Source organism: Rana temporaria, chromosome 1 (genome assembly GCF_905171775.1).
Source record: "Rana temporaria chromosome 1, aRanTem1.1, whole genome shotgun sequence".
In the NCBI taxonomy this organism is placed as follows: Eukaryota; Metazoa; Chordata; class Amphibia; order Anura; family Ranidae; genus Rana; species Rana temporaria.
This window is the reverse complement of record NC_053489.1, coordinates 642861381-643005559: the sequence shown is the minus strand read 5'-3', so window position 1 is coordinate 643005559 and position 144179 is coordinate 642861381. Positions and strand designations below refer to the sequence as shown.

Sequence of the window (144179 nt, the reverse complement as noted above, 5' to 3'; positions counted from 1 at the left end):
TGCGCAGTACATTTGGCGCGGGAACGCCTAATTTAAATGATCCACGCCCCCCTACCCGGATCATTTGAATTAGGCGGGCTTACGCCGGGGGATTTACGCTACGCCACCGCAACTTTACAGGCAAGTGCTTTGTAAATCAAGCACTTGCCCGTAAAACTTGCGGCGGCGTAACGTAAATGAGATACGTTACGCCGCCGCAAAGATGCGGCGATCTACGAGAATCTGGCTCTATAACTTTTGTGCAAACCAATCAATAAACGCTTATTACGATTTGTTTTACCAAAAATATGTAGAAGAATACGTATCGGCCTAAACTGAGGAAATAAATTGTTTTTTTTATATATTTTAGCAACCTAAAGTTGTTCCTCTTTGCCTCTTGGCTCTTTTGCCATTGAGTCCAGCTGAAGATACTGACCACAGAGGATGACCTTATTTTGTTTCATATTCTCTGTAATATTTTCTTTTAGGCTCCATTCACATCTATGCGACAAAACGCCCGACGCCGGACGCTTCTGCTGCTAGAGGGGAGAATTCCCATTGCTGTCTATGGAGATGGTTCACATCTCATAGACGCCGAACGCCTGTCACCTGAAAAAAAGTCCCGGACCCTTTTTTTCAGGCGACATTGGCGTTCGCCCATTGACAGCAATGGGAATGCTTTGTCAAAAAAAAAAAGTTTCACACTCGCGGCAAAATACGCCGCGTACGCCGTACGCCGTTGTCGCATAGATGTGAATGGAGCCTTAGTGTTTTGTGTTAGCATGCATATTTTCTAGGGAAATAAATTAGACTCTTGCTTATTTAAATAGTGTTATTGTTCCATCACCATTAACTTTATCAGAGCGATGCTAGACTAACTAATTATAGAAATAGACAAGTTAATACATATTTATAAAAAATAGGGGGTATCCATAACCACCCAATATTTATTTTATTCATGATATAACTGAGTTTACAAAGTAAGTAAATTGATTCTGAAAAGTAATTAAAGGTTTCCCCCTTTGCTTCCCTGCATAACTTTTTATAGACTTATATAAATAAATAAATATATATATACACACATATATGTGCGTTTGTAAAAATAGAAAATATAGTGCGCTAGTCTGAAAACAAAGAGAATAAACAAACAGCTGCTACAAAAGATGTGACTAAGATTCAAAATGTGTCTGTAATTAGAAATGTAGCGCTAAATATTAACCACTTGAGATCCGCGCTATAGACAAAAGACATCCACAGCGCGGCTCTCAAGTGCCGAGTGGACGTCTTTGGACGTCTTTTTCTGTGCATTACCCGCACACGCCACTGGGGGGCGCGCAGCGGGTAAATACTGTGCCGGCGCATCGCTGGGAAGCCGATGCGTGTACCTGGTGGCCGTGATGTCCGCCGGGTACACACGATCGGCGGTGACAGCAGGGACATGGAGCTCTGTGTGTAAACACAGAGCTCCACGTCCTGTCAGGGAGAGAGGAGACCGATCACAGATCGCCGCCAAAAAAAATCGCAGATCGCCGCCATTACTAGTAAAAAATAAAAAAATAAATCATAAATCTATCCCCTATTTTGTAGGTGCTATAACTTTTGCGCAAACCGATCAAATACGCTTATTGCGTTTTTTGTTTTTTTAAATATGTAGAAGAATACGTATCGGCCTAAACCGAGGAAAAAAATATTAAAAAAAAAATTGGGATATTATTATAACAAAAAGTAAAAAATATTGTGTTTTTTTCCCAAATTTTCTGTCTTTTTTTGTTTATAGCGCAAAAAATAAAAATTGTAGAGATGATCAAATACCACCAAAAGAAAGCTCTATTTGTGGGGAAAAAATTATAAAAATATCATTTGGGTACAGTGTTGTATGACCGTACAATTGTCATTCAAAATGCGTCAGCGCTGAAAGCTGAAAATTGGTCTGGCCCTGAAGGGGGTTTAAGTGCCCAGTAATGAAGTGGTTAAGAGGGACCAAATCATGAGTGAGATAAGTGATGATTTAGGCCTCGTACACACGATAGGTTAACCAGAGGACAACGGTCTGAAGGACCGTTTTCTTCGGTCAAAACCGATTGTGTGTGGGCCCCATAGGTTTTTTAACCATAGGTTAAAAAAAAGCCAACTTGCTTTAAAATTAACCTCTGGATTCCTAACCGATAGGTCAAAACCGATCGTTAGTAGGCACAACCATCGGTTAAAAATCCATGCATGCTCAGAATCAAGTCGACGCATGCTTGGAAGCATTGAACTTCATTTTTTTCAGCACGTCGTGTGTTTTACGTCACCGCATTCTGACGCGATCGGTTATTTAACCTATGGTGTGTAGGCGTGACGGACCATCAGTCAGCTTCATCGGTTAACCTATGACAACGGTCCTTCAGACCATTGTCCTCTGGTTAACCTATCGTGTGTATGAGGCTTTATGCTTTCCCCTGTTGAAGAACTTGTGTACAAAAACGTCGGCCTTGGTACACCACTCCACTCATCGCACTTTTAATCTTGTACTGTGATCACTTTTCAAGCATTGTTGTTTTTTTATTCAAATAAACCCACATTTACCTGCACCGGAGCACCCTTCCTTTTTTTTCTTCTTTCTTCCATGCTGTGGCAGACTGAGTTTTTTCTGAAGTTTTCCCCATTGTGCTATCTGTAAATCCTAATAGGGATTCCAACATTGGAGGTCGTTTTTACATCGCTTGAGGACCGTATGGATACCCAGTGAATTCAAGATATCTCCTTATAAGGGCCTCTAGCCACCATCCATCAGGTCCATGGGCCACATCTATGGTCTCCGTCATCTAGAGTCTTCAGACAAGCTGATGTGACTTGCCATTTGGATTTTATATGCTCTAACGATCTGCTTGATAGGTAGGTCCACCGGTTCCGGTAAGAGTATTCCACCTTTCCTTATTCTTCTGAAAGAAGGTTTATGTGATGAGCCAATACCGTTACACGTCTGGTTTCACCATTTATTTTTCACCTTAGGCTTATCTCACTCGTGATTTGGTCCCTCTTAATATTTAGCGCTACATTTCTAATTATAACTTTATATATATTGCCAGACTTACAACTTTAAACAAAAGGATACACTAGAGATGGGACTTTATAAACAAATGTGTATTCCTACGCTATTATGGAGATAGTAAATAAATAATGAAACTACTGCAAGCACCGAAAAAGGGTCAAACCATACCCAGAAGAATAAATGGAATATAAAAGGATGGTGCTGCACTGTTTAGATAAATACGCCCATCAATGCTGCGTATGGTATAAATTGTGAAGAGTGGGAAATACTGCGCTATTTAAAAATGATAACAAAAAGCTGCTACACAAGAATGTGACAAAAATTAGTAACCAAAGTGAATGGAAAATGTAGCGCTGAAGTGCAAACTGAATACACACTAAAGGGTATAACAACATTTGCTACACACGTAATTATCAGCGTATATTACGCAAAGGCGTATAACACGCACCCTAACTTTCAGTTTCAGGAAAAAACTTTCCACAGCCCCCTGCGTATAACACACAGGCACAGTTTACCCTCTACTTTCAGGGTAAAAAAGTGAATGTTATACGCCAATATACAGTATGTGGAAATATATAACAATAATTCAACATGCATGTATATAAAAATAAATAAAACAAATCCGTGTCCTAAAACATATAAAGTCCAACAAGGAAGAATTTCTGTTCAAAGGTGAGACCCAGTGATAAGGTGAACATGTGGAAACATCAATGTAATGTGTCTTCTATCATAAACGTAAGGTGTATACTCTCACCAGAAAAGGTGGACTCAACTGCCGTTAGCATTGAGTCAATCGAGCAGAGAAAACCAGGATTTGTACTCCTTCAAGGCAGTCATGGGGTTGTAAAAGATTTCCAAAAGAAGCATCCAGGGGTCTTGTGGACAGCCGTACGAGTAGAAGACCAGATTGTAAGGCCAAATGGAAGGATCCAAAAAAGCTCTCATCAAGAGGGAGATAGAGAGAAAAAAAGGCTCCACATGGTGTAGATCAAAAGGGTAGGTTTTATTGAATAAAAACCAGAGAACATCCATAATAATAAAATTTGTGATCACAAAGTTAAAAGCAATGTGGGGAGCGGTAAGCCAAGCCTAACACGTTTAGTCTAAATAGAGTTCAACAGGGGCATATATATATATATTATCTTTGTGATCACACATTTTATTATTACGGATGTTTTGGTATTGGGGTACCCCTCAAAATCAATACCAGACCAAAGGGTATTTGAACTGTTCACCCAACTCTATTAAAGGTACAATTTTTTTTTTTTTAAATAACATACATGTTATACTTACCTCCACTGTGCAGATCGTTTTGCACAGAGTGACTCGGATCCGTGTCTTCTGGGGTCCCTCGGCGGCTGTCTCGGCTCCTCCTCGCAAAAGCTTTCCACGTTCATGCGAGCTCCCTCGCATGGTGGAAAGCTTTTGCGAGCGCGCTCCCGTGATACAGCAGCGGCCATAGCCGCCGACTGTATCACTCGGCCCCGCCCCCCGGCGCGCCGCGTCATCCGCTGTGATTGACAGCAGCGCCAGCCAATGGCTGCGCTGCTATCAATCCGCCCAGCCTAGCCAATCAACGGCCAGGCTGGGAACCGAGCAGGATGACAAGCACGCGCCCGGGACTTTCGAACGGTGAGGTAAGTAAAACGGGGGCTCGGGGGGGGGGGGGGGGGGGGCGGTGCTGTCAGATGTTTTTTTACCTTAATGCATAGGATGCATTAAGGTAAAAAAACTTTTACCTTTACAACTCCTTTAATGAACAGCAAGCAGCTAACAGTTACCTAATTAAACAGTGAACAAATTAACAGCTAGGCCCCTAGCCAAGCTAGGAGTGCCTACCAAGACAGTCCGGCAACAGATCTCATAACCAGTTTTCATTTCACATCCATCTTCACACTAAATCTCAGATTGGCAGAGACCATCATGGCTTCCTTTACTATTAAATGTGGTAATAACATGTCATCTTGCACTGTATAACAGGACATCTTCCTGAATACTTGTAGCTCCCTCAAATGCAATGGCCCATAGTCACTAGTCAAGAGGCTACCCTGCAGTGCCCCCCAAAAAAAAGCCCTGTCCCAGTTGGGTCTGTCACAATTATATGTATATTGTCAGGCACCTATAAAGTCCCATCCCTTTTTTTTAACATAACTTTTTATGCCATTGTTCAGGGGGAGGTCTGTTTCAGGACTTTTTGAATGTCTACACAAGGGAGGTAAATAGATGCAAAAAATATGTTAAAGGGATTGGAAAGTCTAATATTTTTAAAAATAACAAACATGTTATACTTACCTCCTCTGTGCAGTTGGTTTTGCAGAGCAGCCCGATCCTTCTCTTCTCGGGCCCCTCTTCACTGCTCCTGGCCCCTCCCTCTTATCGAGTGCCCCCACAGTCAGCAGCTTCCTATGGAGGCACTGAAGCGGAGTCACAGCTCTGTGTGACCATTCAGACACGGAGCCCTGGCCTGGCCCCGCCCCCTCTCTCCCCTGATTGAGGGCCTGATGGAATCAGCCAATCAAGATGAGTGTCCTGGACGGCTTAGACATTTGTGAACATCGCTGGAGAGAGAGGGGGGCTAAGACAAGTAATTAGGGTGTGCTGGGCTGGCTGCTACACACAAAAGTTTTTTTTACCTTAACCACTTCCCGACCGCCGCATGTAAATGTACGTCCACAGAATGGCACGTACAGGCAAATGGGCGTACATGTACGTCCTTGCCTTCTAGCGGGTGGGGGGTCCAATCGGGACCCCCCCCCCCCGCTACATGCGGTGGTCGGATTCCCGCGGGGAGCGATCCGGGACGACGGCGCGGCTATTCATTTATAGTCGCGATCGCTCCCCGGAGCTGAAGAACGGGGAGAGCCGTATGTAAACACGGCTTCCCCGTGCTTCACTATGGCGCTGCATCGATCGAGTGATCCCTTATGTAGGGAGACTCGATCGATGTCCTACAGCCACACCCCCCTACAGTTGTAAACACACACTAAGTGAACACTAACTCCAACAGCGCCCCCTGTGGTTAACTCCCAAACTGCAACTGTCATTTTCACAATAAACAATGCAATTTAAATGCATTTTTTGCTGTGAAAATGACAATGGTCCCAAAAATGTGTCAAAATTGTCCGAAGTGTCCGCCATAATGTCGCAGTCATGAAAAAAAAAATCGCTGATCGCCGCCATTAGTAGTAAAAAAAAAATAATTAATAAAAATGCAATAAAACTATCCCCCATTTTGTAAATGCTATAAATTTTGCGCAAACCAATCGATAAACGCCTATTGCGATTTTTTTTTTACCAAAAATAGGTAGAAGAATACGTATCGGCCTAAACTGAGGAAAAAAATAGTTTTTTATATATTTTTGGGAGATATTTATTATAGAAAAAAGTAAAAAATATTGAATTTTTTTCAAAATTGTCGCTCTATTTTTTTTTATAGCGCAAAAAATAAAAACCGCAGAGGTGATCAAATAACACCAAAAGAAAGCTCTATTTGTGGGAAAAAAGGAAGCCAATTTTGTTTGGGAGCCACGTCGCACGACTGCGCAATTGTCTGTTAAATCGACGCAGTCCCGAACTGTAAAAACCCCTTGGGTCTTTAGGCTGCATATTGGTCCGGGGCTTAAGTGGTTAGAGGGGAATCTCTTTTTTAGGCTTTTAGAAAAGAAAGGACCGAATCGCAAAAACTGGCCAGGTCCTTTACCTGCATTTTGGTCCGGGTCTTAAGCGGTTAAAGGAACCTATTTAGAAAATAAAAAACAAACCTTTAAAACCAGTTTAAACCTTCCAGGAGGTGAGAGTGGACAGAATAATGGAAACCAAATCATTATTGGGTGATAGGTTCCTGCATTGTGTTATTTAATTAGTCTAGTGTGCTAGTGTGAGTACCTGTCTAGACGCGATGTGTAAGACTTGCTGCTACTAGCTGTAAACAGACCGTAGGTCAGCACAACCTTCTGGATCTGAGCCCACATCTTTCCTGACATTCCAGACAAGAACAGAAAGGGGAGGAATGAAGATTCTGCTACAACTTATTTTGCCAGATCAGCAATTACTGACTTCTTAAATTGCAACTCATGCCGATCTTTTATTTAAGCTGAGGATAGAGGTAGGGGGGAAGACAAGAAAGCTTTACAAAGGTTGAAAAAATACGCATTCATCCATTTTAAACATAATACAAAAATAATGAAATTAAAGGCAAAAATTAATAAATGCAATACAATAATAAAAATAAATGTGTATTTATAAAGGTTTTGCATTGGAGCAACTGTGATTAGTGCATTGCAGATTCGTAAGTGGCTGGAGGAAGTAAACAGAAGACTATACATGTGTTATTCGTTTTGTAACAAATTAATTGGGATGAAAATTTCATTTGATGGACATAATAATGAATGTCAACTGATCCAAAAAAAAGTTATAACAAAAAAGACAAATGCATTAATTTCATTCGGATGATATCATATGATGCAACAGTAGTTCGGGCCCAGGAAGAAAAAATGCTGACTATTAGCTGGATTCATAAAGAGTTACGCCGGCGTATCAGTAGATACGCCGACGTAACTCGGAATCTACGCCGTCCTAAAATTAAGCGCATTCTGGAAACCAGGTACGCTTAAATTAGGCTAAGATACGAGCGGCATAAGTCTCCTACGCCGTCGTATCTTAGGGTGCAATATTTGGGCTGGCCGCTAGGTGGCGCTTCCGTTGAGTTCAGCGTAGAATATGTAAATGCCTAGATATGCCGATTCACGAACGTACGTGCGCCCGTCGCAGTAAAGATACGCCGTTTCCGTAAGAGTTATGCCGCGTAAAGTTACTAGGTGGCCTAGTCAATGTTAAGTATGGCCGTCGTTCCCACGTCGAAATTTTAAATTTTTACGTCGTTTGCGTAAGTCGTCCGTGAATGGGGCTGGACGTAATTTACGTTCACGTTGAAACCAATACGTCCTTGCGGCGTACTTTGGAGCAATGCACACTGGGATATGTACACGGACGGCGCATGCGCCGTTCGTAAAAAAACGTAAATTACGTCGGGTCACGAGTAATTTACATAAAACACGCCCCCCATCCTCATTTGAATTAGGCGCGCTTACGCCGGCCCCATTTACGCTACGCCGCCGTAAGTTGGGAGGCAAGTGCTTTGTGAATACAGTACTTGCCTCACTTACATACGGCGGCGTAGCGTAAATAGGATACGTTACGCCGCCGGAAAGATGCGCCCGGCTAATCCAGCTATATGACCCTAAGAACACCATCCCCACAGTCAAGCACAGAGGTGGAAACATGATGCTTTGGGGCTCTTTCTCTGCTAAAGGTACAGACCGACTTTGCCATATTGAAGGGCCAATGGACAGGTTCATGTATTGTAAAATCTTAGATGAGAACCTTCTTCTCTCAGCTATAACACTGAAGATGGGTCATGGGTGGGTCTTTCAGCATGACAATGACCCAAAACACACAGCCAAGGCAATAAAGGAGTGGCTCAAAAAGAAGCACATTAAGGTCATGTAGTGGCCTAGCCAGTCTCCAGCCCTTAATCGTTTTAAAAATGTATGGAGGGAGATGAAACTTTGCATTGTCAAGCAACAGCCAAGAAACCTTAAAGTGGAGTTTCACCCAAAAAATGTACTTTCTATTAACAGCTTGCCTTTAATGTAAAAAAAAATGTAAAAAAACATTTTTTTACTCACTTCTATGTGGCTGTTACTAGGCAGATTTCGTAATCTACCTACTTCCTAGTCCTAGGTGGTTCAACTTCCTGTCCTAAGACCCCATTGCCTCCTGGGAAATGATGTCTCTGGGCATTACTGTGCCTAATAATCGCCCAGCATGCACCTCTCCCTGAAAACCAGGAAGAAAAAGGAACTGGGCTTCACATGCTCACCCATATGATGGATACGGCCACAACATAAGCTGGAGGATATAAGGCAAGTGTTTGCAATGATTTCTGGAACGATTGGGGGGCTATTAATATGTTTTAGGGACTATTTAATGTGATTAATTTTAGCTTGCAAAAAAAAAATTATGCCCGGAACCCCACTTTAAGGATTTATAGAAGATCTGTAAAAAGCATGGACCAAAATCATTCCTGAGATGTGTGGAAACCTGGTCACCAACTACAAGAAATGTCTTACCTCTGCTTGCCAACAAGGGTTTCTCCACCAAGTACTAAGTCATGTTTTGCATGGGGATCAAATACTTATTTTACTCACTGAACTGCAACTCAATTTATAGCATTTGTAACGTGTGTTTTTCTGTATTTTTGCTTGATATTCTGTCTCTATCATTTAAAATACACCTATGATAAAAATTATAGACCCTTCATTTATCTGTAAGTGGGCAAACTTACAAAGAGTGGCCCAGATTCAAGAAGCAATTGCGCCTGCGTAACCATATTTACGCAGCGCAATTGCTTGCTTGCGCGGGCGTAACGAATGCTCCTGATTCAGGAACCTCGTTACGCCGACTGCAGCCTAAGATATGTGTGGCATAAGGCTCTTATGCCCGCATATCTTAGGCTGCATTCTTGCGATGGCCGCTAGGTGGCATTCCCGTTGTGCTCAGCGTATAGTATGCAAATTGCATACTAACGCCGATTCACTACGGTACGCGCGCCCTGCGTACGCAGTTTACGTCGTTTGCGTACGGCGTGTTTAGCGTAAGGCAGCCCCTTCTAATAGCAGGGGCAGCCAATGCTAAAGTATACCCGTCGTTCCCGCGTCACGAAATTTGAAATTTACGTTGTTTGCGTAAGTGAATCGTGAATGGCGCTGGACGCCATTCACGTTCACTTTGAAGCAAATGACGTCCTTGCGACGTCATTTACCGCAATGCACATCGGGAAAGTTTCCCGACGGAGCATGCGCCCTACGCTCGGCGCGGGAACGCGCCTAATTTAAATGATTCCCGCCCCCTACGGGATCATTTAAATTGCGCGCGCTTACGCCGGGCATTTTGCCGGAGCGCACACGCAATTTACGGAGCTACTGCTCCGTGAATCGCGGAATAGCACAGAAAATTTGCTGGGGCGCAGGGCAAAAACGGTGCCCTGCGCCTACGTAAAAAAAGCACAAGGCTACCTGAATCTGGGCCTCTGTTATTATTATTATTTTTCCCACTATATATATATATACAGTAAAACCTTGAATTGCAAGCATAATTCGTTCCAGAAACATGCTTGTAATCCAAAGCACTTGTATATCAAAGCATTTTTTTTACAGGATATAAAAGAGAAGAGAGGCGCCTCTAAGTGTAGCAATAAGTTGCTAAATGTTGTACCTTCATTAAATGTAACCATATTGCTACACTAAGAGGATCCTCTCTTCTTTTTTATACTCATTTGTGACATGACACTACTCTTATATCAAGACATCACTTGTATATCAAGGCAAAATGTATTGAAACATTTTGCTCATCTTGCAAAACGCTCTCAAACCAAGGTTTTACTGTGTGTGTATATATATATATATATACACACACACACACACAGTATCTTAGGCCCCATGTACACAGGATGCTGCTAAACGTATGTTCAGAGGCAGTTGGATGCTTTTTTCAACTGCCCCTGAACTCATTCCTATGTTACCATGTACACAGTCTCGTTTATTGACGTTTTTAGGCATTTGCATTTAACAGCGTTTCTTTGAAAGCAAAAAAATGGGTTCAGACGCCGAAAATATCCAAGTTTCAGACACCAAACGCGACTAAACACGGCTAAACACGGTAACCCGTGTTAAGCAGCATTTTGTTTATAGGCGTTTTTTCAATTTTTGGGCATTTAAAAAAAATATATATATTTTTTGAAACACTTCTAAACGCACACGCGGCAAAACGCCACTAAACGCACACCCCTCACATTTTTGTAAATATTTTATTCTAACTTTTTATGTGACAACACTGAAGAAATTACACTTTTCTATAATGTAAAGTAGTGAGTGTACAGCTTGTATTACAGTGTAATTTGCTGTCCCCTCAAAATTGCCTGCACTGAATGAGGCACCAGATACTGACTGGTTTTCGGACCCCCCCCCCCGCCGACCCCCAATACAATAAAACTGCACATTTTAGAGTGGCCTTTTATTGTGGCCAGCCTAAATCACACCTGTGCAATAATCATGCCGTCTAATCAGCATCTGGATATGCCACACCTGTGAGGTGAATGGATTATCTCGGCAAAGGAGAAGTGCTCACTAACACAGATTTAGACAGATTTGTGAACAATATTTGAGAGAAATAGGCCTTTTGTGTACATAGAAAAAGTCGTAGATCTTTAAGTTCAGCTCGTGATAAATAGGGGGAAACACAAAAGTGTTGCATTTATAATTTTAAATCAGTGTATATAGATTTTAAATAATAAGAATTAAAGAAAAAAAATAGTTTTGTAATATAGGGGACAATATATACAGTATATATACACTGTATATATTTAGGATTACTTAGTGATTGCACACAACTGACTGAGGAGGCCGTGGGTATTGTACAGACACAGAAGTGTCTTCTGGATGTCAGCCGGCATTGTGAATGTTGGATCACTTATCCCAAGCTTGTTTCTGCCAGTTTTCCCTCATTATACAGAACCGTTGAGCAGCCTCGGCCCACACAACCAGACCCACCATTGTCAACCGGCATTCTCTGCATGTTCCAGAGCCGACAAATAGCTTTCCACCTACTCCTCGCTGGAATGAGGCACCACATATCAGTATGTGACTGCAAGCTGACAATTTAGCCTATTCTCCTTTAGGAAATACGGAATAACTAAGCAAGCCCCGGCGTTAGCAATATGCAACTAAAACACTAATAATGTCCTTTGAATAGCCGGGCTCTTAACCAGCACTTGAAAGGAAAATGTGATTAAAAAGAGATGAAACTGGAGACTTTTGCTACTTCATGGCTAAATCTGTAATATTATAGTAGACCTGTACTTTGCCCATTAAGAACTAGAACGTGGTTGGTAAGGAACCTGTAATTACCTGCCATGCATTTCCCCACCAGTGAAGCCCCTACATAATAGCCAATGTACATTCTCACCCCACACTGGGTCAGAGCCAGAACCCCACCATTCCCCCTATGCCCCATGTAACCACTCAGGCACCGTGCACTGTAGGGCAGTAGAGAGAAGGATGTCCTCTTGTTAGTGTTCAGCGTTCTGGCGTATCCCACAGATTCCTCAGTCCTACCCAAGCAATAAAGTTAAAAAAAGGCAACCCCTAGACTGTATACTGAGCCAAAGGAGTGAATGTTGCAGTGTGCCTGGCTGCTATTGCACTGATCTGGAAAAAGAACCTAGGACAAATCAGTGGCCCTTTTGCGGGTGAGCACTACAAAATCTTATATAAATTTTATCTGGCTACATTAAAGTGGACCTAGCATGAGATCTATTATTTTATAGAATCATAGAAGAGACAGCAGAAAATGACTGTGGTCCATTGAGTCAGCCCTATTTGTTAAACTTTTTTGTCTGGGTATAGATCTAGGTTTGTCCCAAGCATGTTTGAATTTACTCACTGTTGTCTGTCTCACTACGTCTGCTGGAAGTCGTTCCCAAGCAACAACCACTCTTTTTCTTTTAAAATATTACTTTTTAGGATTCGTTTTGAACTTTCCTCCTGCTAGATTAAGACTGTCCCCATATTCTTGATCTTAGCTTCAGACTATGTCCCCATATTCTTAATCTTAGCTTCAGACTATGTCCCCATATTCTTAATCTTAGCTTCAGACTATGTCCCCATATTCTTGATCTTAGCTTCAGATTATGTCCCCATATTCTTGATCTTAGCTTCAGATTATGTCCCCATATTCTTGATTTTAGCTTCAGACTATGTACCCATATTCTAGATCTTAGCTTCAGACTATGTCCCCATATTCTTGATCTCAGCTTCAGACTATGTCCCCATATTCTAGATCTTAGCTTCAGACTATGTCCCCATATTCTTGATCTTAGCTTCAGATTATGTCCCCATATTCTTGATCTTAGCTTCAGATTATGTCCCCATATTCTTGATTTTAGCTTCAGACTATGTACCCATATTCTAGATCTTAGCTTCAGACTATGTCCCCATATTCTTGATCTTAGCTTCATAATTTAAATATTGCCCATCTGAACCTTCATCTTAATGTATTTAACCACTTGCCTATTGTGCACATACACCCCCTTCCTGCCCAGACGAGATTTTAGCTTCCGGCACTGCGTAGCTTTAACAGACAATTGCGCGGTCGTGCGACGTGGCTTCCAAACAAAATGAACGTCCTTTTTTCCCCACAAATAGAGCTTTCTTTTGGTGGTATTTGATCGCCTGTGCGGTCTTTATTTTTTGGGCTATAAACAAAAAAAGAGCGTCAATTTTGAAAAAAACACAATATTTTTTACTTTTTGCTATAATAAATATCCCATTTTTTTAAAAAATATTTTTTTTTTCTGTTTAGGCCGATACGTATTATTCTACATATTTTTGGTAAAACATTTTTTTTGCAATAACCTGGTTTGCGCAAAAGTTATATTGCCTACAAAATAGGGGACATAATGATTTTTTTTTTTTTTACTAGGAATGGCGGCGATCTGCGTTTTTTTCGGGACTGCGACATTATAGCGGTCCCATCAGACACTTTTGAGACATTTTTGGGACCATTCACATTTATACAGTGAACAATGCTATAAATATGCATTGATTACTGTATAAATGTGACTGGCAGGGAAGGGCTTAACCACTAGGGGGGCGGGGAAGGGGTTAAATGTGTATCCTGGGTGTGTTCTGTGTGTGGAAGGGGGTGACTGGGGGAGGTGACCGATCTGTGTCCCTATGTACAAGGGACACAGATCGGTCTCCTCTCTCCCTGACAGGACGTGGAGCTCTGTGTTTACACACAGAGCTCCAAGTCCCTGCTCAGTTACTGGGCACGCGCACTGTGTTCCCAGTGACGCAACGGGTGCGCGCGCCCTAGAGGCTTTAGATTACAGGACGTCATATGACGTCCTGTCAGAACAATAGAGCATTCTGCCCACCGTCATTTGACGGCGGGCGGTTGTCAAGTGGTTAAAGGTTTCAGTCATGTCTCCCCTTTTCCTTCTTTCCTCCAAATGGTATATGAAATTCTTAAAGTCTCTCTGAGGTTTTATTCCCAAGACCTTTCACCATTTTTGTTGCCTGTCGATATATTTTTCATGTTAAAAGAAACTCCAGCTTTGTCAACACCCCAGCAGTACTTAAAGTGGATGTAAACCCGATTCTTGACATTTGAGCTGGGCACATCTGCAGTATTTTGTTATCTCTCTTCAATGAGCTAAGTCCTTTATCTCTCTCCTGACCCGTTTCTCTGTTATCAGCCTGATAACACCTGACAAATTCTCTGACACTTTAGACAAAAGCAGCCTGAAATTTCTGTCAGGGGTGGTTGTTAAAATAGATTAGCAGGGAGCAGGCCCTATTACAAAACACCTCTGAGAGTCTCTGCCTATGATGAGAGGGGGTGTGTGCCTTTCCACCAATCAGCAATGTTAGCTATCTTGGCTGTATGGCCAGACATCACACTCTGTGTTAAACAGGAAGAGAAAATCTCCTAACACGATCTGAACTTTCTAAACAGTATATAAATGTGAAGACAGCAGATATGGATGTAAAACCTATGTAGGGAGATTTGGTTCATCTCTGTGTATCATCTGAGGCTGTTCACTTCACTGAGTGTATGCAGGGTTTACATCCACTTTAAAGACCCTCTATATACCTATTTACATACCAATATTTTTTTATTTTTTGTTATAGTTTGTAGCTTTGGGTGATCTGGTGTCTTTGTTTGTAGGAGATAAATTACTTGCAACCAGATCCCGATCAATAGTGTGAGACCAGAAATTCATTCACAAAACTGGTAACTAGCTCCATGCACCAGCACTATTGTGCCAGAGAGCAATAATCTACAGTTTTACAGCTAGAAAATTGAACCTACCTTTAATGACATGCAGCCTAGCATCCCATCCATGCCACTTCCCTCCAAAGATCGCCATCAAGTTGTGATTAAACACAGTATTGCTGGTTGATGCAGCTCTGCCACTCTATAAGTTAACCTATCTCAGTCGTGGGTGCCCCTGGAAGTTTGATAAGGTGTGGCAGGTATGGATGTCGCCATGAATGGGGGTGTCTGGACTGCTCCTTGTTGCGATGCCTCCCGGTCCAGGGCCCTGTTCCCCCCCCCCCCCATCCCTTACTTATCCTTTTTTGCCCCCAAGTGGTGCTTAGCCTGGTGGGTATGGTTTGTATTTACTTGCCTCTATTACTGGTACTTTACCTTGCCCCTATCTCTGTACCTGTTATGTTTTTTTTCGCCAATCTGTCTGACAATTTTAGTTGATTACTGGTGAATGTATATGTATGCTTACTGTAAAGTTATGTCATGTTCAGCAATGTCTGCCGTGTTTTTTTTCTTTCTGTTCTGTGATTTATCCTTTAATAAAGAACACTTGATTGTAAAAAAAGAAAAAAAAACACAGTGGGGTAGATTCAGATAGGTTAGCGGATCTGATTTACGTTGCGCCGCCGCAAATTTGTGAGGCAAGTGCTGTATTCAGAAAGCACTTACCTCAAAACTTGCGGCGGCGTATCGTAAATCCCACGGCGGAATTCAAATTCCGCGGCTAGGGGGAGTGTAGTATTTAAATCAGCGCCGATTTAAATATGCATGCGCCATCCGCGAATTTTCCCAGCGTGCATTGCTCCCAATGACGTGAGCGTAAATTACGTCCATCTATATCCGCGAACGACTTACGCAAACGACGTAAAAATTCAAAACTCTGCGCGGGAACGACGGCAATACTTAACATAGGATACGCCTCACATAGCAGGGGTAACTATACGCCGGAAAAAGCCGAACGCAAGCGATGTAAATAAAAAGCGACGGGCGGGGGTTCGTTTCTGAATCGGCGTAAATGCTCATTAGCATATTCGACACGTAAAAGACACGGAAGCGCCACCTAGCGGCCGGCCTGGAATTGCAGCCTAAGATCCGACGGTGTAACACAGTTACACCTGGCGGATCTTAGGCATATCTATGCGACTGATTCTATGAATCAGTCGCATAGATACGACCGGCCGGCCTTAGAGATACGACGGCGTATCTTCTATCTGAATCTGGGCCAGTATTGCTAATAATTGCACACTCTATGCAACATCCCCCACCTATGTAATAGCATTGTGACCCGGCATGTGTTATTTAGAGTAAATTTTGTATGGAAACCACGCACTTGTGCACAAAGAACAAAATCAAATAAAAAGCTGCTCAGGAAGACATCTTTTGAAAGCAAAATGCGTTGGGCGGAGCCTCTTGCAGACATCATCGCCTACTAGGATGTGGATGTCCATGCTGGCTTGGTGACTGTATTTTATATGTGCATTGCTTTTAACCCTATGCTTTTTTCCTTTGCTTGATTTTTTTATGTTGGGAGCCTGGATATACTTACCGAACTGACGGGTACCTGGTTTACATTGAGACACTCTGGAGGTGCTCGACGCCCAGAAAAATTGCATAAGTGCTTTATGACCGGAAAATTGCATAAGTGCTCTTGATTTAAGGGGGTCATGCCAAGTCGGTACGCGAGTACTACATTATCACTTCAGGTGAAAGTGTTCGTTGGTAGCACTATAAATATAGGATCTCAGGAAGGGATGCTGTTTTCACATTTTGGATGGGACTTTTATGATGACTTTTTTATTGCATCACTATAAGTTTTTTTTCCCACAGTTTATGCAATATTATATGTTTGTTTTTGCACTGTGATCACATATTTGATTAAGAAATATAGTATTCATATAGATTTAGCGCAACACAATTGTATTTCAATTGGTTATTCGGGTATTACATTTTGCATTTTGTGGGGGGGGGGGGGGGCAGAAGTTGTGTCTCTTGCTCCTCCATACATGAGAAGGACAATATTTTGATAGCAGCAGAAATCAGAGTGGCAGAGGACTTCAGAGGTCCCTATCACAGGATGTTAGGTTCGTTCTTATTTAAAATTATACAATAGATATGCTATAAAGACAATAGATAACTCTTTTGCCGCATACAGATAATCGGAAATTCCAACAACAAAACCATGGATTTTTTTTCGACTTGTTGGCTCAAACTTGTCTTGCATACACACGGTCGCACAAATGTTGTCGGTAATTCCGAACGCCAAGAACGCTATGACGTACAACGGCACTATTAACCACTTGAGCCCCGCGCTATTGACAAAAGACGTCAACAGCGCGGTTCTCAGGTGCCAAGTGGACGTCTTTGGACGTCATTTGAAATGCATTACCCGTGCGCGCCACTGGGGGGCGCGCGGCGGGTAACCACTGTGCCGCCGCATCGCTGGGGACCCGATGCGTGTACCTGGCGGCCGCGATGTCCGCCGCGTACACGCGATCGTCGGTGACACAGCCGGTAACAGCAGGGACGTGGAGTTCTGTGTGTAAACACAGAGCTCCACGTGCTGTTAGAGGAGAGGAGACCGATCTGTCTCTTGTACATAGAGACACAGCATCAGTCACCTCCCCCAGTCACCCCCCTCCCCCCACACAGTTAGAACACACCCAGGCTACACAGTTAACCCCTTCCTCACCCCCTAGTGTTAACCCCTTCCCTGCCAGTCACATTTATACAGTAATTAGTGCATTTTTATAGCACTGATCACTGTATAAATGTGAATGGTCCCAAATTTGTGTCGAAAGTGTCCGATACGTCCATCGCAATATTGCAGTCCCAATAAAAATCGCAGATCGCCGCCATTACTAGTAAAAAAAAAAAATCATAATTCTGTTCCCCATTTTGTAGGCGCTATAACTTTTGCGCAAACCAGTCGCTTATTGCGATTTTTTTACAAAAATACGTCGAAAAATACGTATCGGCCTTAACTGAGAAAAAAAATAGTTTTTTAAAAAAAAAAAATGGGAGATTTATTATAGCAACAAGTAAAAAAAATATATATTTTTTTTAAATTGTCGCTCTTTTTTTGACGCAGTGCCGGAAGCTGAAATTTCGCCTGGGAACGAAGGGGGTTTATGTGCCCAGTAAGCAAGTGGTTAAAAGGAAGTTCAATACCAGTCATGTTATTAGAAGTTTGGTGAGAGACGATTCGCGCTTTTCAACCTCGTGCTTTTCAGTCCATTATAGCGTGGCGAATGTGCTATCTCCATTACGAACTCTAGTTTTACTTGATTCAGAGCATGCGTGGAATTTTGTGCGTTGGAATTGTCTACACACTATCGGAATTTACGAGAACGGATTTTGTTGTCGGAAAATGTGAGAAATTTTCTGACAGCAAATGTCCGATGGGGCCTACACGTTGTCGGAAATTCTGACAGCAAATGTCCGATGGGGCCTACGCATGGTCGGAATTTCCGAACATTTGGTGTTGGAAATTCCGACCTCGTGTACGCTGCATTTTAGAGATTTATGGCTGTTAGGCTGCGTACACACGATCGGTCAAAACCCGATGAAAATGGACTGAAGGACCGTTTCATCGGTCCAAACCGATCATGTGTAGGCCCCATCGGTCAGTTATCCTTCGGTCAAAAATGAGGTCAAAACTGATTGTTAGTATGCAAAAGCATCGGTCAAAAAGCCGCGCATGCTCAAAATCAAGTCGACGCATGCTTGGAAGCATTGAACTTCGTTTTTTTCAGCATGTTGTGTGTTTTACATCGCTGAGTTCTGACACAATAGTTTTTTTAACCGATGGTGTGTAGGCACATCAGACCATCAGTCAGTTTCATCGGTTCATCGGATGGACTGATCGTGTGTACGCGGCCTCAGAGGCCAGAGACTCAAAAAAAATGTTTTCCCCTTTTCCTTCACTGATTTCGGAACTAGCACTAGGGTGATATCATGTGGTCACCTTAGATACAACCAGTAATTAGCGGCGTTCCTTGTTTCTGTAAAATTAGAAGTTTGTTTAATCCTAAAGACAGTTTTATGGATATGTCATAGTAATATTCCAGTGCTACGGGGTCATTTGCCGGTTTATACAGAAGATTCTATTTTAAGAAAACTGAAAACTCTGTTATTATGAAACAGCAATAACATAATTGTAGTATAATCTGCCGCTCTCAGTTCACCCTGCAGGGCACCAGGATTAAAAATAGAATTGTCTAAAGCTTTCAAATCTTCCCCACAAATATGCTGGAGAACTGAACGGATGGAACGGTTTAATGGCAGGAAGGACAGAATAGGGATGTGCTATAAGATGTAAGGAGTGAAAAACCTCTCTTGGCCCTAAGCAGAAGTTAGTCACTTCATTTGGAACATTGCCTTAAGAAAGTATTCATACCCCTTGAAATTTTCCATATTTTGTCATGTTACAATCAAAAACCTAAATGTATTTTATTGGGATTTTATAGGATAGACCAGGGCTCTAGTCCTGCGGGAACGCGTGGGAATGGAGTTCCTGCACTTTTTTCACAGCAGGAACGCAGTTCCCTTTGCAGGAATAGAGCAGCCGAGCCGCCCGAGCCAATCCTTCACTAAGCGGCGATGCCCAGCTCTAGTCACTGTCAGGGGCAGGCGAACCTTAGTAATCCTTTATGTTACTGGCCACTTCCTGTATATGGATCCATCGGGTAGTGTGCGGGTATTCCGTCACTTCCTCATGCCGCAATGTCTCCTGGGAGCTTTTGTCATTGTTCCCAGGAGACATTCCGGAAGTCTGCCGCGAGTTTTTGCGGGATTTAGAAAGAACTTGCTTAAAAAAACATGCGGTTTAGTAATTATGCATATGAGCGTATCATTTTTTTTTTTTGGTGGGGGAGTGGATCTTGGGTGAGAGTTCCCACACTTTTTCCCCCAGGACTTGACCCCTGGGATAGACCAACACAAAGTGGCACATACAGTATCTCACAAAAGTGAGTACACCCCTTCACATTTTTGTAAATATTTTATTATATCTTTTCATGTGACAACACTGAAGAAATGACACTTTGCTACAATGTAAAGTAGTGAGTGTACAGCTTGTATAACAGTGTAAATGTGCTGTCCCCTCAAAATAACTCAACACACAGCCATTAATGTCTAAACCGCTGGCAACAAAAGTGAGTACACCCCTAAGTGAAAATGTCCAAATTGGGCCCAAAGTGTGAATTTTTTCTGTGGCCACCATTATTTTCCAGCACTACCTTAAAGGGGTGTTCCAGCCAATTTTTATGTTTATTAAAAGTCAGCTACAAAAAGTGTAGCTGCTGGCTTTTAATAAACATACACTTACCTGCTCCAGCGACGCGCCGGGGCTCCGCTCCTCCCCTCCCGGCGTCTTCATTTCAACTGTGGGAACCCGGCCGTGACAGCTTTCGGCTTCACGGCCGGGCACCCACTGCGCATGCGCGAGCGGCCCGGCGCTGCGCCGTCTGATTGGACAGGAAATCGCCTAGGACCCTGTGACGTGTCCTAGGCGATCGCCTACAGGGAGGGGCTGCTGTAGGCGATTAAGCTTAATCACCTAACCAGCCTCTCGGCGGAAGGAGGAAGTGGGACAGGAAGTCCCACTCCTCCTGAAGCCCCCACTCCCCCCCCCCAAAAAAATTAAATGCCAAATGTGGCATGTAAGGAGGTGAGGAGTGGGATAAGCGGAAGTTCCAATTTTGGGTGGAACTCCGCTTTAACCCTCTTGGGCATGGAGTTCACCAGAGCTTCACAGGAGTCCTCTTCCACTCCTCCATGATGAGATCGCAGAGCAGGTGGATGTTGAGACCTTGCGCTCCTCCACCTTCCGTTTGAGGATGTCCCACAGATGCTCAATAGGGTTTAGGTCTGGAGACATGCTTGGCCAGTCCATCACCTTTACCCTCAGCTTCTTTAGCAAGGCAGTGGTAATCTTTGAGGTGTGTTTGAGGTCATTATCATGTTGGAATACTACCCTTAGGCCCAGTCTCCGAAGGGAGGGGATCATGCTCTGCTTCAGTATGTCACAGTACATAGGGATAAATAGTGCAGCGCTAAATGAATCCATCAAACAAAATATGACTGATATAATAACATAAATAAATATGTGCTCAGTGCAAAACCACAACTGAATATAGTGATACAAAAGTCCATATATGATGGCCACACAACATGAAAATTTTCTTCCAAAATGGCAACACTGGATGTTGAATGGCTGACTGCCTGAAGGAATCAGAATCACGTTGACTTCACATAAAGACAGGATAAGGTACTCTTGCCGTGTGGTGTGGACTCTGTTTATGCAACAGTAAGTCTGACGTGCTTATGGTCTCAAGGGACCTGGATCAGTGCGGCAGGGTCTCCCGAGTTAGCTGTGCAGTATCAATGACTCCTGTGAAGTGGATCCCAGAGACTGGAGCGATGAAACACTGAACCTTCTGCTACAGGATAAGTGTGGACCAACTTGTGTATGCTCCAAAAATAAAACAAACAAAAGAGTGCTCCAAATGGTGCAGGTCATAAAAACCATTTCAGGTTTATTAGATAAAAAGAAGTCATACAAAAATGACAAAAAAGATAAAAGTGATCAGATAGATAACGAAATAAAAGCAGTATAGGGTGCTGTGAAACTAAAAATCCGTCACGTTTCGGCTCAAAAAGCCGTCACCAGGGGCAGTACGAGAGAGTGAGAGCGATAAAACCAAATTTACCACACCTGCTCCACTTTTACACCTGAGACCTTGTAACACTAATGAGTCACATGACATCGGGAAGGGAAAATTAGTAATTGGGCCCAATTTGGACATTTTCACTTAGGGGTGTACTCACTTTTGTTGCCAGCGGTTTAGACATTAGTGGCTGTACACTCCCTGAAAAGCAAGGAGAAGAAACAGCCAGACCTGTGAGTAAAAGCAGCACACATTACTCATTGTTAAGCACACAGTTAACCCCTTGATGTTAACCCCTTCCCAGCCAGTGTCATGAGTTCTGTATATAATAATAGATCTGATCACTGTATTAGTGTCACTTTTGATGTCAGTGTTAGTTAATCCCAGGCAGTGTCTGTTACCGCCAGATTGCCCACCACACTATCACAGTCCAACTATAAAGCCCTGTACACACGGGCAAGAATCTCGTCAGGAAAAAACGTTGTTTTTTCAGACGAGATTCTTGGCAAGAATCTCTTGCCGCCCCGGTGTACAGACTCTCGTTTCAAAAGAACCACTCTTGTCTTGAAAGGAAAAAACGTGGTGACGTCATCGCGTACGACTAGCATGCGCTCGTCACATCCGATGCTGTCGCCGCCATCTTGCTGGACCCTACCTATGCCTAGGAAGCTACCGCGCATGCGTCAAAGTAATTTTGAGCGCGTGCGGGTTTCCACGGCGACCAGGTAAGTATACACACTCTCGGGTTTCTCGGCAAGAAAACTGCAGAGAATCTCACGACGAGAAAACAGAGAACATGCTTAAGTCGCTGAACACCACCATTACCAGTAAAGTGTCCATAACTGCAAAAATTACAGTATATACAGTGCCTTGAAAAAATATTTATACCCCTTAAAAATGTTTACATTTTGTCATGTTACAACCAAAAAGGTAAATGTATTTTATTGGGATTTTATGTGATAGACCAACACAAAGTGCCACATAATTGTGAAGTGGAAGGAAAATATGTGAAATGTGTGGCATGCATTTGTATTCAGCCCCCTTTACCCTGATACCCCTAACTAAAATCTAGTAAACCAATTGCCTTCAGGAGTCACCTAATTAGTAAATTTAGTCCACCTGTGTGTAATTTAATCTCAGTATAAGTACAACTGTACTGTAAAGCCCCCATCGGTTTGTTAGAGAACCTTAGTGAACAAACAGCATCATGAAGGCCAAGGAACACACCAGACAGGTCAGAGATAAAGTTGTGGAGAAGTTTACAGCAGGGTTAGGTTATAAAAAAAAATGTCCCAAGCTTTGAACATCTCACGGAGCTCTGTTCAAGCCATCATCCGAAAATGGAAAGAGTATGGCACAACTGCAAACCTACCAAGACATGGCCATCCACCTAAACGGACAGGCCGGGCAAGGAGAGCATTCATCAGAGATACAGTCAAGAGGCCCATGGTAACTCTGGAGGAGCTGCAGAGATCCACAGCTCAGGTGGGAGAATCTGTCCACAGGACAATTATTAGTCGTGCACTCCACAAATCTGGCCTTTATGGAAGAGTGGCAAGAAGAAAGCCATTGTTGAAAGAAAGCCAAAGGAAGTCCCCTTGCAGTTTGCGAGAAGCCATGTAGGGGGGGGGGGGGCAACAAACCTGTGGGAGAAGGTGCTCTGGTCAGATCAGACCAAAACTGAACTTTTTGGCCTAAAAGCAAAATGCTATGTGTTGAGGAAAACTAAACACTGCACATCACCCTGAACACCCCATCCCCACTGTGAAACATGGTGGTGGCAGCATCATGTTGTGGGGATGCTTTTCTTCAGCAGGGACAGGGAAGCTGGTCAGAGTTGAATGGCCCAGTCAAAGTCCAGACCTAAATCCAAATGAGAATCTGTGGAAAGACTTAAATTGCTGTTCAAAGATTCTCTCCATCCAATCTGACAGAGATTGAGCAATTTTGCAAAAAAGAATGGCCAAATATTTCACTCTCTAGATGTGCAAAGCTGGTAGAGACATATCAAAAAACACTTGCAGCTGTAATAGCAGTGAAAGGTGTTTCTTCAAAATATTGACTCAGGAGGGCTGAATACAAATGCATGCCACACTTCTCACATATTTATTAGTAAAAAAAAATAATGAAAACCAATAATAATTTTCCTTCCACTTCACAATTATGTGCCACTTGGAGTTGGACTATCACACAAAATCCCCAAACAATAAATAGTTTGTAGACGCTATAACTTTGGTAATATGCCATAAAAATTGGACACGATATACTAATAATCGGTGCTAACTTTGAGTTCTCCAAATTTTTAACAAGACTTACAGAACCCTTGGCAAATTGAACCTAGGCAGATTTACTCAACTCAACTAGCTGAACAGATTTAAAGCAGGTGTTACCTCTACAGGTGGCCATACACCTATAGATTTCACTCAGCCGGCAAGTCTTTGCAAATCTTTCCTGAAACAGTGTATGGCCTGGAGGTCACACTGACCTAGTTTCAATGCGGAGTTAGGCCTTGTACAAACGATAAGTTAACCAGAGGACAACGGTCTGATGGACCAAACCGATCGGGTGTGGGCCCCATAGGTTATTTAACCATAGGTTAAAAAAATCCAACTTGCTTTAAATTTAACCTATGGATTCCTAACCGATTGGAAAAAAATAGGCACAACCATCGGTTAAAAATCCAGGCATGCTCAGAATCAAGTCGACGCATGCTTGGAAGCATTGAACTTCATTTTTTTCAGCACGTCGTTGTGTTTTACATCACCGCGTTCTGACACGATCGTTTATTTAACCTATGGTGTGTAGGCACGACAGACCATCAGTCAGCTTCATCGGTTAACCTATGACAATGGTCCATCAGACCGTTCTCATCGAATGGACTGATCGTGTGTACGAGGCTTTACTGACCCAGAACAATTGTTCAGATCGGAAGTCCTGACTGCACTACCTGTCTGCCTGGTTCTGTGACCCAGAAAAAGGAGGCAGCTAGCAACATCAGATGTTTAGAATTTTCTGATGGCCCCTATCTCTTACTTTACCTCCATTCCAGCCTATGCCAGACTCTTTAATATTAATCACTTTTGGGAGTGCATCCACCACCATGTGCCCTGGTTCTATCCTCCAACCCCTATGGAACTGCTGTGCCATGCAGTGGCGTCTGGGTTAGAGGTTAGAACCACAGCATACAACGGGGGCATAGGCATCCAACGCTCATGGTATTGTCAAATGTTGAAGAGATTGATGGAGGCTGAAACAGAAGATTATTAGGACACACAGGTCACCACAGGTGTGAGTATAAGAACCCTTCCAGAACCTGTAAGGAGTTTTTTTTTATGACAGACGACTAGGTCACTTTAAAAAAATAAAGCCAGATTTTTTTTTCTATTAGGTGGTAAATCATTTATACACATCTGACATTTTAAAGCAATATTAATATTTAATCCACACGGCCACTTTATTTCTTGTAGGCAGGTTACAGTATAACAACTAAAAACGTCATCTTTCACAATGGATTAAAAAAAATCATTCATGCAGATTGAAGACATTTTCCACATCAATGCCAATGCATGCAGTCTGCCTTGATTTGTTCAAGGGACAGTAATACTTTATTGTGAAATACCAAGGGGATAACTTTCTACTTCTTCCAGTTTTTTATTTCTTTGAATTTAAGCAGAATTTCCTGAGGACACACAAGATATTTTTTTTTAATGGTGGCTCATTCGGCATATGGTGGCTCTGCTCTTCTGCTAAAGTTCCAGCTAGGTTTGGGCAGGGGTAGGATGATCTACACTTAGCCCCCCCCCCCCCTGCCAATCTATAATTGTATTAATTATATTTCCAAAACTGATTGTTCTTGACTTGATTCGTACTCCAGTAACCCATGCCAAGTCTTACGATTTTATTGTGTGGCCAGAGCTCGGCGTTAATGTGAGATGCATAAAAATCCTCTGTAAAACTTTTTAATTAAATTCACAGTAGGGGCTTGGTCATAAGGTCCAGTCACATTTTTTTAAACACTACTCTGAAGAATACAAGCATTTTCTAAGCCACGTTTCAGATTGCCCAAAAAAGTGTCCTAGAGCTTAATAAATGCTTGGCAAAGCTTTCAAAATGCCAGAGGATTCCTATTAAAGTGGATGTAAACCCAAATTATTATTTTTATGTCACAATGTACAGTATAAGATTTCCCATCATCTGTGCCCAGTCTTGTCACACAGTTAATCCAGCAGTGAGCAATCCTCTTATTGTTTAGTGAAATAAAATGGACTTAGAGAAAAACCTTAGTCCGTTCCGCCCCCTTGCTGTGAGTGACAGGTTATTTACATATCTCATGCACTAGCCTGGTGACAGGCATTATTTTTTTTTAATTCCCACCCCCACTCCTTTTCTGAAGTCATGTGGTTACTTTTCAGGATTTTGACAGGATGTTAGTGATCATAGCAGAATTTAGTGTAAGGAATACACAGGACAAAATGCATGTTGACAAAGGGAGTGTAGAGGAGGGCGGGGAGTCTACTGACATCACGACTTCACCCACAGAATCTACAGTTTTCCAGTTCTTATAACAGAGGGGAGACATTTGACAGGTAAGGATACATGCAGGAGGCATCTATATCCTTATAGATCAGCACTATGGCAGTAGTTTAGAAAGGATGAGAGTGGGTTTACATCCACTATAAATGCTTGCTAAAGCTAGTTTTTGGCAGCACAGTGACTTGGTGGTTAGCACTTATGTCTTGCAGCACTGGAGTCCTTCATTCAGTTCTCAGCCAGAACCTTGTCTGCATAAAATTTGTATGTACCCTTTTTGGGTAAGTTTCTTTAGGGGACTCCAGTTCACCCCATTTTGGTAGGTTATTTGACCACTGTCCCAATTGGCCCTAGTAAGTGCTATCACATTTTGGATGCTGGTACCAAGCCCAGTCAATTGGAGAGGGTTGAGGAAAGACCTGGTAGCCTACATTATAAAAATTTACCAAAAGATTCTTTATAAAAAAAAAAAAAAGTAATTCAAGTATATCAGTCAATGTGCCCAAAGAGCTGGCCTACAAAATTGGCAAGCATTGGATATGACTGAACAGATATCTACATACAAAGCTACAGTCCAGGCTTCATTGAGATTTTACCTCAACATTTCCAGAGCAGAGCTGAAGTGGGTTAGGCAAGATTCAATAAACCAATTTCACTTTTAAATTCTTTGCATGCTAAATTAAAAGCTTGGATTAAAAAAAATGCATCTGTTAAATATGCACAAATATTCTTTGTGTTTCATCTAATGTCACAGTAATAAAAGCATAACTAAAGCTGAAGGAGAAAAAAAAAGCAAACAGACAGCCTTCTTATTGCAGAAGAGACATAAGACGTCCACCCGGAACGACCAATGTCCCGCTCAGTCGTCAATTGACACTAGGCTGTGCGGGGAAGTGGTTAAGCAGCTTTTTTTTTTTCCAGCCAGGAGTTCAGAGGGGCTTAAACAGAAGCCCTGTGTGCATGAGGCCTAAAATATAAAAAACAGTTATGTTTCTCCCTACACTTGGTTGATTCAATGAAAGGAACCACAAGAGATATTTTAAATATATAGCACGTCTTGATTGGAATGTATAGTGGTTTTATACATCATTTACACCATTCCAGTCTGTTGCAGTGTTGTAACATGAAACTAATGGGCTGCCAACACACAACAACCAAGAAAACCGACATACTGCACACCATACCACAACCCAGTAGAAAGTTGTGGCGAACTGCAACCGAAATGCATTCATTGACAACATATGGCACCAAGTGTTCGGGCTCACACAGCAGATCAAGTTCTAGGATCCTTCACAAATGCTAAGCTATTTCAACCCTTATGCCGCGTACACACGATAATTTTTCAAAAACGTCATTTAAAATGATAGTGTGTGGGCTTCACATAATTTTTCAGGTTCTGAAAAACGATAAAAAAAATTTTTCCGAACATGCTGCATTTTTTAATGTTGTTTTAAACGATGTCGTTTTTCGGGTTGTAAAAAATGATCGTGTGGGCTAAAATGACAAAAAAAAAACCTGCGCATGCTCAAAAGCAAGTTATGAGACGGGAGCGCTTGTTCTGGTAAAACTACCGTTCGTAATGGAGTAAGCACATTCATGACGCTGCAACAGACAAAAAAGCGCGAATCATCTTGTACTAGTACGGAATCAGCTAAAAGCAGCCCAAAGGCGCATGGAACTTCCCCTTTAAAGTGCCGTCATACGTCAAATCGCTTTGCTAGATCATTTTTTAAAAACGATGGTGTGTAGGCAACGTCGTTTTAATGATGAAGTTGGGAAAACTTCATTTTTTAGACATGCTGAAAAACTAAGTTTTCTTTCATGCTGAAAAATGATCGTGTGTACGCGGCATTAGCCGTGATGAAAAAGTCAAATACAAAACTCAATGAGTGAACAGCAGTAGCCAAGTCAGAGATTTCTATCAGAAAAAAGGAAACGCAAAGCAAGTACTGTCTGTCTCTAATCCGTAGTGCTTTGGAAATCCTTTGTCATGTATGATGGCTGTGCTGAAAGTAATGCAAACGTGGGCATAACTTACATAGGTTGTTCAGAAGTAGTTGGTAGAGGAACTCTTTATTCACATTTTCATTGCAGGAAAATCATGGATTCCAAGCAGAATAAATATGCCTTCATTGAGTTCTTGATGGAGGGGTGCAGGCTGTCCAACATTCAAAGAAGGCTACATAATGTTTATATAGAGGACACCAAGATCAATGTGCACAGATGGATGAAGAGGTTTAAAGAAAAGGGAACCAGCCTCGAAGACAAACTAGACTGTGGGAGACCATGAACTGCAACCACTGAAACAAATCGTCAGGGAGTGGAACTCAATGACGGCACGTTGTTTCTGCTTGGAATCCATTATTTACCTGCAATAAAGAATTGTTACTATAGAGCAGTGGTCTGCAAAGTGCAGCCCACGGTGTTTCTTTGCTTGCCTTTATCCAGTCTGCAGGGCACAATTCCTCCCACTGACACCAACAATAGAGCACAATTCCTCCCAATGACACCAACAATAGAGCCCTATTCCTCCCAATGACACCAACAATAGAGCCCTATTCCTCCCAATGACACCAATGATGGGGCACTATTACTCTAATACCAATGACAGGGCACTATTCCTCCCACTGATACAAATGACAGGGCACTATTCCTGATCCTACTGACCAGAGGAGCTATATCCTTTTTTTCCTCCCACTGCCTGCCAAGTCAGAGGCATTGTTTACTCCCACTGACAGAGGAATTTTCTACTTGCGCCGTCCAGCCCCCATAATATGTGAAGGAGAATAAACTGGCCCTTTGTTTAGAAATCTTGGCTACAGAGGAAGTGAAATTTGAACAACCGTTGCAAGATCATAAAACAAGTTTTACCCACTATTGCATTACTTTCAGTACATCCCTCCTATTAAAAATGTATTTATAATCTCTGGTTCACACTGGTGCGATTTGACATGTCAAATCAGTGGAAATTGGCAGCAATGGCACCGTCCTAATCAGTGCGACGACGCCTACACCGATTTCAAAAAGTAGTTTCTGCACTATTTTTTTGCGATTTCGGCCCACTATTTGCATTTAAACAATAGGAAAATGTAGTTTGCAGGTAAAAAACACAGCTGGAAATGTCAAGCATCTTCAACAGCTCCGCTAAAGGGGAATCTGATATGACCCCGTTCAGCCAATCATGAAGGTTTTAGAAGCATGCACATCCAGATGGATACTAGAAGTGCCTTTTTGATGCAATTCCTCACACACTAAGGGCAAAGGTCTGGGGGATCACATACATGGGGAGCAAATCCCATCCAACCCAACCATGGAGGACAGCTCTCAAAGAAAAGGGAAAAGAGGTTATATCTGCACACTTGCTCTATTTGTTTTATACAGTACTGTATGGTAAACGGTCAGTATGCTTTAAAAGCCATTATCCTTAATAATGGATAACAGAAATGTCTGGCCAGGTCCCACAATAGCTTTCCATGCCGGGGATTTCTACAAAAGCTCAAAACTGGAGTGCACCACGTCAGAGAAAGGTTCAAATACTTGTGTTGGTGTCAATGTGCACGTTACTGCCATGCACTTAAGAGGTGTAAATGGGCCATTAACTGCAAGACGATAATATCACGTATATAGATTAAGAGCTCATAACCCCCCCCCCCATTCACATTGACTGCGGCTTTGAAATCTTGTGCCTTCATCTGAGATCACACAATTTCAAAGCCGCATGTCAGATGTCTACCCAAATCACACCCAAAAGTAGTGTAGGAACTACTTTTCCCAAATCAGTGTGGCACCTCAAAGTAAGCATCCCACCGATTTGAACAGAGCGATTGCCGATAATAGGCTGTGACTTGTCATGCAATTTGACCTGGCAAGTCGCTCCAATGTTAACGGGGGCCAAATCTAGTTTTGTATGTAGACACCTTTACAGAACCCAAAATACTGACATTTATGCAACTGTGCAGCTTTTTGCTGTACAAGCTAAAATGAGTTTGTTCTCTATAAGATTACACGGCAGGTGGCCAGAAGTGTGCTGGGGGGGGGGCAATGGTGTACTACTGCATTATGAAAGAATCCTTAGATGCGTTTGCGGTCACCGATAACCCCCCTCCTCCTGAAAATGCCATTTGCCTGGCTGTCTTAGATATCAGTACTCTCTAAATCCCTGGCTTGAAAAATCCTCAAGTTAAAACCTCTTACTATTCTAAAAAGGAGTTTGCAGTTTTAAAAGGTGACCACACAAACTGCATAGGATCTTCCTAGATCGGGGGTCAGGGATCTACCAGTAGATCGTTGACAGGTCTGGGCTTGCTGACCCACCATCCCAGAGCATAAAACAGAGTGCAATGTAGAGAGACTACTTTAAAAGTTGGAACTGTAGTAGGGAGCAAAAGCTGCATAAGCCAATGCTGTAGTGCTGGCTCCTGTCCCATGCAGAGTGATACCAACTGCACTCCACCTCTTCTCCCAGCTAGTGGTCTCCAGAGCGGTGTCAGCAGCAGGAAAGATATACACAGGTCATAATAGTATAAGGCTGCTTTCACACCATGTGCTGCGGCGTACCCACTCTGTGCATGCAGTGTTCCTGCAGCTTTACTGAGCTTAGCCGTAGACATATAAATGGAGGAATTTCAGAAAGTGCACCACACCTTCAGGATATAATAGACGTCTATGGCAAAGCACAGCTAACCCAGAAAAGTCAGATGCACTGTGCTGCACATTAGTGCGAATATTTAACCCCTTGGACCCTGCAGAGGTGTGCAGTTGCTGGGTGCTTTTGGAGTGGCCCCATTTACTTAAATGTGTCACAATTGGCAAGTGGTAGCACCCAACAAAAGCAATGGGGGGGGGGGGGGTTAACTCCTGCTGCTGCCTCTGCAGCTCAAGAAAGGAGGGATTGGGGCAGTAAAACTGCAATTAAACCATACCCCCCCCCCCCCAACTTTATGTATGAATGAGTCAGGTGGGTGCTGCTGCCGAATGCAACCAAGGGCATTAGTCACAAGTGCAGCAGGTACTTATTTCTGTGCAATGCATGTGACTGACACGGTAGTATGACAATTAAAAAGGTTTAAGTCAGGTGTGAGGAGGCAACACTGTGCCTGCAGATCTTTTACTTCTCCCATGTTGTTCAGGTAGCCCTCCACCTCTTTAAAGGTTGCCTACCCCTGTTCTAGATCAGTGGTCATCAACTGTCCTGCAGGGCCCACTAACAGGCCAGGTTTTATGTATTACCTTGGGGAGATGCAGTCTAGAATACTGCAATCACTGAGGAGCAAATGATATCAGCTGTGATGTATTTCAGTTATCTTGCAAACCTGGCCTGTTAGTGGGCCCTGCAGGACAAGGTTGATGACCACTGCTCTAGATGATCCACCTTGCTAGAACTTGCATCAGTCACAGTTTCTGTCAAAGACTACGGCAGTGGTGGAACAAACATAGGAAAGCTATGCTGTATTTGTAAAGAGTCACTGTATTATTTACCTATGAATTATTTCCATGTGACATTTCCTGCGCCATGTTTACATGATCATTTCTGATCCATGATAAGGTCTCATGCACACTGGAGGTTAATGCCCAAGTAGCGTTGGAGGTAGAATGCCACGGGAGTTTTGCCACATTTACATTTTTTAGCAAAACTATACTCCTACAAAAGCTTGAGGCTCAAGATGCTAGACAGACATGTTTTTTTGAGCGGTTTTACAGCTGAAAAAACATTCTCTTCAAACTGCACTAGTTCTGAAACTGCCCCTGCAAAAAAAAAAAAAAACACATGTTGATAAAAGCCCACGTGTACATGGACACATATGCCAACATGATGGGTGGTTTACTGGCACACACAAAAAAAAACAATGCCAGACACCCAAAACAGCAGCTGTAAAAATGAGACCAACCTGAGGGCCTGCTAGTGTGTTTGGGAATCTCTTGAGGAGGTGGTGCCTGAGAATGTTATGTTGCAAGGGAGCCAAGCAGAGCCTCATATGTGGGTCCGTAGTGGGACTGTCGGTGCTGTTTAGACTGGAGGGACCACCTGGCTTGGAGAGAGACTGACTCAGGAGGGGACATGTCGTGTCAGTGATCTGTGCTGCATGTTGCTGTCAGAGTCAGTTTCATGCACGTGTGGCTGACCCAATCTACTTTCCTACCCTCCCAAGTCCTGTCCCTGAGCTACTTATTTACTATACATGTTTTTTGCCTTCTTATCTACCTTAAATCATATTACCAATTGCATATTGTACTTGTTTGTAGCCTAAATACTGACATTTCCCCTAAAACGGTAATTTAATTAAACTTTTGGAAATGCCAGTAAAAACTTGGCTGTGCCAGTAAATTTCAATCTGACACTGCCGATTTCTTTCCTGCAACCACAGGCAGTGCCAACAGGAGAATCAGCAATGGTCTTCTCCCTGCAGAAGAAGACAGTAATTATTGCTCTAGCAAGCTGCTGGCAATATCGCAAGAAAATCCAGCAGGCTGGCTGTACCAAAGTTGAGCGATCAACTTGGTACAAGCCTGCCCATTAACGGTTCTAAGCTCAACTGGCCAAGAGTCGAACAGTGTATGGCCAGCCTTAGATACACCCCACAATCTAAAATATATGGCCAAACATATGTGGACACCTTACTATCAACACCTATAGGAGCTTGCTGGAAATCCCATCCCAATCTGTGGCTGTTCATCCAAAAGAACATTTGCGAGGATGTTGGATGAAAAGAACCGACTAATAACTGGCGATCCAATGCAACACTAAAGTGTTTAGTAGGGTTGAGGTCAAGGCAATAGAGTAATTCCAAGCCAAATTCACCAAACTGGAATTTACTAAAACTGGTGCAGCTCTGCATAGAAACTTTGTCAAAGCTTAATTGAACAAGCTGAAGTTAGAAGCCGATTGGCTACCATGCAAAGTTGCACGAGATTTTGCACTCTCCAGTTTTGATAAGCCAACCCCACTATGTCTTTATGGAGCTGGCTTTGTACACAGCGGCAGCGCCATGCAGGGATAGAGAAGGACCTTCTGCAAACGGAAGCCACAAGGTCGGAAGCGCTCTGACACCTGAACTCAATTGGAGAGCGTCCAAATGCTTTTGGCCTTAGAGCGCATGTCCACTACATGGATTTTCTACAGAACGATTGGGGGTATAGACCCAAGATTCCATCATGCATGTTGAAGTCCTGTGTGGACACTTCATCTAAGATCTAGGATCATTTGGTCCCTGACAGTACAAGTCAAGGATCCTGCGTAGACAAACAGCTACCCCCACCAGAGTCACATTGAGATAAGTAGTAAGCATAGCATGCATACGTAATGAGCAAATATAGCTGCCCATTGTACATATATAAAATCACAAACACATAGAAACAAGATTTTAGAACATGAACACACACTAACCAGATCGATCTACATTACGCCGATGCCAATCACATTGGTGTAAACAAAAAAAAAGAAAACCTGTAAAAGACTAATCAATACCTATACAGCTAGAAGGAGGCTTGGCAAACAAACACAGCCTTATGTCGTGGAGAGGCACACAGCTGTTCGACCTGATATTCTTTTATTGAACGTTTTTGTAGTATTTGTCATAGAAGGCACTTACAATACAGAGAAATAAAGAATTCAAAAAAAGGCACCAAGTGTGCAAACAGTAACCAACACAAAACATGAAAAGGACTGCGGAGCCCCCCCCCCCCAAATTAACAATACAGTACATGGTTCTGCTACAGACCTCTCATGATGTAAAACAGTTAGGATTTTTCTTACAAAGTTAAAAATTGTTCTATTAAGATTTAAAAAAAAAAAAAAAAAGAAAAGAAAAAAGGAAATAAAAAAAAAAAAAAAAAAAGATAAAAACACACACTGGCAGGAGTCACAAGTGACATGGTTCTTTAATCACTGGAGCTCGCTCAGTTTTTGCATGGCAGGAGGAGATCTTGGTACATTTCGGCAAGGTGGGCCGCTTCCCTCTGGCCAGAGAGCAAAGCACCGTGGGTGGTGGAGTAATACTTTCGATGGGTGGCCTCTCCAGAAAACATCACCTGCATGGGCTAGAGAGGAAAAAAATAAATAAAAAAGAGGTTTAGGTGTTGATGGATGGATGGATGGATGGATAGATAGAGATAGAAAAATATAAAAAAACAAAAACACCGACCAGCTAAACAGATGTACTACATTGTCAAAAGTATTGTGACAGTGCATGAACCTTCATGGCAATCGCATATAAAGGCAGGCATTCTAACACCTTTGGTAATATAGTGTATGTATACCATTTTTCTGTAGTTCTGGATGAGACGTTTATGGACTGATAGGGTTAGAACTAGGGCTGCAACGGATCAAAAAACTCACGGTTCGGATCGTTCCTCGGATCAGGAGTCACGGATCGGATCATTTTTCGGATCGTCAAAAAAAAAAAAAAAAAAAAAATTTCTCCCCCACTGTAATATTCACATCTCTCCCCACTATAATATCCACATCCCCCCCACTATAATATCCACATCCCCTCAGGCAAGACAGCCCCCCCCCCCCCTCAGGTAGTACAGAGTCACTTCCAGCAGTGTGTCCGAGTGCGGGCTCCTCCTCCTCTGTGGGTGTAAACAGGAGGAGGGCCGCTGCCGGGTGTACCAAGATGGCAGCGGCTCCGGAGCTAGGCCGAAGCCGCGGCCTTTTCTAATGTTTTTGCCGCGGCTCCGGAGCTAGGCAGAAGCCTTTCCTAACGTTATGGCCATGGCTCCGGAGGTAGGCCGAAGCCGCAACCATAACGTTAGGAAAGGCCGCGGCTTCGGTCTAGCTCCGGAGCCGCGGATCACAGTGTGTGCCGATCCGAAGGGGGTGACCCGTTCCGATCACGGATCACCTGTGATCCGTTGCAGCCCTAGTTAGAACCCCCGTCAGGTTATACCGCCGTCTGTGTACATGCTGGGGAGAGTCACCCCATTTGTCCTGGTGACCACTGTCACAAAGAAAGACTGATTGGAAAGCCAAAGTATTACAGTTGCCATCAGAACAGGAGGCAAGGGGAAATATTCCAATGGGGACACATGTTCAAGGGGCAGACTTGCCCTCACTTTGTAGAATAACTTATTTCCTGTTGTGGCATTAGGATAGGAGGGGACATAAAATAAAAAAAAAAAAAAGACAGATGTTTTAACAATTTCCTACTGTATCTGAAAGAAAAATGGTTTTGGTTAGGGATATGCCAGACCCAAACTGGACTTGTGCTGGAACTGGGGTATTCCATGTTAAAGTAGAACTATAGGCATAAATGTTTTTATGGGATTAAGGCTTCAGAGTGCCCAAGAAAGTCCAACAAGTGCCAGGACTGTCTCCTAGAGTTGATTCAGCTGCGGGATGGGGGCACCACCAGTGCAGAGCTTGCTCAGGGGTGGCAGCAGGCAGGTGTGAATCCATCTGCATACAGTGAGAAGACTTCTGGAGGATGGCCTGGTGTCAAGAAGGGCAGAAAATAATTAATTTCTCCCCAGAAAAAACATCAGAGCCAGCCTGATATTCTGCAAAAGGTACAGGGATTGGACTGCAGTAAAGTCATTTTTCTCTGATGAATCCACTCTGTTTGGGACATCTGGAAAACATCTTGATCAGAGAAGAAAAGGTGAGCGCCAACAGTAAAGCATCCCGAGACCATTCATGTGTGGGGTTGCTGCTCAGCCAAGGGAGTGGGCTCACTCACAATTTTGCCCAAGAACACAAAGAATAGTACAAAAACCTCCCAAGAGCAACTTCTTCCAACCATCGAAGAACAGTTCCATGAGGAACAATGCCTTTTCCAGCATGATGGAGCACCTTGCCATAAAGTGATACCCAAGTGTCTTGGGTAAATCATCAACATTTTGGGTACATGACCAGGAAACTCCCCAGACCTTAATCCCATTGCGAACGTGGTCAATTCTCAAGAGGCAGGCGAAAGGGAGGGGAGAAGAAGCCTACTTTCATCTGCTGCAGGAGGAAAATACAGATCGGTTCCACTAAATTCCACCCCGCCACCGCTCCTGTCCAGGTTCTGAGGGTTGGCAAGGAAGGATTGTGGTTTACCCATCACCTGCCCACCATTGGCAGGTTGCCAACCCCAGGATTAGGGTGTGCCCACCTATGTGCACAGCAGAGTTATGTATAATGCAGTACATGGACATAATGCGAAAAAAAAAAAAAAAAAAAAAGGCCATTTGTAAGGTGCGCAGCCCTTGCCTTGGTACTTACAGCAGTTTTGGAGCTCTCTGTATAAGGCAGCGGCTTCACCAATTTCTCCACATCTGCCCCGCTGGAGCCAACCTGGGTGTAGGAATAGGAGCCGAAGAAGTGCGGGTTACTGCCCCAGAAGGACCTCAGGATACGGCGAGGTTTTGGAATGTTCGGATTCCCTGCGGTCAGAAAGTAAAATTATAGTAATTGTGTAAAGTTAAACACTACAATCATGCTGTAAATTGCAATGGCTTCAAGTGAAAACAATAAAAAAAAAACTGTCATTTCTGAATGTTAACCTGTCATTTGATTTCCCAGCATACTGCAGGCACCCCTTCTATGCCAGAACGGACCTTCTCCCCAAAAATCATACAAGCAATGGCTTACAAAAAAAAAAAAGTACATTTTATACATATCTCCACATGTGTCAGTTCTGTTGCTCAAATATTAAAGTATAAGTGAACCCTCACCTTGTAAAATAACCCTTTCAGTTTAAAATTAGAAATTAAATGAAAGGCAAAACACATACAGTATCTCACAGAAGTTAGTACACCCCTCACATTTTTTGTAAATAAATATTTTATTCTATCTTTTCATGTGACACTGAAGAAATTACACTTTACACTGTTGTACAAGCTGTACACTCACTACTTTACATTGTAGTGTAAATTTGCTGCCCCCTCAAAATAACTCACACAGCCATTAATGTCTAAACCGCTGGCAACAAAAGTGAAAATTGGTCCCAATTAGTCATTTTCCCTCCCGGTGTCATGTGACTCGTTAGTGTTACAAGGTCTCAGGTGTGAATGGGGAGCAGGTGTGTTAAATTTGGTGTTATCGCTCTCACTCTCTCATACTGGTCACTGAAGGTCAACATGGCACCTCATGGCAAAGAACTGAGGATCTGAGAAAAGAATTGCTGCTCCACATACAGATGGCCTAGGCCAGGGATATGCAATTAGCGGACCTCCAGATGTTGCAAAACTACAATTCCCATCATGCCTCTGCCTCTGGGTGTCATGCTTGCGGCTGTCAGAGTCTTGCTATGCCTCATGGGACTTGTAGTTCTGCAACAGCTGGAAGTCCGCTAAATGCATATCCCTGGCCTAGGCTATAAGATTGCCAAGACCCTGAAACTGAGCTGCAGGCCAAGACCATACAGAGGTATAACAGGACCGGTTCCACTCAAAACAGGCCTCGCCATGGTCGACCAAAGAGGTTGTCTTTGGGAAATAGACATATGAGTTCTGCCAGCATTTCTGCAGAGGTTGAAGGGGTGGGGGGGGTCAGCCTGTCAGTGCTCAGACCATACACCGCACACTACATCAAATTGGTCTGCATGGCTGTCGTCCCAGAAGGAAGCCTCTTCTAAAGATGATGCACAAGAAAGCCTGCAAACCGTTGAAGACAAGCAGACTAAGGACATGGATCACTGGAACCATGTCCTGTGGTCTGAGGAGACCAAGAAACGTATTTGGATCAGATGGTGTCATGCGTGTGTGGCGGCAACCATGTGAGGAGGACAGACAAGTTGGTCTTGCCTACAGTCATGGTGATGGGAGTGTCATGGTCTGGGGCTGCATAAGTGCTGCCGGCACTGTGGAGCTACAGTTCATTGAGGGAACCATGAATGCCAACATGTACTGTGACATACTGAAGCAGAGCATGATCCCCTCCCTTCGGAGACTGGGCCGCAGGGCAGTATTCCAACATGATAACGACCCCAAACACACCTCCAAGATGACCACTGCCTTGCTTAAGATACTGAGGGTAAAGGTGATTGACTGGCCAAGCATGTCTCCAGACCTAAACCCTATTGAGCATCCTCAAATCGGAAGGTGGAGGAGTGAAAGGTCTCCAACATCCACCAGCTCTGTGATGTCGTCATGGAGGAGGGGGAAGAGGACTCCAGTGGCAACCTGTGAAGCTCTGGTGATCTCCATGCCCAAGGGGGTTAAGGCAGTGCTGGAAAATAATGGTGGCCACACAAAATATTGACACTTTGGGCCCAATTTGGAAATTTTTACTTGGGGGTGTCCTCACTTTTATTGCCAGCAATTTAGACATTAATGGCTGTGTGAGTTATTTTGAGGGGAGAGCAAATTTGCACTGCAATACAAGTTGTACACTCACTACTTTACATTGTAGCAAAGTGTCATTTCTTCAGTGTTGTCACATGAGATGGAATAAAATATTTACAAAAATGTGAGGGGGTGTACTCACGCGCGCTATATATATATATATATATATATATATATATATATATATATATATATATATATATATATATATATATATATATATATATATATATACACACACACACACACACACACACACACACACACACACACACACACACACACACACACACACACTGTTCTCTGCTGCATAAGGAGCACAGAGAGCTGGGGAGAAGAAACTAGATCACACTGGTCTTCCCAGTAAATGGCTGTGCAGGGAGGTCAGCAGAAGTCTGATCATTGGAGAAGAGCAGGCCGAGCTCCCAGCACAGCTAGAGAACTGACCAAGGTGTGCACCCATGCTTGTTGTGGTCAGTTTTTTTAATAGGAAAGCAGATGGACTGGCAGGAACACCAGACATTTCACATAAAGGAAGCAATACAAAGAACAGGATACTTTCTCATACAAGTACATGGCACAGCAGGCAGATATCAGGAATATGAAATGTTGAGTTTACATACTCTAAAAGCCTATTGAAATTGCATGTACATTCACACTGTGCAAATGGGGTGCAAAAGCCATATTCTCTTCAGGTTGAATCCTTCATACAGAACAGTGTGAATTAGGAAAATCCCACATTATGGCCACTAGATGGAGCTGATGATCATAGCAAATAAAGTTTTTCCTATAATCATAAGATCCATTTAGTGACCATAATAGGTTTCCTGATGTACTCTATTCTGTATGACTAAAAAGCGTGTAATCAGGTTTTGCTACATTATCACAGATCAAAACGACACGCAGTTTCACAAGATGAATAGGTCTTGGGAAAAAAAAATGCCCCCAAGCATTGCATTGTGCTTCATATCTAGATAATATCAAAAGCATAGTCCGTTATTTTTACAAAAGGAGAGCTCCAGGAAATATAAACGGGGGTGGACAGTAAAAACACAAAAGGTTGAGCATAGATAGTTGCCAATAGTCCTGAATTTCCCGGGATTTAGACCCTTTTCCCAATTTTAGTGTTTCCTGGGAAATTCCCCAAACAACCCCCCCCCCCCCCCCCCCCCCGATTTTTGGCCTGCCGCTAGAGGTATGCGGCCGGAGACAACAGCTCCGCCGGCCGCCATTTTCCAAAAGACCAGACGAGTGAGAAAGAAGCAGAGCCTGCCGAGTGGCTACAATAAAAATAGAGCTGCGGTGCCACAGCTCAATTTCTATAGTAGCCGGCCCCGCCTCCATTTATTCCCCCCCCCCCCCCCCCCCCGGCCTCTTACTTCAGTAATGGCGGCAGAGACACCACTGCTGGGATATAGATATATAGGTAGAAGGGGGGGGGGGGGAGACATTTAATGCTAGGAGGCACTCCGCTAGGGACACCTGATGTCATCTGGTGGCAGGTGAAGTAACACCCACGGCTCCCACCGATTATGCATTAGGTCAGGGTTTGACAAATTTGCTTGGAATCTAGGAGCCAGCTAAAAAAAAATTAGGAGCCAGAAAACGCGCCCGTCCCGACGAGCTTGCGCGAAGAAGTGAACACGAATACGTGAGCAGCGCCTGCATATGTTAACGGTATTCAAACCACACGTGAGGTATCGCCGCAATCGTTCGAGTGAGAGCAATAATTCTAGCCCTAGACCCCCTCTGTAACTCAAAACATGCAACCTGTAGATTTTTTAAATGTTGCCTATGGAGATTTTAAAAAGGGTAAAAAAAAAAGTTTGTCGGCATTCCACGAGCAGACGCAATTTTGAAGCGTGACATGTTGGGTATCAATTTACTCCGCGTAACATTATCTTTCACAATATATATATAAAAAAAAAAAAAAAAAATTGGGATAACTGTCAAGTTATTTTTTAATTAAAAAAAAGAGCATTTTTTTTCCCAAAAAAAGTGCGCTTGTAAGACCGCTGCGCAAATACGGTGTGACAGAAAGTATTGCAATGGTCGCCATTTTATTCTCTAGGGTGTTAGAATAAAAAATATATATAATGTTTGGGGGTTCTAATTAGGGTTGTCCCGATACCACTTTTTTGAGACAGAGTACAAGTACCGATATTTTTTTTCAAGTAGATACCGATTACCGATACTTTGTGACAGTATTTTTTTTACAGTGATTTTTTTTGTGTGTGTGTTTTTAGGGGGGGGGGGGTTGGATTGTCAGTGTGTTTCTTTTTTTAATTTACATTTTATTCGTTTAAGAAAAATATTTAATGCAATTTTTTTTTTTTTTTTTAATCAGCCCTGTTGGGGGTCTTTGGTGAGATATCAGGGGTCTTAACAGAGCTCCGACATCTCCCCTTTAAGACAGAGAAAGGGACTAAGGACACAGATTCCCCAGTCCCTTTCTCAGCAGCGTCAGCTGAAATGAATGGAGGGAAGCTCCTCTCCCATTCATAAACTGAAGCATCGTAATTACAGGTTACGATGCTCAGTTATATGAATGGACAGTCAGTGATCACTGACAGTTCATTCTGAAAAGGTAGGAGCCGTGTTTAAACCCGGCTCCTACCTCCGCTCTCCACCATGACAAATTGAGGGGGAAAGAGCACAGAGCACAGGGGGGGGGGGGGGGGAAGACTGCACAGAGCACGGGGGGGGGGGGGGGAAGACTGCACAGAGCATGGGGAGGGGGGGGGGGAAGACTGCACAGAGCACGGGGGGGGGGAAGACTGCACAGAGCACGGGGGGGGGGGGGGAGACAGCACAGAGCACGGGGGGGGGGGGGGGGAAGACAGCACAGAGCACGGGGGGGGGGGGGGGGGGAAGACAGCACAGAGCACGGGGGGGGGGGGGGGAGACAGCACAGAGGGAAAAAAAAAGACAGCACAGAGGGAAAAAAAAAGACAGCACAGAGGAAAAAAAAGACAGCACAGAGGAAAAGACAGCACAGAGCACAGGGGGGGGGGGGGGAGACTGCACCGAGCACAGGGGGAGACTGCACAGAGCACAGGGGCATTACTTGTAATGCCAACGGCCACCACCAGATGGCACCAGGTCACAGAAGGAAGCTTGGGACTTCACAAGGCCGCAAAGCCACGGCCTCAATTACCGGCAGTGGCGGCGTGGAGCACGGAGACACAGGATCATGTGCCTCCGTGCGTCCCCATCTCCCCCGCCACATGATCGCGGCGGGCCCGCGACGGCCGGTAATTGAGGCAGCGGCCTTGTAGGCACAGGTGTCAAACTGGCTGTCCTCCAGCTATTGCGGAACTACAAATCCCATGAGGCATTGCAAGGCTGACAGTTACAAACATTACTCCATCAGGCATTATGGGACTTGTAGTCCCGCCAGTTTGAGACCCCTGCTTTAAAGGGTTTGCTACGTCCGGGGGTGGGGCTTATAGCCACGAGACAACTGACTGGCTGTCACATCATCAGAAAAGTCCCGATCGCAAGTATCACGCGCTCTCAGCACCGCTGGCGCTGCATAGAATGCATGAAGATAAAAATGCTTCTGCCTTACACGACAGCTTCGGGCAAACAGTTCATTTTGTATGCATTTCTAGGAACATGTATAACAAACATTACATGAAGCAGTAACACATCAGGAGAAGGATCCTTCTTTTGGAAACATGAGGGTTTTTAGCCCAATGAGAGATGGAAATTACGACCATGTGATGGAAATAAAGATCCTACCTTTGCGGTAAGGATGACCCTTTACAACAGTTTTTCTTTGCGATCTGTAAGCCACGGGACCGCACTTCTCTTTGTACAATTTCTACTTTTACTGCTAAATAGCTTGTCGGTTACAGATGGTGCACACCTGACAGTTACTGCAGTAATACTACTGACCAAATGTGAAATCTGATGAGAAATGGTGAGCGGTGGTTAGAAATACACAAAGCTTTACAGGTAAAGTGATTGTGAACAATACAAGAGAGGATTGGAGGAAAAACAGAGGGAACCTGGCAGACGTTCGATCTCCCCCCCTTCTTTATTATATTTAAAAAAGGGCAAGTTTTAGGATATTTTCCTTCCTTGTTCCATACTCACATTCGTGAAAGCTTGTTCCAGGACAGTGACCCAGCAAGGGTGATGGCCCTGGAACTTGCACCTCAAGAAAAAAAAAAAAAAAAATATAGCAGCTCCAATTTTTTATCTTGAAAAGATTCTTGACCTGAGAACTCGATCTCGAGTCTAAGAACTCTTTTTGGGGCACCAGCCCATTACAGTTCAAAAAAAAAAAAAAAAAAAAAAGGATTCACATTGATTTTTTTTTCTGATGGACACCGCGGCGGTCCTAAGGAGCCAAGGGCAGGAGTTTAGGCGAGGCCGCGGACTAGGCCGAAGCTGCGGCCTCGCCAAAAAAAAAAAAAAAAATCCTGCCCACAGCTCGCCGCAATCCTAGGAAAAGGCCACGGACTAGGACTAATCCGCAGCGTCCAGCCTCGTGGCCTTTTCCCAGGATCGCGTCTAGCTGCGGGCAGGATTTTTTTTAGGCGAGACCGCGTGCTTCAGCCTAGTCCGCAGAGCGCCGGTCCTATGGAAAAAAAAAAATTTAGTCAAAATCTAAATCGATTTGACCTCCCAACTTGATTCAAGATTCAAATCGATTTTTTCCCCAGCCCTATCCTTGGGTGGACATTACATGATGTCCTGGACTTGAAGTGGAGATATTTCAAAAAAGGGGGGCAGCTACAGGCATCATTCAGATATCTTTTTTTCAGCCGGCGATTCCCTTACATGTAAAAGCCATCACAGCGGCTGTTTAGCTGCTTGATTGCTTTTACAGGCAGCAGTAGGGGATGGCCCATCCCACCCGTTATCCTCTGGCGCTTCTTTCCCCTTCCCCTGCGATCAGGAATCCAGAGAATAAATGCATTGGCAGCAGCAGTTTTCAATAGAGCTGGCCGTGGACCAGATGGTGCCCGGCCATCTCTATGACCCTTGTAGGCCGGAAGCGATCTTTTATCTCAGGCTTTCCAGCAGAGAAAGATGTGGGGACTTATGGACCCCAGATCTCTCCACAAAAAAGGACCAGTTATGCCCTATTCCTTTTACAAGGGAGGTTTACATTCCTTGCAATAAGAAAAAAAAAAAAATACATTTTGGGGAGAAAGATATCTCTATCCTTTTTACATGTCCATTCCCTCACGTAACCACACAGAAGCAAACGCACACGCAGGTCATGCCCACATATGTAAATGGCGTTCAACCCACACATTAGTATCACCGCAAACAGAGCGAGAGCAATGATCCTAGCACAACCCTACTAACTGGAAACAGGCAACCTGTAAAAATAAAAAAATAAAACTTTTGAAGTGTCGCCTATAGAGATGTTTAGGTACTGAATTTTGGCGCCATGCCACAAGTGTGTGCAATTTTTAAAGCGTGGAATGTTATGCATCTAGTTACTTAGCGTAAAATCATCTGTCACATCATACAGAGAAGTTAGGGTAAATATTTTATTTTTTTAACCGCTTGCCGACCGCCCACCGTAGTTTTACAGCGGCAGGTCGGCTGCACAAAATCACATAATATTAAACGTGATTTTGCATTGCTGCCACTAGGGGCGCGCATGCCCCCTGCGAGTGCCCGGCGGGCGCGATCACCGCAGGGCACCCACGGTCACTCGTTAAAGAGCGAGAATCGGGAACATTGTGTAAACAGAACAGCGATCTGTCATTTCCCCTAGTCAGTCCCACCCGCCCTTCAGTTAGAACACACCTAGGGAACATAATTAACCCCTTCCTCGCCCACTAGTGTTAACCCCTTCCCTGCCAGTGACGTTTTTACAGTAATCAATGCATTTTTATAGCACTGATCGCTATAAAAATGCCAATGGTCTCAAAAATGTGTCAAGTGTCCGCCATAAGGTCGCAGTACCGATATAAAAAAAAAAAAAAGTATGTATGTATGTATGTATGTATGTATGTATGTATGTATGTATGTATGTATGTATGTATATATATATATATATATATATATATATATATATATATATATATATATATATATATATATATATATATATATATATATAAAATGCCATAAAACTATTCCCTATTTTGTAGACGCTATAACTTTTGCGCAAACCAATCAATAAACGCTTATTACGATTTTTTTTTACGAAAAAAAAATATGTAGAATGCGTATCGGCCTAAACCGAGGGAAAAAAAAAAAATAGTATATATTTTTGGGGGATATTTATTACAGAAAAAAAAAAAATTGTTCTCAATTTTTGCTATTTGTTTATAGCGCAAAAAATAAAAACCGCTGAGGTGATCAAATACCACCAAAAGAAATCTCTTAAAAAAAAATAAAAAAAGCCAATTTTGTTTGGGAGCCATGTCGCACGACCGCACAGTGCTGAATCACAAAGAGTGGCCCGGTCATTGACTAGCAAAATGGTCCATGGCTGAAGTGGTTAAACACGAAAGTGGGTTTAATCCCCTCCCCCCAAAAAATAAATAGGGTTTGAAAAATGGCAGAAAACAACCACCATTTAATTCCGTAAAGGCGCTACTAAATATTATAATATAATATAATATAATATAATATAATATAATATAATATAATATAATATAATATATATATATATATATATATATATATATATATATATATATATATATATATATGGGTTGGGGTAATATTCTATCAAAAAAAAAAAAAAGGATGACCTGTACATGAAGAAGAGGAATGCCAGAATTGGCTTGGGCTGGAAATTGTTAAGAGCCACAAAGGATATAATCCTTTCACACCGCTCCAGACATGCAATCCCATGAGTCACCTGCCCCACTCCCAGGCATTTTGCTGGATGGCTGCACTCTGAAGAAACACCTTTATTGTAAGTGTAACAGGAGTGACTTTTGGGCACAGATTGAGCCAGGAGATCGGGACATATGTTAGATTGTTTTGGCGTGGACAGTGATCTACAGTATATTCCTTAATGTCTGCAAAGAATATTCTATGACTCATCTCTCTGTGTAGACTGTTGACATGTTAAATGAGGCTGGCTCTTGAAAGGCCTTTCATTGTGTGATAACACTGTTTAAAACCTATTGAAGCTCAGAGGTGTGAATACCTTTCTGTCGGAGACGGACCGTCTGTCTAAAGATGTGGTTTGAGGGGAATTCATTGTGTGATAGCGTTTTGTTTGAATTCTGTTAATGAAGGAATGTGACTTCTCAGGTGCAGTGATTAGGTCAGGATAACTATAAACCGGCGCCGAGAAGTCTGGAATGTTTAGCAATTAGCCATCTGAAGGTGTATTGAAGCCCCCCCAGGGTGTGATGGGTGGGTGGAGAGTTTGATTGTTCCTTTCATGCTTGAACTGTATATAAACTTGAGAGCTAACCATTAAAGTTGTCTTGCATTTGAAACCAGAACACAGAGCAAGTCTCGTTATTCTGGGAAATGGGATGTCTGATGGATGGTTGGAGTGCCCGATAAGCTCTCGTAGTTGATGGAAGGTCGTAAACGGCGGTGACCATTACAGTAAGTAAAATCCAAAACAGCCAATCCATGGATAAGAGGTACAGCAAAGGCATCCAACTCGTTAATCGCAGATATAAATCCGATGAATGCCTTAGCAAACCCAGATATTACTTTGAAAAAGTATTGTGAATATCACGGTGTTGTATATAACCTGTGCAAAAAGCAGAGCTGTGGGAGAGACTCCACCCTCTTGGCTGCCTGCAGAAAACTACAGGAGGGGGCGGAGACAAAGACCAGTCACCCTGCACAAGGAGACCAGTCTGTATTACAGGAGGGGGCGGAGACAAGACCAGTCACCCTGCACAAGGAGACCAGTCTGTATTACAGGAGGGGCGGAGACAAGACCAGTCACCCTGCATAAGGAGACCAGTCTGTATTACAGGAAGCTCCTGCACAGAGGTAAAGTCACACTGGATTACTGCACAGATCTGGAAGAAATACACAAAGCCTCCATGGTTCAAGAAAATACATAGGACTCTTGTATTAGTGTACCCCAGAGTTCAGCTCCAAGTCTGTATTGTCATATAAAAAAAAAAAAGAACTGTGTGGCACTTTAAAATGAACCAGCTCAATAAAATATAAACAGCCCTCATGAATAGCTCAGTTATCCTAATCACTACTGTCCTGACCTTCATGTGGACAAGCGGAAACTTAAACTGTACTTGTAAACATTTCTAGAAGACAGATTGTATTACATTGTGAAGGCACATCGAGGACAGAGGGAACCAAGGACTTGGCAGGCAACATAAGTGACATATTAAAGATTAAACCTACAAATACAAGGCCCCCCGAGACTCCCCCCCCCCCTCATTTTCTGTTTTTAATGCCTTGTACACAACCGGTTTTCACAATGCGAAAACTGACTTTTTTTATATTGGTCATGTGTATGCTCCCTAGCAGTTTTCTCGACAAAAACAGCCCGCAAAGAAATTTAAACCAGCTCTTTTTTTCTTGTCGCGCTTTTAGTCACGAAAAAGTCGTGTGTATGCTTTTCCGAGGGGGAAAAAGAAAAACGTGCATGCTCAGAATCAAGTATGCAGCCCAAAAGTAGCCCAAAGGGTGGCGCCATTTGAAAGGAACTTTATAGTCCCGTCGTACATCACCGCGCTTTGGTCAGACGGTTTGTTGCATGAACGTGTGTATGCAAGTCAGGCTAGAGAGAAATCACATCGGGAAAAACATTTTTTCCTGCCGAGAAAAATGGTCGTGTGTACGAGGCATAAGACTAGGAGGTACGTTTTGTAAGCCAAACAAGGTCTGCTCCTGCAGCTCCTGCACCCCTTTCTCTGTAAAGAGTAAGACCACCAGGGTGTAGAGGCACAGGCTTGCTCCCGAAACTGATAGAAGTGTTGTAATTTGCACACAAGTTCCCTGGGAACAGGAGCAGAAATGAGGAGGAAGGTGCAGGTGACTTGTCGGTATTGTTCCCCTATCCAGATGGTTCCTGTAAGGACTGCACAGGTGCAATCCTTGCCGACGGAAATCTCCGAACCTCGGTCGGCATCCAGGCTCATTCCTTAACATCCCCGTGGATTGGAGGATGTTAAAAAAAAAAGAGCCAGGAGGCCGAGCGAGCGGAGCCAGCTGTCCGAGCGAAGCGAGGACGTGAGGCCAACTGGCCACTTTCCTCAAATTCCACGTCGCCCTGGATGCCGGCCGAGGTTCGGAGATTTCCGTCGGCAAGGATTGCGCCTGCGCAGTCCTTACAGGAACCATCCTGATAGCCGGAACCATTTTGGCAGATCACCGGCTTTTAATTTTCAGGCACCAGTTCAAGTGCAACCAAAAACAAACCCACATGATTAACTACTGTGCAATTACTACAGCAAACTGTACATCAGAGACATCCTTTAATTCCGCTCATGGCTCCACTTTAAGGCTGCATTCACACCTGAGCGTTTTGTCGCCTGAAGCGCGACGCTCAAAAACGCTAGAGGGGAAAAAAATACATTCTCTATGGAAATGGTTCACATCTCCACTCCAAAACGCCTGACGCCGAACGCCTGAAGCGCAAACAAGTTCCGGACCCTTTTTTTGTCGCGCGAAACGGGCGGTTTGGGCGTTTGAGCATTTGTATTTCCCATAGAAACTAATGGAAACGCTCAATTCAAGCGACTAGCGCGACAACGAGCGTTTGCTACGGGCGTTTTGTCACTTTAATCAATAGAACATTTCACACAGGCAGAAGATAAATAAAATCTACCTACATAGCAACAAGTGATGAAAAGATAATTTATCCTATTGGCTAAAATAAAAAACGTCCAAGTACAAAAACGTCGGACGACGCTGTATGCAAATACGCATGAATACGCGCGAATGCAGCCTAACTGTACATAGCGACTAAACCAAGAAGAACAGTAAATTGTGTCCACAGCAGGTAACCAAATGAGGCACTAAGCAAAAATAAAAAAGAGCCAGTGTCTAGTGTAGGTGTCCAACTCAGCCAGTGTTGACCTTTGCATAAAGGACAGTAGGAGAAAATGCAAATCTTAGGCCTCTTTCACACGATACTCCTGTGTGAGCATCTACTACGTTCCCCCCCCCCCCCCCATATACATTTGCATGTAATTTCGCACATATGCGTTCGTGCAACTTCGTACAAATTTGCGTGCATACTTCTTGTTCTGCAGTATGTAAATGGACATGTGCACAATTGCGCGTATTTGAGTGCATGATGCGCAAAAATTCAGGACTTTTTTTTTTTACTGGAGAATGCACAGTGCTTGTTTAAGTGCATAGGATGTATTTTAGCTCAAAGAAAAAAAAAAAAAAGTTGTACTGAGCTTTTTCAAGCTGCAGTGTGCAAGAGGCCTTAAAGTGATACTAAAGGTCGTAAAAAAAATAAAATAAAACCACACATCATAATCATACTTGCCTCCAATGTAAAGTTAGTTTTGCACAGAGTGGCCCCTAATTGGCGTTTTCTGGGGTCCCACGGCAGCTCTCGCGGCTCCTCCCCGCATTAGATAACCCCCTCCGGGAAGCTCTCTTTCGAGGGGGTTACCTTACATAGCCGCCAAGTATATGACTCGGCCCCAACCCATGCGGCCATGTCATTGGATTTGATTGACAGCAGTGGGAGCCAACGGCTGCGCTGCTATCAATCTGTCCAAAGAAGAGTCGAGAAGCCGCGGGATCGTGCCCACAGAAGTTTGGGGCTCAGGTAAGTAAAAACAGGGGCTCCCGCCAAGTCATTTACAGCCAGTGAGCCAATAAGGAGAAAGTGGGGCTGAGCCACACTCTGTCTCAAGGAACAGAGACCCGCAGCTCGGAGAGCAATCCTGCTCGGGTAGCAGCTTGCTACAGGGGCACACGATAGGAGGGGAGGAGCCATGAGCACTGGTGGGGGACCTAATAAAAAGGAGGATCGGGGCAGCCCTGTCTAAATGCACGGCACAGAGCAGACAAGTAGAACATGTTATAATATGAAAAAAAAAAAAAAAAAAAAAAAAAAAAAAAGTCAGCCTCCAATATCATGTTAAGTTAATAATGAAGTACAAAACCCGGCCAAAAAAGTCTTTCCCTGCAGTCCAATTTGCTTTTGGGTTGAATGATGCCCAGTACCATATAACCCACTCTTTGTGATCCAAGGATATCAAAGACCCTGGGTTCACAGGAGAAGCCTGCAGAGATCGACGTCATTACATTATGCAGCACCATTTTTGCCAGTATTCAGGACTTGCCGAAAAAAAGAGAAGAGGTCCCTGAGCATCACATGGCGGAAATAAAGACCTTTGGAAAAGTGGCATACATTTTTTTTTTTACTTTTCGGGGGGGGAAGTGGAAGATTACAAATATGGGATTGGCTTAAATCCAATCATGAATTTACATAATTCAGCTACCATGGTGTGGGACAGGTGTTGGTAGCTACATAGCTGAAGGAGTGGATTCTTGCATCATCAGCCAGGGCACTAAAGGTTCTAGTTACACTTCTGATACATGGGTGACAGCAGTGCCGGCCCAAGACATTGTGCTGCCTGGTACCAGGAATGAAATGCTGCCCCCCCCCCCCCCCAAAAAAAAAAAATTACACCCACCAAAATGCCCCCACATCCATTATTTGATATCATGATAACTAAAGTGGACCTATCATGGCTCTATACATGTATATAGGAGTATAAAGAGGACCTGTTATGGTTGTTTACATGTATAGGAGTAAAAAAAAAAAAAGGACCTGTTATGGCTCTATTCATGCAATTAGCCCCACAGTGGGGCGGAGAGCAGAACGGGAGGAGCGATCGGGCGGCAATTAGCCCCACAGTGCAGTGGAGAGCGGAGCTGGCGGAATGGGATGGCAGGCGGGGGGCAATTTGCTGCCCCCCTGAAAGTGCTGCCTGGTACAATCGGGTCCCAAGGTAGGGCCGGCCCTGGGTGACAGATGGTGTGAAAAGCACCAATCCAGGTTAAAAGGGAGACGATCAGTGGCGGCTGGTGCTCAAAATTTATGGGGGGGTGCAAACAAACTGAAAAATTAATAAAAAATAAATTCATCAATTGCAGCCACTGTGCCCATCAAACGCAGCCACCGTGTCCTGTCATCTGCCCGGCGCTTACAGTGTCTCGGGTGGTGTCCTTTATTGGTTCTCCCGCCCGCTCCTCCTCTCGTCCTGTACCATGATTGGACGCCTTAAGGGGTCCAATCATAGCGCCTGGTGCTTCAGCCAATCAGGTGACGGGTAACAGATCCAGTGCACCCGAGAGGTGGTTCAATGCTGGAAAAGCGAAGCAATGCTTTCCTAATATACAGCCGAGTGAGCACAGCGTTGCTCCCGCTTCTCACTTTATTGGATGCCTATGGCTCTAATCAAGTGCATCCAAAAAAAAAAAAACCCACCACTGCAATTCAGGTGCCCGAAAAAGGGACGGGCACCTGAATAGGGGGTGTCAGCACTGACCATAGATTCATGCATTGCATGAATCTTAGAGTAATTAGAGAGTGACAGGAGAGGCTGGGCGGCGCTCCTGCACCCTTTATCGACGCACCGTCGCTGAAGTTGATGAAAACCTTCGAACAATATAGAAAAAAAAAAAAAAAGGCAACACACGATATACATTATGAAGATCGGTAAAAGGAGCAGAGCCAAAGAATACACCCAAGTTGTGGTAGGACAGACTTAAACTAGACTAAGTAGTGAGTATGGAAGTAGGGAGGAGAGAGCTAGCACTGGAGAATCCAATATGAAGATCCACCAGACTACTCAGATGACCAAACTCCTATACCCAAAATATCACCGTTTTGGTGGACTGGCTTTAACGCCTTTGTACTAACCTGTAAATTTTCTCAACAGTTCAGTGCAGGTTTCGGCAACAGTCTCGTCATCGCATTTCTCCATGATCAACGCCTCCTCCCCACAGATCCAACCGCTAAGCACATAACCGTATCGCTCCGGAGGGTACAACACGTCGAAGCTGCAGATCTTCTTATACCACAAGTCCTCTGGATACGTCAAGCTCTCACTTTCTGCCTCGTCCTCCCAGACGAACTGGATGCTGTTACACTCCGGACTCCAGAACGGCTCTTCGAATTCCAGGAAGATCTTGTCGGTGGTGCTGATCCCTAGCTTCTCAATTGCCATAACTTTATCTTCCGGGAGGCGTGGGTGGAACAGTGTCTCGTGGAATTTCTTCAAGACGCCCAGCGAAATCGTAACGATCACATGATCAGCAGGAATGAACTCGTAGTCTTCGCATTCAACAAAGACGGGATAGCCCTTGTCCTCCATCTGGTCGTTGTTGTGGTCGGCCACCCCCTCAATCCGCTTGCGGATGGAACGATTCCAGTGGATGCATTTGACGGGTTTGCACAGCTGGATGACCGACTGAGGGATGGAGGACGACAAGAGTTCCACAATCTTAATGAAGCCGCAGGGAATGACGTGATGGGCACCAGGAATTTCCGTCCACTCCCCAAACTCACTGAGTGATACTTCATCCATACTGTGTGAACTGCTCTCGCAACTTTCCACCTGGGAATAAAATATAAAAAATTGGTAACTAAGACAATGCCCAACCAACAAAACAACGTGCGAGAAGGGATATACAGACATAACTAGAAACATTCACACATCATACAAACCATTTCCTTCAAATGTAAACTTCAAGCCTACTCAGGGCGCTGCAACAGCCTATTAAAGTGGTTGTAAACCCTTACATATAGTAAAGTGACTGACATCAGGTGATACAGATGAAACAAATCCTCCTACACAAGTTGTACTCGTTTATCTACAGTCTTCTCTACATCTGTTAAAGTGCAGAATTTATAAAGCTTATCTGAACGTTTAAAAAAAAAAAAAAAGGGGGGGTGGAGAGCTGAAGTTACACTCTGCAGAGATCAGTGAGGAGAGTTCTGAGAGCCGATTGGAGGGAAGGGACACAACCCCCCCCCCTTTCCATAGCACCAATGTTGTTGGTGAATTTTGCTGGAGTTCCCTCCCTGGTCACTGTAACGGAATGACCCGTGACACCCAAAGACTTTGTGAGGATGGAGGATACTCCTGTGTCAGCGTCACTGATAACTCTTGGGTCTGAGTCCACTCTGTGCCCTTTGGGCATGGAGTGGCAAGTGAATCATAATTCATGTATTACATGAGATTTGACATCACGGATAGTTCGTATTGCAGGATTTTGAGATACTGCAAGATGTTGGATTGTTTTGGCGTGGATAGTGATTTACAGTATATTCCTTAAATGCCTGCAAAGAATATTCTATGACTCATTTCTAGTGACATGCTAATTGAATCAGGGCTTGGAAGACATTCCATTGTCCTTGTGTAAAGGTGTTGTAACGGACAGGTGTTAATCCCAGGTCTGCTCCCAGACCTATAATTATGCATACTAAATACGGTTTATGTGTGATAACACTGTCTAGAGCCTAGTGATGATCAGAGGTGTGAATAGGTGTCAAGATGTATGCGGAGACGGAGTGGGTGAAGGTGTTTTGTTGTTATGCTGTTGATTAAGGAATGTTAAGTAATTAGCCTTAGTGTGTGATTAGGGGGTGGAGATCTCATTGTTGCTTTAATGCCTTGTACTGTATATAAAGCTGAGAAGAAACCACTAAAGTATCATTACATTTGAAACCAGAAGCACAGAGCTGTGTGTCTCGTGTCTGGGGGGGGGGGAATTCTTATGGATCGGGTCCTGTTGATTGGAGTGTCGATAAGCTGTCTTGGATGGGATGGAAGGTCGTAAACGGTGGTGACCGTTACAGTCATCATTTTTCTCTTGAGGTCGGGTTCAGACGCAAACGTTTTCCACGTTTCAGACGCAAAACGCCGCTAAACACTGTACCAGCGTTTTGTCCGCAATTTCGTTTATAGTCGTTTTTAAAGGTGACCTATTTTTTTACATTAGAAATCTCAAAAATGATGGCAAATGATGAAAAACCATTAAGACACAAAAAAAAAAAAAAAAAAAAAAAAAGTAATTGCTTGCATTGTGGACAATCCACAACTTGTGGCAGGTGACGTGGCAAGTGACACGCTAAATACAAGAACACTGCTGCTCTCAGCTGCTACTCACTCTGGTCTCACAAAATGGAAGGAAAGAAAGAAAGAAAGAAAGAAAGAAAGAAAGAAAGAAAGAAAGAAAGAAAGAAAGAAAGAAAGAAAGAAAGAAAGAAAGAAAGAAAGAAAGAAAGAAAGAAAGAAAGAAAGGCCTAGTTTGAGGTATTAAAAAAAAAAAAAAAAAGCCAGAAGGCCACAAACAAACAAACCTGTGCAAATAACAGATATTTGTTAAATTAGACATACTGTGTTGAGCTAAGCATATAGTAATGAATCAGCAAGCCGAAGTCATCATGAAATATTCAACGTGCCTTGCTGGAACAATAAGAAAAAAAAACCCACACAATGTGCATCCAGTAGAGTAATTATATACACTTACACTCCGCTAAACTGCTTTAGCATAGGCTGAAATGAAGACGAAAAATTAAATAACAAAATCACTCTGCCAGAAGTACAGAGTACACAAATGAATGGGTTCAGGCTTAAAGGCACAACAAAGCGAAAAGAAAAAAAAAATCTTCCCCAGTATGTTTCATGCAAAAGAATGAACACACCAAAGAATACACTGTTGCTGCTAGAGCAGTGGTTCTCAATCTCAGTCCTCAAGTACCCCCCAACAGACCATGTTTGCAGGTTTTCCTTCATCTTGCATAGGTGCTTTAACCACTTGGTTTCCAGCCCATAGTCAAAATACGTCCTGTTTTTAAAGATGGATATCTCAGTAACGGCAGCAGCTGCTGCCACAACTGAGGTATCCATCTTTAGTGCCGACGGTCCTGTACACGATAACGGCGGTCTCCGCGGCGGATTCGCCGTTATCGGTGGCGGGAGAGGGGCCCCCCGCCACCGATAACTGTCCCGCGCCCTCCGCCGCTTACCGGCGGAGGGGATTGCGACCATCCGGCAGCTTAGCGGGGACGAGACTGAAGGAAAAATCTCCTTCGCCCGTCCCCCATAGCTCTGCTGGGCGGAAGTGACGTCAAAACGTCAGTCCCGCCCAGCCTCTTAGAGACATTTTTTTTTTTGTCATTTGAAAAAAATGACATTTTCAAATTTTTTATTTTTTTGCATTTAAGCCCAAATATGAGATCTGAGGTCTTTTTGACCCCAGATCTCATATTTAAGAGGACCTGTCATGCTTTTTTCTATTACAAGGGATGTTTACATTCCTTGTAATAGGAATAAAAGTGATATTTTTTTTATTTTTTTTATTTCAGTGTTAAAAATTGTAAAACAACTAAAAATAAATGCGAAAAGCAAACTAAATTTTTAAAGCGCCCCGACGAGCTCGCGCGTAGAAGCAAACGTATACGCGAGTAGCGCCGACATATGAAAACGGTATTCAAACCACACAAGTGAGGTATCGCCGCGATCGTTAGAGCGAGAGCAATAATTTTAGCCTTAGGCCTACTCGAACTCAAAAAATGCAACCTGTAGAATTTTTTAAACGTCGCCCATCAAGATTAAGGGTAAAAGTTTGACGCCATGCCACGAGCGGGCGCAATTTTTAAGCGTGACATGTTGGATATCATTTTACTCGGCGTAACATTATCTTTCACAATATATAAAAAAATGGGCCAAATTTATTGTTGTCTTATTTTAATTTAAAAAAGTGAATTGTTTCCCAAAAAAGTGCGCTTGTAAGACCGCTGCGCAAATACGGTGTGACAAAAAGTATTGCAATGACTGCCATTTTATTCTCTAGGGTGTTAGAAAAAAAAATATATATATAATGTTTGGGGGTTTTAAGTAACATTCTAGCAAAAAAAAAATATGTTTTAGTCTCGTAAACACTGAATCTGAAAAACAGGCTCAGTAACGAAGTGGTTAAAGTGGTTGTAAACCCTTACAGACCACTTTGACCTACAGGTAAGCCTAGATTAAGGTTTACCTGTAGGTCCAAGAAATCTGTTTAACCCACACGGTTAAGGAGATATTGCCAAGAAAGACCGCACTGAGCATGCCGCTACTAACAGCATCATGCCGTTAGTGGTGGCTCCCGCGCGCAAGCGACGTCATCGCTGCCCTGCCAGTCACAGCGGAAGTCACTCCGGGTATCATGGCGGCGACAGAGGGGGTGTCCGAGGACCAAAGTGGCGGCTTTGTTCTCAGGCAATTCATAATAAGCCCGCCGCGCACGGGAGTCGGGGGGAGAGCGCACGCGCCCCTAGTGGCCTGCGCGAAAGCCGACCTGCCGCCGTAAAAGGACGGCGGCTGGTCGGCAAGTTGTTAAGCTCTGCTAAGACAATACATGATTAATTATACCAAACATAACTCCTCAACCGCCTTTCCCAGTCTTCCCCGACATTAAATTGAATGGAAAAAAATTTCAGTTGGAGTTTCCAGAAAAGAAAAAAAATGAATAAAAAAAAAAAAAGGAGGAAGTCAATTAGCAATGACAGACCACCATGCTTCACCCAATCAGGGTTTAGTCGTAGTGGACGTTAATGTAATTTGGCAGCAAAAGGACTTTAATTATCAAAAGAACACCCATCTTTAAACAGGACATTACTACTGGTAACATTTTAAACACAAAAAAAATGGCCATTCAAAAAACGCACAGAAGAATCCTATGGATTAAATATTAACCATTGGTTCATATATGCCGATTATATATATATTGGTCTCATTTTACCTCCATTACAAGCTGGAATGCAAATTTTAAAGCCTAGGGCCATTATTCCAGTACAGCTATACAGAACATCACACAAAGTCTTCAGGAAACAGACAATAACACGGACTTACCTTTAAATATTGCTGTATCATGGCCAGCTTGAGGCTCTTTGTGGTCTCCGAGTCATCAGGATCGTCCTTGATACGTTTCTGGACCACATCCCGGGTAAAGACGCCCACGCTGTTTTGAAATTCTGCGTTAACTGGTTTTCCATACTGAAAGAACTCCTGAGTCAGGTTATAGACCTGAAGAGGGGGAAAAAAAAAAAAAAAAAAGTTGTTAGAGACCCCAGGAAAGGGCATTAAGGGGTTAACAGTAGCAATTCGAGGCAGAGTTGATTTGCAGGGTACAATTCCACCTTCACTTTCAGGGTCCTTTCACGCCTAATGCTGCGACCTCACAGAACAAATGCAGATCGAAAAAGTGCGCATCTTCTGTAAAACACGCAACTGCATGCAATAGGTACAAGGGGAAAAAACGAGCAGTTTCAGTGTTTGATGTAAAGGAGTCTTGTTTTAATTCCCCTGCCTTCTCTCGCACATTTGGGATAGAGAGATCTCTAGAAGTACATCCCACCCCCCTCCCCCTATCCAAAGAAAGTATGTCACCAGCACACCAAGGATCTCCAGTGATCACATCATAGTAACAAAAGCAACGTGTTGGAGACTCACAGGATCCCTTCATCGGGCATGTGACCAGCCTGATAAAGGGGTCCTGCGAGACTCCAAAATGTCGCTTTTGTAACCATGTTATCATAGGCAGAGAAAAAAAAAAATTCATAAATATATCCCATAGTTTGTAGACCGTATACCTTTTGCGCAAGCCAAGCAAAATACGCTTAATAGAATTTATTTTACCAAAAAATATATAGCAGAAAAAACAAGTCTTCAAAATAGTATTTTTTAATAACAAAAAAGGAAGGGAAGGACATACATTTTTTGGGTACAGCGTTGCATGACCGCGCAATTTTCAGTTAAGTAACTCCGTGGCGTATAGCAAAAAAAAAGCGGCAAGTGGTTAATATTGAACAAGCAGAAGTTAGGGGGGGGGGGGATTGGCCATCATGCCAGAAGCGGATTTTACACTCTCCGGTTTTAGTAAATCAATCCTACCGTGTCTCTGGACATGCTTTGAAACCCTAACCCCCCCCCCCCCCCCCCCCACATAGGGACAGAAGGTTTTTTTTTTTTTTTTTAAATGAAACTTCATGCAAAAAGGGGACGTTTTGCTCATTTGCCTCCCCCATAAAGGAGGAGTTTTAAAGCCATCATTACCAAAAAGGGATTTTGTACCAAGTATTAAATTCATTTTAGTGTGTTCAATACTTTTTTTTACTCGAGTCATTGCATTTTATTACACAACTTAAATTCTGAACCTATTAGTTTTGCTTTCTTGTATGTATGGATTGCATGGGTTGTTAGCTGCATGTGGTGGAAATTTCAATGTCAGCAGTGCCTTTGGAAATATATTTACCTAGAAAAATTGTGACACATTCAATACTTATTTAAGCTGCTGTATATTTTAACCACTTCCATACCAGGCACTTACGCACCTTCCTGCCCAAGCCAATTTTCAGCGCTGTCGCAATTTGAATGACAATTGTGCGGTCATGCTACACTGTACCCAAACAATTTTTTTATCATTTTGTTCCCACAAATAGAGCTTTCTTTTGGTGGCATTTGATCACCTCTGCGATTTTTATTTTTTGCGCAACAAATAAAAAAAAGTTTATTTTTTCCTGTTAATTTGTTTTGTAAATAAGTAAATTTTCTTCTTCAATTACGGGCACCGATAAGGTGGCACCAATGAGGTGGCGATGATGGGCACTCATAGGCGGCACCGATGATGGGCATGGATGGTCACCAAGGGGTGGAACTGATGGTGGCATTGCTGGGCACTTTTTTAAATGTTTCCTATGTTGTGCCCATGTTGCCAGTCAGTGCCCATTTGTGGGCACTGACTGGCATCTATTGCAATTTTTTTTAACATGTGGATGGCCAGGTGGTATACACATGGCCATCTGCGTTACCCCCTTCACTGGTGGTCCAATGTGGGCATCAGTGGGGGGGGTTCCCCAATCGTTCCAGAAATCATTGCAAGCACTTGCCTTATATCCTCCAGCTCATGTGGTGGCTGTATCCATCACATGGGTGAGCATGTGAAGCCCAGTTCCTTTTTCTTCCTGGTTTTCAGGGAGAGGTGCATGCTGGGCGATTTTTAGGCACAGTAATGCCCAGAGACTACTGGGAAATGAGTGTTCATTTCCCAGGAGGCAATGGGGTCTTAAGACAGGAAGTTGAACCACCTAGAACCAGGCAGATTACGAATACTGCCTAGTAACAGCCAGATAGGAGTAAAAAAATAAATATTTTTTTTACATTAAAAGGCAAGCCGTTAATAGAAAGTTCATTTTTTGGGTGGAACTCCGCTTTAAACACATTAAAAAAAACCTGTTCTGATAAGATGAATGGGTAAATCTACTGTATATGGAAATTTCTGTGACCGGGAAGAGAGCGCCTGGGATTTGTGAAATCTTAGCGAGGCTGGTGCGAGCGAGCTGGCTCTGCTTCCACCTCACTACCCTCAGGGCTGATCTGTTAGGTGAACAGAAAAGTACATTTGTCTAACATGTAAGCTCAGGTCAGCCAAGTACAGCGAGCCCTCTCTCCACTGAAATTATTCCGCAGCGAGAACAGGAGGAATCTCACGTGTCGTGTGCAGGAATCCATATGGCAAGGGCAAAAAAAATGAGTAAAAAAATAAAAAAAGTTACTACTGAGGATCAGACAGTAAAAAAGTATATAGAAAATGTTCTACATTCTTGTCAAGATATCAAGTAACCTACCAACAAACATCCTTTACAGTGCCGACTACAGATGCAAGGTCAAAGCTAATGGTTGCTAGTCGCGGCCTCCTTTGGCCTTGGTGCAATTGCCTTCAGCTTCGGAATATTTTCAGCACCACGGATATCAGCACATGACTACTTAATGCTTGCTAGATCACTGGTGCTCATCACAGCCAGAAAGATTAGGAGTCACTATTAACCTCAACACATTTCCTAAATCTTATGCCACGTACACAGTCATTTTTCGGCATTAAAAAAACCCGAAGTTTTTCATCATGAAAAAAAACAACGTTTTTCCAACTTCATCATTAAAAACGATGTTGCCCACACACCATCGTTTTTGAAAAATGATGAACAAAGTGCGCTGACGTACAACGCGTACGACGGCACTCTAAAGGGGAAGTTCTATTCGCCTTTGGGCTGCTTTTAGCCGATTCCTTGCTAGTAAGAGACGATTTGCGCTTTGTCTGTTACAGCGTGATAAAAGTGCTTACTTCATTATAAATGGTAGTTTTACCTGAACGAGCGCTCCCGTCTCATAACTTGCTTCTGGGCCAGTGCGGGTTTAAAACGTTGTTTTTGCCCACACAAGATCATTTTTACAACACGAAAAACTACATTTTAAAAAAAACTACGTTAAAAAATGCAGCATGCTCGAATTTGTCGTTTTTCAGAAGCCGAAAAACGATGTGAAGCCCACACGATCATTTTAAAAAAGTTTTTTTTTTTCATGCCGAAAAATAATCGTGTGTACGCGGCAAAACACTAACCCCTACTGCAGGCTCATCAGATCATGGCGTTATTTGAGGAAGTCTAGTGAGAAAATATTTGATACACTCGTTGGGTACGACAACAAGAGACCTCATCTAGATATCCATCCCCAATTGTGATCTTTGCCCTTGCTGCTAAAAAGGTTTCTAGAATCAGAAGATTTCTTAGCTAGTTATCACCATGTCAGGGGTCCTCAAGTTGCAGCCCTCTGGGCACATTGCTCATAAATGACAATTTCTTCCATTGATACTGATGGGTAGAATTCCTCCCCGATACCAGCGATTGTGGACAATAGCTACTTCTGAAGCAAACAAGGTAAAACTTCTCCCACTGACAAAAAAAAAAAAAAAAAAAAATCATGAGGCAAATTCCCCCACACCAGCACCAACAATGGGACACAACTGTGGCAAGCCATTATAGTGCGACATGTCCTGTGAGCTCTGCTGTTGATCTCCTTTCACCGCCACTAAAACCTTGGCACCTGCACACCAGCCTGTGTCAGATCTCTCCTCGCCATACCAAACCCAGGTACGACCAAGAAAAATCTGTGGAAGAATGCTGCATTCTTATCCCGCGTACACACGATCGGCACAAACTAGCCCTTTGATTAGAAAGTATGAGGAGCCACGATTTGTGTGATCTCTGGTATAAGACTAAACACCTCACCTTAAAAACAAACAAAAAAAAAAACACATGTTAGAGCTTTGGTACATGAACCTCACCCAAAAACCTTAAAAAAATTTTTTTTACAAAAATAAATGAAAAAACAAAGGTGCTGGAGAGCCATCTATTGCATTTTCTTCTCACTCACTGCATCAGCTATTAAACAACCAGTGTTAAAATGTTGGTTGTTATTGCAGGGATAATGAGCATCCAAGTTACAGGTAAAAAGTGATCACTGAATATGCCTATAGAGCAGTGGTTCTCAACCTGGGGGGTCGATTGATGATTTGTCAGGGGTCACTGAATCCTGGGCTGTTCCTGAAGCCCGCAGCGCTCTCCCAGCCTTTTTGCGGCCGCCCAGCATGGCTATCCCTGGAGCTCACGGCCACCCACTCAGCTTCTTTGCTGCTGCCCATTCAGTTCACGACAAGGCTGGGAGGAAAAGACTAGAGGTCAGATGACTGCTGAGGAACGTGAAGTGGGAGGGGCTGGAGGAAACCCCATCTCCCAATTTCGGCATTGGTGTCACTGTTACGAGACACCACAAAGTTGGAGACACAGTGAAACCTGGGAGATAGTGAGTAGCACTACCTGTGATTATAGCTGCCATTAAAAGTCCCCACTACAGTTCTCAGATCAGCAAATGACCTTGATCAAGAGCACTTAAAGGGTCACTAAAGGAAAAAAAAAAAAAAATTGCCTAAAATTTATGTCTGCAAGGTAGACAGAATAGTGTAATGATTCTGTAAAAAAAACGAGTAAATACCTATTAAATTCCTTCATCTATATCACCTCCGGCATTCTAGTTTCTGTTCTCTCATTCACTTCCTGGTTTGCATCGCTCGTTCATGTAAGAACTACATTTCCCAGTATGCATTGCGGCACGCCCAGTAATTCACACCTCCTTGAAGTCTCTAACACATAGAGAGCGTCCTGCCACACAGATGTAGTTCCCAGGAGGGAACGTCACTGACCAGCGCAATAAAGCCTCCCTTCACGGTGGTGAGTAACAATCAGACAAGCAGGAAGTGAACAGAACAGAGAAGAAATAGAGCAACTTCTGAGCAAAAACGAACAATGGAGGAAATGAAGAGAGGAATGTCTGCAGGTAAAGGATGCTTATTATGAAAAAAAAAAAAAAATTCCTTTACAACCCCTTTAAGTTGGCTGATCAGAACTCCCCCCAGCATTTCCAACTCCCCGCCAGCACTGCCACTCATCCCATTGGAGTAAGAGAAAGAATACAAATAGAGAATACATGGAAGGAAGAGGAAAAGGAACAAAGAAAAAGAGAAAGAATAAGAGCAAGAACAAGACAGACAGCTAGAGAGAGGGATGGGGAAAAAATAAAAAATAAATTAGCATAGAGAGATAAAGGGAAAGAAAGGCAAACAAAGATAAAGAGTGGTTTATCCTAAAATGTACCATAAGGGGTTTTAATACTGTACGAGTGGAAGGGACTCGGGGAGCACTAAATGTCTATGGGTTAGGGGCGCAAATTGTCTTGCCTTGGGTGCTGACAGCCTGTCACACTACGAAAATAATTTTACTGTTAGGGGGTCCACAAAGATTGGGAAATTTTATCAAGGGGTCACGACACTAGGGAGGTTGAGAACCACTGCTATAGAGCTAAAGAAACAAAAAAAAAAAAAGGAAGATTTGCATGAAGGCAAGGATACTTGGGTACAGCCAAAGCTCAGGGAGCTACACCGAGCGATTGGCAGTGCTTGATCATTCGGTTCTCAGCATTGGAGCCAGCAGGGGACAGATGCAGTATTGGACCGACTCTGCATCCACCAAGGGAAGTATGTGATATATAAATATATACCCCCATACTTCTCTTTAACTATCAGCATAAGACCAATTAAGTTTTGAATACAAAACTTTTATAAATGTCTTTGTTGCCATCCTGTGAGCTGTATTGGGATCATCAAGGGCCTTGACAGTTTAAATCTGTTTATTTTGGATACAATAATCTGCAGACAAAAGGAGTCTCTGAAAACTAAAACTAGCCACACAGGTAAAGCGATTGTAAAAGGCCATCCCCAAACATAAAAACATGTTATACTTGCCTGGTTTATTGCAGTGGATTTGCACACAGCACAGATCCTCCAATTGGGTCCCTCTTCTGTGATCCTGGCCCCTCCCTTGTGTGTTCAGTGCCCCCACAGCAAGCAGCTTGCTACATGGGGCACCCGAGACGAGTCACAGCTCCCTGTGTCCATTCAGACACGGACCCCCTCCCTGGCCCCACCCCCTCTCCCTTGATTGGCTAGCTGACTGACCGCAGCGGGAGCCAATGGCACCACTGCTGTGTGTCAGCCAGTCAGGAACCTCAAGTATTAGGGAGGCTGATGCACACGGAAGGCTTTTTATTTTAATGCATAGAATACAAGGGGTTGTAAAGGTAAAAAAAAAATCCCTAAATAGCTTCCTTTACCTTAGTGCAGTCCTCCTTCACTTACCTCATCCTTCCATTTTGCTTTTAAATGTCCTTATTTCTTCTGAGAAATCCTCACTTCCTGCTCTTCTGTCTGTAACTCCACACAGTAATGCAAGGCTTTCTCCCTGGTGTGGAGAAAGCCTCTTGAGGGGGGAGGGGGCGAGCAGGCAAGTCAGGACACTCTACTTTGCAGATGGAGAATGGAGCTGTGTGTTAGTGGGCGTCCTGACACTCCTGCTCGCCCCCTCGAGGCTTTTTCCACACCAGGAAGAAAGTGTTGCATTACGGTGTGGAGTTACAGACAGGACCGGAAGTGAGGATTTCTCAGAAGAAATAAGGACAATTAAAAAGCAAAATGGAAGGATGAGGAAAGTGAAGGAGGACTGCACTAAGGTAAAGGAAGCTATTTAGAGTTTTTTTTTTTACCTTTACAACCCCTTTAAGCTAAAAAGCCTTCTGCCTTTAGCTTCGTACAGAAAGTAGGGGACTGGTGTAATACACCGAATAGTGGCTTCAGTAAATTGGCTGCAACCTCTGATCGACGGGACATTTTCCAACATGTCCCCTTAAAAACACGTATGTATGTATGTATGTATGTATGTATGTATGTATGTATGTATGTATGTGTATATATATATATATATAATAAAACACAACACACACCTTCTGTTGAAGGGGGTCCCCCCCCCACACCTTTCACTGGCATGATTACTTTAAAGTGGCTGGCACGGCTAGATCAGCCAGATAAAAACCAAAATCTCCTATGGCGCTTTTCAGAGAGCTACACTTCCTCAATGACAGATTCGGTGCCTTTTAAAAACAAGGCACTTACCGATTAATAGCTAGACATTTTAGAGGGCTTTTCCGGAAAAAAAAAAAAAAAAAAAAAAAAAACACACCACTACAAGCTGCTCACACATTTATCTCCTGACTTGGAGTTGGTTACATCCTTGTCTATAAAGCAGTTTACCAGGACTCGTGCCCTGAATATCAATGGGTGACCTGTGCCCGCTGTGCATATGCATACTAATTGTAAATCTCCTCTGCGGTAACAAGGGGACTTTGAGGGCTCATTAATCACTGGAACCACAACAGTAATAAATTATGGCCTAGAGAGCCTCATCTTATTATATTTTACAATTATCCAAACCGGAAAATCCCGAGGGGGGCACCAGTTTCATGTGCTAAAAAGGCCAATAAATGAACCTAAAAGCACACCATTAATCTACAGAAAATCCCTGTTACAGCACAATATTAGACTTATTTTAAAGCTGAATTCCAAGCAAAACAGTTAAGCGTATTGCAATGGACAGGTTTAGTAGTACCCGAATGTGGTGAAACCACGTGGCATAGGGATGCTGCACACCACAAGCTCAGAACAGACCTCAGCTCTTCCTTGACAACTCCCAACACATTTCACCCCACCCCCATGGCTTCATCAGACCTCCATGATGAAACTTGGGGGGGGGGGGGGCAAATAGCATCAGTGGGCATGGTCAAGGAGGAGCTGAAGCTGAGGTCGATCTACCATCACACACTGAGCAGGTTAAACTGCTCTCTAGATGAAGCATTTTTAGATGCCCGCACCCTCCCCGCAGTGGAACACCAGCCCCGCGACTCGGACAAAGGTCCCCCCCCCCATGCAGTGAGGCTGTGCCCACGCTGCATGGGTTAACTGCTCAACTCTGCCTAGGGGCGAAAAGCGCTATACTTACCCAATCCCTGAGCGCAAGATCGGTCCCTGACGTCAAAGCCTATAGACTAGCACTGGATGCGAGGACGGCAGAAACAGCTCTACGCTGATGTGGGGGAGCGCCGTTTTCCAGAGGATTGAAAGATCGGGCAAGGATAGTCTTTTGGTGTGCCCCTGGACAAAACAAGCAGTTAATCTATGCAGTGTGGGCACAGCCCCACTGCATGGGAGGAAAAAAAAAAATCCCAGATTTATTCTTTAACCACTTAAAGATATAACCCTGCAGATATAAGACGGCAGACTGGCACGGCTGGGCACAAGCACGTACCTGTACATCCTCTAAGTGCCCAGCGGTGGGTCGCGGGCACGCGCCCCGGTCCGAAGCTCCGCAGGACCCGATCGCCGCTAGAGTCCCGCGATCAGTCCCCGGAGCTGAAGAACGGGGAGAGCTGTGTGTAAACACAGCTTCCCCGTTCTTCACAGTGGCAGCTTCATTGATCGTGTGTTCCCCAATAGAGGGAAACACGATCAATGATGTCACACGTCCACCCCTCTACAATTAGAAAAACATATGAGGTCACACAACCCCTACAGCACCCCCTAGTGGTTAACTTCTAAACTGCACTGTCATTTTCACAGTAATGAATGCATTTGTATAGCATGTTTTGCTGTGAAAAGGACAATAGTCCCAAAAATGTGTCAAAATTGTCCGATGAGTCTGCCATAATGTCGCAGTCACGAAAAAATAAATAAAAATCTTTGATCGCCGCCAATTCATGTTTCTATTTAAAAAGGCAACTATTGAAGGAGCCAACGCAGATGAATCATTCTGACGTCACCCTTCCTATAGAACATACGAGTCATGGATGGTTGTTAGCACGTTGCTCTTGGGGTCATTGTCGGGAGGCATAGTTTCCTTGCATTTGGAATGCATTATTACACTTATTTAAAGCGATGCGTGTGCGTCATCCAGTAAAACTGGCATTTCGCTTTTGGGTTTAGATATGCTTTGGGGGAGGGAGATGGATGAGAGAAAAAAAAAATAAAAAAAAATAACCGTTTACTGTCCCCCAATTACAGTGTAAACTAGGCCTTAAAAAAAGTGATACTATACCAATGTCCTCCCCCCCCCCCCCATTAAAGTAAAAAACATGTCAGATAGAAATCGTTTACCTTAAAGTGATATTAAAAGGTTTGGGTTTTATTTATTTTTTAATTAACATACATGTCATACTTACCCCCACTGTGCAGTTCATTTTGCACAGAGTGGCCCCGATCGTCCTCTTCTGGGGTCCCACGGCGGCTCTTCCCTGCATTAGATAACCCCCTTTGGGAGAGAGCTTCCCAGAGGGGGTTACCTTGCAGGCATGCTCCTGTGTCATACACTCGAGCCAACAAACCGCCAATGCATTAAAGCGGAGGTTCACCCCAACATGTATATCTGACCAGCTTCCTTATATTCGTAACAAGTATAGTCCGCAAATTTTTTATTTTTTTATGCTTTACGTACCTTGTAATCCATCTTTTCAATCTACTTCTCCCCGCGGGAGTAGGCGTTTCTATGCCTGGGGGGGGGGGGGGATTGTCATCTGGGAGGTCGCCCAGATGACTGACGTCTGTTCCCCCTGGCGGATAAGGCCCCGCCCCCCGTATTGCGTAGCACGAGTTACGGGGTTTCCGAAAGAAGCCGAACACGCAGAGCGCAGGCGCCGTATAGAGCCGACTCAAATCTCTGCATGTTCGGCTTCTTTTGGAAACCCTGCAACTTGTGCGTGCCTACACAATACGGGGGGCGGGGCCTTATCCGCCAGAGGGAACAGACGTCAGTCATCTGGGCGACCTCCCAGATGACAATCCCCCTAGGCATAGAAACGCCTACTTCCGCGGGGAGAAGTAGATTGGAAAGATGGATGACAAGGTACGTAAAGCATAACAAAAATATATATATATATATATATATATATATATATATATATATATATATATATATATATATATATATATATATATATATATACATACATATATACATATATACATACATATATACATATATACATACATAGCGGACTGTACTTGTTACGAATATAAGGAAGTTGGTCAGATATACATGTTATTAGGGTGAACCTGCATTAAGGTGAAAAACACAAGGGTTTACAAACCCTTTAATCCAAGTAATACATTAAGGCAAAACACGTTTTTAACTTTAGTATTACTTTAAGTGATGTTCACACAGACATTCCTATGTTTATACCCATGCAAAGGGCCGCCTTTGTCTCTACGGGATGCAGAGTTGTCCCAATTTGACAGCCGTGCCAATGTGTGCCCCCAAAACCCAGACCGTGTAGGTTTGGTTGAAAATAGTAGAATCGATGCATCGCTATGCAGCCTTAAACGTTTCTGCATCAATGCAGAGATTGGCTGCATCGCGATTGCACAAACAACTCCATCCCGGAGCACCCTGCCTCTCCTGAAAGAACCCTGCCAGCATTCTCTAAAGTTAAAAAAAAAAAAAAGCCCCACACATCACCACCAGCCCTCCGTTTTATGAACCCATCCCACACCAAGTGTTACTGTAAACCGATGCCTCCAAATACCTCTTATGGCCGGTCACATGACCTCCAGCCACTCTCCTTCTCGGATGTAAGGGCTACAGCGGGAGGGGCAGAGATCTTTTCTATAACCAGTTGGCGAGGTCACCCGACCAGCTCCTCTGATCTAAAGTCTACAGATGGAGGAGGAGAGCGGCCAGAGGTCATGTGACCAGTCAGAACAAGAGATAAAGGTATTTACAGGCATCAGTTTACACAGTGTATAATGGATTCATAAAAAACATAAAAACAGGGGTGGGCAGTGATTTTTTTTACCACTGCAGCCCCGGAACACAGGATCACAACCTTCTATTCTCACAGAACCACAATCTGCCTTGTTTCCATAGGCAGACCAGCGTTCTACATATGTCCTGAACGATCAGCGTGTCCCGGCAGACATGGAGTCTGCCGGACCGCCAATTGGCTTCTACTGTGTCCAATCACAGTGGGAACGGGTCACCGGCATCGCACGTGCAGGATCATGTACAGGTACACGATCCTGCCCAGGAGAGCCACCTTGCCGCTGTGTGTACAATGTATACACACACACACACACACACACCAAGTGGTTACATTTAGAGTATGCTGGCAGTGCTCTACTGGTAGTGCAGAGGGGCTGTGGAATATAAAGGGGGCTGTGCCATTCAGTATTTACTGTTCTAAATACTGTTGCCTGCGGTGTTCAGAGAAGCATCTTTAAGAGCAAAAAAATAAAAAGGTTCGACTGCTTGAATTTGATGAAAACCCATGGGCAGTAATGATGCATTGTGGAACTGAATCGTTGACAGTAGGTAAATCGATTCGAGAGACCAGTAAAGATGCGCACCTAAAGATAAGACTACATGGAACACCTGTGCATTCTGAGTGGGCAAAGATAACCTCATTCGCACAGGGGTACACATAGCTACACCTGTCTGGGTGAGGAGTAACTATCCTGGTAAAGATGCATGTCAAAGAAAAGAGAAATATATATATATATATATATAATGTATCTCCCGTTATGCACTTTTGTGGACTGAATGTTATCAGCTCTGCCCAGCTGCCTTTTGCTCAGATCTCTACAATATAAAAGGGCGAAGATAGGAACTGGGAGGGCTAAATAAATAGAGATAACACAGGAAGTGACACAGCTCTGAATTTCAGACAAGATCAAGATGCACTTTTTGCAGATATAAAACAAAATGCTTCCAACGTTAATCGGCATTTAACCACTTCAGCCCCAGACCATTTGACTGGCCAAAGACCAGAGCATTTTTTTGCGATTTGGCACTGCGTCAATTTAACTGACAATTGCGCGGTCGTGCATCGTGGCTCCCAAACAAAATTTACGTCCTTTTTTCCCACAAATAGAGCCCCTGGATTTGATCACCTCTGTGTTTATTTTTTGCGCTATAAACAAAAATAGAGCGTCAATTTTTGAAAAAAAAAAAAAAATTCCCCTCAGTTTAGGCCAATACGTATTCTATGTATTTTTGGTAATTAAAAATAAATAAAATCCCCACACACAAGCGTTGATTGGTTTGCGCAAAAGTTAGAGTCTACAAAATGTCTCCACAAGTTTATCCCTGACCTGTCTGGCGTATTCCTTGGCCTCCATGATGCCATTTGTTCACTATGGTTCTCCAACTCACCCCTGAAAGCGTCACAGAACAGCTGTATTTATATTGAGATTAAATTACACACAGATGCACTCCACTTACCAATTAGGTGATTTCTAAATGCCATTGGTTCCACTAGATTTTAGTTAGGGGTATCAAAGTAAAGGGGGCTAAATACAAATGCACACCACACTTCACAATTTTCACATTTGTTAAAAAAAAAACAAAAAAAAAAAAAACATAATTTTCCTTCCACTTCACAATTATGTACCACTTTGTGTTGGTCCATTGCATAAAATACATTTACATTTTTAGTTGCAACATGACAAAAATGTGTAAAATTTCAACACTTTTTCAAAGGCACTGAAGCTGCCATAACCCCGGTATCTTCTATTTACAGCAGTCGGCCGGCTTGGGCTTAAAGGGATTTTTCAAAATTATACTTTTGCGTTTAAAAAAAAAAAAAGGGAGTCTTTTTGACCCCATATTTAAGAGGGCCTGTCATGCTTTTTTCTATTGCAAGGGATGTTTACACTTTTTTTACCATTACAAGGAGTGTAAACATCCCTTGCAATAGAAAGAAAGCACGACAGGCCCTCTTAAATATGGGGTCAAAAAGACTCCCCTTTTTTTAAAACGCAAAAGTATAATTTTGAAAAAAATCCCTTTTAAGCCCATTCTGACAGGGGGGTGCCTGCCCCGCCCCCCAGAACACTCCATTGGCTGAGAGCGCTGATCGAGGACTGGCTGACTGCTGGTCTTCCAGCATGCTCATCAGATAGAAGCAGGCCAAACAGCTGGCTTCTGTCGGACCAGCTGCCATACACAAGCCAAAATGGCAAACTTTATTGAACCAGCTGATGTTGCCCGACATTCAGCCCGTGTGTACTAGGCTTTAGTGTATTTAAAGAAGTTGCAAAGGCAGAACGTTTTTATCTTAATGCATTCCTCTTCTCTAGTCCCTCTTCTGTGCTACTGGTTCCTCCCTCCTGTGCCCCCACAGCAAGTGGATTCATATAACCGGGCACTCGAGCGGAGTCACAGCTCTGTGTGTCCAGTCAGACACAGAGTTGTGGTTCCGCCCCGCCCTCTCTCCCGATTGGTCGACTTCAATTGATTCGGTTGGTTATTTAAGTACTGCATTATCATCAACTCTTATCACCATGCTGCGCCACGAAAATGAAAAAAAAAAAAAATAAATCTTGGCAGGTTTTTCCGGTACCTGGTAGTTCAGTTTCTTGGGTCTCAAGCAATAGGTTAGGGAGGCGAGTGAGCATGTTAAAGGTAAAAAACAGACACCATGCAGTGGTACAACAGCCAAGTGAATCCGATTTCCTTACATACCATACATGTTCATTTAACCACTTCCCGACCGCCGCATGTAGATATACGTCGGCAGAATGGCATGTACAGGCACATGGGCATACCTGTACGTCCCTGCCTAGACGTGGGTCGGGGTCCCACAGTCAGATTCCCACGGGGAGCGATCCGGGACAACGGCGCGGCTATTCGTTTATAGCCACTCCGTCGCAATCGCTCCCCGGAGCTGAAGAACGGGGAGAGCCGTATGTAAACACGGCTTCACTGTGACGGCTGCATCGATCGAGTGATCCCTTTTATAGGGGAGACTCGATCGATGACGTCAGTCCTACAGCCACACCCCCCTACAGTTGTAAACACACACTAGGTGAACCCTAACTCCTACAGCTCCCCCTGTGGTTAACTCCCAAACTGCAACTGTCATTTTCACAATAAACCATGCAATTTAAATGCATTTTTTGCTGTGAAAATGACAATGGTCCCAAAAATGTGTCAAAATTGTCCGAAGTGTCTGCCATAATGTCGCAGTCACATAAAAAATAAACGCTGATCGCCGCCATTAGTAGTAAAAAAAAAAAAAAAATAATAAAACTATCCCCTATTTTGTAAACGCTATACATTTGCGCAAACCAATCGATAAACGCTTATTGTGATTTAAAAAAAAAAAAAAAAATAGGTAGAAGAATACGTATCGGCCTAAACTGAGGGAAAAAAAAAAAATTTACACATGTTTTTGGGGGATATTTATTATAGCAAAAAATATTGCATTTTTTTCAAAGTTGTCGCTCTATTTTTGTTTATAGCGCAAAAAATAAAAACCGCAGAGGTGATCAAATACCACCAAAAGAAAGCTCTATTTGTGGGGAAAAAAGGATGCCAATTTTGTTTGGGAGCCACGTCGCACAACCGCGCAATTGTCTGTTAAAGCGACGCAGTGCTGAATTGTAAAAACCCCTTGGGTCATTTAGCAGCATATTGGTCCGGTCCTTAAGTGGTTAAACAATGAGACATTCCAGGGATCTTTTAAATGTTTTGCCTCACAACCACAGGAGGTTAAAAATTCACGCAACAGCCAGGCAATCAGCTCTACAACTCACCTCGTTATAAAGATCACTGAATTCTTCAACCAAATCTTTCGGGATCCTCTGGCCACTGCCGGTGAGGTAGTGAGCCACTCCATTCTTGGAGTAAAGGCTGATGCGACCAACACTTCTCTCTCCATCGGTGGTTTCCTCCAATAAGCCATTGTCTTCTGCTAGATGATAGATGGGGTTTCCATTTGACCCATGGATCCAAGTAGCTCCCAGTTCAAATGTAGCGTGGTCTACCAAAAAAAAATATGGAATATATAACTAACCACATCACCCAAAAAAATAAATAATTTCATCACTACAAAAAAAGGCAGACAATATCTAAAAGTCATAAACCACTTAAGGGCCGCCTCCTGCACATTTACGTCAGCAGAATGGCACATGCACGTACAGGTACAGGCATGCCATGTGCTAGTACCCGGGCACGCCCCCCCCCGGTCAGAAGCTCCGTGATCGGGACCCGATCGCCGCTGGAGTCCCGCGATCGGTCCCCGAAGCTGAAGAATGGGGAGAGCCGTGTGTAAACACGGCTTCCCCGTTCTTCACTGTGGCGGCTTCATCGATCGTGTGAACCCTTTTCAAGGGATACACAATCGATGACATCACACCTACAGCCACACCCCCTACAGTTAGACACACATATTAGGTCATACATAACCTCTTCAGCGCCCCCTTGTGGTTAACTCCCAAACTGCAATTGTCATTTTCACAGTAAACAATGCATTTTAAAATGCATTTTTTGCTGTGAAAATGGCAATGGTCCCAAAAATGTGTCAAAATTGTCCAAAGTGTCCGCCATAATGTCGCAGTCACAATTAAAAAAAAGCTGATCGCCGCCATTAGTAGTAAAACTTTTTTTATAAAAATGCAATAAAACTATCCCCTAGTTTGTAAACACTATCAATTTTGCGTAAACCAACCGATAAACGCTTATTGCAATTTTTTTTACCAAAAATAGGTAGAAGAATACGTATCGGCCTAAACCTTTGTATATATTTTTGGGAGATATTTATTATAGCATAAAGTAAAAAATATTGCATTTTTTTCAAAATTGTCGCTCTATTTTTGTTTATAGCGCAAAAAATAAAAACCGCAGAGGTGATCAAATACCACCAAAAGAGAGCTCCATTTGTGGGAAAAAAAGGACGTCAATTTTGTTTGGGAGTCACGTCACACGACCGCGCAATTGTCTGTTAAAGCGACGCAGTGCCGAATAGCAAAACCTGGCCAGGTCCTTTAGCTGCCTAAAGGTCCGGGTCTTAAAGCGGGAGTTCACCCGAAAAACAATTTTTAACATTAGATTGATGCTCATTTTGTCAAGGGGAATCGGGTGTTTTTTAAATCGAAGCAGTACTTACCGTTTTAGAGAGCGATCTTCTCCGCCGCTTCCGGGTATGGTCTTCGGCACTGGGCGTTCCTATTTGATTGACAGGCTTCCGACAGGCTTCCGACGGTCGCATACATCGCGTCACGAGTAGCCGAAAGAAGCCGAACGTCGGTGCGGCTCTATACGGCGCCTGCGCACCGACGTTCGGCTACTTTCGGAAAATTGTGATGCAATGTAAGTGACCGTCGGAAGCCTGTCATCAAATAGGAACGCCCAGTCCCGCAGCCCATACCCGGAAGCGGCGGAGAGGATCTATCTCCAAAACGGTAAGTACTGCTTCGATTAAAAAAAAAAAACCACCCGATTCCCCTTGACAGAATGAGCATCAATCTAATGTTAAAAATTACGTTTTTGGGTGAACCTCCACTTTAAGTGGTTAAGCTCTTGTTCTATGCCGCTTGCATGTTTGTATTCAACACTCAAAAGAGTGCAATATTAGGAATAAGGTACAGACACTCACCAAGTGTTAGACTTTGCACTCTGCCTCCTATCCGATCAGATGCCTCAAGGATGGTGACATCTGTGAATCCTCCGTCAAGGAGATATTTTGCAGCAGACAGGCCCGCAAGCCCCGCCCCAATAATTACTATTCGCGGTTGTCGGTTTCTCCGTGGGCCACTACTAAGAGGATCATCAGTGCTGTCTGAAGATATTTCACAACTTTGCATGCCGTCCAAGCTCTCTTTTTAGTTGATCTGTTGCAGAAAAGAGACAATGAAAGAAAAATGTAAACAAACATTTGGGGTTTCAAAACATTGTTACATACTTGTAAAACAGGCATCACTTAGCCCCCGTTCACACCTAGGCGTATATACGCCTGTAGTGCGACGCCACAGCCGCCCCTGAGACGCTGGAGGGATGATTTCACATTGCCCTCTATGGAGATGGTTCATATCTCCACGCTGAACGCCGTACGCCTGCCGAATGAAAACAAGTCCTGGACCTTTTTTTCAGGCGGCTTTTGGCATAGGAGATGTGAATCATCTCCATAGAGGGGGTAAGGCTGCATTCACAATCGCTGGGTTTTGTCGCCGCAAATCGCGGTACAAAACGCCGCAATTTGTCCCCGCAATTCGCGGGACAAAACGCCGCGATTTTGTATGCAAGGTGTGAATGCAGCCTAAAGGGAGGACCGCAGTCCAGATCCGAACCGAGTCACTGTCCCATCTGGACCGCCGCAGTGCTGCCAGTTCTTCAACTAGGTTGCTGCCACCGCTGTGATGATCACAGCAGAGTGAAGAATGGGAGTCAGGACGCAGAGCATGAGCTTCAGGAGTTATCTTTTAAAGTGAACTAAAAGATGGTTGGTTGCTAGGATGAAGGGTGGTCCTAGCAACCAATCACCTACTAGTTCACTTGAAAAGTTTACTTTGGCAAGCTTTCATCCGAAGCTGCTGTGGCTACTGCTCTTGAGGGAAGAGGCACAGTTACAGGGGGGCAGCTACAATATGAATAAAGGGGCAGAGCTGTTGGGGGGCTGAAATGGGAATAAAGGGTCAGAGCTGTAACGTGCATTATGGGGAAGGTTTGCAGGGGCCTGTGAAACACTGATAGAAGATCAGAACTGATATAAATGAAGGGGGGCTGTGACGTGAAGGACCTGTGTCATTGCACAAAGATGCAATTCGGACCTCCGCTAGAAGAACGTTTTACTGATCGAACCTCTGATTTTTAAGTCAATACCCCTCTACTGTAAAAGACACTTATTAGGTCATAATTTCATTGATAAATTTAAAGTGGAGTTCCACCCATAAATATAACATTACATCAGTAGTTTTAAAAAAAATGTCATTAGTCCTTTGAAGGCATCTAAAAAAAAAAATATATATTTTTCCCTTAAAGTGTTGTTGCTAGGCAGAATAGTTAATCTTCCCTCTTCCTGCACCTAGGTGCTTAAGCTTCCTAAGCTACACCGCACGGACTCCTGGGAATGTAGTGGGGGTAACTTCCAAGGAGTCGGTGCACTCCCCAGTCTCGAAGAATTATGTGACTTGGACAGTACAGGTGCTGAAACCTGATCTGAAACCTATTACACTGCTTGTGCAGCACTGAGCATTTGCGAGATCTGCAAGGCTGAAATCCAGGAAGTCATACAGTCTGGCTTCATGATGCCCACACTTAAGATGGCCCCAGTCAATTTCTATTTTATAAAGTGTCTAAATGCTGTAACAACCTAACAAAACGGACCTTAGTTTACAGACTAACTTTACTAGAATACATTAAGCTTGTGTATTACAGGGGTATTTATATTTAAAAAGTGAAATTGTGGCCGGAACTCCGCTTTAACTTCTCAAATGACTAAAATGAGACTGGAGGTTCATCAGATGCCAGTCTTTTAATGTGGACAGTAGAATAAGCAAGCTTCTGATGAATAGAAAAATTGCATGTAATATTCTGGGCTAATGTCCAAAACCTGAATGATTACCCTAACCAGCCAACATGCTTACACCAAGACTTAAGTGCATCGCTAACTAGATTATTTATAGTGCAGCAGCGTAGAAAAGGGCTTTCAAAGAAGGATTGTATTCCTGGGAGGTGGTTGAAGGCCACCATTATTGAATTAGAGCTGCCAATGACATGGGATATAACTGGTGCATACAGTAACATTTATTCAAAGGGGAACCAATTACACCATTATGATTAATAAAAGCAGAGAATCTCAGTTACATACACACATATATAAATGCACTACACACTAGATTACTATTCCAATCTACAGGAGATCTCAAACTAATACACATGTTTAGCAAGTGACAAATTCATCTCAACTTATAAGAGAACACATGGATAGGACAGATAGGTCATCACATCTCCAATACTACTTGACCACAGGAAACAAACAGATGATCAATTTATTATGCTATGTACCTAGAACACAACACCCAAACTCACCTGGATATAATCATAATGCAACACTATGACACTTTATACATAGAAAACTAAAACCTCAAACATTGGCTGGCTCAACCACTGGTCAAGATCACAAGACTAAAATGTATTATACTCTATACCAAACACATTTCACTCCAATATGACAATCATTATACAAATTGTGATATACATTTTACACATGGATTATTACACATCCCAACGTGGAAAGCGACCAAAAGGACACGATTATAAAATGCACAATGCATGCTGTATTGCATTCTATACTTTATTATACAGTCAACAAGACCAAACAATGGGTCGGGATCACAATATAAATGTTATTCCAATATACATACACTCCAACATGACCCAATTACTAGACACAACCATAGACAAATTTTATTATATGCTCTAATATTGAATAGACCCAGACACAGTGGCGTAGCGTGTGGGGTGCGAAGGGGGCCACCGCCCCGGGCGCAAAATTTAGAGGGGCGCTGTCACGAGTGTGAAGAGGAGGGAGCGCCAACAGCAGATTGGACATAGGAACATATGCATGACGTCACCACTCCAGGCTTTACCAGTCATTATCAAGCACGCTCTCCTCTTCCCTATAGCCACCGCTGTCTCACATAGTGTATCATGTGACCAGACTAGAGATAGCTAAAAATAGGTCCATGGGTCAGGGGGGCGCAAATTACTTGCTTGTCCCAGGCGCTGACAACCCACGCTACGCCACTGCCCAGACATGACAAGCAACCTTTGGGCATGATCATAATACAATGCCATTAAATTCTATAAACACTGCACCCCAACATGACCAACTACTAAACATGACCCGCACCATAGTCTGTCTACTGGACATTGTTTTAATATACAGTCCATATGGAGTACAATACTCCCACATGAGACTACTAGACATAATATAAATTCATTATAATTAAAGTACACAGCACCCTCACAATTCTACTACAGTCTACATTGTAGTTGGTTTTGCATTATGATCACGTCCAGTGGTTGGTCATGTTGGAGATGCAGCATTCTTTGTATAGGCTGTAATAGTTGGTTATATTAAGACCATGTCCAGTAGTCGCACTGACTACTGGACGTGGTCTTAATATAACCAACTATTACAGTCTATACAAAGAACGCTATATCCCCAACATGGCCAACCACTGGATGTGATCATAATACAATTCTACTACAGTCTATTCGTAAAGCTCTATATCTCCAACCACTGGACAATACAATTCTATTATAGGCCATACATAGAGCACTACACCTCCAACATGACCAACCATAGGACATGAGCATAACAGAATTCTATTACACGCTATACATAGAACACTACACCGTCCAACATGACCGGACACAACCATTATACAATTCCATCACAGTCCATTTGTAGAGCTCTATAATCGCCAACATGACCAACCACTGGACATGATCATAATACAATGCTACTACAGTCTATTCGTAGAGCTCTACATCGCCAACATGACCGGCCACACAGGACACAACCATTATACAATTCTACTACAGTCTATTCGTAGAGTTCTACATCGCCAACGTGACGAACCACTGGACGTGATCATAATACAATTCTACTACAGTCTATTCGTAGAGCTCTATATCTCCAACCACTGGACAATACAATTCTATTATAGGCCATACATAGAGCACTACACCTCCAACATGACCAACCATAGGACATGAGCATAACAGAATTCTATTACACTCTATACATAGAACACTACACCGTCCAACATGACCGGACACAACCATTATACAATTCCATCACAGTCCATTTGTAGAGCTCTATAATCGCCAACATGACCAACCACTGGACGTGATCATAATACAATGCTACTACAGTCTATTCGTAGAGCTCTACATCGCCAACATGACCGGCCACACAGGACACAACCATTATACAATTCTACTACAGTCTATTCGTAGAGTTCTACATCGCCAACGTGACGAACCACTGGACGTGATCATAATACAATTCTACTACAGTCTATTCGTAGAGCTCTACATCGCCAACATGACCAACCACTGGACGTGATCATAATACAATTCTACTACAGTCTATTCGTAGAGCTCTACATCGCCAACATGACCAACCACTGGACGTGATCATAATACAATTCTACTACAGTCTATTCGTAGAGCTCTACATCGCTAACATGACCAACCACTGGACGTGATCATAATACAATTCTACTACAGTCTATTCGTAGAGCTCTACATCGCCAACCACTGGACATGATAAGAACAATTCTATAATAGTCTATATGAAGAGCACTACACATCCAACATGACCGGCCACTGGACATAACCATTATACAATTCTATTACAGTCTATTCGTAGAGCACTACGCCTCCAACACACACACACACACACACACACACACACACACACGGAATGCAACTTATCCTTTAAGTGCTTTGAGACGTAGCGCTTATCCCTTTGCATGGTACAAAGACTCAAATTTTTTTTCTGGTAAGAAGTTGTACATTAGCAGTACATTAGAATTTAAAAATAGAAAATCTTGTCAGAGCTCTTCCCACAAAATCATGTTTCCCGCAACAGTTTACTTTGTTAGACTAAAAAGCTGCATAAAACTGCCGTAGCTCCAGAAATAAACATAGCCTACTTGGCAGAGGATGTCAAGTACAACGACGGGAGGAAGAAAGGAGCAGGCACAGGGTTTCACAGAAGGAAAACAAATTAATTTTGTTGTGAAAGGCGCCTTTGCGCTCTTGTTCTACATAGAGAGAAGCAAAGGCTCTCATTAACCCACCCCGACGGCCCCCTATAATCAGAGGGCTTAGGAAGCTGAAAGACTTGGCACGAGTCGGAAGAAGTAGCGAAGATAGGGGTTCTCGGAATCCTGGCGAGGAAGAGAGGTGTGTGCTTGCACCGCAATAATGGGGCACACGAAACGTGGGGACGGGCTAAGAACACTGCAGTAAAAGATTTTCTGAGAACAGGCTGAGCGATGATAAAAGGGGCTGGATTCAAGGCTTTACATATCAGACAATCACCCAAGTCTAGAAACCTTCCCTGCAATTCATAGAGTGACGTAGACATTCATTAGAAAGCGTTTGAGAGAGACATGGCACAACTTGTGACAAAATTCATGCGATTGTCAAGGTGAAAAGGAATCTCTTACAGCGTACATGGATCATCCGGATGGGATTTTTTCTTTCAATAAAAGTGGAATTACTTTTTAAAGCAGCGCTTCACCCAAAATGGGAAGTTCCGGTTTAAGTCGTCCTCTACCTAATTTGGCACGTCATTTTTTGACAGATGCCCGCTCCCACTTCCGATCAGAGCAGTCTTCTCCCTACCCCCCTCCCCGCAGTTTTTTGTACGCATCACAGGTCTCAGAAGACTGCCGGACCATTCTCAAAGTGAAGCCCAGCCGACTGAAGCGGCAAGTGGTCACAGCCGGGTGCCCACACTTAAAGTGGTTGTAAAACCTTACAGACCACTTTGACCTACAGGTAAGATTAAGGCTTACCTGTGGGCCCAAGAAATATCTCCTAAACCTACACGGTTAAGGAGATATTTCCAAGAAAGACGGCACCGATGTCTACGGCGCATGCGTCGCAGACAACAGCATGCAGTGGCGCACTGTGTGTGCCGCTACTTACGGCATCATGCCGTTAGTGGCGGCTCCCGCGCAAAAGCGACATCATCGCTCCTCCAGCCAGTCACAGCGCCGGAGCAGCGATACCGGAAGTCACTTCAGGTATCATGGGGGCGGAGTTGTCCGAGGGCCGCAGCGGGGGCTTTGTTCTCGGGTGAGTAATTCACAATGAGCTAGTAGGCTATGCAAAAAAAAATAAAAAAAATAAAAATAAAAAGGGTTTACTTCCTCCAACTACTTGCCGACCATCATTTTACGGCGGCAGGTTGGCTCCCCTGCGCGAGAGCCTGTAGCTATACGTCGGCTGTCGCGCAGGCCACTAGGGGCGCGTCCCCCCACTACCGTGCGTGTGCTCGGCTGGCACACGCGATCGCTCGTTACAGAGCGGGGACCGGGAGCTATGTGTGTAAACACACAGCTCCCAGTCCTGTCAGGGAGAGAAATGCTGTCAGGACACACCCAGGGAACATACTTAACCCCTTCCCCGCCCCCTAGTGTTAACCCCTTCACTGCCAGTGGCATTTTTATAGTAATCCAATGCATTTTTATAGCACCGATCGCTATAAAAATGCCAATAGTCCCAAAAAATGTGTCAGAAGTGTCCGCCATGTTGCAGTACTGAAAAAAAAAAAAAAAAAAAAAAAAAAAAGCTGATCGCTGCCATTACTAGTAAAAAATAAAAAATGCCATAAAAATACCCCCTATTTTGTAAACGCTATAACCTTTTCAAACACTTATTGCGTTTTTTTTTTACAAAAAATATGTATAAGAATATGTATCGGCCTAAACTGAGGGGAAAAAAAAAAAAAAAAAAAAAAAAGTTTTTTTTATAGCTTTTTGGGGGATATTTATTATAGCAAAAAAATATTCATTTTTTTCAAAATTGTCGCTCTATTTTTGTTAAAGCGCAAAAACTAAAAATCGCAGAGGTGATCAAATACCACCAAAAGAAAGCTCTATTTGTGGGGGAAAAAGGACGCCAATTTTGTTTGGGAGCCACGTCACACGACCGCGCAATTGTCAGTTAAAGCGACACAGTGCACAATCGCAAAAAGTCCTCTGGTCTTTGACCAGCAATATGGTCCGGGGGTTAAGTGGTTAAAGATGCTGTTGGTAGTGGTAATGAGAAACTAGCCTGGGAGAGGACAGCATTGGATCCATAGACAGGTAAGTGTCCTATTAAAAAAAGTCAGCTACAGGAATTGCAGCCATTAATTTTTTTTGTTACACACTGGAGAACTGTTAGCAACTGGAATGGTTAGCAGCAGCACAACAGCTAGAGGATCACTGAGCAGAACTTCAAACCAGTAACCCAAGCCAAAGTTTTAGCTGGTGTGGGGCAACTTAACCACTTAAGCCCCAGACCATTTTGTTGCTAAATGCCCAGGCCAGGTTTTGCGATGCGGCACTGCGTCGCTTTAACAGACAATTGCGCGGTCGTGCGACATGGCTCCCAAACAAAATTGGCGTCCTTTTCCCCCCCCCACAAATAGGGCTTTTTGGTGGTATTTGATCACCTCTACGGTTTTTATTTTTTGCGCTATAAACAAAAATAGAGCGACAATTTAAAAAAAAATATATATTTTTTTTTACTTTTTGCTATAATAAATATCCCCCAAAAACATAACATTTTTTTTCTCTCAGTTTAGGCTGATAGGTATTCTACCTATTTTTTTTTTTTTTTTTTTTTACCAAAAAATCGCAATAAGTGTTTATCGATTGGTTTGCGCAAAATTTATAGCGTTTGCAAAATAGGGGATAGTTTTATTGCATTTTTATATTAAAAAAATGTTTTACTACTATTGGCGGCGATCAGCGATTTTTTTCGTGACTGCGACATTATGGCGGACACTTGACAATTTTGACACATTTTTGGGACCATTGTCATTTTCACAGCAAAAAATGCATTTAAAAATTGCAATGTTTATTGTGAAAATGACAGTTGCAGTTTGGGAGTTAACCACAGGGGGCGCTGTAGGAGTTAGGGTTCACCTAGTGTGTGTTTACAACTGTAGGGGGGTGTGGCTGTAGGACTGACGTCATCGATACGCCGCCACAGTGAAGCACAGGGAAGCCGTGTTTACATACGGCTCTCCCCGTTCTTCAGCTCTGGGGAGCGATCGCGACAGGGCGGCTATAAACGAATAGCCGCGCCGTCGTCCCGGATCGCTCCCCGAGGTAAGCCGCCCGCAGCGGAGGGGGTCCCGGTCGGACCCCCGACCCGCTAGAAGGCAGGGACGTGTATATATAAGCCCATCTGCCTGTACGTGCCATTCTGTGGACGTAAATAGGCGTGCGGTGGGCGTTAAGTGGTTAAAAAAAAAAAAACACACACACACACACACACACACACACACACACACACACACACACACACACACACACACACACACACACACACACACACACACACACACACACACACACACACACACACACACACACACACACACACACACACACACACACACACACACACACACACACACACACACACACACACACACACACACACACACACACACACACACACACACACACACACACACACACACACACACACACTCTGACTAAGGGAATGCTTCTGAGCATGTGTCAAATTGATTCCATGCATGCGTTTTTGCACGTTGGAATTGCATACAGACGATCAGAATTTCCGACAAGAACTTTTCCCGTAGGAAAATTTGAGAACCAGCTCTCAAATTTTTTGCCGTCGGAAATACCGACAGAAAAATTCAGATGGGGCCTACACGGTCGGAATTTCCGACCAAAAGCTCACATCGAACTTTTGTCGGAAATTCCGACTGTGTGTACGCGCCATAAAGCTTTAAAAAATATCTGGCTGCAATCACAAAAGGATTTCTGTCATATTAATGTGTACACTGCTAAGTGTTAATGAATTACAACATACTGCTGAGCAATCATTGCTAAACCAAAAGGACATGACGCAGATTGAATCACCACTTCCAGGACGATTGACTCATTGTAGAAATACAGAAATAAAGTGCCTTGCTGCATATTTAAGTCCTCACTCAACCTACATACCTGAAATCATGCACATTCCACCTGCTGAAAAAAAAAAGTCCACTGAAATGTTTACATTGAAGCCTCTACAACAGTGGTCTCCAAAGTGCTGCCCTTATCTAGTCCCACTGGGCACCATTCCTGCCACTGACACCAACCATGGGGCACTGTTCCTCATCCTACTGACCACAGGCATTGTTTACTTCTGACGTTGGGGCATTTTCTACTACCACAGGACACAATCTGACCCTCCTAAAATCTGAAGAACAGCGAACTGGCCACTCACCTGCCACCTCACATGATTTAAATCCTGTTTAAAGACTTTACACTAGCAGCATTGTATTCCAATCCCATAGCAAATAGGCAGGTGTTCAGGAGGCAAGAACTGCACCATTACCACCGACCAACATGGGTGAGTAGGAGGCATAAAGAGTAAAAAAAAGAAAAGAAAAAGTCGCTGCACGGTGAAGCAAAGCAATATGGCTGCAGCAATGCTTTTACACACCCGAGCAGCACCAGGTTTGCTTGTAGGTGAGCAGTCATGGGCGGTAAAATGGCTGTTTTTACCCCCCCCTATGATATTAGGGGGGTGGGGAAGCTTGACAGGTTTTTAACCCTACAAACTTACATGGTGTACATTGGTGGGTTGTAGTGTGGCTCCAGTCACTTGAATGGGTCAGTACCATCACTGAACCAGACTGGATACAAATTTGAAGCCAAGCATCTCAGCCATGACATGTGTACACCTCCCAGGGTGCCGTTTTAAGGACAGTTGGGGCTCCCCCCGGCAGCAAGTCTAAACTAGGCCTTTGGGTTCATTCATACCAGCGTGTAGGCAGACACAGGTCTGCGCAGCTGTGTGATGTGTAAGGGCACAACATTGGCTCTGGTGTGCGATGTATAGGGGCAGTGAGGGGGGCAATGAATGCATTGGTGCTGGCATGCTCTGTATAGGGGTAGTGAAGTGGCAATGCGTTGGTGATGGTATGCAAATGTGAAGAGGCGATAAATTGATACTGGTGTGACATGTAGGGGCAATGAATATGTTGGTGCTGGGGTGTGATGTGTAAGGGTAGTGAAGGGGCAATGCGCTGGTGACGGTAGGCAATGTGTAGGGGCTGTGAAGAGATGATGCAAAGGAGAAGGGAAAGGGGAATGTATTGGTGCTGGTGTGTGATGTGTAGGGGCAAGGGGTTTGGCGTCCAATGTGTAGGGCATGAGGGGGCAATGCATTGGCGCCGATGTGCAATATCTAGTGCCAGTGAGGGGGCAATACATTGGTGCTGGTCTGCGAGGTTTAGGGGCAGTGAAGGTGCGGATGCATTGGAGGAGTGAAAAGGCAATGCATTGGTGCGCGATGTGTAGGGGCATGAGGGGACAATGCATTGGAGTGAAAAGGCAATGCATTGGTACGCGATGTGTAGGGGCATGAGGGGACAATGCATTGGAGGAGTGAAAAGGCAATGCATAGGGGCAATAAAGGGGCGATGGAGCAGTGAAGGGGCGATGCATTGGAGTGAAAAGGCGATGCATTGGTGCGCGATGTATAGGGGCATGAGGGGGCGATGCATTGGAGGAGTGAAAAGGCAATGCATAGGGGCAGTAAAGGGGCGATGGAGCAGTGAAGGGGCAATGCATTGGAGGAGTGAAAAGGCAATGCATTGGTGCGCGATGTGTAGGGGCATGAGGGGACAATGCGATGGGGCAGTGAAAAGGCAATGCATTGGTGCACGATGTGTAGGGGCATGAGGGGACAATGCGATGGGGCAGTGAAGGGGCGATGCGATGGGGCAGTGAAAAGGCAATGCATTGGTGCGCGATGTGTAGGGGCATGAGGGGACAATGCATTGGAGGAGTGAAAAAGCAATGCATAGGGGCAGTAAAGGGGCGATGCGATGGAGCAGTGAAGGGGCGATGCATTGGAGGAGTGAAACGGCAATGCATTGGTGCGCGATGTATAGGGGCATGAGGGGGCAATGCATTGGAGGAGTGAAAAAGCAATGCATAGGGGCAGTAAAGGGGCAATGCAATGGTATGTGATGTGTAGGGGCAATGCACTGGTGGTGCTGCTGCAGGATGTGCAGGGGCAGTGAGGGGGGCAATGCATTGGTGCGCGATGTATAGGGGCATGAGGGGACAATGCATTGGAGGAGTGAAAAAGCAACGTATGGGGGCAGTAAAGGGGTGATGCGATGGAGCAGTGAAGGGGCGATGGTATGTGATGTGTAGGGGCAGTGAGGGGGGCAATGCATTGGTGCGCGATGTATAGGGGCATGAGGGGACAATGCATTGGAGGAGTGAAAAAGCAATGTATGGGGGCAGTAAAGGGGTGATGCGATGGAGCAGTGAAGGGGCGATGGTATGTGATGTGTAGGGGCAGTGAGGGGGGCAATGCATTGGTGAATGTCTGCATTTTTAGAAAACACGTGGCAACCCTTCTCAAAGTATTGTGGTGAGAAGAGATCTCAAATCATGTGAAAAAAAAAAAAAAAAATCAATCCCAACCTCTGTCCCCGTCACCATGACTGGAGCAGACCTAGAAATGTGACAGTATTATTATTCAGAAACAAATTGTGTACCTCAGCTGTTCCTTCCCACAGATTTACAAGGTACAGAAATTTTACTACTGGGAACTTGTTCTTTGTACATGATTACAATGAACGCAATTGTCCTAAACGCAATGATTCACGGAAAGAAATACATCCGATTACACAACCTCTCCCAGGACTTGTACATAATGTGAATGAAAGGTTGGGATTACGTCATTCTCATTACAAAACAAAGCAAACACCTCGAGATCAAACCATTTCCAGGCACAGTTTCTCTACGTCATCTGGGCAAGTCGGTACACAAAAGTACAGAGTATTCCGGGAGAGTTCAAGAGGTCCTATGCCTAAAACCAATCGAAGGAACTAGGCTGAGTCTAACATGAAACACAACCACATAGGAAGGAAAAAAAAATAAAAAAAAATAAATTAGCAGAGACCCTAGAGAATAAAATAGCAGGCATTGCAATTTATGTCACACGGTATTCGCTCAGCAATCTTTCAAACACGGTTTAACCACTTAAGGACCCCTTCACGCCGATATACGTCGGCAGAATGGCACAATCACGTACGCGATTCCTTAAGCCCAGCCTGTGTCCCGTGATTGGTCACCGGAGCTGAAGAACGGGGAGAGGTGTGTAAACACACCTTCCCTGTGGCAGTGTCATTGATCGTCTTTCCCTATATCGGGGAACAGACAATCAATGATGTCACATGTCCACCCCCCTACAGTTAGAAACACATATGGAGGTCACACTTAACCCCTACAGTGTGCCTCCTAGTGGTTAACTCCTAAACTGCAATTGTAATTTTCACAGTAATCAGTGCATTTTTATAGCACTTTTTGCTGTGAAAATGACAATGGTCCCAAAAATGTGTCAGAATTGTCCGATGTGTCCGCCATAATGTCGCAGTCATGAAACAAAAAAAAAAAAAAAAAGCTGATCACCGCCATTAGTAAAAAAAAAAAATAATAATAAAAATGCAATAAAACTATCCCCTATTTTGTAAACACTATACATTTTGCACAAACCAATCGATAAATGCTTATTATGATTTTTTTTTAACAAAAATAGGTAGAAGAATATGTATCGGCCTAAACTGAGGAAAAGAAAAGTTTATATATTTTTGGGGATATTTATTGTGGCAAAAAGTAAAAAAATATTGCATTTTTCTCAAAATTGTCGCTCTATTTTTGTTTATAGCGCAAAAAAAAAAAAAAAAAAAAAAAAAAAAAAAAACTGCAGGGGTGATTAGATACCACCAAAACAAAGCTATATTTGTGGGGAAAAAAAAGGGCACCAATTTTGTTTGGGAGCCACATCACACGACCACGCAATTGTCAGTTAAAGTGACGCAGTGCCGAATCGCAAAAAGGGGCAAGGTCCTTAACCTGCATAATGGTCCGGGTCTTAAGTGGTTAAAAAAATATATATATATATATTGTCCAATTTTTTGGTATACTGTGAAAGATGTTACACCAAGTAAAAAAAATTGCGCACACTTGTGGAATGGTGCCAAACTTTGGCACTTAATTTCCATAAGCAACGCTTTACATTTTTTTTTCCCTTTTTTAGACCTTGTGGCTTCACTTCCTGGTTCCCTGCTGTGCATACACGAGTCACGCGATCCCACTGGTCCCTGCTGTCTTCTGGGACATGTGTGTCTTCCCAGAAGACAGCAGGGGCGGAGTAGGTGCCAGACGTGGCGTAGGTCACTGCGGTGATCTATGCCCGGAAGTGGGAGCAAATACCTGCATTAGACAGGTATCAGCTCCTTCCTCCCCCCTGAAAGGTGCCAAATGAGCCACCGAATGGGGAGGGATTTCAAAAAGCAGATGTTCCATTTTTGGATGGAACTCCACTTTATACCAGGCGGGGGATCTATCATTTAGTGGCGGTAGCATACATTGGAGGTGGAAATCAAAGTGAAAAAATACTAGGGCTGTTACTGATCAAAATTTTTGTTTTGTTTTTAAATCGATTAATCGACTAATTTCGATTAATTATAACGCACATACAGATCTACTACTTTTAGCTGATCTCCTTGCAGGCTGATTCCCAACCACTGGAAAAATGGATAGCAGGATACAAAAAACACACAAAGGCAGCGCTCGATGGGAATAGCATTAAAACTTTTATAGTCTTCAAGTAGGTAACAAAATAAATACAGGCATACCCCACTTTGAAGTACACAATGGGGTTTATTTACTAATGCTGGAAAGCGCAAAATCAGGCTCAGTTCTGCATAGAAACCAATCAGCTTCTTATCCCAGCTTGTTCAATTAAGCCTGGTAATAAAACCTGGAAGCTCATTGGTTTTTATGCAGAAGTGAGCCTTGATTTTGCGCATTCCAGCTTTAGTAAATAAACCCCATTGTGTACTTAAAGCGGAGGTTCGCCCAAAAATCCACTTTTTGACATTAGCTGTAGCATACTGCCATCATCTGCAGTATGCTGTTTTTTTTTTTTTACTTGTACTTATCGTTATACGAGCCCTTGTTTTCCGGCTCCGAGCGGGGAATCCTGCGGGGAATGGGCGTTTCTAAGCAAAGAGGAGTTGATTGACGGCTGCTAAGGCGCGTCTTGGCCTCTGTTTAATCTTCAACTGCCATGATGCTGCACATGTGATCAGTTATGACACCAGCCATTGGATGGTTTGACAGTTTGGTTGAGAGTACAACCAATGTGACAGTTAGCAATCCCGGCATGCCAGGAATGTAACTGCTTTTTCAAACTGTTAAATTGATGGGTTTACTTCCGCTTTAAGGATGCTGGAAAGTTCATTTTGAGGGTGAACCTCCGCTTTAAAAGTGGGGTATGCCTGTATTGCACTGGAGATAAAATCGATGTAGCTACATAAACTGTAAAAATAGTGTGAGTAATACCAAACGGTACCAAAAGCAGTCATGAAAACATGTAGCCAAGTATGATACTGGTATAAAAATGTGTACAACGATACCACTGCTGAACCCAGATGAGGAGGGGTTAACATCAGTCCGTCGGCATGTGGATGTCCCATGAAGGGAACTATCACAACTCCCAGTGGATGGTTGTAGAATCCCAGGTTGATAGAGGGAAGTGATAGAGGGAAGTGTAACAGCCCTTGCGTGTGGCAGATAGTAAGGTCCCACCAACATGCAGATATGAAGGCACAGCAAAGGAGCCCTTCAGATGGACACGGCAAGCCCCGCCGGTGTCTGACATCACCGGATCTCCGACGGAACTCCTTAAAGGCCCAGAAGCCGGCAGAGAGGCGAGTACAAATCAAAAGAATTGTAATCAATCAAAAAAAAATTAAAGATTAATCGATTACCGTATTTATCGGCGTATATCGCGCACTTTTTTCCCCCTTAAATTAAGGGGAAAATCGTGGGTGCGCGATATACGCCGATAGCCGCTTCCCGCGCTCAGTTTGAATTCCTTTGCCGACATATACCGAGTGCAGTACACTCGGGTACATTCGGCTAGGCTCGTGCTCACTCATAAACGTCACAGAGCGTGAGTGCGAGCGAAGCCGAGCCTTGCCGAGTGTACTGCACTCGGTATATGTCGGCGGAGGCGTTCGAACTGAGCGCGGGAACTCGACTTGAGGCGCGCGCTGGAGAAGCCGGGAGGACACCATTGAGGCCGCAGACGGACGCCGGGAAGACACCAAAACTGTAAGTAATAAAATCATATAACTTTTTTTTACAGGAATTTCGGGGGCAACTTTAGGGGTGCGCGGTATACGCGAGAGCGCGCTACACCGCGATAAATACGGTAATTAAAAGTTAATTTGCACAGCCCTAAAAAAATACCAATACTAAGAACAGGCTATCGAAAACATTGCTACCAATCATAATTGGACCTTTTCAGAAAAAGACAGCGAGGCGTCCAAAAGGGTAAAATCTGACATGGGCTGCTATAAAGCGTTACCGACAATCCCTTGTAATAGGCACTTTGATAAAGACTATAAAATATCTGTGTTACTCAGAATCCACCTTCCACATAAGTAGAACAAATGCCAGGAAGGGTTAGACAAGGACATGAAGCCACGTCGGTCTTTCTACTCGACGTTATCATAGTGAAGGAAAGAGGACAACTGACTCAGCACTGCAACGTCACCTCCCGAGCAACGTCTACTCCAGCAGGACTGTCGCAATCACGCCAACAGGATCCTTTCCGATAATCAAGGCTCATCAACGTCTTAGGGGCACAGACCAGTCCTTGCCTTGATCTGCTTTCAAGTTTATACAAGTAAAGATTCCAAACAGAACCTTCTGCCTAACGTCGCCATGGAAACCAAATAATTTCAGAAAGAGCGGGGTCAGCAGTATAACACATGTATGGAATTATGCAATACAAAAGTCAATTGCGATGCGCAAAATGTAACAGCCCAAATATTATACATTTTAGATTTTGCTATAGTGAAATCGGTTAGGGGAGTTTCTGATTGGTTGCCATGGGTTACTGCTGCCTGTAGATCATCCCTGTTCTTCCATTGCAAGTCCACAAATACCAAAAACATTATAAAAATGTGATTAACCACTTAAGCCCCGGACCATTTTGTTGCTAAATGCCCAGGCCAGGTTTTGCTATTCGGCACTGAGTCGCTTTAACAGACAATTGAGTGGTCGTCCGACGTGGCTCCCAAACAAAATTGGCGTCCCTTTTTCCCCACAAATAGAGCTTTCTTTTGGTGGTATTTGATCACCTCTGCGGTTTTTATTTTTTGCGCTATAAACAAAAATAGAGCGACAATTTTGAAAAAAATGCAATATTTTTTGCTGTAATAAATATCCCCCAAAAACATTTTTTTTCCTCAGTTAAGGCTGATACGTATTTTTTTTTTTTACTACTACTAATGGCGGCGATCAGAGATTTTTTTCGTGACTGCGACATTATGGCGGACACTTCTGACAATTGACACATTTTTGGGACCATTGTCATTTTCACAGCAAAAAATGCATTTAAATTGCATTCTTTATTGTGAAAATGACAGTTGCAGTTTGGGAGTTAACCACGGGGGGTGCTGCACGTGTTAGGCTTTACCTAGTGTGTGTTTACAACAGTAGGGGGGTGTGGCTGTAGGTTTGAGGTCATCGATTGTGTCTCCCCTATAAAGGGGATGACACGATCGATGCGCCGCCACAGTGAAGCACGGGGAAGCCGTGTTTACATACGGCTCTCCCCGTTCTTCAGCTCCGGGGAGCGATCGCGACAGAGCAGCTATAAACGAATAGCCGTGCCCTCGTCCCGGATCGCTCCCCGAGGTAAGCTGCCCGCGGAAAGGCAAGGACGTGATAGAGATATATCTATATCTATATCTATACACACACACACACACACACACACACACACACATCTGCCTGTCCGTGCCATTTTGCGGACGTAAATAGTCGTGCGGCGGGCGTTAAGTGGTTAAAGTAGAATTTTTTTTGGATAAGGGTTAGACTTGGCAAACTTATTGTCGTGTGTGCTGGGGTGAGTCACCCCTTGATTTGCCCTTGTGACCAGTACCACAAGGGCAGAAAGGGATGGAAAATCCAAAAATGTTAGTTGTCACTAGAACAAGAGGCCAAGGGGAAAGTCTTCTAAGGGGACACCAGTTCTGATAACCGTATCGCAGTACGCCAGGCTGAAAAGATCCACACTAAAAGATTTATTAGAGAGTCGTGGTAGGAGCGCCAGCAACAGACCACGGAGGGAGCTGATAGCTGGCCTGCTGGAGCTGGACGAAATGGATGGATCCATGGAAGGAACGGAGCCCCTTGCACCCGTCAGCGAGGAAGATGTAATTACTGGGATTGTACAGCGGAGATTATCCTTGTATCCAGAAACGTCCGTGGAACTAATCAACCAGCTGTTCCGGGAAGCAAGGGAGGAGATACAAACGAAGAGGGGACAAGAACTGGAACTGGTAAGAGCGAGACAGCCCATTACACCTGCAGTTCCTACCCCCCCACCCGTGGCTACAGGAAAGAAAATACCGTTCACTGCATTTAAAGCTTTTGTAGAAAGTGAGGAGGAAATCGATGGATATTTGGCGGATTTTGAGAGGCAGTGCTCACTACACCAGGTACCACCAGACCAATGGGTCACTATTTTGTCGGGGAAATTGTCGGGCAAAGCCAATGAAGCCTTTCGGGCTCTCGCTCCAGAGGATATTTTACAATACCAGCAAGTTAAGAAGGCGCTGCTAACCCGATATGCCGTAACGCCAGAAGCCTACCGCCGGCGCTTCCGGGAGTCCAAGAAGAAGGCTGTGGACTCCCACATGGAATGGGCCAACCAGTTACAAAGGGTGGCATCCCTTTGGGTCCAAGGGTGCAAGGCCAACACCGGGGAGGAAGTATTGCAGCTGTTCCTAATGGAACATTTCTTCCAAGACCTGGCCACAGACATACAAGACTGGGTACGAGATCGCCGTCCCGCTAACTTAAACGAGGCGGCTCGGCTAGCATATGAGTACGCGGAGACGAGGAAAGTAAGCCAGGGTACTACGCGGCTGGCTCAGAAGGTAGAACCGCGTACTCCAACCGTCACCCCACGCCCAGAGTTTCGGGCTCCAGTCCCACCACGTCCTCAGGGCCCTGGGGTCTAGACAACCTTTTCCTAGCGCTGACTGTAGGTACTTGCCTCCCCTCCTGAAATAGAATGGCTATGGGAGCTGAACATACTTGGCAGAATAAAGGCCAAAAAGGCATTGCAAGACCACAAGGTTGTGTATGGAAATCCTGTCCCATAATGGACCACTTTGTCTTTAGCCATCACTCTACATTTCTAAGTCATCTATGGCAGCCTGGCCAAATACAGCCATGGGTGTCAGCAGAACTTTTCTCAAGGGAGGGGGCATAATTTTAGAGTCACCCATTTGCCGCCCCTTTTGGACAATGTCATTCTTGCATCATGGTCAGAAACTGCAGGCGTAGTACAGTCCCTAGGAGAAGTAATGGATAATGGCCGACAGGTTCCCTTACCAGACCCAGCGAAATTGCAACAGTGATCCCTCCGGCTGGACGGTCGCATACCCCGAGTTCCCCCAGGGGCGATTCTGGTCAGTAGTGCAACAGGTCTGTACCCTGGCAGTGGCTCAGTCTCTCTCTCTGGTGGCGCGTTACCCCCTCTCCCCACTGGCTGCCCGCACCCCCATAGCAACACCACTGTGCTGAATGTGCTGATCTGATTCCAGGGGAGGAGGGGCACTTGACCCAATACCTGCGGACACCCATGATTGCAACCCACCTGACCAAAGTTCCAGTTCTTGTAGACCCCTACAGAACGTTGCAATTCTTGAACATGAGGCCTCATTCACATGGGCATATCTATATGTAGACCCGTGCAAAGGGCTGTACAGGTGTTCTGTGCACTCACAGGCAGTCCCGTTGGTAACTATTGGGACACAGCAGCTGCATGAACAGCTGGTCCCAATTTGACAACCATTAGGGTGCGCGTCCCTGAACAGAGTGCGCATCCGCCGTGCAAGCATAAAAAAAAACACACAAGCCTAAACCAACTGTAGAAATTAGGGTTGTCCCGATACCACTTTTTTAGGACTGAGTACAAGTAGCGATACTTTTTTTCAAGTAATCGCTGATACCGATACTTTTTTTAAATGTGTCCCCAAATGCAGCCATGTCCCCCCCACACATATGCAGCCATGTCCCCCCACATATATGCAGCCATGTCCCCCCCCATATATGCAGCCATGTCCCCCCCCATATCCCCCATATATGCAGCCATGTCCCCCCCCATATCCCCCATATATGCAGCCATGTCCCCCCCATAGATGCAGCCATGTCCCCCATACCTAGATTCCGCCGCCTAGTTAATACAGGCGGGGAACATTACAGCTTTCATTTGAATAGCTGTAGTGTGCCGCACCGCGTATAGACACTCCCCCTTGCTCGTGATTGGACAATTCCGAGCAAGGGGGAGTGTCTATACGCGGCACAGCGGGAAACACTACAGCTATTCAAATGAAAGCTGTAATGTTCCCCGCCCGTATTAACTAAGCGGCGGCGGGGGGTCTAAGTATTCTATTTAGGCATCGGGGGCATTTGCGGGAGTACAAGTACTCCCGCAAATACTCGGTATCGGTACCGATACTGGTATCGGGACAACCCTAGTAGAAATAACCAGAAACTATTTGTGAATGGTTGGCAAAAGTAAATCTCAAGCCATAGATGCCTACAAAAATATGCAAAGCCTAAAACAAAAAAATAAAAATGAAAATTAAAATAAAAAAGCAATACAGCTAAAGATGCTCAGCTCACGTGTGAAAGCTTTTTTTATTTATTTTTTACTAAAAGCGCAGCTCCTTTGTCTATGAACTCACGTGTACAATACGTAGAGATCAGCAAAATAAAAACCCGTGTCCGAGGTCAGTAATTTATGTGCATAATACATATTTAATGGATGGGGAAGATCTCAGCCATCCAACTGCAAGCACTGAAATCCCCATTTCATGCTTTTCAATGCCGCATCTTCCTGCCAAGACCCTGCAGACGATCATTAATGTCCCCATGACCGTGTACACGTCTCCCTTTAACTGCCGCACAGAAATGCCATTTCTCGTTCCGTGACGGCGCCTCGTTACTGCAGCCCCCGGTGTTTGCAAACGTTTGATGTGCAGCGGGGATGTTCTACGATGGCTTCGTTAATTGCCTGCCGATCGCTCTGAACGAGTGCCAGCACACGCTGCGTTCCACTACACAGCCCAGGTTTACATCCACACGAGCCGGCCTGCCAGATGTTGCAGGCGGACATTAAAAAAATGCAGTGTCTCTCAGTTCACACACGCTCCGACCTACAACACAACAACGTGCCGTGCCTGGCCGCAATCAAAGCGTTGTGTTCTTCGCACATCGCCAGATTCCAGGGTCGAGGAAAGTCAGCGGCGCGGCATTTCTGCTAAGTAAGGAAGGCGATGGGAGCACAATACAGTCAATGAAGGTTTTGTGCACAACAGACACAATGAGTGCCGTTTACACATCTGACAACCGAATTTACAAGAAAATGAGGTCAGAAGGAGGAATGATGGCAGATGGACGGGAAAGCGCCATACACCATGGAATCCGATCTCTGCATTGGGAAAGATCTGACCTTTAAGAACATTTATTTGCATTTGCTCAACCAAGAAACAGTGCAGCCGACATGTGTTCCCATAGGTTCCCCCACATTCACACTTTGGGGTTCATTAAAAAAATTGCATCAATAGCCATCCAGCAGAATGTGCATTCATTCATAAAACGAATGTTCTTTAGTCCAGCATTTACCTTTTCCCCCCCAGATATATATATATATATATATATATAAAACGATTAATCGAACAGAAATTTTTTGATCAGTAACAGTATATATATATATATATATATATATATATATACACACACACATACATACATACATACACACATATACACACACATATACACACACATATACACACACATATACACACACATATACACACACATATACACACACATATACACACACATATACACACACATATACCAAAAAATTTCGGTTCAAATAATCTTTTTTTTTTAATCGATTAATCGACTAATTTTGATTAATTATAACGCACATACAGATCCAACTACTTTTAGCTGATCTCCTTGCAGGCTGATTCCCAGTGCAGCTACCAACCACTGGAAAAATGGATAGCAGGATACAAAAAACACACAAAGGCAGCGCTCGATGGGAATAGCATTAAAAAGTTTATAGTCTTCAAGTAGGTAACCAAATAAATATTGCACTGGAGATAAAATCGATGTAGCTACATAAACTGTAAAAATGGTGTGAGTAATACCAAACGGTACCAAAATCAGTCATAAAAACATGTAGCCAAGTATGATACTGGTATAAAAATGTGTACAACGATACCACTGCTGAATCCAGTCAATCCATCAGTCCGGCATGTTGATGTCCCATGAAGGGAACTATCACAACTCCCAGTGGATGGTTGTAGAATCCCAGGTTGATAGAGGGAAGTGATAGAGGGAAGTGATAGAGGGAAGTGTAACAGCCCTTGCGTGTGGCAGATAGTAAGGTCCCGCCGGCATGCAGATATGAAGGCACAGCAAAGGAGCCCCTCAGATGGACACGGCAAGCCCCGCCGGTGTCCGTGACGTTACTGGATCTCCGACCGAACTCCCTGAAGGCCCAGAAGCCGGCGGAGGCGAGTACCGATTAAAAGAATTTTATTCGATCAAAAAAATAAATAAAAAAAAAAGTAATTTGCACAGAATATAAAAAGTAATTTGCACAGAATATAAAAAGTAATTTGCACAGAATATATATATATATATATATATATATATATATATATATATATATATATATATTTTTATTTATTTTTTAATACAAAAAAATAAAATTAATAATTACTACTACTGATACAAGTATCTGTAGTAGGGTAAAAAAAAATATATAAAATCGCAAAGCCCCCCAGTCTAGAATGAAACTGTTACTTATCAATGGGAAACCTGAGCCTTGGTCAATGCACAAAACCTCCTTAAAGCGGGAGTTCACCCATTTCTGTTTTTTTCCCTCTTTTCCCCTTAGATTCCTGCTCGTTTTGTCTAGGGGAATCGGCTATTTGTTTTAAAATATGATCTGTACTTACCGTTTTCGAGATGCATCCTCTCCGTCGCTTCCGGGTATGGGCTGCGGGACTGGGCGTTCCTTCTTGATTGACAGTCTTCCGAGAGGCTTCCGACGGTCGCATCCATCGCGTCACGATTTTCCGAAAGAAGCCGAACATCGGTGCGGCTCTATACTGCGCCTGCGCACCGATGTTCGGCTTCTTTCGGAAAATCGTGACGCGATGGATGCGACCGTCGGAAGCCTCTCGGAAGACTGTCAATCAAAATAGGAACGCCCATTCCCGCAGCCCATACCCGGAAGCGACGGAGAAGATGCATCTCGTAAACAGGTAAGTACGGATCATATTTTAAAACAACTAGCCGATTCCCCTAGACAAAACGAGCAGGAATCTAAGGGGGAAAAGTGCCCTCTAAGGGTGAACCCCCGCTTTAATAAAATGGATATCAGGGCCCTCCTTCACATTAGAAATTCACAACCACCAATCAGAGTCGCCCCTCATAATGTCAGAGTTTCCCCCCTAAAAATGTCGATCGGCCCGTGGCCAGCCCAAGATTGTAGATTTTATAGCACCCCCATAATCAGATTGTATACTCTCCTTTATGGTGGCGGTACACTATACAATCTACAAGAGGACACCAACAATACAGCCATTGGACGGCCGGACATTCAAGCCGAATCTCCCATCGCAGTGATTGGTCGGGAAACTTGGTGAAAAAGCCCTGGGCTGGGCTCACACTAGAGCGGGTCGGGAACAAGGGCTAAAAATTGCACAGAAACGCGTTGGCCAGACGTGGGACAGAACCATTAATGGTTACCGAGACCCCCAACACAACGCGTTTCGGTGCAGCACCAATCGGGTCAGGGACTTATTTTCTGCATTGGGAGGAGAGGAAAACGCACTCATCAAATGGGGCGAGCCGACCCCCAAAGCCCATCATACACGTGGCAATCTCCGAGCAATCTACATACCAGAAGGGCAAACCCAATCCATCCAATCAGGTCCCTGCACTACAAAGCTGCCGCTAGATCTAATGGCGGCCACACACACACAGACCAATCTGATCAAAGAATAATAGAAAGAACGATTGCAGCAAAAATCAATCGATTTCATTGCAACGATTCTGATCGCGTTGGATGGAAAAACCCAACCGAAGGAAAGGCGATCGCCCTAGAGTATGGCGCATGGAACGATGCGATCCGTCTTCTGATCGTATTCCCCATCGGATGGTAAATTGATCTACGAGAGGACGGTGTATAAAGTCGTCCGCCATGAAGGGGGATTGTATGGTGTATGGGGGGGGGGGGGGAATTGTATGGGGGGGGGGGAGATTGTATGGTGTATAATGTGATCTGGAAGATGTGCAGCCACCATAGAAGGTCAGATCATTACACCATAAAGAAAGACATCCATTGGGGGGGCGCAACCTGACCCCCCAATCCACCCTCTGTTTACATGGAGCAACGCTGGCAGCTCCCCTCCCCCACCACACTGCAGGGACCCCCATGACGTCCCCTGACATCCATCCCACCCCGCTAAGATCATCACCGATCCCGACACCGACCTTCCTCCGAGCCCCGGGGTGAACACAGCTCCGCTCCCTGCTGGATATCTCCGGCCGTCCGTCCGCTCCGATCACCGATCCGCCGTCACTGACACCGCAACGACCTGCTCTGTGTTTATCACCGAGGAGGGACCGCCCACCGGGAGGGCGGAGCTTCCCCGCCCACTCCGCGGCATCAGAATAAACCGGCCCCGCCTCCTCATTAATATGTGACAGGACCACCGCCCCCCCTGAGCGCTGTGCACCACGCCCCCTCTATCCCTCATTCCTACATTGTGTGATCTCCTCCTGCAACCTGTGCACCATTCTCTTCACTGTTATTACAGAGATCTGTCCTCCTTCATATATATATATATACACACAATATCATGTCATTGGATCACCTTCTCCTCCTCATAGAATCACCGCCTCCTTCTCACAGCTCATTAATATTATAAACAGCTTCCTTTATTCATATTCATTAAATAGTAGGACCACGCCTCCTTATAAATATGTGATATGATTGGATCACCCCCTCTCCTGAGAGCTGGGAACCCGCCTACCTTATCAATATTTCAAAGATACAGTGTGACCGCCTCCTTCAGAGTGTGACCGCCTCCTCCTCATGAATATTACAAAGAGCTTTCTCATTCTTACATGTATATCATTTCCTCTTACTTTTCATCATATTACAGTATTGCCTCCTTCTTAATATTTTATTATACTAGTACCTCCTTTTTGGTATTATAGTATTACCTCCTCATTTGTCATATATTATAGTATTAACTCTGTTTTATTATATTATGCACACATATACATACACATACATACATACATACATACATACACACATACATACATACACACATACATAAAAAATACAATTAATAATTTCTACTACTGATACAAGTATCTGTAGTAGGGGGAAAATATAAAATCGCAAAGCCCCCCAGTCTAGAATGAAACGGTTACTTATCAATGGGAAACCTGAGCCTTGGTCAATGCACAAAACCTCCTTAATAAAATGGATATCAGGGCCCTCCTTCACATTAGAAATTCACAACCACCAATCAGAGTCGCCCCTCATAATGTCTGAGTTCCCCCCTAAAAATGTCAATCGGCCTGTGGCCAGCCCAAGATTGTATATTTTATGGCACCCCCATAATCAGATTGTACAGATTGTATATTCTCCTTTATGGTGGCCATACACTATACAATCTACAAGAGGACACCAACAATACAGCCATTGGACGGCCAAACACTCAAGCCGAATCTCCCATCGCAGTGATTGGTCAGGAAAGTCGATAAGAAAGCCCTGGGCTGAGCTCACACTAGAGCGGGTCGGGAACGAGGGCTAAAAAAAGCACAGAAACGCGTTGGCCAGACGTGGAACGGAACCATTAATGGTTAACGAGACCCCCAACTAACGCGTTTCAGTGCAGCACCAATCGGGTCAGGGACTTATTTTCTGCATTGGGAGGAGAGGAAAACGCACTCATCAATATATTATTACCTCTTTAATATTATATTATTGCATTACCTTTTCCTTATTATTTTATTATAGTATTGCCTCCTTATTCTTAGATCATAGCATTACATCCTCCTTTTTAATACATGATAGTATTACCTCCTTTTTATTGTATTATAGTATTGCCTCTTTCTTAATATTATATTATAGTATTACCTCTTTCTTAACCACTTGACCACTGGCACTGGGCACTTAAACCCCCTTCCTGACCAGACCAATTTTCAGCTTTCGGTGCTCTCACAATTTGAATGACAATTACTCAGTGATACAACACTGTACCCATTTGAAAATGTTGTCCCTTTTTTCACACAAATAGAGCTTTCTTTTGGTGGTATTTGATCACTTCTGGGTTTTTTATTTTTTGCACTATAAAAGAAAAACGACTGAAAATTCAGTAAAAAAAAACTTGTTTCTGTCATATTAGCAGGTTATTTCTCACACACAGCATATGCATACTACAAATTACACCCCAAAACACATTCTGCTGCTCCTCCTGCGTATGGCGATACCACATGTGTGCGACTTTTACACAGCGTGGCCACATACAGAGGCCCAACATGCAGGGAGCACCATCAGGCGTTCTGGAGCACCCAGACCAATTCTGACATTTCTCTCCTACATGGAAAAATCATCATTTATTTGCTAGAAAATTACATAGAACCCCAAAACATTATATATGCTTTTTTAGCAAAGACCCTAGAGAATACAATGACGGCCGTTACAACTTTTTATCTCGCATGGTATTTTCGCAGAATTTTTTTGAACGCGTGTTTTTAAAAAAAAAACTGTTTTGTGCTTAAAAAAAAAAAACAGTAAAGTTAGCCCAATTGTTTTTCATAATGTGAAAGATGAAGTTACGCCGAGTAAATAGATACCCAACATGTCACACTTCAAAATTGCGCACACTCATGGAATGGCGCTAAACTTCGCTACTTAAAAATCCCCATAGGCGACGCTTCAATTGCTTTTATTGGTTACATGTTTTTAGTTACAGAGGAGGTCTAGGGCAAAAATTATTGCTCTCGCTCTAACGTTCGCAGAGATACCTCACATGTGTGGTTTGAACACCGTTTTCATATGTGGGCGGTACTTACGTATGCGTTCGCTTCTGCATGCGAGCACACGGGGACAGGGGTGCTTTAAAAAAATAAATAAAAATTATCGTTCATTTTACTTTATTTACTTGATTTTGACACTTTTTCCCCCAAAAATACATTTTTTTATCACTTTTATTCCTATTATACAGGGAGTGCAGAATTATTAGGCAAGTTGTATTTTTGAGGATTCATTTTATTATTGAACAATAACCATGTTCTCAATGAATCCAAAAAACTCATTAATATCAAAGCTGAATATTTTTGGAAGTAGTTTTTAGTTTGTTTTTAGTTTTAGCTATTTTAGGGGGATATCTGTGTGTGCAGGTGACTACTATTACTGTGCATAATTATTAGGCAACTTAACAAAAAACAAATATATACCCATTTCAATTATTTATTTTTACCAGTGAAACCAATATAACATCTCAACATTCACAAATATACATTTCTGACATTCAAAAACAAAACAAAAACAAATCAGTGACCAATATAGCCACCTTTCTTTGCAAGGACACTCAAAAGCCTGCCATCCATGGATTCTGTCAGTGTTTTGATCTGTTCACCATCAACGTTGCGTGCAGCAGCAACCACAGCCTCCCAGACACTGTTCAGAGAGGTGTACTGTTTTCCCTCCTTGTAAATCTCACATTTGATGATGGACCACAGGTTCTCAATGGGGTTCAGATCAGGTGAACAAGGAGGCCATGTCATTAGTTTTTCTTCTTTTATACCCTTTCTTGCCAGCCACGCTGTGGAGTACTTGGACGCGTGTGATGGAGCATTGTCCTGCGTGAAAATCATGTTTTTCTTGAAGGATGCAGACTTCTTCCTGTACCACTGCTTGAAGGAGGTGTCTTCCAGAAACTGGCAGTAGGACTGGGAGTTGGGCTTGACTCCATCCTCAACCCGAAAAGGCCCCACAAGCTCATCTTTGATGATACCAGCCCAAACCAGTACTCCACCTCCACCTTGCTGGCGTCTGAGTCGGACTGGAGCTCTCTGCCCTTTACCAATCCAGCCACGGGCCCATTCATCTGGCCCATCAAGACTCACTCTCATTTCATCAGTCCATAAAACCTTAGAAAAATCAGTCTTGAGATATTTCTTGGCCCAGTTTTGACGTTTCAGCTTGTGTGTCTTTTTCAGTGGTGGTCGTCTTTCAGCCTTTCTTACCTTGGCCATGTCTCTGAGTATTGCACACCTTGTGCTTTTGGGCACTCCAGTGATGTTGCAGCTCTGAAATATGGCCAAACTGGTGGCAAGTGGCATCTTGGCAGCTGCACGCTTGACTTTTCTCAGTTCAAGGGCAGTTATTTTGCGCCTTGGTTTTTCCACACGCTTCTTGCGACCCTGTTGACTATTTTGAATGAAACGCTTGATTGTTCGATGATCACGCTTCAGAAGCTTTGCAATTTTAAGAGTGCTGCATCCCTCTGCAAGATATCTCACTATTTTTGACTTTTCTGAGCCTGTCAAGTCCTTCTTTTGACCCATTTTGCCAAAGGAAAGGAAGTTGCCTAATAATTATACACACCTGATATAGGGTGTTGATGTCATTAGACCACACCCCTTCTCATTACAGAGATGCACATCACCTAATATGCTTAATTGGTAGTAGGCTTTCAAGCCTATACAGCTTGGAGTAAGACAACATGCATAAAGAGGATGATGTGGTCAAAATACTAATTTGCCTAATAATTCTGCACTCCCTGTAAGGAATGTAAACATCCCTTGTAATAGGAATGTAGCATGACAGGTCCTCTTTACAGTGAGACGTGGGGTCAATAAGACCCCACATCTCACATCTAGGCTGGGAAGACTGAAAAAAAAAATATCCTGGCTTTGATCGTAGCGGTGAGTCTGTAAAAGCACCGGAGGGTGGCAGGAGGGGGGACGTATTGCGGAGTATTGGGGTATTGCGGAGTATTGGGGTATTGCGGAGTATTGGGGTATTGCAGAGTATTGGGGTATTGCAGAGTATCGCGCACGGTATTTCAGAGTATTGGGGTATTGCAGAGTATTGGGGTATTGCAGAGTATCGCGCAGGGTATTTCAGAGTATTGGGGTATTCCAGAGTATTGCGCAGGGTATTGCGGAATTTTGGGGTATTGCAGAGTATTGCGCAGGGTATTGCAGAATTTTGGGGTATTGCAGAGTATTGCGCAGGGTATTGCAGATTATTGGGGTATTGCAGAGTATTGGGGTATTGCAGAGTATCGCGCAGGGTATTGGGGTATTGCAGAGTATCGCGCAGGGTATTGGGGTATTGCAGATTATCGTGCAGGGTATTGCAGAGTATTGGGGTATTGCAGAGTATTGCGCAGAGTATTGCAGAGTATTGGGGTATTGCAGAGTATTGCGCAGAGTATTGCAGAGTATTGGGGTATTGCAAAGTATTGCGCTTGGTATTGCAGAATATTGGGGTATTGAAGAGTATTGCGCAGGGTATTGCAGATTATTGGGGTATTGCAGAGTATTGCGCAGGGTATTGCAGATTATTGGGGCATTGCAGAGTATTGGGGTATTGCAGAGTATTGGGGTATTGCAGAGTATTGCGCAGGGATAGCTGCGCTGGGATGGATGGATGGCTGGATCTGTGACTGCATTTGTCACAGATCCAGCCCTCACTGCTGCTGCTGACATCCGCTCCCCCCCCCTCCCTCCCCTCCTCTCACACTGTACCGATCGGTACAGAGAGCAGAGGGAGGAACCGGCGTCATCAAATGACGCCGGTTTGTTTACAAGTGATCTCTCCGTCAGTGACGCTATCAGCGGCAATTTACCGCGATCCGTGATGCGCCGGGTCTTCTAGACCCGGCGCTTACGGATGATTCCAGAAGCGCGCCCCAGGGGGCGCGCGAGTGGAGGATTCTGGGAGGACGTCCCAGGGACGTCCTGTCACAGTTACTCGACCGCGCTGTAGCAGTAAAATGCCTATGGCGTGGTCGGCAAGTGGTTAATATTACATTATAGTATTACCTTCTTTTTATTGTATTATAGTATTACCTTGTTCTTAATATTACATTATAGTATTATCTTTTTTTTTTATTAAACTACAGCAGGGTTTGACAAATTTGCTTGGAATCTAATGCCTCGTTTCCACTGAGCGGATCGGTTCGGTTCGGTACGCTATTTTGGGTGTTTCCATTATTAAAGCGTGCCATAAAAGCGAACCGTACCGGACCATTCTGGGTCCTGCTTCTGATGTGGGGCCATAGAAAATGGAACGGTTCCATTAGGGCGGACCTACAAATACATCTCACTGATTGGTGGACACGCTAGGCATTTTTTCTAAATCCTGTATGGTCCCGACGTTCCGATTTGCAGTGGAAACACTCACGAGAATAGACCGGTCCATTCTAAACCGTTCCAAACATACTGACCCGAACCGTTCCGTTCAGTGGAAACAAGGCATAGGAGAGAGCTAAAAAAGTTAGGAGCCAGAAAAAGCACCCCGTCCTGCCGAGCTTGCGCGCAGAAGCGAACACATACCTGAGTAGCGCCCGCATATGTAAACGGTATTCAAACCACACATGTGAGGTATCGCCGCGATCGTTAGAGCGAGAGCAATAATTCTAGCCCTAGACCTCCTCTGTAACTCAAAACATGCAACCTGTGGAATTTTTTAAACGTCGCCTATGGAGATTTTAAAGGGTAAAAGTTTGTCGGCATTCCACGAGAGGACGCAATTTTAAAGCGTGACATGTTGGGTATCAATTTACTCGGCATAACATTATCTTTCACAATATAAAAAAAAAATTGGGATAACTTTACTGTTGTCTTTTTTAATTAAAAAAAGTGTATTTTTTCCCCTTAAAAATGCGCTTGTAAGACCGCTGCGCAAATACGGCGTGACAGAAAGTATTGCAACGATCGCCATTTTATTCTCTATGGTGGATCCTGTGCCTCCGTGCGCCCCCACCTCCCCCGCCACGTTGTAAAAACATTCAGGGCCAGTTCACACCACATGTAGTCCAGTGCGTTTTTTTCTCTGCATTAAAAACACATGGGGAAAAAAATAGAACATGCTGCATTTTTCCTGCACTAGACTGTTCTGGAACAGATTAAAACACATCAAAAACACACTGTAATGCACCTAAAACGCACTGGAACATACATGTTTTTATTTAAGGTTAACAAAAAAAAAGAGGGGGGAAATGCACTGGACTGCATCAAAAATGCACCAAAAATGCATTAAAAACGGGCAACGCAGAAAAGCATCTGGAACGCATCCGGACTGCATTTCTATGGTGGGAACTGGACCTCAAGGAACTGCACTGATGAACCTTGGTCACCGGGGCATTGCAGATTAAAAAAAACAAAAGTGCTTGGGAACACATACAGTCTAATAATGTTCTAGAGAATGTTTCCCTGGTTGGTGACAATGTACCAGTCTAATAATGTTCTGGAGAATGTTTCCCTGTTTGGTGACAATGTAACAGTCTAATAATGTTCTGGAGAATGTTTCCCTGGTTGGTGACAATGTAACAGTCTAATAATGTTCTGGAGAATGTTTCCCTGGTTGGTGACAATGTAACAGTCTAATAATGTTGCCGTTTTTATTACTACATAAGAAAAATATCTGCCTAAAAGAGATTACAGCTACTGGCCTAACCGCGGTCTTCCCTCTTCACTACATTATTGCGGTGGATCCGTGTAAAGGGGCTTGTTTATACGTGTATCATCCTCTAAAGAGCAATCCACAGTAAATTACTTTTTAGGGGCATTTGACAAATAGCTGGAAGGTGCAAGGTTGTCTCCTCAGCTCTTGTTTAAATTCTGTAAAGCCCAGACCACCGCACTGCAACTGTGTTGCAGGGCAGTTGCGTCGCGACTCCAATTGACTTAAATGGGTCACTTCTGGTGGCAGTACTGCCCATCCCCATCCAGGGCCGATCCTAAGGTCACGGACGCCTGGGTGCAGAAATATTTCTGGCGTCCCCACATGGGCGTAGTCATCTTACTAACTCCTCCCCTTTACACATCTTTCTATGGCTACGACTCAAACACAGAGATGCTCCCCTAAGAAGTCTTCATTAGTGTCCCCCCAGCAGGTGTCCCCCATCAGAGCCCCCCTACAGCAGGTGTCCCCATCAGAGCCCCCCACATCAGGTGTCCCCATAGATCAGTACTTGTCCATTAGATCCCTGTAGCTCAGGCGCGCTGGGAGCAGAAGCACTTTGCAGGGGGTGGGGCATATGTGGCATCTTTGGTTACTTGGAGGGTGGCACTTGGAGAGCATTTCTCTTCACACCGCCAATGGGAGAAGAGCCGACACACGCGGAGGGGGCTGGGCAGACAGGAGACTGCGCCATGCACACTGGACAGAATTAATTTGTGGAGTTTAGTACTGGAACGTGTTCCGGTACTAGGCTCCGCTGTGGTACCCAGCCCGGATTCCGGGGACAGCGGGAGGTATGCGCTCTTGTCAGTTGCCAGCGGAGAGAGCAAGCAGGATGGGGAACCGCAGCACCCGCTACATACGCTCTGCCTCTGGACACAGACAAGGAGGAGGGAGGGCAGCACTTTAAAGCTTCGGCGCCCACACCTCTGCGGTGCCTGGGTGCGGAGCACCTGACTCCACCCAAATATCTAGGTTCTCCCAGCAGGCTAAGAGGCCAAGAAAACCCCTGCCCATTGGCTGAGACACCCCACATACTCCTAGTCTGTCCTTGCATCACCCTTATCTTATCCAATGTCACCAGGTACCCGGCCACCTAGCGACAGAAGAGAGAAGTGCAGCAATTCCAGACTAAGGCCCCTTTCACACTGGGGCGGGAGGCGTGGTGGCGGTATAGCACCGCTAAAAATAGCGGCGCTATGCCGTCGGAATTGCCGCGGGATTCGGCCGCTAGCGGTGCGGTATTAACCCCCGCTAGCGGCCAATAAAGGGTTAATACCGCCCGCAATGCGCCTCTGCAGAGGCGCATTGCAGGTGGTATTGCCGCGGTTTACCATTGTTTTAAATGGGAAGGAACGGTGAAGGAGCGGTATATACACGCCGCTCCTCTCACCGCTCTAAAGATGCTGCTGGCAGGAGATTTTTTTCTCTCCCGTCAGCGCATCGCCTCAGTGTGAAAGCCCTCGGGCTTTCACATTGAGTATACCGTGCAGGAGTTTTTCAGGAGGTATAGCAGCGCTATTTTTAGCGCTGTCCCGCCTGAAAAACTCCTCAGTGTGAAAGGGGTCTTAGGGTGAAATCAATTGATCCCTAACAATTGGCCAAGGTAACTACACCTGGCAGGTAAATTTAGGAGCAACCCTGTCTAGACATCAGGGTGCTACATGTATAAATGGTACCTGTCCTCTCTTTATATACTTATAAAAAATGGGATGGATCGGCTATCTCACAACAGGTACAAGTAGAACATAAAAACAGTGTATGGCTGTCAAATAAAATCCTTAGTCACCGCCATTTACAGAAGTAACAAAAGCACAAAACACACACCTACTCATTAATTATACAAATGACCATAAGATAAGTCATTAAAAATAACAAATCATACACAGAAAAACAAGCGGCAAACCCCAAAAATAAACACTTAGGTATGCAGACTAATATGCCGCTGAACATTCAAACAATAGCGTGTTCTGTTTTTAAATGCAATATTTAGAAGGCTTCTGTGTTTAAATATAGGTTTTCTTTCCTACAGTTATGTGTGTCTATAGCAAGTTAACTCTCCTAATGCCCAAAAAACAAAAGAAATCATAATGAGATGGTTAGCATTTTTTAAAACTTTTTGCAATTCTAAAAAACGCTACTGTAATACTACATAAGCTATTTTATGAAGTGATGCAATATTTTTGTAGCGAAAGCTAGCGGTATTTTTATGCCGGCGGTTGTTGGCGTCCTTAACAACCAGTAAATAACTGGTTGTTAAAGAGCCGGCAGACGCCACCTCTCTAACAACGGAGACTCATTAGCTGTCAGTGGGATTCTTCGCTGATAACAAAATGTGAACAAAATAATTATGGGATCCAGAGAGTATCCGATTGCCTCTTGGAGGATCAGGAAGGATTGTTTTCTCGTGTTGTAGCAAATTGGAGCATGCTTTGCTGTTTTTTTTTGCCTTCCTCTGGATCAACCAAGGTTATAGGATTGTGTATATAGGATTGTATAATTTTTTTTCCCTTTTTTTTTGAACTGGATGGTCTTTTTTTTTAAACTAGACTAACTATGTACCGTATTTATCTGCGTATACGCACACTTTTTTGCCCTTTTTTGCCCTGGACGTACAGGACGTGAGCGCGATAGGAGCAGAGCCTGCCCGACTATACACGAGTGTACTGCGCTCGGTATACCGGCGCAGTATTCAAACTCGGCGCGGGAAAGCGGGGATCGAGCGGGGAGGACGCCGCAGAAGGACGCAGGACCCGACGAGGCCGCCGATGGACGCCGCGCAAGACACCAAAACTGTAAGTACAAAAATCTTTTTTCCACAGGAATGCGGGTCCACTTTAGGGGTGCGCGCTATACGCCGGAGCGCGCAATACCCCGATAAATACGGTAACTACAGTATGTAATTACAAGTAATTTAAAACAGCGTGGGGATCCCCCATTCCATACAAGGTCTTTTAGGTAAGGTATGGATTTGGCCAAAATGTTTTAAAAAATAGTGTGGAGTACCCCCTAAAATCTTTATTGATCCTTATCCAAGCATGCAGCCTGGCAGGCCAGGAAAGTAGGGGCAAGCGAGCACCCCCCCCTTCTGAACAATACCAAGCCACATGACCTCAACATTGGGGGTGATGCTTTGGTGGGGGGGAGGGGCAAAAGCTCCTTGTCTCTATGTTGATGAGAACAAGGGCCTCTTCCCCACAACCCTGGTATTCTGGTTGTGGGTGTGTGTGGGGAGACTTATTGGCACCTGCAAGCCCTCTTTAACCACTTAAGGACCGCCACACGACGATATACTTTGACGCGTTTTGCACTGAAACTAGTGCTTAGTCTATGACTAAGCACTAGTGTCAGTGCGAAATGCGTCAGAAGTCGGGTTTTATTTTATTTTGCTGTGACTTGTAGTGCTGTCCTTCTTTTAATAAAGACTACAATTTGTTCAGAGTGCAGCTGTCCAGAGACAATTTTTGTTCCTGCTTTGCTAAGTGCATTGCCTGCACCTGAGTTGTCTGCAGCGGAGGATATTCATCTGGGTTCCCACCTGGAGCGGCTACTCCGTTTTCCCCTACAGTAAGAATCACACACTAGGGTACAGCGCCCCCTAGAGGTTAACCCCTTCACTGCTATTTTCACAGTAATCAGTGCATTTTTATAGCACTGGTCGCTGTAAAAATGACAATGGTCCCAAAAATGTGTCAAAAGTGTCCGATGTGTCCGCCATAATGTCGCAGCCATGATTAAAATCGATGATCGCCACCATTACTAGTAAAAAAAAAAATATTAATAAAAATGCCATAAAACTATCCCCTATTTTGTAGATGCTATAACTTTTGCGCAAACCAATCAATAAATGCTTATTGCGGTTTTTTTTTTAACCAAAAATATGTAGAAGAATACGTATCGGTCTAAACTGAGGAAAAAAACATTGTTTTTATATTTTTTGGGGATATTTATTATAGCAAAAGTTTTGTTTATAGCGAAAAAAATAAAAACCGCAGAGGTGATCAAATACCACCAAAAGAAAGCTCTATTTGTGGGAAAAAAAGGACGTAAATTTTCTTTGGGAGCCATGTCGCACGACCGTGCAATTTTCAGTTAAAGCGACGCAGTGCCCAATTGCAAAAAGGGGCCTGGTCCTTTAGTTGCAAAATGGTCCGGGGCTTAAGTGGTTAACAAGGGGGCCCCCAGATCCCGCCCCCTCCTATGTGAATGAGTACACAGTACCGCTAATCACTCACCAAAAAAAAAAACAGGAAAGTAAATTCAAATCCAGAGACAGTCCTTTATTAAAACAAGTAAAAAAAATAAAAATTTCTCCGAAGAGGGGAATGTTTTTTTTTTGCAACAAAAGTGGAGTTAAGTCGGCCATACATGATCCGAATTTCGAAATAATTTTCTTTCGAAAATCGTATCAAAGAATTTTCGAACTAATTTCGCACCGTTAGTGGGCTGCAGCAACAGCCGATTTTTTGCCGCACGCAAACAAATTTGAAAAATCCAACATGTTGGAAATTTTTTGAAAAACAAACGATTTTCTGATCAATGATGGGAGAATCGTGCGAGAAATGTAATAGAAAAAAAACGCGCATGTGCAAGAAAAGAATATTCCCGGCAACATGAAGGTTTGGTCGGCCGAATTTTCAAAAATCACAAAAAAAAAAAACGTTTTAATTTTGAAAATTTGTTCAAAATTTGACCGTGTATGGCCTGCTTTAAGGCTCTTTCACACGGGCGGCCCGTTCAGGTCCGCCTGCCAGTTTTTTTGGTGGACCTGAACAGGCGCTCCGTGCTCCTCTATGGAGCCGCGGATGTCAGCAGTGACATGCCCGCTGACATCCGACCCGCTCCGATCCGCCAAAGTGTGACAGAGGAAAACCCTACTTTTCCATCCGTCTGGCGGATCGGATCGGGTGAACACAGACAGACGGTCCGTGTTCATCCGATCCCCCCCATAGGAGGGGGGTGCAGGGACCGCCCTGTCATCCGCCGGCTCAGCGGGGATCAACGGAGCGATCCCCGCTGAGCAAACGGAGGTTCACGGGGCTGATCATTACTGATCCGCCCCATGTGAAAGGGGCCTTACTCTTTAAAGTTGATGTGCATGTAAAGGCAGGCGTCCCAATACTTTTGGTAATTTAGTGTATGTAATGCTTAACAGGAATGTCAGAGACTGCAAACCTAATAGAGGAAATGAGGGTCAGAGAGTGAGGACAGGATACATGAGACTAGTAGAGATCAATACTACTACCCTAATCAATGTCCCCACTACAAACTGATGAGATCCGCACATTATACAGTATACTAAAATGCAGCAGGTTGCCCTCAGGTCGCAGGTTGGGCACCAGGGAATTAAGGTTTTCGCACGTGATCTTCTTGCTCTTTTTTCTTCTGCTTTCACACAATCCAGCAATGACCCTTCTCATCATGCCAACATCTCCGTCTCCGATTGCATCAGTTTTCCACACTTCAGACATTCTCCAAGGGAACTGTTTGGGTTTCCATTTGGAAAATTCTCTGTCGTTCTGTAAATATCTCTCTTTTCCTAGACAGCTGCCTCCAAGCAAAAGTGTTAGCTGAGGTCATGTCCTTTTACTGGCAAAAAAATGTTTATTCCTTGCTGGAAAGGCCCAACTGTCTAGGTGGCAGCAGAAAAAAAAAAAAAAAAACTTCTATATAAAAGCCGTAATCCTCTTTGTTTCTCACAGCAATATGCCGCGTACACACGACCGTTATTCATGTCATTGAAAAAAACAACGTTTTTCTCAACGTGATTCTTGTCAATCTCCATTACAAATGCTAGTTTTACCAGAACGAGCGCTCCCGTCTCATAACTTGCTTCTGAGCATGCACGTTTTTTCCCCCCTTGTTGAAGCCTACACACAATCGTTTTTCACGACATAAAATAGAACGACGAGAAAAAATAGAGCAGGTTCTAAATTTTTAACAGCAAATGCTCTGGGGCCTACACACGACCGTTTTTTAGATTGGTCGTGAAAAACGGTCGTGTGTAGGCTCCAGAGCATTTGCTGTTAAAAATTTAGAACCTGCTCTATTTTTTCTCGTCGTTCTATTTTATGTCGTGAAAAACGATTGTGTGTAGGCTTCAACAAGGGGGGAAAAAACGTGCATGCTCAGAAGCAAGTTATGAGACGGGAGCGCTCGTTCTGGTAAAACTAGCATTTGTAATGGAGATAGCACATTCCTCATGCTGTAACAGACAGAAAAGCACGAAGACTGAAAAGCGCGAATCGTCTCTCACCAAACTTTTACTAACAAGCGGTTACAGGAAATCAGCAAAAGCAGCCCAAAGGGTGGCGCCATCCGAATGGAACTTCCCCTTTATAGTCCTGTCGTACGCGTTGTACGTCACCGCGCTTTGCTTGAGCATTTTTTCTGTACGAGGCATTAGGATTCCTCGTCTCACTTTTTGGCCTATAAAATGATGCCTGGAATCTGACTGTACAAAAACACATTTATTCATGTTGTATACATATTTACTGTATAGTAAAGCTGCACGATTCTGGCTAAAATGAGAATCACGATTTTTTTTTGCTTAGAATGAAGATCACGATTCTCACGGTGTAACATCTTCTTTCAGATTATACATAAAAATCGGTCTAACTTTGCAGTTTAGTTTTCTTTTAATTCATTAAAGTGTATTTTTTTTAAATTGCGTTTGAAAAACTGCTGTCCAAATACAGTGTGACATAAAATATTGCAACAACAACCACCATTTTATTCTCTAGGGTCTCTGCTAAAAAAAAAAAAATATCATGTTTGGGTGTTCCAAGTAATTTTCTAGCATAAAAATAATTATCTTTTACTTGTAAGCAACAAATGTCAGAAAAGGTTTGGTCTTTAAAGAGGAACTAAACCTTTACAATTTAAAAAAAAATAAAAAAACACCTGCAAGAGAAAGGCATAATGAGCTAGTATGGACAGCATACAAGCTCATTATGTGGCACTTACCTGCAATCAAAGCCCCCGAAGTCCTCCTCGGTCCCGTCCACCACTGCCGCCATGTTCACTCGTAACTGCTTCAGGTTATCCCTGCAAAGCCAGGCTTCAGCCTGCTGTGTGTGTTAAGACTGCCGCTGCCTCCCTGTCACCATGCCATGCCACCTGGCGCCCGCTAATGGCGCTAAGTCCTCTTCAGTCGCGGGGGGCGCCGGCCTGACACCCCCCAGTGTGTGGCACCCAGTGCGGCACGCCCCCCCGCCCCCTATTTAGTACGCCATTGGAATGGAGAGAGTTCAGCACTGCTGCTACTCTCCCTAGGAATGCCCGTCCTGTAAAGATGACTACAAGAGCACAGCGCAGACTGCTCAATGAGGTGAAGAAGAATCCTTGAGTGTCAGCTAAAGACTTACAAAAGTCTCTGGCATATGCTAACATCCCTGTTAGCAATTCTACGATGCGTAAAACACTAAACAAGAATAGTTTTCATGGGAGGATACCACAGAGGAAGCCACTGCTGTCCAAAAAAAACATTGCTGCACGTTTACAGTTTGCACAAGAGCACCTGGATGTTCCACAGCAGTACTGGCAAAATATTCTGTGGACAGATGAGTTGTTTGGAAGAAACACACAACACTGAGTGTGGAGAAAAAGAGGCACAGCACACCAACATCAAAACCTCATCCCAACTGTGAAGTATGGTGGGCATCATGGTTTTGGGCTGCTTTGCTGCATCAGGGCCAGGACGGATTGCTATCATCGAAGGAAAAATGAATTCAAGTTTATCAAGACATTTTGCAGGAGAACTTAAGGCCATCTGTCCACCAGCTGAAACCCAACAGAAGATGGGTGTTGCAACAGGACAACGACCCAAAGCATAGAAGTAAATCAACAGCAGAATGGCTTAAACAGAAGAAAATACGCCTTCTGGAGTGGCCCAGTCAGAGTCCTGACCTCAACCCGATTGAGATGCTGTGGCATGACCTCAAGAAAGCCATTCACACCAGACATCCCAAGAATATTGCTGAACTGAAACAGTTCTGTAAAGAGAAATGGTCAAGAATTACTCCTGATCATTGTGCACGTCTGATCTGCCACTACAGGAAACGTTTGGTTAAAGTTATTGCTGCCAAAGGAGGTTCAACCAGTTATTAAATCCAAGGGTTCACATACTTTTTCCACATGCACTGTGATAGTTTAGATGATGTGTTCAATAAAAACATGGTAACATTTAATTCTTTAAGTCGGACAAGGACCCAAGTAAGGCCGCTTCCAAACACATCACAGCATTAGATCTGGACCTTTGAAACCACCAATAGACCAAAACTAATACCGCTATTAGAAAAAATATACTTTTTCAGCCCCCCCAAATTAGAAGGAAGCCAGAGGGTGGACTTCGCCAGACAAGGAGGCGCACTATTCCAAATAAATGATCCCACGCATTTGTCAATGTCACGAAAAAAATGAATTGGACCCAGATTCTGCAATTCTGGAAAATATAATTAAATTTAGGTAGAATCATCATTTTGATGAGATTACTATGTTCCAAGAGATTCAAGGGAAGTCTGGCCCAAGAGGAGCACTGCACCTTCAGAGTCGAGAACAGGGGACGAAGGTTCTTATCAAAATAATTGGACAACTTTCTAGTCACCTGAGCCTCCAGATACCTGAACTTGTCGACCCAATGTTGAAGAGAGGTACATGCTGATATAACCACACGCTCATCAAGAGGGAAAAGTAGCGACTTGGACCAATTAATTCTGATACCAGAAAAGGATACAAAGGTTCACAGTGCAGCCAGGAGTGATGGGCCTGCATCTTTAGGATATAGTAGGGTGTCCTCCGCGAATAAGGACACCTTCTCTTCTAAGTTCCCCACTCGCAGGCCCCAGACCTCCAAAGATTCCCTAATTAAAATAGTTAGGGGTTCTAGAGCCAAGGGGAACAGATTGGGGGACAATGGACATCCCTGGCATGTGCCATGTTGGAGCAAAAAGAAGTCTGAAAGCCAATTGTTGGTATGGATCTGTGTCCTGGGGTAGTAGTTGAAGCCCATGGAGGAGTTTTGGGCCAAACCAGGCCAGTAACCTGCCATCTTTGTCCCCATATTCAAACACCTTTTGAGCAGAATATAACAGGGCCTTTTTAGTTTACTAATGGAAAGTCGCTGCAAAACCTCTGGCTATGCTGCGTAATGATCATGGTCCGGGGTGGAAACGTGCGCTGCCTCATGCCTAGTTACCTCTTCCTCTAGTTCATCCAACGAGCCAGTCACCTCTCTCTGAAGACTTGAGATATGGGAAATATATTCCCCCTAACCCATGACTTAAAGTGAATGTAAACCCACTCTCATCCTTTCTAAACTACTGCCATAGTCCTGATCTATAAGGATATAGATGCCTCCTGCATGTATCCTTACCTGTCAAATGTCTCCCCTCTGTCTGTTATAAGAACTGAAAAACTGCAGATTCTGTGGGTGGATCTGTTGTCTGGAGCTCGGTGGGTGGAGTTGTGATGTCAGTAGACTCCCCGCCTTCCTCTACACTCCCCTTGTCAACATGCATTTTCTCTTGTGTATTTATTACACTGAATTCTGCTATGATCACTAACATCCAGTCAAAATCCATAAAAGTAATCACATGACTTCAGAAAAGGAGTGGGGGTGGGAATTAAAAAATAATGCCTGTTTTCAAGCTAGTGCATGAGATATGAAAATAACCTGTCTTTTACAGCAAGGGGGCGGAACGGACCAAGGTTTTTCTCTGTAAGTCCGTTTTAATTCACTGAACAATAAAAGAGGATTGCTCAGAGCTGGATTAACTCTGTGTGGCAAGACTTGGCACAGATGATAGGAAATCTTTTACTCTACATTGTGGCAGCAAAAAGGTGCCTAATCAATTTATCCAAATCCGGGCAAGGCACTATATTGAAATCACCCAACAATAAAACTATTTCAGTGTCAAATTGTACCAGAATGTTCATAATTGTGTACAGAACTTGGGTAGAGGCCAGAGGCGGTATACATAGTGCCACAATTATTATATTTTTATAATTTATACAATTGTGTAATATATCTTGCCTACCCTTTGGGTCCATTGGAACCTCAAAAGCCTGGAACGGGAGAAATTTCCAAATCAGGATACTAACTCTACAAGCGTAAGTAGAATATTAGGCATGATAATAGCATGGCTTCTTGAGACTGATAATTTTAGAGCCCTGCAGGTGCGTTTCGTGCAGAATACAAACATACAAAAGGGTTGTACCTCTGCAGGAACTGAAATACCAGTGAGCGCTTGATAGCTGAATTAAGGCCCTGGACATTCCAGGAAACTATTGTAAATTGAGACATAAAGTGAAATATGGAGATACAGAAGGTAGGCTCATGGGGGCAACTGCCCAAGAGGGAACAAACAAGGTGGCAGACTACTAATCCAACTCATGTATTGTGCAGAAACATACATTGGACAGAAACAATACACATTTACCATGTCATTAAATAGTAATTTGAATGAAGCACATCCTAAGAAAAAATAAAACAAACCCAAAACCCCTCCCAAACCAAACCACAAAAGCAGCAGAGCTTGAACAACCCTCCCCCTGCCCCGTATTTCCAACCCCGACACTGGAATGCCTAAGTCCCCAAACAGATCAACAAGAAACAATGAGGAGGTGTGAACCAATAGGAGTTAACTCCTAAAGGGGTTCACAACGTTCAGTAGAGATGTTGGAACATCAGTATAGTAAACCACATATTGGTGTATCACTCTTGAGCAGTAACAGAGCAGCTGAAACATAAAAGTGCAATTCAACACACCCGTAGGAGCAACAACAAAGGAACACAGATAAAGGGCCCATCAGTCCACGGGTAATGTGTATAGGCCACTCTATGACATAGGGGAAGGTGGCATATAAACAAACAGTGCAGTCCTTTAACCACTTAAGACCCGGACCATTATGCAGGTTAAGGACCTTGGCCCTTTTTGCGATTCGGCACTGTGTCGCTTTAATTGACAATTACGCGGTCGTGCAACGTGGCTCCCAAACAAAATTGGCGTCCTTTTTTTCCCACAAATAGAGATTTCTTTTAATGGTATTTGATCACCTCTGCGGTTTTTATTTTTTGCGCTATAAAAAAAAAAGAGCGACAATTTTGAAAAAAAATCAATATTTTTTGTTATAATAAATATCCCCAAAAAAGATATACAAAAACATATTTTTTCCTCAGTTTAGGCCGATACGTATTCTTCTACCTATTTTAGGTAAAAAAAAATCACAATAAGCGTTTATCGTTTGGTTTGCGCAAAATTTATAGCGTTTACAAAATAGGGGATAGTTTTATGGCATTTTTTTTAATATTTTTTTTTTTTACTACTAATGGCGGCGATCAGAGTTTTGTTATTTATGACTGCGACAATATGGTGGACACATCGGACAATTTTAACACATTTTTGGGACCATTGTCATTTTCACAGCGAAATGTGCTATAAAAATGCACTGATTACTGTGAAAATGACAATTGCAGTTTAGGAGTTAACCACTAGGGGGCGCTGAAGGGGTTAAGGGTGACCTCATATGTGTTTCTAACTGTAGGGGGCGGGGCTGGACGTGTGACGTCAGTGATCATCTTTCCCTATATCAGGGAACAGACGATCACTGACATTGCCACAATGAAGAACGGGGAAGGTGTGTTTACACACACATCTCCCCGTTCTTCAGCTCCTGAGACCGATCGCGGGACACCGGGGGGCGATCGGGTCCTCGGGTGCGGTCACGGAGCTTTCGGGCCGGGTAGCGAGCGCGCTGCCCCCACGGCTGGGCTCTTAAAGAGGACGTACAGGTACGTGCTTGTGCCCAGCCGTGCCCTTCTGCCGACGTATATCAGCCTGAAGGGGTCCTTAAGTGGTTAACACCAAAACACCCCCCCCCCCTCTCTCTGCGGGAGGAGGAACAGAGGCACCAGGAACAGCAGCCAAAAGTCTTGCTGCCCATGAGTGGCCATGTACCAAACTGTTGCAGGTGACCAGAACACATATTGGTAGTTAACCACTTGAGACCCGCGCTATTGACAAAAGACGTCAACAGCGCGGCTCTCAAGTGCCAACAGGACGTCTTTGGACGTCATTTAATAGCATTACCCGCGCGCGCCACTGGGGGGCGCGCAGAGGGTAAACACTGTCTCGGCGCATCGCTGGGGATCCGATGCGTGTACCTGGCGGCCGCGATGTCCGCCGGGTACACGCGATCGTCGGTAAGACAGCAGGGACGTGAAGCTCTGTGTGTAAACACAGAGCTCCACGTGCTGTCAGAGGAGAGGAGACCGATCTGTGTCTCTTGTACATAGAGACACAGCATCGGTCACCTCCCCCAGTCACCCCCCTCCCCCACACAGTTAGAACACACCCAGGATACACATTTAACCCCTTCCTCACCCCCTAGTGTTAACCCCTTCACTGCCAGTCACATTTATACAGTAATTAGTGCATTTTTATAGCACTGATCGCTGTATAAATGTGAATGGCGCCAAATTTGTGTCAAAAGTGTCCGATACGTCCGTCGCAATATCGCAGTCCCAATAAAAATCGCAGATCGCCGCCATTACTAGTACAAAAAAAAAAAAACATAATTCTGTCCCCTATTTTGTAGGCGCTATAACTTTTGCGCAAACCAGTCGCTTATTGCGATTTTTTTTTTTTTTTACAAAAATACGTCGAAAAATACGTATCGGCCTTAACTGAGAAAAAAAATATTAAAAAAAAAAAAAATTGGGATATTTATTATAGCAACAAGTAAAAAAAGATATATATTTTTTAAATTGTCGCTCTTTTTTTGTTTATAGCAAAGGAACAAGCACAACCAATGCAGAGGAAGTCGTAGGTCTTAAAGTCTCAATCAACCAGTGGAGACATCCCTGTCTCCAGGCACAAACGTGGATAAACCTGAGTGCAACAGGTAGCCAGGGAAACAAATGCAACTCTACTTACAAGGTTGATGCTCAGCGGATTGGCGGGAGCGATTCCACCCAAGCAGATGCCTCACGGGGAAAAGTGAAAAACCAGATCGTTTCCCTACCCTGGACCAGCAAGCACCTGTAACGACAGGTGCTTGAGATGTCTGTCATAGAAATCCCTGTAGAGCAAGGTTACTTGGGTTCCAGTGTCCAGCAGGGCTTTCGTATAAATCCCCTCTACTTGGATGGGAACAATTGGGGAGGGTCCCACTAGCTTGGGGGAAATCCACTGATTGCAGTACCTTTGACCTGTCTGGTGGCTTGTACCTTCGCCTTTGGTTTTGGGGGTCTCTCTCTTTTCCATCCTGGCTTGTTGGTGACCTCAGTGGTCAGGGGTATATGAGTCGGTGTGGAGTTCGCTATTGCAACCGGGCGCCCAGTTCACTCTTTCACTGGGGCCCTCTGAAGTTTTTCCCCCAGTTGTTTGGATTTTGTTTCAGTTACTGTGCTTGGGCACACTCGCCTGAGATGTCCTACTCCTCCACATTTAAAGCAGACTCTCTGTGTTTGTTTCATAGGACGGTTAATGGTAGGAGTCTCTGGAGCCTTGAGTGGTGGGACTTCTTCTGTCTGGGGTTTCACCAGACGAGTCATCAACATGGTCATCATCTCCAGTATTTCTTTCTGGGTCTGGAACAGCTTCTCCAGTTCAGTCTGACCTACGGGTAGGTGGTGAATAGGTGAAAGCCATGATCCCTGTTCAACGCTTGCTGCCAATACATTAAGTTCCTGAGTGTCTGAGGGGACTGTATTTTAGCACTTGTGGTGCTAGGAGGTTGAAGTTTCCCCTGTTTTTGGTCCCTCTCAATCTCCATTTTATCCGCTTCATTCACTTTCTCAATGAGGACCTCATTCGGAGTTGAGGGATCTTCCAAATACTGCTTCAGTTGTAGCTTGATATAGTCACTCCTCAATCCCGTAGTCACAGATCTCCTAAATTTCCTCTTAACTAGCTCGGCTCCAAAATGCTCTCCATTTCCTTCTTCCTTTGATGTGAACAGCAGGCGGTCCTTGAGCTCAATGGCCCGAAATAGGAAGTTCTGAGGAGTCTCTCTACTATCCTGTGTCATATTTATCAGTCGATGAAACAGCTCAGTGGCATCTTCCTCCTCATAATAGCTTTTCAGTATCCTCTTTAGCTGGTTCAAGGTCAATCCACTCTTCCTCTCCAACATGCCCCTAACACTTGAACCTGGGCTGATGGCATGGATTACAGCCTCTCTAATTTCCGATTCCAGATATCCTTTCTGTAGCCCCAACTCTATTTGGTGTAGGAGGCTGGTGTAGGACAGTTTGTCCTTCTGCCCTCTTTCTCCTATCTGGCCGTCAATGTGGAAATCCTTCCGGATGGTTACTTCCTGCAAGCGGCCCTGGGTGCGTTTCTTCAGTACCTTCCCAGTGTTGGGCGTTATCTGGCCATCTTTCTGGTCCTCCAAAATGACACGTAACCCATTAATGCGTTCAGCTATCATACTGGAGGTCTCCTGAAACCTCTCCTGTATGTTACAGTACTGTCGCTTCAGATCAGCCAGCTGTCGTTCTGCCAGTGATTTAACAGCAGCCTCTGCTTTCCTGTCTAAAGGTTCTAACTGCTTTTGACTGGGAGAGCGCCCTTCATGTTTGCTGGGGTGTGTCAGGTGGAACTCTGTCTTTTCGGACAATTTTATACTGGCACTGTGGAAGTTTTCAGGGACATCCCGTCCCCACTCTATCAGTGCATAGGTGCGGTCGGTCCCAGGATCGGGTTTCACTGCGACCACATAAGCCTTTCTGTCCGGGGACAATGCTTGTACCACCTCTTTAATTTGTTTCTTTCCCCAGTCGCTCCCTGGAAGTTCAATGGCCACGCTCGCTTCTGAGCGTGTCCCTTCTGCTTCGCACCATTGGACTACTTTGATGGGGTCCATGATAGCGTGAAGGGGTGGGCTTGCTTGTAGAGTGACAGGAATCCCGGACGAGCCCCCACGTGTAGCACTGACCCCCCGAAGGAGCTGCTGGTTTAATTTGGGCCTGCACTCTACCAATAAACCCCACTAACTTGGCTCAATCCCCTTGGCACAGCTGTGATGCAATGCAATACAATACAATGTAAGACAATACAAAATACCTGTATTATAACCCCAGGATCCACTGACTGCACTTGGAGTGAGAAAAACAGTACGCCACAACAACTGGATACTTAACCAGAGATATATTTTACTGTGAAATATGCAAAGAAGTGATTACAGTAATTGTGCTGTCATCCCAACGTAAGACGACAGCACAATTGATTTAAACATAAGCTATTTGAAAACAGTATACATAAACATTTTATACCTGGGAGCTCCCCCTACTTTATTAGCTATGCGTGAGATCTCACTTAAAGTACTTGGTCTTGGATCTTCTTTTCTTCGCTAGCTAAAGTGATTTGTAATCCACAGTTTTGATGAGTCAAATTGAAGTGAAAATGCTCCTGGTGTAACTGCAACAACTATTTTAAAATCGGTTGAAACGTCAAATTAGATAGGCCTCAAGCCTTCTCAGTGTCAGTTTCTCTGCTCCTCTGTGGAACTATAAATCCCAGTGAGGCCTATATATGAGTCTAACTGCGTGTAAACTTAGCAAACTGTGGGTCGTGACCCGCTCACCCACTGGATCGGAGCTCCGGGTAGTAACTTTTGTTCAGGGTCCTGTGACTGCAACTTGCTTCTCCGTCAGCTCCGTTCAGCTCCGCTGGATGGATCCGGTTCTCCGATGCTCGGATGAGTGTCTCTCGGTCTCTGCAATCCGGCCACTGTCCCTCGGGCACCCTCAGATCACTTGCCCCAACAACCGGGATTGTTTTCCCCTGTCTCTCCTCGTCTCCAAGGCAACCAAAATACTAAACAAAACATCGCTCTGCATTACCAGTATTTGGTCACTAGATGGCTCCAAATACTTAAAGCGGGGGTTCACCCATCAATTTAACAGTTTGAAAAAGCAGTTACATTCCTGGCATGCCGGGATTGCTAACTGTCACATTGGTTGTGCTCTCAACCAAACTGTCAAACCATCCAATGGCTGGTGTCATAACTGATCACATGTGCAGCATCATGGCAGTTGAAGATTAAACAGAGGCCAAGACGCGCCTTAGCAGCCGTCAATCAACTCCTCTTCGCTTAGAAACGCCCATTCCCCGCAGGATTCCCCGCTCGGAGCCGGAAAACAAGGGCTCATATAACGATAAGTACAAGTAAAAAAAACAAAAAAACAGCATACTGCAGATGTTAGCAGTATGCTACAGCTAATGTCAAAAAGTGGATTTTTGGGTGAACCTCCGCTTTAAACATAGCAATGTCCATAGACGTTGTATTAAAGTATGCAAACACACATCAATATACAAGAATGTCAGCGCTACATATACTTGACACAAACTTGGGCAAATGAGTTTCCGAGGGTCCAAAGAAATAGGCAACTGAATTTGTCAAGCTTGGCCACATCCCCTTTCAACTCCAAATCTCCTTTATGGGCTGTGAGGACATTTATCACATAAATGAGTAACAGGAAGGCTGGAAGATGGCAACAGAGGTTATATGATACATTTTTTTAATCATATTCTCAGTTCGAAAAGGGCTATGGCAGGTGAACTTTAAATTGATGCCAAACATTAAAAAAATATTAAACAAATGAGGTGAGGTCTACAAATAATGGAGCTTTCCTCCAACCGATCTGAAAATACAATTAACTGGAAAGCAAACAGACACAAGAACAGAATAAACACAAGGCAAAAGCCAGCTGATTGATTTCTAACTAAATATCTTGATATCCTCAGCTAATGCCAAACAGCTAATGTGTTTCCTAAGCAGCTCCAAATAAACTCTTCACCATATGGGCAGTCTCTTCCTCTGCTTCCTGTACAAGAGTCAAGGCACAAGGATGGCTTGACTCGAAAATGACTCTTGCCCGGATGATCAGTATGCAAATATCAATCAGGACTTTTAAGGTCGAAGTTCTGGACCCTCCGATATCTATTATGTGAGTTTCTATTGGTTAGAGAAGTTGATTGCATTACATTTAAGGATTTATCTGCTGGAGAAAATTGAATTGTTCATTATTGTTATTTTTTTTTTGCCTTCCTCTGGGTGAACTGTAGGTATAGGATTGTGTTTTTGGAGGTGTTCTATTTGTTGTTTTGTGTTTTTTTTTTTTTTTTTACCTACATATCTTCTATCATATACTTCAGCTGTACAATTCTACCTCTCATCCCTGATACCAAAAATGGCATGAAAAAATATATTACACTAAACTGCATGTGAATATTTGGAGCCTACTGCATGAGTTTATACAATCCTAATTTCAAAAAAGTTTGGAACCTTGTGTAAAATCTTGAAGTGTAAAATGCCATTAATGTAAATAAATAAGAGAACACTAGTTTGCCAGCTGAACACTAAATGGTAATTCACAGCACCTGAGATGATAATCAAGACATAAAAAGTGCAGCGCAAAATGCCAATAAAATAATATTGTAACGGAATGGCCCGTGACACCTAGAGACCTTTGAAGGATGTGGGGTACTCCTGTGCCAGCGTCACTAATGACTCTTGGGTCTAGGGTCATCCTATGCCCCTTTTGGGCATATGGTGACTGAGAAATAATAATTCATGTATTGCAGGAGATCTGGACATATTACAGGTGATTTCATGCTGACCCACAACAGGTCAATAAGAGACCTTCAATGCTTAAACTAGACTGTTGAGATGCTAACTAAGTCTGCTAATTTGGTGATGTGGATTGAAGCTGAGAGTCAGCCTGGCTGGCTATTATGGAATGTTAAAGTATCTTGCTGTGATTACATTCTGTGTCCATTGTACTAATTAAGTCTGTAAAGGTCAGATGTTTAACTTTTGGGTGTTAATTGAGCCCGGCTCCTGAAAGACATTCCATTGTGGGATGCTAATGACACTGTTTGTGTGAAGAGCCTGTTGATGATTAGATGTGGAGTGTGACTTGTTAACTGTAGTGATTACCCCCTCTAAATATGGAGACAGAATGTCTTTCTGGATGTGGGGTGGAGAGTTCTTTGTTGCTTTGATTAACTGTAACATGTTGTACTGTATATAAGAAAGCTAAGGAACCATCCATTAAAGTGTTAATTCATTCATTTGAAAACAGAAAGAACAGAGCTTGTGTCTCGTCTTAATTCTGGGGGAATTCTTATGGAATGGATCGTGTCTGTTGGATGGTTGGAGTGTCGGATAAGCTGTCGTGGTTGGTGGAATGGAAATCGTAAACGGTGGTGACCGTTACAAATATATATATATATATTATAAAAAAAATATATATATATTGTCCAAAATCTAAATAGATGAACCACAAAGACCAGACAGCAAACGCACAGATCCTCCACGTGTGGAAAAAGGAGATCCAGGGACACAAAGAATTATGTAAGGGGTAGGGGTAAAGTAAAGCCAGGTTGCAGCCAGGTGATGTTCTTCCGAAACTCCCCCAAACACATGTAGGTGAAGAAAGAGATCTAAGTGCTCTCTGTTTGAAATGACTAATTGCTTTATTCTATAAAAATCTCCTACTCACATGTATGTAGTCTAAGGCCCCGTACACATGATAGGTTAAACAGAGGATCTGGTCTGATGGACCTTTTTCATCGGTCAAAACCGATCGTGTGTGGGCCCCATAGGTTATTTAACCATCGGTTAAAAAAAAAGCCAACTTGCTTTAAATTTAACCGATGGATTCCTAACCGATGGGGAAAAAAAAACGATCGTTAGTAGGCACAACCATCGGTTAAAAATCCACGCATGTTCAGAATCAAGTCGACGCATGCTTGGAAGCATTGAACTTTGTTTTCCATATGCGTTACGTACAATCAGACTTTGTTAGCGGGGTGGAGCTGTGTAAAATCTACATAAAAACAGAATGCAATAATTAGCAAATCTCATACACCCATATTTTATTCACAATAGAAAATAGAAAACCTATCAAATGTTTAAACTGAGAAAATTAACCATTTTAAGAAAAAATAATTTTGAAATGAATGGCAGCAACACCTCCAAAAATTTGGGACAGGGCCATGTTTATCACGGTGTAGCATGCCCTCTTTTACCAACACTCTGTAAATGTCTAGGAACTAAGGAAATGAGTTTCTGGAGTTTTGGGAGAGGAAGGTTGTCCCATCCTTCCATCCTCCGCCTAATATAGGAGTCCATCTTGCTCAACAGTCCTGAGTCTTCTATATTGTATTCTTTATTTCAAGATGTGCCAAATATTTTCAATTGGTGAAAGGTCTGGACTGCAGGCAATCCAGTTAAGCATCCAGACTCTTTTACAATGAAGCCATGCTGTTGTATTAGATGCAGTATGCGGTTTAGCATTGTCCTGCTGAGAAAGATATGTAAGGTCTTTCCTAAAAAAGATGTCGTCTGGATGGGAGCTTATGCTGCTCTAAAACCTGGATATATCTTTCTGCATTGATGGTGTCTTTCCAGATGTGCAAGCTGCCCACTTCATATGCACTAATGCACCCCAATACCATCAGAGATGCATGCTTTTGAACTGATTGCTGATAACCAGGGTTATCCTCGCCTCTTTAGTCCAGAGGACGTGGTGCCTATAGATTTTAGATTCGTCTGACCAAAGAACAGTTTTCAACTTTGCAACAGACCATTTTTATTTATTTTTTTAAACCACTTCAGACTTCAGCAGAACTAGAGACCTGCTCCTGGTTAGTTTACTTAAATTGTCTCAGCAACGGCTTAGCATCATTTGTGGTTTTCTATTCTGATTCTCCATTTTATTTTATATTATTTTTTTTTATTTTTTTTCTCCCAAAAACTTAAAAACCATATAGCCTTGATTTTTCCAACCCAGGCCCGCTTGATACATAGCCTTTTAATCAATTGTTTAGAAAGTCTCCACGCTTAGTCCCCCCCTTCCCCTCCTCCCCTCCCCTCATCTCGTGACTCCATCTCTTGTTTCTTTGGCAGATTTGATCTTACTTCCTACTTAACCTTTTATCTCCTTGCTCTCAGATTATTTGCCTAACTCCATGTAACTTATAGACATAAGGACCGCAGAGATGAACTATAAGTGCATCACCGGTTAGTATGCCACACCTGATAAAACAAGTAAATTCAGAGAGGGGCAGTCGGCAGATTGTTGGCGAGGGTGTTTAACAAGGGGGACAATGGCCCACCTGTGGTGGGACTGCCTGAAGATAAAAAAATATTGGGAAAAAATTCTGTCTCTGAATAAAGACATTACCAGGAGGGAAATAGAGGAAGACCCATGGGTAGTTCTCTTCCATGGAGGAGAAGAGGCAATAAAAGATTTCAAAAAATCACTGATCCCCCACCTATTAAATGCAGCCAAAAAGATGATCTCCAAAACATGGCAGGAGGTAGGAAGCCCACAAATTTGGGAATGGATAGATTCGGTAGAGGAAACATATAGGATGGAGGAGCTGAAGTATAGGGTCGAAGAGGAAAAAATTGGCTTTAAAGACATATGGAAAAACTGGAAGGATTTCAAGAAAACATGGAGTTACGCAACAGACCATTTTAAATGAGCTTTGGCCCAGAGAGGATAGCAGCATTTCCGGATCACTTTCACATTTGGCTTCTTCTTCGAATGATAGAGCTTTAACCTACATTTTTGGATGGCATGATTAACTGTGTTCATACAGTGATATTTGGAAGTATTCCTGGGCCCATATAGTTATGTCCATCACAGAATCATGCCTGTTTTTAAAGCAGTGCCGTCTGAGAGCCACAAGCATCCAATATTGCACTTCGGCCTTGCCCTGTAATTTCTTCAGATTCTCTGAAACTTTTGATGATATCATGTATCGTTAGGGTTGCCAACTCATCCCTTTAAAACAGAACACATATTAATTACACAGGTTCTGTGGCTGATTAAGGAGGTAATTAAACTCACTTGGTGCCTTATTTGCATTAAATTAGCCTCAGAACCTGTGTAATTAATATGTGTTCTGTTTTAAAGGGATGAGTTGGCAACCCTATGTATCGTAGATGATAATATTTGAAGTCTTTGCAATTTTTTGGTGAGGAACATTATTCTAAAATTGTTTGACAATTTTTAGATGCAGCTTTGTACAGACTGGCGAACCTCTGCCCATCTTTACTTCTGAGACATTCTGACTCTCGGAGATGCTCTTTTTATACCCAATCATGTTACTGACCTGTTGACAATTGACCTAATTAGTTGCAAAATGTTCTTCTATCTCTACCTCTATCTCAGCTTTTTATTGCCCTGTTCCAAGTTTTAGGCTGGGTTCACACTGCAGACCAGTGGCGGCTGGTGGTAATTTTTTTTTGGTTGGGGCGGCAAACAGTAACCCCCCATCGGTCAGTCGGGTCTGGTGCATTTGCCCCATCTATGCAGCACTTCACTGGCGGCTTCCCTTGCTTAGCAGCGGTGACGGCTTTCCCTTCCTCTGCTCTCCACGGACATCGGCGGCTTCCATTTCCTCCCTCCTCCTTGGCGGCCAATCTGGAGTCTTCTCTATTCGGCCAATCAGAAAAGGGGTCTCAGACCTACTTCTGATTGGCTGGATTGAGGATAGGTTTTACAACAGCAAATATTCATTCGCTGTTGTAACACCTGGATAGGCTCATGGAGCAATGCTCTGCCCTCTGAGCCCAACCTATTTTGAAGCCTATTAGAGCCTGTGGCTCTAATCAGGTGCTTCAAAAAAACATGAATCTATCCATTAACCAAATAGGGGCGGCTAGGATAGAGGGGGCAGCGCCCTAATGGACGGGCTGCCACTGCTGCAGATGGATGTGGTTGACAGCAGGAGTCCAGAAGGTCACTGTTCTCACTTTCTGAGACAAACCAGGCCCAAATTTTTGCCTGAATTTAGACTTTAAACGTAGCCAAAGATGCACAGAGTCGGTCACAATCTCCTGTAATGAGAATTGGATGCAGGGAAAACCACATCCAGTTCGCACTAGTGTAAATCCAGCCTGATGAGACTTGTTGTTGCCAGCAATTTCAAAATTACCTTTCGTTTCCTAAAATAGTAAATTTTCTCATTTTAAACATTTTCTTTTCTTTTCTGTTTTCTATTGTGAATAGAATATGGATTTATGAGACTTGCAAATCATTGCATTCTATTTTTATGTAGATTTTGCACAACTTTTTTGGAATTGGGATTTTACTTATACTTGTGCATAATAGATGAACAAAGCCTGTTCTGACACAACTTCAAGGCCATAAACTTTAGCTCCAGCTTCATATAGGGCTTACATGACCTGTTGTTCTATTTATCCCTTGCATCAATTCAGACAGCTTAACTCACTGTAAAGCCCCATACACACTATGGGGCAGATCCACGTAGATCGGCGCTTCTCTCCGCCGGGCGTAGCGTATCTAAGATACACTACGAAGCCGTAACTTATTTTTTTCTAATCCTCAAAGAATTTGCGCCGTAAGTTACGGCGGCGTAGTGTATCTTTGGCGACGTAAGGGCGCGGAATTCAAATGGATGTGATGGGGCGTGTTTTATGTAAATACGTTGTGACCCGACGTAAACAATGTTTTTTTTGACCGGCGCATGCACCGTCCGTGGGGGTATCCCAGTGCGCATGCTCGAAATTAAACCAGAACAAGCCAATGCTTACGATGGTGACCTCATTCTACGGAAATCCCTATTCGCGAACGACTTACGCAAACGATGTTAAAAATTCTAAATTCGACGCGGGAACGACGGCCATACTTAACATTGAGTACGCCTCATAATAGCAGCTTTAACTATACGACGGAAAAAGCCGAACGCAAACGACGTAAAAAAATGCGCTGGCCAGACGTACGTTCGTGGATCGCCGTAACTAGCTAATTTGCATACTCAACGCGGAATTCGACGGAAACGCCACCTAGCGGCCGGCGGAAAAAATGCACCTAAGATCCGACGGCGTACTAACACGTACGCCTGTCGGATCGATCCCAGATGCCGTCGCATCTTGTTTGGTTGATACAAAACAAAGATACGACGCAGGAACTTTAAAATGACGCGGCGTATCAATAGATACGCCGGCGTAATTATTTTGTGGATCTGCCCCTATCAGTTTTCCTGCAGGTTTTTCTCTTCAGGTTTACCAAAACCATGTAATATGTTATCAAACCTTAAGAATTACGATTCGTATGCAATCAGGCAGGCCCCTGCACTACATGGTTTTGGTAAACCTGAAGAGAAAAACCTGCAGGAAAACTGATAGTGTGTATGGGGCTTTAGAGAGACAGACGATGAATCCTTTAGAATGTTCCGTTTAATTATGGATATTCATAGGTAGAAAAACGTTGCAGTTGTAAGCCACATGGAAAGATGTTTAGCATGGAAGGTATACTGAGCTAATGAGAGAGAGAGACAGGAAGTGGAGGGGAATATAAGGAACTACGGTGAGAGAGAGAGTTCAGCTAGACAGAAGGGAGCAGAGCTTAAAGACACAGAGCAATAATAAATCACATAGTGTAACACAACAAAGCCATTAAGGGGTCTCTAAGCATTAACCACTTCCTTACCGCGTCATTGTGAAATGACGGCGGCAGGAACCCCTCCTTGATCCAGGAGGACGTCATGTGACGTCCTGGGATTTGCGGGTGGATATCTGAATGATGCCTGCAGCTAGAGGCATCATTCAGATATCCTTCTCTCCTACCGGCGATTCTGCACAACGTAAGAACGATCATAGCGGCGATTCCGCCGCTAGATCGTTCTTACAGGCGGCGGGAGGGGACATCCCCCCCCTCCCGCCGCCATCCGGTGCTTCTCCGGGCTCTCCCGTGCCATCGGGGGCCCGGAGAACGAATCGTCCGGCGCTCGCAGGAAGCATAGAGATGACTGGTGACCAGATGGTCACCAGTCATCTCTATGACCATCGGAGGACCCGGGCGCGATGTGATGACGTCACGCCCGGGTCACCGTAAGTAAACAAAGCCGCAATTGCGGCTGCTAAGCAACAGCAAGCATGAGATCGGTGAATTTTTTTTCACCGATTTCATGCTTTCCAGCCTGGAGGAGAGATGTGGGGTCTTATTGACCCCGCATCTCTCCATAAAGAGTACCTGTCACACACATTCCTATTACAAGGGATGTTTACATTCCTTGTAATAGGAATAAAAGTGATAATAAAAAAAAAAAAAAAAAAAAGTGTAAAAAAAGAAATAAATATGTAAAAAAAAAAAAGAAATAAAAAATATTTTTTTTAACGCCCCTGTCCCCAGTAGCTCGCGCGCAGAAGCGAACGCACACGCAAGTCCCGCCGACATATGTAAACGCCGTTAAAACCACATATGTGAGGTATCGCCGCGTGCGTTAGAGTGCCAGCAACAATTCTAGCACTAGATCTCCTCTGTAAATCTAAACAGGTAACCTGTAAAAAATGTCAAAGCGTTGCCTATGGAGATTTTTAAGTACCGAAGTTTGGCGCCATTCCATGAGTGTGCGCAATTTTAAAGCGTGACATGTTAAGTATCTATTTACTCGGTGTAACATCATCTTTCATATTTTACAAAAAAATTGGGCTAACTTTACTGTTTTGTTATTTTTTTAATTCATGAAACAATTTTTTTCCAAAAAAAAGGCGTTTGAAAAATTATTGCGCAAATGGCGTGCAAGATAAAACGTTTCAATGACCGTCGTTTTATTCCCTAGGGTGTCTGCTAAAAAAACATATATAATGTTTGGGGGTTCTGTGTAATTTTCTAGCAAAAAAAATATGATTTGTACATGTAGGAAAGAAGTGCCAGAATAGGCCTGGTATGGAGGTGTGTATAAAAGCCCTGTATGGAAGAGGTTAACAATTATTGGCACTCTAGTTCAAAACCACTTTACAAAGCAAAGTAATAGGATTACCTAATTGTGGCCCTCAGGTACTAGATATTTCCGAATCAGTCTAGTAGGTCCATGTAGCAGCTGGCGAGCAAAGAGAATTTGAGGATAAGCAACAATAGAATGAGGTCAGCTGCCCCTATGCATACCTCCCAACTTTCTGAGATGGGAACGAGGGACACCTATTAGCAAAATTTTGTAGGCATAGGACACACCCGCTGCCACGCCCCCTTAAAGGAGAACTATACAAGGAAAAATGATTCGTTAAACCCACAAGTGCTTTTTTTTACCACTACTATTCCTTTATACTGGCTTTTGAAACTTACAAATGCAGCAATTTAGAAATTGTATGAAAGGTTTAGCACTGGGAAACACTTTGTAAAAGATAAAAAGTGCAACTATATAGATCAGACCAAAATGAGGGACAAATGAAAATTAAAGAGGGACAGAGGGACATTGCTCCAAATCAGGAACAGTCCCTCGAAATCAGGGACAGTTGGGAACTATGCCTATGTGCAAAGCACAGGTCACTTTAGGCAAAGGTCAAGATGAAAGTCAAAAGCACAGGACTAGTAGGCTAACTTTTCTACCAACACCATGTTTGGTTTATACCATTAAACATATTAATACAGACTCACAGAGAGCACGGTGCACATTACACCGCCGTAGAGTAACCCAATTACGCTACGCCGACGCAGCGCCGAGAGGCAAGCATGGAATTCAGAAAGCCAGTGCTCCCAACGCTGCACCAGCGTGGCGTGGGTATCAAAAGCGCAGGCCGGCGTAGGTGGAAGTGGGCGTAACCCATGCAAATGAGGCGTGACCCCATGTAAATGATGGGTCGAGCGCCAGACAAGTACTTATAACGAACTGCGCATGCGCCGTAACGTGGATGCATCCCCCTGCCCCTGCTCACAACCACGTCAGAACAACTGCCTAAGATACGCCGGATCACTGCGTACGCCGTGAACGTAACCTACGCCCAGCCAGACACATGTCCAACGTAAAATGCACCGGCTTGTGTTTCTTGGTGCAGACCTTTGCATGTCTGCTGCTGGGTTACACCTCCTTTATGGGGCATAACTTTACGCCGGACGTACAACTTACGCGCACCTCTCGTAGCCTGCGTCGGGCGCACGCAGGTCCGTAAATTGCCGTATTTCCCTCATTTGCGTGTTTGAATAGCTAATCAATGGGAGCGGCACTATGCGCCCAGCCTAAATGTGGCCCCACTCTACGCCGGCGTAGGCAAGTTACGTCGGCGGGATGAAGCCTGTTTTTAGGCGCATCTTAGTTTGTGGGTCTGGCGCACAGATACGACGGCGCACATTTGCACTTACGTCGGCGTAACTTGATATATGCCGGCGTAAGTGCTTTGTGAATCTGGGCCATTCTTTTTAGGTGCACATCACTGTTACATTACATAAATTTATCTCTCTGGAATTCTCGTATCCAGATGTGCGGCAGCAGGATAGGAAAGCACAGGACAGTCCAAGGAAGTTAAAATGCTTGTTTATGTGCGTAGATTTGTCAAGCAGTTTCCTAACAGGAATTTTAATTTCCGTTCCTGCAAAAATTAGAGGGAAAAGAAAAGTGGTTTACGTACTTCCCTTCTTGTCACTCCTATATCTTCAGAGATTGTTTATATTTATAACAGTGGTGCTAGTGGTGCTAAGTAAAGAATCCTCTTTCAAGTGTTCTTGGCACTTACTATACTACTTCAGTCACGTTTATCCTTCATAGCTGATAACTGCCTCTTATTTCCAAGGACATTACCAAGTCTTAAAGTGGAGATTCACCCTATAAAAAAATTCTAACACTGCATCCAGCCCAGTTGTGCATATAAAATGACACTGACCTTTTTTTTTTTTTTCCGTAGATAGCGTTTAGCCGTGGAATTCACCGCGGCTTCCGGGTAGGGAATCCCGCGGGAGTGGGCGTTCCTATTGACATGCCAATTGATTGACATGCTAAACGACGGCGCACACAGCGCGTCACGACTTCCCGATGGAAGCTCGGGTCGGCTCGGCTCTATTCGGCGCATGCGCTTCCTTCGGGAAGTCGTGACGCGCTGTGTGCGCCGTCGTTTAGCATGTCAATCAATTGGCATGTCAATAGGAACGCCCACTCCTGCGGGATTCCCTACCCGGAAGCCGCAGTGAATTCCACGGCTAAACGCTATCTACAAAAAAAAAAAAAAAAGGTCAGTGTCATTTTATATGCACAACTGGGCTGGATGCAGTGTTAGAATTTTTTTATAGGGTGAACCTCCACTTTAATAGATGCTACAAGAGAGAATATTTTATGTAGATCAACAATTTAAAAAATGAAGACTACACATGACATGAAGATGGTTAAGGCACATCACCAAAGAGGAAAGCAGGGGAGAAAGAGAAAGGGGAAAGTGAATGAAAAAACAAGAAAAGCTGGAGGGGCCCAAGTCCATCCGGACAGATTCAAAATCATTATAATGACATATGAGACTTAAAGCGGAGGTTCACCCTCAATAGAAAATGCATCTTATTAAGACCGCCACAATAACTGCATGTTAAGTCCGCTATCAATTTTCTTTTTAAATGATTCCAGTATCTTTATTCAGCTGAGAATACCAGGCACTTCCGGGTATCCCTCCCGCGGGAGTGGGCGTGTCATTCATTTTGCCATGTCTCCTGGGAACACAGCATCATGCTTCCCAGGAGACGAGTCATAAGGCATATTCTGTGAATATCGCGGGTTTTAACGCATTACGTGACACATGAAGCAGGTCACGTGATGAGGGCGGATCGAATTCGGCCATTCCATTTGTTGTTCACAACGGGGCGTGACCTTTTCATTACGCCGGCCGTTGTGATGGAAACGGAGAAGTGTTGACGGCGCTGCTCGCCGTCAATACTGCTCAAGCACGGGATACAGCGGTGAATGCTGGGACATCCACATTCACCGCTTCCCGGAAGCATTTGCTTGTGGGCTTCACGCTGCCCACAAGCAAAATGGAAACGGCCTGAAGAACATTTTATAAAGTCGCATTTTATGCCGACGGAGATTGCGGGGCAGTAGCGACATTAAAGAAGTGTGTACAATTTTTTTAACATTACAAGAGTTTAAGGAACAAAAAAAACAAAAACGTCAGGACCGCAGAACCCCCGCTTTAATAGATAGAACATATCGGAAATGTATAAGTCCCTATCAAAGCCCCCAGAGGAAAAACCCTGTAGAATGGGTTTGAGATTAAAGGCCTCATTGAGGCCTGGTGGAGAATGTTTCCCATTTGTGTGATTTATACTAAGACCCCTTTCACACTGGGGCATTTTTCAGGCACTTTAGCGCAAAAAAAACGCCTGTAAAGCGCCTTAAAGAAGCCTCATCTGCAATCCCAATGTGAAAGCCTGAGTGCTTTAAGAGCCCTTTCACACTGCTAGCGCACGAAAAAACGCTGGTAAAGGGCTTTACAGACTTTTTTCGAGCGCTAGTGACGCACTTTTAACTCCCACTAGTGGCTGAATAAAGGGTTAAAAGCACCCACAAAGCGCCGCTGCCAAGGCACTTTGCAGGCGCTTTTAGGGTTGACACTTTTTCTTCAAGCCAAACACGAACACTTTAGCGGCGCACAGCAAAAATATATATTTTTAGTATGAACTATAGCAGTGGTCTCCATTTGCTTGACTTTATCTGGAGTTCGAGTCATTATTCCTGCCACTGACACCAACAATGGGGCAGTATTCCTTCCGCTGACATCAACGATTAAGCATCGTTTCTTCTAACGACAATAAAAATTGGGCACATTTCCTCCCATGGACACCAACTATTTCTCCCCCTAATACCAAAGATCGGGCACTGTTTACTCCCACTGGGCACAGTCTGGCCCCCATTAAGTCTGAAGGACAGTAAACTGGCCCTTTCTTTCGAATGTTTGGAGACCCCTGCACTATAGGATTGTAACAGACCTGGGACACCTTTGGGCGCTCCAAAGGGGATAGTAATGTGGCATGCATAGTGCCCCCCCTCACCCTCATATGGCCCTATTCTTAGCCAAATTCCTGTCTGAATATTGTGTCCGGGTTTAAGGTGGGCTGAGACCCAAACACATGATTCAAAACCCGAACTGTCTGGGTTAATACCAGGTAGCAACCCTAGGCGCTTTGCAGGCACTTCCCATTGATTTCAATGGGAAGGGGCGCTTTAGGAGTAGTGTATTCACCGCTCCTAAAGCGCTGCAAAGAAGCTGCTTGCAGGACTTTTTTTGATGCCCTGCCAACGCAGTGTGAAAGCACTCGGGCTTTCACATTGGGATTGCAGATGAGGCTTCTTTCAGACGCTTTACAAGCGCTTTTTTTAACGCTAAAGCGCCTGAAAAACACCCCAGTGTTAAATGGGTCTGAAGCCAATTGACCTGTGATCGCTGTTTCCTAAATTGCTCCGTATTTCCCCATCCGTGATCAGGTCGGTATTGTTGGTAATCAGTAGATCCAGTAACGCTTTATTTCTAGTTGGTGCGTCTACCATCTGAACCATTAAATTGTCCTGCAAGACATTTAGGAACTGGCGAACCTTAGACGAATGCGTGGTTCCCTCCACCCAGTATATGTCTGGATAATTAAAATCCCCCATTATGATAACACTTCCCATCCTTGCTGCTAATCCAACTTGTGATAGGAGATCCGTCTCCCCCTCCTCCCTCAGGTTAGGGGGCCTATAGCATAGTATTATTTTCCCCTTAGCTCAGGGTTTGACAAATTTGTTTGGAATCTAGGAGCCAGTTAAAAAAGTTAGGAGCCAGAAAACGCACCCCGTCCCGACGAGCTTGCACGCAGAAGCGAACACATACGTGAGCAGCGCCCGCATATGTAAACAGTGTTCAAACCACACATGTGAGGTATCGCCGCGATTGGTAGAGCGAGAGCAATAATTCTAGCCCTAGACCTCCTCTGTAACTCAAAACATGCAACCTGTAGATTTTTTTAAACGTCGCCTATGAAGATTTTAAAGGGTAAAAGTTTGTCGGCATTCCACGAGCGGACGCAATTTTGAAGCGTGACATGTTGGGTATGAATTTACTCGGCGTAACATTATCTTTCATAATATTAAAAAAAAATGGGGATAACTTTACTGTTGTCTTATTTTTTAATAAAAAAAAGTGTAATTTTTTCCCAAAAAAGTGCGCTTGTAAGACCGCTGCGCAAATACGTCGTGACAGAAAGTATTGCAACAATCGCCATTTTATTCTCTAGGGTGTTAGGATAAAATATATATATATAATGTTTGGGGGTTCTAATTAGAGGGAAGAAGACGGCAGTGAAAATAGTGAAAAATGACATTAGAATTGCTGTTTAACTTGTAATGATTAACTTGTAATACCAGGATCGTGGCGAGCTGCGGGCAGGATGTTTTAGGCGAGGCCGCGGCTTCGGCCTAGTCCGCGGCGCGCCAGTCCTATGGAACAAAATTTTTTTTTTTTGCCCACCTTCCAAGCCAAGTCGCCAGGACGCTATTTCTAGTCGCCATGGCGACCTGGCGACCGGGATTTGTCGAGCCCTGCCTTAGCTTCATCCCTCTGGAGCTCTACCCATAAGGATTCCACCTCCTCCCTAGCTCCCTCAGTGATGTCATCTCTCACATTCACTTGTACATTATTCTTGAAATATAGGCATACCCCTCCCCCTTTTTTACCCTCTCTATCCCTGCAATAAAGAGTATACCCTTGAATGGTTGACAGTCAATCGTGAGGGCTGTTGAACCATGTCTCTGAAATTCCCACAAAATCCAAATCCTCGTCGTGCAACAGTATCTCTAGTTCACCCATCTTGTCCGCCGGCATTGGTGAACATGCCATGTAGTTTAGACCGGTCGCATACTATCCTTTTATTGTGTTTTCCAAGATTGCAACTAGGACTTGTTACTGTATATTTACCTTTGGTTTATGTGCCTTTTTGGCCATCTTCATTCCCAGATGATTTGCATCCTCCTCATTTAGGTGCAGTCCGTCCCTTTTATAGTACTGTTGACCAACTGAGAAGTCAGTCCAGCCCTCCAGGAACCCAAACGCCTCCTTACTCCACCAACTCCTCAGCCACTTGTTTACTTCTCTAATCTCCCTTTCTGGTGTGGCTCCATGTACCGGTAATATTCCTGAGACTACTACCTTGGAGGTCATTTTCCTCAATTTATCTCCAAAGTCCCTAAAATTGTTCTTCAGGACACTCTATCTGTCTCTGACTTTGTCATTGGTGCCAACGTGCACCATGACAGCTGGGTCTTCCCAAGCCCCTCCCAGTAATCTGTCCACCAGATCCATGATGTGCCGAACCTGATCGACCTTTCATTTCCCTTTGTTTCCCCCCCACTCTCACTGGAGAAGTTCTTCCCCCCGGGCAGCTAGGAGAGTCCCTCAGCTCCAGCAGTACTGGTCCTTGACTGGTTTCACCAATGTCACTCAATGGGACGTACTTATTGGGATGCTCCAGCTCTGGATCAGTCTCCCTGGCACTTCCCCCTCTACCTTTCCTGACTGTTACCCATCCGCTCTTTCCTAGTGCCTGCACCTCTTTGTCTCCACCAGCCTACCGGCACCTGCTTGGTACATTCCCGACTCTCCTTTAGTATGGAGGGCCTTCTCAGTGCTGACAGTTGCTTCCCCAAATTCAGAACCTGGGGTTCCAGGGAAACAATGTGCTTACATTTTGCACAGCAGTAATCGCCGTTGATCAGATGAAAAATAGCCTGGGCAGGAAGGGGGTGTAAGTGCCCTGTAGGCAAGTGGTTAATCTAGCCAATAACAAATTGTCCAAAAAATACAAAAGTTCAAAAATAAAGTGCTATCCATATGTGCAATAAATAAGCTGTCTACAGTTCATCTCTATAAAATGGACCAATGCTGATCTCCTGCTGCCTCTTTACCACCACTTTGGAGCACCTCCACCACACCTGTGAGCACACAGGTCACTTACCAGAAGATGTGTCCACAGAGTATTGGCCCAAACATGTATATTATAATCATGCAGAAAGGCTGCGTTCACATATATGGGAATCGGATGCATTTTTACCCACAACCAATTCGCATAATTGAATGTTCTCAATGAAGCCAGTGAACACATGTCCGAGGCAGCTGAGGTGCGGTTTTGAAAAGAGTCCTGTGTGTTTTTGTTATCAGTTTAGGTGCGAATTCAGGAAAAAATTCAGCCTTGAATCGCACCTGAATCGGTGAACAGAAATGCACCGGACTGCAACCTTCAGCCTGCTTCCAGATAGTAACAGATCACATCATAGATAATTCCGTGCCTCTCACCGCCTGGGGCTGCCGCACAATAGCTGCAGTCACATTATATATACAAAAGTCATGTGCCAAAAGTCAGCCTTTCTCCTGCTGTATACTCTTGCATAGCAGAGGAGAGTAATGTGATTGCGGCTGCGAGTGTCTGTCTGGGGGCAGGTTTGGCATCACCGGGGGCGGGATGATGATGTCAGCAGGAGTAGTTTGGTCACACCCACTGTTCGCAGCATAGTTACTACTCTCCTTGGGGCACGCAAAGGTGTCCCAGGTCTTTTATAATCCTATAGTGCAGCCCTCAAAATTTCCACTCGCCTACTAGCATTTGGCGAGTGGATTTAAGCTGGGGGCGAGTGATGACAGGGCTACATGACCAATCTCCCTCCAGTCTGTGCCTACACTTAGAGTCCCGATGAGATTGGCGGCCGAAGAGGAAAGGTGCATGCTCGGGAAAAGTAGTCTGGTGAGCCAGGCAGAGCAGTACACAGGTGCTCTACTTACAATTCTCATTAAGCCATGGGACCCAACAGTATGACCTCTCTGAGCCTGCCCCCCTCCCCCGGGCTCCGACCAATGTAGCTGGAGAGCAGAAAGTAATGAGTGAGGTGGAGGATTGCCAAAATTACCACTCCGGTGCAGCGCTCACTGAAAGTTAATTGCCCTGACATGAGAGCGGCAGCCTTCTAGTTTGTGCAGTTTTCTTCTCCTTGTGCTCTATGTAAGTGTCCAACAGTTTAGCCTGAGCACTGTGAGCAGACTGGTCTCAATATGTGCTGTGCGCTGTCAGTGTGCGCTGTGCTATGGTGTCAATGGCTGTGCAGTTGTGTGGATCTCAGCGCTGGATTGTACTCCCTCCCACTGTGCTGCAGCTCCTCTCCTCTCTGCCAGCCTGAATAAAAGGGGGAAGTGGGGACATGCAAGCGTGGAGCCGCACACACAGGCTCCTGATGATGAGATGAATGGGAGAGAGAGAGAGGATGGATGGGAGTTGCAGAGGAGATAGCATGAGAATGGGGAAGAGACCCAGTTCTAATGCCCTGTCCCTCTGGTCTGCCCCCAGTGCCCTGTCCCTCTGGTCTGCCCCCAGTGCCCTGTCCCATTTTGTTAAAGTTGTTGTTGGTAATATTTAATTTTTTTTAACTTGATTCTGCATAAAACATTGTCATTCCATGAGATAATCTACGAGGGCGTGTTTACAGGTGCAATTAGGCGCAGGGCAGTGTATGAATTAGGTGGGGCAACTGGTGGCGAGTAACTCTTGAGGCCTGGCTAGTAGCTCAGGACTTGAAATTTTGAGCCCTGCTATAGTGCATACTACAGAAAGTGTTTGGGTTTGGCTTGAAGAAAAGGTGGCATCCCCAGGCGGTGAGAGGCTCAGAATTTGGAGGTGAATTCTCATGGTGTTATCTGTTACCATCTGAGTGGGGTGGTGTTCCCCCATCACCATAATCCCGAGCAGCCCAGACCCATCACCCCAATCACAAGCAGCCCAGACCCATCACCCCGATCCCAAGCAGCCCAGACCGGTCACCCCAATCCTGAGCAGTTCAGACCCATCACCATGATCCTGAGCAGCCCAGACCCGTCATCCCAATTACAAGCAGCCCAGACCTGTCACCCCGAGCAGAACAGACCCGTCACCTCAATCCCGAGCAGCCCAGACCCGTCACCCCGATCCCGAGCAGCCCAGACCCGTCACCATGATCCTGAGCAGCCCAGACCCATCACCATGATCCTGAGCAGCCCAGACCCATCACCCCCATCCCGAACAGCCCTGACCCAGCACCCGGATCCCGAGCACCCCAGATCCGTCTCCCCGATTTCTTTTTTTTAGGAGAAACCCTAGGGAATAAATGGTGGTCATTGCAATATTTTATGTCACACGGTATTTGCGCAGCAGTCTTTCAAACGCAATATTTTTTGGAAAACAATAAAACATTTATTTTCTTGCTGAATCTTCCTGTACTGCTGTGGAGAAGTTGCCAAGGACCCCCTCTAACTGACTGAACCCAACCCCCCCCCCCCCGAAGTTCTTCACATAGGCCGCAATGTGGATCCGGAGAGGCCAGGGGGAAAAGGGGAAAACAGGGAAAATAAACACAACTCGAGTGGGGGCGAGAACCCTTGTCCAAAACTTCTTGAAAGTACTTATGCCGGACAAAGCAGACATGCAGCTCACTTGTAGTAGCGCGGGTCCGGCAGGATAATAGCACCATCTGCTGTGGTCGTAGTAGTTGAAAACACCTGGTCCTCTCTCCCAGGAGACTTCAGCACGACCCGATCGCTGTAAATATGCCGGCCCCAACTCCAGGCTCTGAGGCAGTCTTCAAAGCGTTTCCCCACACAAACAATGGCATAGGGTGTCTCTCGCTCTTTCTTAGGGACATTCAGGTGGCCCCATACAGCATCACGGCACCATCCTTCTCTCTTCCGCTCAATCTGGTAAAGGAGAGAGGGTGGCACATATGGGTATTCGTACCCGTGGTGAGCAGCAACTTTCTGGATCACCAGGCGCTGTAGCATGGCCAAACTTGGCAAATTTCGTGGGTCTCCGCGTCCCGGCAGCACTATTGCGTCCGGAGCCCTTTTTAACATGGGAGCAACAAGGGGCACGGGGGTGGTGAGTGGAACAGGAACAACATTTGACTCACTGACTCCCCAGGTCAGACGCGGGACGTCCATGGACGGCTGCTGGGACCCATGCGATGCGCTCCGGCCGGAGCGTTTCTCCCTCCTCTGAGTGCCGTAGAGGGCACGGGACCCTCCGAAGCCCTGCGACTCAGGGAACCTAGGTTCGAACAGGTAGTCAGGGAGGTCGCCGTCATCGGTTAAGGAATCATCCGATAAGGGGTCAAAGTCTGAGGAATGCAACTCCTTCGCTGGCGGGTAACCGCAGGGTTTGGCTGCTGTAGGGTCCCTTGGCCAGTCCGGCAAGGAGCGCTGAATAGGTAGGCCTTGACCGCGGCTGCGGGAAGCTGGAGCAGGTCCTACTCCAATAGAGGCATGCCACACGGAGACCGCTGTGGTAGTGGTGGTCTCCGAGGTGGTCTCGGCCTGTGTGCTTGTCACGTCTGTTAGGCTGGTCACACTGGTTGGATCATCTTCGGTCATAGGGCTTACCTCCGGAGAGCAAGGTGGCGGGGTAGCCGAATGCAAGGTCAAGGTTGATGAGACCGAGGCGACCTCAACGTTGGGAGCCTCCGGCATTATGATCTCCACCGATGGGGATGGTTCCGGCCTTGTGGCTTCCTCCTCCGCGGTGACGTCAGCCGTAATAAAGTTCACCCTGTACTCCATTGGAGTTTTAACGGGCGATGTGGCAACAAAAAAGGTAGGCCCGGCACTTCTGGCATCGGGCGAATGGCTGGGTTTTCACGGACAGTTCCTCGCATCGAGGGCAGGATAGTCCCAGCATCTCCGTTCCTCCGCTCGACAATAGCACAAACTGTCCCTGGGTGGACAGGCGAATACCTGTGTCAGTCACAGGCACTCCAGGTGGTGTAAACATGCTGAGGACCCCCGGTGTAGTGGTAGGGGACCTCAATCGTGGGGTGGCAACACCCGCTTGTAGAAAGGCAGACATCACCACAAGGTTTCTCCTTCTCACTTGCTGTTGGGCGGTGTTCTGCAGAAAAGGTGCAAAGACTCTGTCATACGTCTCACGCAGGGGTGGGTGACTCCTCCCCCCACTTGAAGAACTTGTCCAGACACGTTTCAGGCGCGTGCTGTGCTGCATGTACGCCCAAGCTTAGCTGTGCGAGGTTAACTCACTCGTTACCGGACAGTTCAAAACACGATACTCCGCTCTTTAGTAAATCTTGTACTCACAATTTTCCGTTGCCAGAGGTAACAGCCGATTCCCGGACGAGCCCCCACGTGTAGCGCTACCCCCTCAGGAGCCGCTGGTTGTTTTGGGATCGGCGTATTAAGTTACCTCTAATCGTTGTCTAGGGGTGATAGTAGTGAGTAGAGCAGTAAACGAATGTCCAATCAGCGAATAAGGTTTTCTGAATGCTTTATTTCTTGGCCCAACACGACCAACATCAACATGAGGTAGATAGGAAAGGTTGATGAAGTAGAGGAACTTTGCGGGACTTAAAGCGATGCAGTGCCGAATCGCAAAAAGCGGGCAGGTCCTTATCCTGCATATTGGTCCGGGTCTTAAGTGGTGATACAAAAGTCTGTATGTGTGTCTGCAAGCAAGTCTCAGCATAGCACTCATCAGTGCTGTGAATGTTCATACAAACAACTTATGCCTCATACACACGGGCAAACATGTACGATGAAAACGGTCTGCCGGACCGTTTTCAGCGTACATGCCCGCCCGGAGATTTCTGTATGATGGCTGTACACACCATCATACAGAAATCCGCGCGTACACGATACGCGGTGACGAGGCCACGCCGTCGTTGCGACGATGACGCGGCGACATGCGCGGCCCTGGAAGTTCAATGCTTCCACGCATGCGTCAAAGTCATTCGACGCATGCGAGGGATGGCGGCCGCTCGGACATGTACGGTAAGTCTGTACAGACAACCGAACATGTCCGACGGGCAGGATTCCAGCGGGCATGTTTCTAAGCAAGTTTAGAAACATTTGCCCGCTCGAAAACGGTCTGGCGGGCAAATGTACGCTGGAATCCTGTCCGATCAGCCGTACACACGACCAAACATGTCTGCTGAAACTGGTCCGCGGACCAGTTTCAGAAGACATGTTCGGTCGTGTGTACGGGGCCTAATACACTGCCTCTGTATGCATCAGCAAATGGCTTTTTATCTGTGTAATCTTATAAGAAAGTCAGAGTAAACCTTTCTGCAGTCTAAGAAACCTGGTCTCAGACACTGTTGGAAAACTTTAATGTAAACCCTCTCTTTGTTAACAAGATGTTTCAGCAAGACAATATGCAATCTGGGTTACGGCCAGGTTTAATACCCCTTCCAGATGAGGAATTAAACCCTGAATCAAACCAGGGAAAAACACTTGACAAAACCAACCTGGAAAGTGCAAGAGAACCTTAATGCTGACAAAGAACTACTGTCTAATATCAATGAATTATGGTCTAATACTGTGTAGCGCTACCCCCGAAGGAGCCGCTGGTTAATTTGGGATTGGCGTATTAAGTTACCAAATTCTTCTGTCTAATGACAATGCTTGTGAGTGTGGATAAAAGAACAAGTGTCCAGCAGGTAGCGTGAGTTTTTTTTAATGCTTTATTCCAGAGCCAACAAGGCCAACATCAACATGACACACAGTATAGGAAAAAGGTTGATGAGTAGGAAGGACTTGTAGCGTGTAGATATCAAAAAACATAGAGAGCAAGCCTGCTCTTGGCTCAGATAATCTAAACGTCGCCACCCTCGCCAGGGTGGGTAAGTGCCCCTTGGACAGGCAATTAAGTTGGACCTGGCAGCCAAAGGGTCGCTCGCAATAATCAGATCACTGGGAGGAAACAATGCCTCTACCACAGGCGTAGTAAATTTCCTTGGTATAATTGAAGTGTAAGGATAGAGAATGCTCCCAGTAAGTTTTGTTCTACAGGATCACCCTCTGACAGCAAAAGAAAAATACCTGTCACGTAGCGCGGTGATCGGATCCCCGGTGGTTCGTCCAGGCCTCACAGACAACCTCTGCACTTAGGTTCTCCCGAGCCAATCCCCCACCGTTCAGCCTCCAGCTTAGGATCTGGAACCCAGCAAGCCGCTGGGGTCCCCTTCTTCATCAACGAAAGGCTCTGCGAGGTGCACAACCTCGACCCGACTGGCCATGAGGATGGGGCCCGCAGATGCGCGCACCATAAAGGTGGATGCCACACCTGGAACTCGGGCCCCGCAGACTACCAAAAAAAATGGCCGGTGCTCCAGATATACCCCCCGCCAGCATGCCCAAAGAGGGGAAGTCCTCCGATTGGCTGCTGGGGAAGGATGGTTCCGTCAGAACCCCTATAGCGCCAACTGTCGCACAGACTGACCCAAGAGGCAGTTCTGAACTGGCACCAGCTCAAACTAACAACTAGTGAATGGGAGCAAGTAAAATCTCCCATTCCCCACTAACTTTAGCGTAACGCCCCACTAACAAAAAGGGGGGGGGTTATAACTGTTAAATGCATGTCTGCTCTGTCCCAACAATCTCATGAGCCATTACAACTAGAGGGCGCTATCAAGAAATTCAATGTTGCTTATGAGAACTATCAAAGACCGTGTGTTAAATATACTGATCTCTTAAAAAGGTTGCTACACTCAAGGGTCATTGGCAGAATTAAAGGGATTTCAGGAGCTCAGTCTTGAAAGAGACAATTTAGTGGTGCAAACAAAGTGAAAATAACACGGCTTCATGAATTCATGTACCCCCCGCCAGCATGCCCAAAGAGGGGAAGTCCTCCGATTGGCTGCTGGGGAAGGATGGTTCCGTCAGAACCCCTATAGCGCCAACTGTCGCCCAGGGGTGGGAGCGCACCCCTGGACACACAGACTGACCCAAGAGGCAGTTCTGAACTGGCACCAGCTCAAGCTAACAACTAGTGAATGGGAGCAAGTGAAATCTCCCATTCCCCACTAACTTTAGCGTAACGCCCCACTAACAAAAAGGGGGGGGGGGGTTATAACTGTTAAATGCATGTCTGCTCTGTCCCAACAATCTCATGAGCCATTACAACTAGAGGGCGCTATCAAGAAATTCAATGTTGCTTATGAGAACTATCAAAGACTGTGTGTTAAATATACTGATCTCTTAAAACGTTGCAACACTCAAGGGTCATTGGCAGAATTAAAGGGATTTCAGGAGCTTAGTCTTGAAAGAGACAATTTAGTGGTGCAAACAAAGTGAAAATAACACGGCTTCATGAATTCAGATCTTATCGCTCTGCATCTACTAGACACTCCACAAGATCTTCCAAATCCCTACAATCAAGATCTTCTGCACTCAGTCAACAACTCATAAAGGCCCGTGTAGATGCTGAAGCTTCTAAAATTCAGGCAGCTTTTGCCCAAAAGAAAGCAGAATTGGAAGCCAAAACTGCACACCAGAAAGCAGAGAAAGAAGCCGAAGCCGCATGCCAGAAAGCAGAGAAAGAAGCCGAAGCCGCACGCCAGAAAGCAGAGAAAGAAACTGAAGCCGCATGCCAGAAAGCAGAGAAAGAAGCCGAAGCCACATGCCAGACAGCAGATAAAGAAGCCGAAGCTGCACGCTAGAAAGCAGAGAAAGAAGCTGAAGCCGCATGCCAGAAAGCAGAAATGGATGTTTTGGAAAAACAATGTGAGCATGCCACAGCCATGGCAAGGTTAAGGGTCTTAGAACAAGTCGCTATTGAAAGCGAAAGAGACAACAGTTGCAGACACTCAGTTGTATCTTATGCCTCAGATTCTTCACATACCTCTTCAAAACGCCAACTGCCTGTCACAGCAACCAAAGCACTCAATCAAAGTCTCTTATCTGCACCTACAGTACCTCAAGAAAATTTGCCTTTATACCATCCAGTACACCAGACTGCAGCATTTCAGCAAGCAGCAGACACTGGTATGCATATAACAGACTGTCCACCTTATTTTGGCACTAACCTATTACCTCCTGGCAAGCACACTAATCCACAGCTACAAACCAACATGTCAATGGACTTTAAGCCAATTCCAGCATTGAATGCCTTCGCACCAACATATGTTCCCAAGTCACTTAATGTCAATGCACCAGCCATCACACCTAACGCTGTTCCACCTGCAGTCATGCATGTAAAGTCTGAGAACACAGACATGTCACAGTTTGCTAAATACATACTCTGCAGAGAGCTCACTAAGACAGACCTCACCATGTTTGACAAGCCTGAAATATTTACAGAGGCTGGAAATCCACCTTTGAGGCCACAATCAGTGACCTAGACATCAATGCCACAGGAGAATTAGATCTGCTCATCAGATGGCTAAGTTCCCAGTCAAGTGAACACATCAAGAGGCTCAAAACAGTTCATATCGACAACCCCCCTGCAGGTCTTAATGCTGCTTGGGACAGACTTGAAGGTACCTTTGGCAGCCCAGAGGCCATTGAAGATGCCTTATTCAAAAGGTTGCCAAGCTTCCCGAAGATTTCTTCTAGAGACGATCTAAAGTTTCAAGAACTCAGCGATGTTCTATTAGAGCTTCAACTTGCTAAGGAGGAC

General features: G+C 44.3%; 1 protein-coding gene across 1 annotated transcript; it reads right to left on the bottom strand.

The window, feature by feature from the left end:
- Positions 1 to 33632: 33632 nt before the first annotated feature.
- Positions 33633 to 96873, bottom strand: SMOX (spermine oxidase). Its single transcript, XM_040335487.1, has 7 exons — positions 96760 to 96873; positions 72963 to 73197; positions 71122 to 71348; positions 56172 to 56345; positions 51191 to 51887; positions 36311 to 36471; positions 33633 to 34143 (listed from the first exon to the last, which is right to left on the bottom strand). Exons 2-7 carry the CDS (start codon positions 73168 to 73170, stop codon positions 34003 to 34005), a joined length of 1608 nt encoding a protein of 535 aa, XP_040191421.1. The 5' UTR covers positions 73171 to 73197; positions 96760 to 96873; the 3' UTR covers positions 33633 to 34002.
- Positions 96874 to 144179: the final 47306 nt, after the last annotated feature.

What these genes read in the sequence shown, in the direction of transcription:
- SMOX (XM_040335487.1), bottom strand. Translation starts at nt 73,170, where the DNA reads ATGCAAAGTTGTGAAATATCTTCAGACAGCACTGATGATCCTCTTAGT. An exon ending in TCAGTGATCTTTATAACGAG is followed by an intron (nt 56,346 to 71,121) that starts GTGAGTTGTAGA and finishes CCCCCTCTTCAG; the next exon opens with GTCTATAACCTGACTCAGGA. An exon ending in TGATACAGCAATATTTAAAG is followed by an intron (nt 51,888 to 56,171) that starts GTAAGTCCGTGT and finishes TTTTATTCCCAG; the next exon opens with GTGGAAAGTTGCGAGAGCAG.